At 39.2% G+C, this 121,221-nt stretch overlaps 1 protein-coding gene and 1 long non-coding RNA gene across 2 annotated transcripts; one reads left to right on the top strand and one right to left on the bottom strand.

Annotated features, from left to right (window-relative positions):
• The first annotated feature begins 66,977 nt into the window (after positions 1-66,977).
• On the top strand, positions 66,978-72,292 carry TMEM200C (transmembrane protein 200C). Its single transcript, XM_021525194.2, has 2 exons — positions 66,978-67,106; positions 69,146-72,292. The coding sequence occupies exon 2, from the start codon at positions 69,188-69,190 to the stop codon at positions 70,817-70,819; it is 1,632 nt and encodes a 543-aa protein (XP_021380869.2). The 5' UTR covers positions 66,978-67,106; positions 69,146-69,187; the 3' UTR covers positions 70,820-72,292.
• A 731-nt stretch (positions 72,293-73,023) lies between these two features.
• On the bottom strand, positions 73,024-99,749 carry LOC110467847 (uncharacterized). Its single transcript, XR_002464928.2, has 4 exons — positions 99,719-99,749; positions 96,568-96,725; positions 92,186-92,298; positions 73,024-73,066 (listed from the first exon to the last, which is right to left on the bottom strand). It is a non-coding gene; the product is annotated as an uncharacterized LOC110467847 (long non-coding RNA).
• Between the last annotated feature and the right edge of the window lie 21,472 nt (positions 99,750-121,221).

Raw genomic sequence — 121,221 nt, 5'->3', positions numbered from 1 at the left:
ATGGAGGGAGCAATGGCAGAGAGTTGCATTAGAGTCTGTAATTCAGTCTTAGCTGTAAAAGCTCAGAGCCAGAGATTTTCCACAGCCATGGCCTTAATTTTCTTAATATTAATGTATTTCATTTAATTTTCTTAAGCACATACTGAACATTGATCTTTCATGTACTGAGTCTACTTTACCATATCCCTTCTTCCTGGACGTAACTTCACTCACAAATACCCTAACTCCCCACCTCCATCCCAGCAGTCTGGGATGGGGATTAGGGGCTGTGCGCAGTTCATCCCATGTTTTCTCTGCCACTCCTTCCTCCTCAAGGAAGAGGATTCCTCACCCTCTTCCCTTGCTCAGCATGGGGTCCCTCCTGCAAGGAACAGTCCTCCATTAGTTTCTCTGAGTCCTTCCCATGGGCTACAGCTCTTCATGAACTGCTCCAGCCTGCATTGTTCTCAAAGGGCACAGTCCTTCAGGAACAGACTGCTCCACCATGGATCCTCAATGGAGTCACAAGACCTGTCAGTAAATCTGCTCCTATGTGGGTTTCTTGCTCCACAGGGACACAGGTCCTGCCAGGACCTTGCTCCACAACCTGCTTACTCTAGCATCACAGACTTCTTTTGGGCATCCAAATATGGCAGCATGGGGTCCTCCACAGGCTATGGGCAGATTTATGCTCCTCTCTGGATGTCCATGGGCTGTGGGGATGCAGCAGCAACACCATGGTTTGCATCACAAGCTGCCAGGGAATCTCCGCTCCAGCTCCTGAACCTCCACCTCCTTCTTCACTGTCCCTGCAGAGCTGTTTCTTTGGCATATTTCCACTCTTCTCTCTGTCACACAGTTTTTTCCCCTCCTAACAGAGCAACCTGTTGTCTTAGAGGTGCTGCCACCATCACTAATGGGTTTGGCCAGTGGCAGGTCTGTCCCAGCTCTGTCAGACACAGGGAAAGCTTCCACAACCTCTTATGGAAACCACCTCTGTAGCTGCCCCTGAACTAAAACCTTGCCACGCAAGCGCAATGCACAGGTACAATAAGAAATGTCAGGGGCACAAACTAAAAAGCAAAAGTTGCCAACCACATTGGGTTGATTCCAAGGTCTGCAACCAGAAAGAGGACTTAAGTATTTAGATTTCAGCTACATTAGGAAATGTAGCACTGTGCACATGTCTGATCCAAACTAGAATTTGGGTCAACATAACACAGCAGGTCATTTTTCTTCTTTGCTGCACAAGGGTAGAGATTACTCTATATTCCTGTCACATTTGCTTAAAATGAATTTGGTCTTTAGCTTTGCATTATTGAAATTATATAAAAACTTAAAAGAAATTTATTTTGTCTGATGAAAATGACTTAATGACTGATTTATTGTTTGTCCTTTTTCCTTTATCTTCAAGAATTTCTGTCTGGGTTTGGTGGTTTTCTTTTTTATTTTTTTCTAAAATTACCATTTATTGAAGACATAACAACTAGCAGAAGGGCAGAATGCAGTATCAGGTACTCAATATAGTCTGGATTCACCAGCTAGCATTTTGCAGAAGTTCTTAGCCACATGAATGAGAACATATTCTGGGACAGGTGGCCAACAGGGAGATTTTCATGGTGTGGCAGATGCTGTGCAACTTCATCTTGTGATTGTCACTCCACCTCTGGTGCCAAACGAAAACAGAAAAGCAAGAAGGAATATAGAAGAATAAAGAGAGTGGATATGAGGTACAGCATTCTGGATTGAACCCACTTGGGCATGATTTTTGGTTTCCAAATAGCAGGATGTTGAGTTACACCAGAACTTCACTTGCTCAATAAGTCTAGCTGGGTTGCATTACACATGCCTGTCTGACATACCCTGGCTGTCCAACAATGAAATGAAAAGTCCAGCACTACAAAGTCTCAAGAAAAATATCCTGAAAAATTATATATTTATACTCATTAAAATTATAAATTACACTCACAAAATGCTGTTGTCTTTACTCTTGACCAGAAAACCTTGCTTACATACTGAGAAATTATATCAAACATTTACAGAAAATTATTTTCACTTTAAATAAATCCCCTTACTAAAACTCCTGATTTTGTTCTTTCAGTTCACTTTTTGTCTCCAGAAAACACTGAATAGATATCTAAACTTCTGCCTTTTCAGCAGGAGTAAAGTATGGCTATAAATAACAGAATTGACTTGGGGAATTATAATCATGAGAGTGACAGTCTCAAAAAAAGAAGCAGAATAATTTTGCATAAGAAAATTATTTTTCAACAGATTAAAATAATGGGAGACTTTCCCTTGGCAGTATTTGATTGCTTCTAAACTTATTGTGTATTTCTCAAAAGGAATCAGAGTTAATGAGTCCTTTTTAGTCTCAGCCTCCTGACAGAGTTTCTCTTTTAAAGACTTCTTCCATTTGTAGTGAATCCACAGGTTAGACAATCTGGTATATAATGTAAAATTCTATTTTACTTTTCTGATACACCAGATAACAATCAACAAGGAAAATACTTTATTTTAAAACAATGTTGGAAGACAAGGGATGTGGAAGAACAGGAAGAGGCAAGAAGGGGAGAAATCACTAAGTGTATAATTTAGCCCTGACCTTTATATCCCAAATATGTAGTTAGGAAGGAGGCAAGGGGAGAAATCAGGTTAAAGATCTATGGAACTATGGATACACCATGCTGGGAAGAATGCTTTTCTTCCCATCTTCTCTGTGGATGTGTTTTGTTCAGGAGACTGAGAAGGAGGAAATGGAGATTCCAGGGCAACTGAATTGAATGAACAGAGTACAGTTGGAAACTAGTAAAACTGTGTATGTCATTTGATGGATGGGCCTGTTTACAGAGAGAAATCACTTTAAACATTTTCATGTTAAATGTCTAGGATGAATAGGTATCTAAACAGTCTCAATGCTTTATGTCAGGGGAAAATTAAAAAAAAAAAAAAATCAGATTCCTTGTTAGATGTTTCCAATAATTACTACATCACATTATGGGCCAGATTTTCAAAGCTGTGCTCAGAAATGTAGCCATTGTAGCCATTGTAGACACCACCATGTAGTGATGTCGCTTTAAAGCCAGCAAGAATTGCTCAGTTATCTCAGTGCACTGTTTGAAAATACACCTCCCTCTCTCTGGGAGGTGGAAAGTGATTTCATATCCCTGCTTTGGAAAGTTTTTAGTTCTTTAGAAGACTTTTCCCTGTCTTTGTATTCCACCATTTATTCCCTAAACACTGTACTTGTTAGGTAACTTTTTATATCTTAAACTGTGTTTGCAGTATCCTTTCAGAGGGCTATTACTGAGATTACAGGATTTTTGTTCTGTCCAGTCATAGTCAAAATTATTTTTACCTCTATATTTTTCCACTGCTAGATTACAGGTATTAGTCATGCTTTACTCCAAGGCAAATGCCTAAACTTATTCCTGAAATTACTATCAATATTGTTAGAATACTATTACTCATACATTTGACTTTATTAATCTTGAATTGTTGAAGCTGTGTCAGCAGTTTCTTTGCAAACCACACAATAATTGAGCAGCTACCAAAGAAATAAGCAAGAAACCAATGAATAATAAAGTGTACAATGACATAGAAATGGTATGAAATTAAAACAATCTGTACCAACACAGGATTAATGAAACTGTATTGTCTGCTCTACTTTCCTTCAAAGTCTTCTTGCAGCAAATAAGATGATGCCTTTCTCCCAGATTTTCAAAGCTACCATATAAATAAGCCTTATAGTGCTTTTTTTGTGCGTGGTTTTTTTTCCCATGTACATTCTAAATGCACAACAATCATTTGGCTGGTTCTAAAGAAAATAATAAAAAATCATAATACCCCAATTATTTTATTCAGAATACTATTAATGAGGATATTTCCATAATATAAGATGCTGCAGACAAATAGCAAGAAGTAAGTTGGTTGGGTAATATATAAATAAAGTGGAAAAAAATCAAACATTTTCCTGATTTTTTTAGAGGCTTCATTTTAGATTTAACATAATGATATTTCATCTTGCCATTTTAAGCCTCTAATTACAGTTACCATCCTTTGGCTTGGCATCTAAATCACAGTTTGATGAGACTTATTTTTATACAAGGAGACATCATACAAGGAAAGGTCATGCTCTACGTAATTCTGGCTTTGTTTTGCTGCTTCAGCCTATCATAATATGAAATTTTATCAAACTCTAAATAAATTCTTTTTTAACATATTTAAGAGAATAATTAAGGCCAAATATCATGTTGCTTAAATTAAAGGGAGAGAACATGAATCATTCCTTTCACTTCTATAACAGAAAACTAGGGCAACCACGATAAAAGTCACCAAGGCAAAACACATTGCTCTTTATATGAAGGAAGAGAAACACCACATTTTTCAATACAAGTTACTTTAAATATTACAAAACATTTGAAAATAATTCCTCAGCTGCTTGCAATGATACAGATAAACGAGCATAAACCAAGAATCTCTCTCTCCTCTGCACATTGACGAAAAAATATTCTTTCCAGTCACAATTTCTAAAGTAACTGAGGCCCTTACTGGAACAGCTTCAATTGAGATGTAGAAAAAAGTAAGAATTTTGAAAGTCTATTTTGAAAATGTTTTTCCTGTTCTCTATTTCCTAGAAAGCCTTACTTTCACAACACCTTGCAAGAGAAGGACTCTCCTCCAACCAGTAATCTGTGTCAAAACCATGTACCCACTGCATTGTGAGGCACTCTGGGGACATACCAGTGCCCACCAGTCTAAGCTGGTGTTCAAGACCACCTTGCAGGGATAGTAGCCTGAGTCCATGCTTCTGCCCCTGCTTCCTTGCATCTCATAAATACCTACACGTAGAACAAGTTCCATTTTTAAAGGGATACTTGGTATTTAGGGTGTCCAAAGATGTATTTAATATTCTTCAAGCATTTATTAGAAGTACTATGGAGTCAGATAGCTTTTGGTTTTTGCAAGTCCACTGAACAATGACCTCCCTGTATGGCTTCTAATTGTTGCTCAAGTCTAAAAGAGAGATCTGGATGTCTCATGCATGTATGTAGCAACACTACTATGTCCAAAACAAGTCCTCTAGGGAGCCAATGATGACACAGAAACCACAGGAAACCTGTGCTCCTCTGCATCAACAGCTGGAGGCCAGGCAGAATTAGCAGCAGATGACTGCTTTTAGCTGTCTGAATCTCTGCTCCAAAGCCCATGGCAGGAAAAGTGATAGACCACATCTCCTCACTACCAAATTCATTCTCAGTCATTGAGGCATCTTTCTTCATCATAGCTTTCAATCTTCAGGATTAGCAAAGTATAGTGGTAAAAATACAAATATGTTTTAAAAAAAGAGTATATCACCAAGGGCCCTAGGTCTGTTTCAAGTCCCATATTAACGTCATTAGCCACTTAAACTCACAGGACCTGGTTTGTCAATTCCTGTCTAGGAAAAAATATTCATAAATTTGAAAAGGATAAAATAACATATTCCCTAATAAGAAAGAAGACTTGCCAGGATAGCTAAATGATACTTTCATGCTTCATTATTTCCACCAAAAAGGAAGACAGTATTTCTTTGCAGAAATCTTATCAAGTCCCTCAACTTCTGCCAAAGTTCAGGAATTCCAAGTACTCTATTGTGCAGAGAATTCTAAACTTTTTCTGAACTCTCATCTTGTATTAAAATCAATAAAATGTGTTAACATTTCTAGCTAAATTATGCATGAAAATGAAAGTGGAAATAACATTTAATAATAAAACAGCAGTGGGAAGTGTAGATTAGGTTATAGACTGAGTCTGCATCATTGTGCTTGGTTCTAAACTGAATCCTTACCTTGGTGTATCAATGATTAGGATGAGCAGCACAACAGCAGAGGAGAAAGAAAGGGAAAAAAAGGAGAATATATATATATATATATAAATGGTTAGTATTTTAGTATTCAGCTCTTCATTATTTTTTTTTTTTCTGGCAATCAAAAAGCTGTCACAAGTGGTGTGACAATACATATCCAAAGCAGGAATTTCAGACCTAGACAATGTAATGTTTTATAAAGAATTCAGTAAGTGTATATTAATAATAAATACAATTATATAAATCCAAACCTGGCTTTATGTGATTTCTGAACAAAGGAAAGCTAGATTTATTATATTACTTGACAAACTATGTGGTAAGGATAAGGTTTCTGATTTAGTGAGGTACTTAAACATGTATATAAACTCTGCCACATTCTCAGGTCTGATTAATTTCTAAGTTAAGCATATGCTTAAATGATTGCACTATCAAAAGCAGCACTACAGTTCCCTTCAAGTTCAAATTAAATGTGTCAGCTTTCATGGGGTTTTAGTTACACTTTCTCATTTATCTTTATTATTCTGGCTGAAGTAAAACCTGTCCTCTTCACTTCCTATGGAAATAATTTAAAAAAGTTATAGTCCCTCACTGGTAACCTTGAGATAAACTAGCAAGCTTCTGCACAGAAATTCAGCAAAGGTTTCAGCATGGCTCTACAGCTCTGTAGAACAGACATGGGAGAAAAATTTGTCTAATACTTCAGCTCCTAAAAAAAGGCAAGAAATCAATAAAGCCACTGTGATTTGTACCAGCTAAGGATCTTCCCAGTATTCTCTACTGTACATCTTGACTCAAATTACAAAATTGAATGCAAAATAATATTTTACATGAGCAAAATTATCAGAGAAACTGCTAATTGCACAAGGGGTATTAAAATTGTTTAACTGCATTGGATTTCTAGCCATAAGACAAAATGTACATATAAACCTCTGTTTGGATGAATAATTATCAATATATACAAATAATTAGTCCTGTATCCATTGCAAATTTATGTAATAGATTTAATAATTGCATTAACTGCACATGCAAATGCAGACAATCAGACTCTTGAGCATTTCTATACAAAGACTGTTGTCTGTACTTAAGTAAAAGAATTTGGAAAACATTCCTAGAACATATATTCTAAGCTATCAATAGAGCAGTGCTAAATTTAAAATGGTAATTTTTTTCACTTCCTAGCTGAGTACCAGGTAACTAATTAATTTTTTTAAAGCCTGAAATTTTCACTTATATGAATTTCAGATCTGCAGATGACAGACATTTCATTTTTCTTTTTCTTGCTTGGAATTCCTCTATAAACCTTTGGAAACATCACATGGCTGTCCTATTGCTCTTGGACACATTTGCATAACTGTTACACATAGCAGCTACTTACAGTGCATAATAATAAGTAATTTCTATGTGAGAGATTTCAGGGAGTTCTTCACACTTTTACCAATGGTGAGTTTTATCCAGTAGCTACAAAACATATCCCTTTCCCTTCATGGGAGTTTTCAAGAACCTCTTAATGGCTGAGTGAAAACTTACTTCCAGTTTCTTCCATGACCATTCCCTGGATGAGGCCCCATCACAGTGCATGTTTTTTTCAAAGTCTGTTCTCTAGGAACAGACAAAGTGTAGGGTTCACTCAGAGCTGCATCTGCTCTGCAGTTTTTGTAGCAGGACTTCACTGAGCAACTGAGGCAGTGAAGCCTTCTGAAACTATTAGAAGTTATTTAGATAAGAGCATCCACTATCTTCTTACTTGTTAAACAAGGGCAACACCCATGACTTGAACACAAAAACAGTGAAAGGCAGGTCCTGTCTTACACAGGCAAACTGCTAAAGATTCAAACAAACAATTCCATAGATCATAATTACTAGAGGTGCTGATATAATATTACAACTCCTAATCTGTACGAATGCATGCTCTTAATATACTGGTGCACCCAAAGATCTACAAATAGCAATTTACAGCAGATGGAGAGGTGCCATTTGATTTCCATAATCCGAGGGCAGAGCAAGTGACAATTTAGCAAAACAGAGCTGTGCATACATAAAGATACAGCAAGTGGTCATCTCAAGAAGCATAAAAACCTGTCAATGAAAATAGTTTTAAATGTTGTAACCTCAAAAACAATTGTCTTGCAAATAGCTTTTTTTTTTTTTTTGGCTTCTTGCTGACATCTGATCAATTTAATAGTTTAGAGAGCCCTGCAAAAATGAGATTTTATGGGCTAAAAATTATTTATCAAAAAATCATCTATCATATTTGATTTACAAGATTAAACATAACAATATCTTTGACACATTGCTCATGACAGTCATCCCTAGGAATGGGATGTGTGCTTTAGGCATCATGTAATTTTAAGCAAGATCTCAGATTTCTTTTTCTGTAACCAGGCTGAACTTCCTGAAATTATTATTTTCCTCCTGCTGATGTCTTCCTGAGGAACTTTTCACCTCTGCTGAGAGCCAGAACTCCCAGGGAGTCAGAAGTTCTTTTGTTAATTTATGGCTTTTCCAGTAAGAAATCATCAGATTCATGGCATACTAACATAAAATGAATTTGGGCAAGATTTTAGAGAAGAACTGCAAAAGTCTCAGAAACTTATAAATACTTAAGCAGTATTATGAAACCAGCAATTTACTCATCACTGCCTTGAAACCATTAATTTAATCACTGTGATATTTTATCTGTCTATAAATAACAATAAAAACAGTTTTTAAAGTAGATACTTACTTTTCATGTTGTGAATTTCATTTTCTGAAAAATGAACAAACATCAGTTCCCTTTTCATCTAATCTAAATGAGATAAATATGATTTAATCTGAAATTATTCAATCAGCATGTGCTCAGTGTTATTTTATAACTGTCAGTGAGGTGATGCTACAGACACTTAATAATTTCCATGGAAAATCAATATATTATCATATCTTGATAATAAAAATTGCTTTATTGTGTGATTATTAACCTACTTGCTGAAAAGGAAGTGTCAGACTTTTTAAAAAATAAGCCAAGAGACTTAAATTTAGTCTTGGAAAATGAAGTAAATGTACTGTGTCTTATGCAAGCATTCATCATGTCATAATTGAGGGTTATAGAAGAAAAAAACCAGGGAAGAATTATGGTGATATACCAAGTAGTTTTACCTGTCAGGTTCTTATCTCAAAGGATATTGTCTCATGAGAAAAATACATTGTGATGAAAACAACATCTCGATTCTGCTTGGTTGGTATCCCTGATGTGACACAACTAAAACAGCAACAGAACAGTTATGCTATACTCCAGATGACTCTATTTTTTGCTGCTAAAAGGGTCTTTCTGGCTGACTCTTTTTTTGCTGCTAAATGGGTCTTCACAACTTATTAAAACTGAAGGACTGTCTGATTTTGGGGGATGGAAAGTAAAGGATGGAGGTTGCTGTAATTTATATAAATGAAGGGTATATAACATAAAAACACTACCTATAATTCAAGATGATAATGAGTGTTTATGATATTGCATCCTATATGGGCTTGGGGGAAATGTCAGCATGTTCTCACTTGAAATGCTCATACCCTTTACTTGGTTCTTATCTTATTCCTTTTCTAATTCTCTGAAGGCCAAGGGCATCCAAGATGAGTCTGAAAGTATGCAGAATTTTGCCCAAATTTTCTTGTCCAACAAACCTGTATGTGACATAATTAGGAAGCTTTCCTCCTCTGTAAGCCAAATACCCAGGAGAGTGGGGCTTTGCTTAGACCTGAAGTACTAGATGTTGCATTTTAATTTCCCTTTAAGTATTTCCTTAGGGTTCAGATGGTCTCAGCTATGTCACAAGGATCTTTGATTTCTGGCTCTTCATGAGATTAAAATCACTGTCATTTACCAAAGGGTGCAATTCCTCTCTTTTTAAAGCCATTCAGAATTCTGGCACATCATCTGTCTATTTCATTCTAGTATCATTTTAATTGCTGGGATCAGAGCCAGAAAAAGATCTGGAATGCTATTTAATGACAGTGGCATGCTGATGTATTGTGGCATTAACCTCAAACTATAACTATAGAAATGTTCATTTTTCTTCACATTTTCTCTTACATATTTCTTTTCTACTCAAATTCCATTTTAAAAAATCTTCCTTTAAATGTGCTTCAGAAAAACAGAGGTCTCATTGCCTAAAGAGCACTAATTTGCCCTTAAATTATTGTTCTTTCTTTCTCTATCTGGACAATTTATTTGTATTTGACAGTTGTTTGTCTTTCTAGAACTTTTGGGGCATTTTTTTTTTCTGAGATTATCTGATGGTAGTAAAATAAACAAAAAAGTGATCTTTCTAGACAGACTATTGCTCTACTGGTTTATTTATGTAAAAAAGCAGTTTGACAAGCTCATACATGGCCAAACCACCTTCCAGATGGCCTAGCAAGTTATTATGAATCTATTGTTTAGAATATTTATTGTTCTTGAGAGAAAAGGAATAAAAAATGTGGGGCTGTAAATCAATCATTTGAAAAAAACAGACCTCAATGCTTTAGATTACCATGAATCTGATTTTGCCTTTTCCTTGTAAAAGTGTGTACTTTGTATCTTTCACCATCTTCCTTTATTTGTAGATTTGCAATTCTCAGCAGATTCCAATTCTCTATTGGAATTTATTAAATAAGCTTTCCTAAATATATAAAACTTTGAAATAATCTAATTATATTACTAACTATCATCAGGGCTTTTGAAATGTGATAATGAACTTCATGACCCAAAAGTCACCTCCATCCTTCTGTTCAAAATGTGAAATAAACATAACAATATCTGGTTAAAAAGTCTGCCTCGAAAAGTTTCCAGGCTCACAGTACAGACAAGAAATGAGGATGATGGATGGCCCTGCATTGGGTTGGCTCCTTCTCCATTCACCTCCAACACGTAAGCAAGACATGGGAATAAGACAGGTTGGAAAGCAGAGAGGTGGTGACTCTGCTCTACAGAGGCACAGAAAAACATTGTGAGATTATGACGAGCAGAGGAGTCTGCAGGAAGATGAAAGAGGAGTAAGAAAAGGCTTAATTTCCATTCCCAACGTGATGTCAGAAGATGGAAAGGGCAAGGTTAGAAAGAGAGCTACACAGAGGAGATGATATAATATGCTGAGTCCTATCTCAAGAATATGGAAGGAAGAGTGTGAGGCCCTGTGACACTGCTCCGTAAAAGAAAAAAAAATGAAAATACTCTCTTAAAAGCTCTGAATGTGATACCAAGTCTGAGAGCTGATCAGGGAATATTTTCATACTCTTTCCTGGCCATACTCTTTAAGAAATCACACTGGGCTTCTATTTCCAGGGACAGCTTGAAACAGTGATATCCAAGTACAAAGATCAGGATCTCTGTATTCAAACTAAAATGACCATATCTACTGGTTCCCTAATCCCTAATCCTATGCATTAAAATACCTGCAGGTTTATGTAAAATAATGATTCAGAGCTATAAAGGATATTTGTTTTGGTGCAGTCTTCTAGAGTGGCCAATATTTGTAAGCAGCTTATTTGTTAGGGACTTATCTTGAGACTCCTTTCCAAAGAAAATGTGCTACTCCTTTAAGGATTGTTGGTTTGGTTTGGTTTGGTTTTCTTTTCAGTTTTCTAAGGCACAAATCTTTCTTTAAAATCTTCTGTGGAACTTGCTAAAGATTGTGTTGCATTCCTTGTTATAAAGATGTTAAGAGTCTTTACTCAGGGTTTTATAACTTCATGTTTGTCTTCAAGAACTTTAAATCACAGCAGTCAAAAACTGCAATCATGTTTAAAGTTTGGAAAAGGACCAATACTGCAAAGTTCACCTCAAGTACAAATGGCCTTGGAGAACAGAAAAGTAATAGTAAAGTAATGCAGTGAGCCTTTGAGATAGAAAAAGAAGCCAGTTGAGTAGCAACTTACCTTCCAGTTGTCCCATTGAAATAGTAATACAGAAAACAAACTGCTGTCTGAAACAAGTAAAAAGCTTTCATTCCCAAAATAGTTGTGGTGAAGAAAAAGTGCACTGCAATGTGCCAATGTGAACAGTGTTATGAGTCCCTCTTTAAGATTACTCATAAAATTTGTATTCTTAGTATTTTCTTTTATTTCATTTGTATAAATGTTTGTGTTTGGGAAAAATTTGGTATCTGCATCACTGAAGTTCAGTGGAATTCTTAAAAAAGATTGTTGTCTTCCATTGGCCCTGATTGTACACCTAGGTTGATCTTTGTTGTAGGAAAGACAAACAGGTTTTATTTTCTATCTAACCCGAGGCAAGGGGGAGACAAAAGGCTGGATGATGCTGAGGGGCAGAGGCAAGGACTGTATGAAATTCCTCCCTTCCCTTTAAGGACTGCAAGGATGCCACAACTGGACATAAACATTTACTGCTCTGATGAGATGTGACATCAAAATGAAGGAAAAGAGGTTTATCAGTTGGTTGCAGAGCTGTCATAGCCCAAGATCACTAATGTCCAATGCAAAAACATCAAGGTGTGCAACCTTGATGCAGAGAGTGCAGAGGGCTGTAAGCAGAAGGCTGTCAGACTGCATTTTACAGGTTGTCCAGCACTTCACAGCTCAGGGAACACACAATAGCCTGTGGAATTACACTGGACTCCACTTGAACCTCCACACAGCATGTTTGAAACTTTAAATAACAGTTGAAAATTAACTTTGAAATCCAGACTCTTTATGAAAGCTAAAATAATATCTGATTTTACCTAACCCCCTAAAACCCCCATCTGGTAGCATTAAAAAAATTAAATCTCGAATTATTTCACATTAAATCCAAATATTCTCTAAAACCTCTCAGTGTTTTCATAGGAACTTAATTTGTTAACTGATATCCTAGAATGTAACAGAGCAGAAATGTGTTTAATAAAATTGAAAGTTATGGAAAAGGTAAATCTGAAATTTTCCCACTCTATCTTTCTATCTGCTTCATTATCCAAGAACAATGAGTCACTGAACAAAATTGAAGGTGAATTATTGCAGTATGTCTCCATCAGGAGAGTTTCACATTTTCAGTAACTGTAGAGAAAACCTAAAGATAACTGATAAAGATAGAATTTTAGAGTTTTTAAAATGAAATTTAAAACACAAAGAAGATAATAATTTTTTCCTTTGAAGAAAGAACATTCAGAGATGAACTCTGTTTTCTGCATGGAGGGGTTTTAACACTCCCTTTCAATCACTGGACTTTGAGTATTTCAGTACTCCTACCCCCAGCAGTCTTCTAGTTCTGAACAGAGCATTTGCAGCACAGCTAGATGCATTTGGAATGTTTTGTACTGCCTTGCCAATGTGCCTTGTGGTCTGCCTCAGTGAAGGAAGCTTTATGAGTCTGAATTGGTATTTATTTGAGTTCAGATCTACTGCCAGGTGAGCTCCTCTTTCTGCTACACAGACTGAAAGATGAGCTGTCTCCAGCAGTCATGTTCAAGTGTCAGCTGAATTTGGCTTTGTCCAGTCTTTCATCTTTACTCCTGATATGCTCAGCAAGTGTCATCTGTTCTGTGACATTCAGTGTGCATTAGGACTTTCATGTAGACTACCAAAGCAATTTCAAAAAGCAAAAGATCCCTGTCAAGATCAAGCTACATCTGACTCAGGCCATCATAAAAGTGAAATTCCCTGAAGCAAAGATCCTGAATGACCCAGATTGCATGTTTAAGCCCTCTATTCAGCTACATGTATCCAATATTTGGTGGGATTTTTTTCTCTCAGAAAACTTTTATGTTGGTCCTGAATTTATTTTCAGTCTGCATCACTATTTGCATGGCAGTACTTGCACCAGGGCACCGTGCACAGAAGAATGTCTTTAGAGGGCTTGTTATCAAGACCAGGGACAACAACAGAATACAGGCAGGTAATCTGGAAGGAGAATTTAGGACAATGTTGTAAGATTTTTCATATAAAATAATATTTCACAATACTTAATTCCAGTGTCAGTTTTCTGAGAAATTGCACTCTAAGAGTATGCTTCTTTTACTCTGTACTGCTGCTGCTAATGAAAACTGCATAATGATGAGATCAGTAACCAGTACATATTTCTGTGGTTTAGACTATGTTCTCACCATCAGCACCAGTGCAAAACTGCATCCAGAATATGTCCGTGATGGTCATCTAGCAGGTTTCTTAAAAGTCATGCTGCATTGCACAAATGTAAGAGGCAAAGATTAGTAAGAATGTTGTACAGCTCAAGGAACTTGTCAGGAGGCATACTCATTATGTAGAAAAAAAGAATAATAAAAAAAGGCATATCACTAGATTTTAACAAAAGAGAAATTTTTTTAGGGGAGTTGTTTCTTTTTTTGTTTTTTTTGCTTGGTTGCTGAGATTCTCCAATACCTAATAAAAATATCTGCAGTACCCAAAGTTCTTACAAAATGTCAGGATTGAATTTGCAGTATAACCTTCCCATATTTCCCTGGACAACCTTTTACTTCAAATATGCAATATATGTAGATAATACTACTGATACTTCAAGAAAAATGATTCTCTGCACAGCATTAGAACAATATGGAGTTTTATTATTGCTTTATAAAATATATCAAAGGTAATTTGATTTCTAAAGCAGATTTTTATTAAGAAAATACAATTGGATTTTTTCTCTTTTTCTCAGAAATTGAATTTTTTTTTTTTTAGCTAAGGGGGTAGCCGAATCCAATTGCTGTTGTACAGTATATCACATACTTAAAATACCTGAATCATAGAGCAAAATATACACTTTTTTAAAAAATACTTAATTTACTCAAAGAGAAATCCTTAAAATCAGTTCAGTTCTGCAGAAAGTTTCACTGAAAGACAAATCTAAGTTACAAAAATATCTTCCCTCTCAAAAAAAAATCCCTTATTTTTGCTTTAATCTTCATCCAAAATACTTTGTGTTCCCATGTGCTTGTATCAAGGTAGCAGGACTTTGCTGTACTTCAAGTTAAGGTTCAAGACTAGAGAAATGTAGAATTACCTTACCATTCATACATCCATCTTCTTGGAACACCTCCAGCTATCCTTTTGATTGGAGGAAAGGTAAAATAAAAAAATCTTGTAAGCATTAAGTCATGATTATGGAGCACTTTCCATCCAGCCACCTCCACGTTTTGTTCCCACCTTTATGTTGACGTGGTCTGACTGTGTTTGAGCAGACACAGATTATTCACTCAGAGTAGACTCTGCTTTTTGTTGCAAGGATGAGTAAGATTTGTAGCCAGTTCACTTTGTGAAGGAGCTCAATATGACACAGAGATCGTTGTCAATACTAATTCACAAGACAGTCCTTGTGCATTCCCAAAACTCACATACCTATAGAGTGCATGCAGCCACTGACACCAAACAGCTTGTGCACAGGAAAGCTACCTGCAAATATTCCCAGGAATGTAAGACTCCCTAGTTTTGTCCAGTTGCTCCTACTCTTAAGCTTAAGATGATGCATATTCGCACTAACTTACAACTTTGCAAATTTAGTAGTAAAAGAGGTTAGGAAAAAATGAGGAGAAAAAGCAAAAAGATGTTGCATTAATGGAAAGCCTGTACATAGATAAGCTGTCATGGAGGAGACAATATCTAGTGTAAGAAGAAATACTGAAGAGAGTTGACAAGGCAGGGAATGTCTCTAGCTAGGACAGTATTCTTTTACTTGGTCATCACTGCTGCAGGCATTTCAGAGGGACATATGAGTAGAAGAGAAAAATCTTGCAATGGAGACAGCTGCTCAAAGATTGCAACATCCAGCAGTTTTGATAGCCTAAAACAACAAGTTCCAGAAAAGACCATATTTGAAATATTTCCCTTTAACTCACAATTCCTTGCACAGTGCCTTCTGATTCAGACACACAGAATATATAAGCCCCACTGATCTGAAAGACATACTTTGTCTTCCAGCTGCATTAAACACATGAGGATCATTTTGGAAGGAAACAAGCACATGGACTTCATTCAAACCATCACACCAAGCAGTGTATGATGATGCCAGGTGGTTTGTAAACATTAAATTAAAAGGCATCAATAGCAATCCAGAGATTTTTAAATCATACACATTGTGCCCAATCTCAGAGAGCAAAACCATTATGGATACAAAAAAGGATGATGATTGTAAAGTCAGTATCAAGGAGAAAAATCATACTGTTCAAAATGTTGACTACTACTTCCATGTTACTGGATTCTGTTGGGTGTTTCTTTTTTGTAAGGTCTGTGTAATAACAATACACAAGTTGACACCTCTCCTCTTTTTACAGCCTAATAACAAGAGTAGTTAGAAGGGAATGCTGTGATGCATCTGCAGATGTGCACAGATACAGTTGAAAATGTTACAGGCAGTGCTGTGACAGAGCTAACAAGACCCTCAAGCCACAGACATTTCCTATGGGCCTCCTGAGGAATCCATACTAGTTGTTCATTTTATGTCCCTTTTGACACCAGTAGCCTGCCAATAAAAACTGGCAACATAACAGTACAAACCTTTCTTCCAGGGAATGGAGCAATTTTTGTATCAGAGAGCAGGGCTGTAATACACACTGCTCTCAGCAGCAGAGCTGTGAGACCAGAAACAAGACAGATGCCAATATTGGCACTGCTACCTTTATGGATTACAGATGCCTTTACTTACTGACAAGCTGAATGCCAATTTTGTTTCTGTCAGAGCTTTAGTTCCTATAGAGAAAAAAGAAGTTTTAAATGAGAAAATGAAGCAATCAGCTTAATTTTAAGCAATTTAACCTACCAACAGTCTGTGGTAAATGCAGAAAGATTCCATAGGAAGCATTGACAATGATCCAAAACTTGCGTATCAGATAACTCTATAAAATGCACTCTCAATATCTCTTCCAAAAGTTATTTCTGCTTCCTTGGTGCTTCTTCTTTTGGGAACAAGATCTCTCCATCTAAACTGCATCTTGCCTTGCCATATAATCTCCTCAGAGTTCATTTCTTCAGGGAAACCACAATATTGTTCTGACCACATTTGGAAATGTATCCCCTGATGAAATGAGGTCAAGCCATCTACCCCTCAGCTTGTATCCAGAGGCATATTCATTTGCTTCTGCAAAAAATAAAAAAGGGTATTTGATTCTCATTTGAAATATGTCTGCCAGATTATTCTACCAATTTCTTTACAATATTTGTGAGGTTTTATCTTCTTAAGCATGGGCCAGGCATATTATAGATTTTGTTTTTCACAAATCACAGAAAATAGAGGTCTCTGTCTTCAAATGAACAGAACAGGGTTGTTTTGTTAGGTTTTTTTGTTTGTTTTGTTTTGTTTTTATTTCAAAGCTAAGCCTTTTTTAGTGCATTTTTATTGGAAGGGAAGGAATGTACTTGAAATACCTTTATTATTACTTAGTGTTTATAAAATAACATTAAAAAATATACAAATCTTGTCTCCTTTTATTTGTGCCTTCTAGATCTGGCATGACAAGCAAATCAGGATTACAAATCCTGTTTAGTAAACTGAGGTATGGAGTAAGAATATATAAGAAAAATTATAGTCAAAGCAGTGAAAAAGTCAAAACACCATCCAGTTCTTCAACATCTTAACCTGATACCACACCTCTAACTACCCTTTCTCATAACACTTAACAATACCCAGCACAAATATTAAGGTTTAAAAATTCATCAACACAATGAAGTTTGTTTCAAGACCAGTTTTTCTCTTCCTATTGGCCACCAGCTACAGCAAGGTCCTCCACAGTCAAATTTTCATTTTTCAGATACAAATGAACTTGTCTGCCCCAGTGCAATTGAGAGTACCTAAGAGACATGTCTGGCACGTTGACTTGTCTGACATTTACTTAAAGAGAAACTCTGAGCAAATACTTCCCTTTTTTTTATTTTTTTTTTCCCCAGATGAAACCATTTGGGCTGCAAGTCTTTATTTGTAGGTGTTGACAGGATCAAACAGCAGAAATAAAGACTTGGTATAGACTTCTAGTGACTGGCTTCAACAGAATGCCACAGCTGTGTGTGAAGAGTTGTGTGTGGCATCCACCATCTGTCGATGCTCCCACCTCTCCCTTCCCTTTTACAGGAAGCCAGCAGTGGATGTTGGAGAGCTTTTACTTGCTGCTCTAATGACACAGCACCGCATCACACTGCGAAACCACTGACTTCAAACCAAAGCACACAGAAAAAGTGATTTACCCAGGAGAATCTCAAAGATGCAGAATAAGACATAATGAAATCCAAAGCTCTTGACTTCCAGGCAAGACCACTAGTCTTCAGGCCTACTCGTTGTGGGAATATGAGTTTGCTGACTACAGGGTGTTAACACAAATATAGCTATTTTTCTTAATGCTTTGAAGCTTTGAGACACAGTAGCGCCATCGATTTTGCTAGCTTCTCTGGTGATGGAATTTTCAAATCATGTTGCTTCATTCTGCTGAACAGAAAACTAGCAATTTTATGGGTTTTCTTATATTAGCCTGTACGTCAACACAACAACTCAATATAGATATCAGCAGTTACAGCAAAGTTGGAAATGGGATATAAGTTTCCCCTAAGTTCTCTGTTTACAAAGCGGTGGAAAAAAACCATGTTTTGGAAATAAAGACTCTTTTTGCACTGAAAGGAAAATTTACAAAAGCTGTGTCAACTGACTTCAGAAACCCAGAACATTGTTTTGACTTACAGCACATAAACAGAGCAACACATGGCAAGGCTCAAGGTGATATGAAGACATGGATCAAGCATACTAAAGTCCAAAGAAAAAAAAAAAGTCAAAAGAGAACACAGCTTCCAAGGAAATACTTAAATTGGTGTTAAACAACTTGTCTTGGAGTGTTTATGACACAGTTTAAAATCATGCATGCAAAATGGTTTTTTAGCTCCAAATTTCAGTGCACACCATTTCTGACTCATTCACAGATGTCATATAACACGTGACATATGTTGCAATACTGTCCTAATACTGTGCATTTAATCACATTTTCAAGAATCATAAAAATTACTATCTCAAATTTGCTCCATAAAGGGATTACTTCTTTCTATGCATGCCTGCTTTCTCCTCTCAGTACTGCTCATATCCATGGAAATTCTGGTTCCACCAAAACATGTGAATTATACTAAAAAAAAAATAGATTTTTTTAAAATCATACAGGTATGAACAGACCTTTAAGGCCAAAACCAGGAGGGTTAGAAGGGGGATTATGGCCAGCCAGCCAGAGGCTAGTCACCTCTAGAAGCAAGGAATTAGATCAACATATGTTGTGATCTGGCGTGGTGATTCATATGGCCCCCAGTTAAAAAGATAATTGCAGTGCCGACAGACATACCTGAATACAGCAATTTTGATACCTTTTAATTTGTGCTGTGCTATTAGACAGAGTGCACATGTGAGCATCTGAGTCTGTCCAATACTTCATTTAGACCTCCCACTTACTGTTACAGATTAATGGGTGGGTTTTTTTTCCAGATCCTGGGACTGTTCTTTTATCTTTGAACTCTGTCTATTCATATGCTTTCTCAAAAGCTATTAACAGTCTTCTGCTTCTTAGTGCTATTCAATAGGGAACATTAACATTTGAATCGACTGCTCTTGCTGTGGGCAACGTTCTGTGTATTCAAGGGTCAGAAGATATCTGGATGAAAATTACAATAATTTTCATGTTGTATCTTATTTATATGGAGGTAACCACACAGAGAGGTCACGTACAGTTTTTGCTCTTTGCTTGCAAAATCTGGGAAAAGTTTGCAGTCATTTAAAAAAAAAACTATTTCAGTAGAGATATTTATTTCTTCCTAGTTTTTAATTCTAAAAGGTGTGAAAATTTAAGGGTTGGTTATAGTGAAAAATAGCATAAGTGAACATGGTTAGTATCTCTCATTCATGCCAGTGTAATAAGACAAAATAAATGTTGTCCAGTGAGTATGAGACAATGGGATGAAGATCATATTGCTGCCAGCCTAGCAGTGTGGCAGTAGGAAGGTTAAATAAGAGCAAAACTTATTGTGACTTGCTCCAAGAAAAATGATTCTCTCAATGACATTGGACAGCTGTAGGACATTCAATGTATGTCTGAGGAATCCCTCTCCTCCTTCCCCTTCCCCTTCCCCTTCCCCTTCCCCTTTCCCTTCCCCTTCCCCTTTCCCTTCTCCTTCTCCTTCTCCTTCTCCTTCTCCTTCTCCTTCTCCTTCTCCTTCTCCTTCTCCTTCTCCTTCTCCTTCTCCTTCTCCTTCTCCTTCTCCTTCTCCTTCTCCTTCTCCTTCTCCTTCTCCTTCTCCTTCTCCTTCTCCTTCTCCTTCTCCTTCTCCTTCTCCTTCTCCTTCTCCTTCTCCTTCTCCTTCTCCTTCTCCTTCTCCTTCTCCTTCTCCTTCTCCTTCTCCTTCTCCTTCTCCTTCTCCTTCTCCTTCTCCTTCTCCTTCTCCTTCTCCTTCTCCTTCTCCTTCTCCTTCTTCTCCTTCTTCTCTTAAAACAGATTACTCTGCCATACTGCTTATTTTCTTTCTTGAATTTCTGAAATTACATTTAAGTCCATAAAACTAACAAGGTAACATAAAATTGCTTAGATGTACAATATATCCCAGTCCTAGCTTCTTAAAAACATTGTTTCTCAAGGGTAAAGGAAGGAAATATTCTGTTTAATGATTCACCAAGTATTTTTCCAAAACAGGAGGAAGAAGGGCTACACGCTGTTTTCAGTTTTCATTTCAGTGCCCAGATTCTAACAATGAGAAAAAGCAGTGAAGTGAAATTTTTCAGAGAAGACTGATAACGAGAGCATCAACCTGGCTCATTCACTGTCCTAAGTTGGATTACTGCTGCCCTTCAACTCTCTTATGATTAGTAAGCATAACACATTCTTCTAGGTAATACCTCAGTGCAATGTCAATTTTTTCTTCATTAGAAAAGCTTTCTGATTCTGAGTAAATAATTTGAAATAGAGTTCCCAGTAAAAGAAACACTGGTTTAGTCTAGATTTAGATTTGCTTGGAGTTACTTGAAGTGACAGCATTACCTGTGTGCAATGATAAACACCTTCTCTGCTGCTCAACTGAGGCATTTCCAGCTTACCCAGTTCTTGGGGGACACATACTTGAAGCAGACTACATACTTTCAATGTAAGAATAATACAGCAAATGCACAAAGTTCCTGCAAACATCCCCCCTTGGACCTGCTTGTGTGTTCTGCCAAACTAGTTATACATGGGGGGTAGAGGGAACTACACTGAAGTTAGGAAGCAACACTGGCATCAAGTCAGCATAACAGAGAGAGAATTAGGGTGCTTATCTCTGGCAAAGACTGCAGCATTATGCTATTTCTTTCCCAGCTATTTTGCTGCTTCTGTGTAAATGAGATTAGACATGGGATTAACTGAGTTTCTGAAAAAATTACAGGAACACATCTGCAGGTCTCAGGGAGCACAGTAATGCTAGAAAATGCTGAAAACAAGCACTTTATATTAGTTATATTGCCAAGATTAGCATTGTCAGCACCACGTCCCCAAGCTAAGCAGTCCTTTGTGACTACAAAAGTTGCCAAGGTCTGTCCTTAGATGTGCACACTCTTTTGATATTGAAGAGCAGGACTGGTCCCTTCAGGCAAATGATTCTTTATTCTGTTAGAAGCATTCTGCCATAGGAGATAATACTTACCATTAAGGATTCATCTAGTTTAATGCATTTCAACACAGTCCTCTAATGTAGAGGACTATAATTTAATAACCTGTATTATCTTGCAATTCTATACTTTTTAGGAGTACAAAATACATGTGGGATGATTTCTCTCTGACTTTGCCATGAATCTTGCTATAGTAAGAAGGATTTGTCTCACATACCATACAGTGTTTTTTTCCTATATATTTTTGGTTTTGCTGTTTTCAGTTTAGTACAGTATTCTTTTGTAAACCATACAAAATACACAGGCAAAGTCACTACAGGTACTCATTGTCCTATATAAGCACAGAGATTTTACAGCCCATTTGCCAATGCTTAAAAAAAAACCCCAAACAACAACAAACAAAAGCCATTATTTTCTTTTGGTTTTCGTTCAAATCCTTTTTATGCCTTTGTGTTTTTTCAGTATTTTGAGGGACTAAAACATCTACTAACTGCTACAAGAAAAAATAGAGGTTGGAAAATATGGAGAGCCATCCTGACACAGACATCCACAGGAGTGAAAAGTCTATATTTATATGCCCACACACTGTCATTCCCAGGCTGTTCTGAGAGCTGCTTAGCGATAGCTGAGATTCTGGGCCAGCCACTTTTGTAATAATTTTTTTCACTCTTTCTATTGTTGTAAGTGAAAAAAATGGCAGTTCTCCAGTGACCAAATTAAGAACAACTCAACTGTATTTTGTCCAAATCTATTCAGTCATACAAGCAGTATTATAAAATGTTCTAATTAAATGCAAGGCACCATATTATATATCGTCTTTCTAATTTCAGAGAAGGGCTCACCAGACAATTATTAACAAACTAAAATAAAATATTTTAAAAGCTTTAGCAGTCAAATCCATTTGTGGCTGCACTTTTATGAACAGTTCTTTGTTTCCTTAGGTTCTGTGTGATGAAATTCAACCTTGCCATTTTTATTCCTGACAAGACAAGAGGCATAAGGTGTTAGCAGCGAAAGATGATAAGCCATGTTACCTTCAGTGCATCACTGCTGCCAGAAATGCAAGGCCTTTCTTGTGCAAGGTCAGAGATTGACACCGTGATGTCTCAGCAGACAGGGAATTTAGTGTCACAGGGATTTTCCTTCACCTTACCAGGAAGAATGAATACAATTATTTTATCTTGACTGTCTAGCAACTACTGCACTTTGCCAGCACAGAGGACTGACCTTTGTGTCACCTTCAGGTGATGTTTCTGATAGAAACCTGGGCTCCAACAAGAGAGAGCTGATTGACAACAGCAGCATTAGCAGCTGCCATCTGGAGCAGCTACTGATGAGGTTTGGAATGCTAGTGATTGAAAAACAGGACCTCCTCTTGATATGCAATGGTTTTGTTCTTTTCAGGGCTGATATTTGTGACTGGCAAATATCAGGAACTTGGATGTTTCTGTTACTGCTTCTCCTTATTCCCCTAAAATGCATTCAAGATCTGTTCTCAGCACACAGTATTATCCTCATAAATATGTTCTCCAGCAGTAGAACTCACTGACCGCAGATGTTCTCAAAATTATAAGAGGAAAGAATTCATAGGGGAAAGAAAATTTGGACCCTGAAAAAAACTTAAGTGATGTTTTTCTGTCCTACCCCACAATAATAGACCAACTGAAGTTGAATCTGCCTCCTTGGTGTGCAAACTACATTTATAAAATTCTCAGCCTGTCTTCTGTAGAAGAAATAAAGGCTTCAGAACTGCAGAAATGCAGGGGTCTACATGGTAGAAGACATTTTTTTTGCACTAAATTATGACAAAGAATTCCTATGTTTATGTTATTTCTGTCCTTCAGCATGAAAGTATCTGGTTTCTGAAAGGATCATACCTCAGCAGTTATGACACAGTCCATAAATCTCTAAAAAATAGAGGTATTTATTTATCATCTAGTTTTGACTGTTAGTCATCTGCTTTTCTTTTCAAAAAAGAAATGCTCTAACAACTACAGAAACAGTGAATTACCATTTGGCTATAGACATGATGGGTAGGCAGAGACTAGAGCACTGCAACTACATGCTTCTTGAGCACATCTTACACATTAGATTGGACCATGCTATATCTGCAAACTTTTTCATAAAAGCATTTACTTGAAGTTTTCAAGTGAATTTCTCCTGAATCAATCACCCTCTATCCTGTTGATTGTGCTGTGCAGGAAGATGATTTATTTACATGCTGAAAAGGTCAATGTTGAAAAAAATCTGTATTAACAGTGCATAATCATTGCATTCAAGTGAAACATAAAAATGCATGAACCCAGGAATTCATTTTGCCTTTTTACCTCTATGTACACAGGCTTGAAACATCTTTATGGGGCATAATGCAGTATGTTAGGGTAAGTCAAGCAATTGGCAAGCATGTTCATAATATAAACCTTTCTGATTACTAATAGGAACAAAAAAGAGTGGAGCAACAAAAAAAAATATGGGTTAGATTAATCATCTAAAATACATAATTAATTCAAGGGTGTGTTACATTTGCATAATAGCTGCCTTTTATTTTCAGACCCAGTTAACAGGAGAGAAGCCCTTATAATAGGTTTTGAATTACATTACTTGTTTATTTAATTTACTGTATGCAATAATGCAACTAGAATACAGACTGCTAAAAATATTTATAAATTTTAATTCAAGTGTGATTATCCAAAATATCAAGGACTAATTCTTCTTCTAGTGTAAATTGGCATAGCTTCCTGTACTTGATGTGATTTTTCCCCTGCTAATTAAAGTATAAATGCATCCATGTTGCTTCTGTCAGCTGAAGTTATAAACTCTGCTAGGCTGATGTACCTCTAGCATAGTTTTCTGCTATATTGTGGTCTAATTGATCAGATGTGGTAAAAGACACAAAGACTGTGATTCAACAGGAAATCTATACTACTGCAACTTCCATGAAAATCATCGTCCTTTTTTCTTAGCCTCTCTCCTGCAGCTTCTGTATACACCACATCCCATAAAACATATGGAATTAACTTAAAATTGTTTAAGAGATAATTGCTGTGTTTTTCCTATTTCCTGTCTGGTTTTCTTCTGTGATTCTCACATTGTCTCTCTCCTGTCTAATAATTCTTTCTACTCTCATGAATCCCAATGTAATTACTTCTTATGACATCAAGTGTTTTCTTCGTTCTGTGATAATAATTTCCTTTATTTAATAATTCGGTTTCTACAGGGATTAGAGTATTCATCAATTAATTTCAAACAGAGTCCTATATGGCACACTACAACTGATATTTAAAAAAAGAAAATCTTCCATAATCTTGGAGAAAATACCAAATAGCTAGCAATCTTTTGCTGGGACAGGCCACATGGCAGGTCTTCAAAAGGATTGAAAATTTCCAGGAAGAGGAATTTTCTGTGGAAGTGAAATACCCTCTCCAGCCCTGTTTTCTTTTCCAGAATTTCCTTTCTGAGGGAACACAGCCATCTGCCTCCCTGACAGCCCTGACAGAGCCCCACTCTTCCTCAGACTTTTCCATTCATCCTTAAACAGTGTAGCAAACCACTCCTGTGTTTGCCTAGGACTCAGACAAGCAAAGTATATGCATTATTGTTTACCTCCAGTAGTAGTGGGGGGAGAACCACATGAATACAAAAATAAACCTTAAAAACCCAACAAAATTTAGCTGGACAATTTAGCATTTCCTGAGGCTATACAAACTATATCATAAAAACCCCTCTTTGCTATAATGTTTTTAATTAAGGTTTTCTTTCATGGATAGGATTTTTAGTTTGCTGTAAACTCCTCCTCCCCCCCCCCCCCCCCGCCACTTCTCAGTGGGATGTTTATCAAATATGTCAATTATTATAGCAGAGGCATCAGTTCTTCCAGCCATTAGGTAATGACAATAACTTTAGGACTCATTCTGAAGGAAAAGGGCAGGAACATTTCAAATGGGCCAGGGAAGGCTGCCACTAGGTAATTTACTGATATATTTTCCCTTCTTACCATTTCCAAGTTCCTGTCACTTTTGCAGCATCCAATCAGATCTGCTTGCAGAATCATGCGAATTCAAGGACAGGCTAAAGACCTCAACACGTTGTTTCACCAAGTGAAGTGATTAAATAACCCTGTTAAATATTCCAACAATCACAGCTGATGCTTTATTAAAGCACAAACCTACCATCATCAAAGGCCTGACCCTCGATTGTGCCTCCTCCGCTCACACCAATGGACTCACCTTATTCTCTTAGCTCCTCAAGTATGAGAAGTAAAGCCCATAATTTTTAATGTTATCTTTGGTCCTTTTAATTCTGTCCAGTGAATCCCTTACCTCCCTTTTCCAGGAATGACATCTATATGCAACAGTTCACACTGAGATAATGGTCCTGGGGAGAGTTGTTTGAACAATGTGTATTTTTTCAGTTCTATATTATTTTATAGTCTTTTTTAAAAATAGGAGGACCTGAGGACCTATAATACTTTTTTTCTTGGTGGAAATCAATTATATGTTACCAGGAGGAATTTTAATTGAAATTGTGGTTTTGCTGAAATTTTAAGTAATGTATGCTGTACAATGAAAGACCAAAGACCAAAACTTGATATTTTTTCCCACTAACCCTGATTTTCACCACTTTGCATAGGCAATCCTCTGAATCTTACCCACCCATAGAATGATGCAGGTTCCAATGGTCCTCTGGGTATCAACTGATCCCACACAGTGCTCAAAACTGGACCAACTTAGAGGAATCAGGGAATTTTTCAGTACAGTCAAGAAAATCCCCAACTAGAGATGTATTAGAATTCTATGGAAAATCTGGTACAATATCTGAAAAATGTCACAGTCAAAAATCTTACCTTAATATTTCATCATAATTTCCCCTCTTGTGTCTTTTGTCCCTTAACCTTTTACTACCCACCTCTAAAGAAGTCACATGAGACATGTATATAAATAAGCATTTTACTCACACATGCTTTTCATTTTCACATGCAATCAAAATGGTTTAAATTAAATTAATTAAGTGGTCAGCCATTTGAAGTCCTCCTTTACATTCAAAATACAGGTGCAGAGTGGACTTATTTAAAAGTTTCAGTGTTTTGAGATCCTCTATAATTTTCAATGCTGGGGTTGTTCTAAACTCACCAGAGTTATTAATCCTATATTTCCTTCACAAATCCTCTAGAACTAGCAAGTAGGGGAGTTTTTATGTTATTACTGGCTCATATACTTCTCTATAAGGAAATTTTGAACAATGACTTTGAAAAAGGTCTTTAATTTAAATCAGCTTCCTTTATCATATTGAAGAGATATTGATTGTCAATGTTACCCATGGTTTTAATACACTGACATTCACTTTAAAGCAGATATTTAAAGAGATGCAAACAAAAGTTCAATAAAATGGAAATTTTCACATAGAATTTATTCTAAAGTAGTGAGATATAATAGTGTAAATTTCACATTTTCCATGAAAGAACAGAAATGCATGCACACACAGTAACTGGTGCTGAAATTATAGTGGGCTAGTGGCAGAGATCCGGACTGACAAGAAAACCTCTCAGGCTCAATGTTAGGCTGGGCTCCACAAGCCTGATTTGGACAGAGTGGTCCCCGTGCAAAGAGCTCACCACCTTTGACTGGGTTTTGCATCATGGAGGATAAAAAGTGTGGAAATGTTGAAACACATGGCCTCCCTTGTGTTATAAGGGAGGGATGAATGGAAACCCCTCTGGGTGGGAAGGGTTTGGGACCATACCTTCTCCTTCAGGGAATGTTCTCAGTGCCCGGCACCACACAAAAGGTGGGTGCAAAATATCACACCCCCATGGCCCTGACACACCATCAGCCCTGCCTGTCCCTGCTCCCCATCTCTGGGTTATCCCCAGCCCACCACAGGCAAGGACCACATTTCAGCCCCCCCAGGGTTGTCAGCCCCTGCCTCTGCAACACCACAGCAGGGTCAGCCTCCATGCCTGGCCATGGGATGCTCCAGACTGAGTCCACCTGTTTCCAGGGAGGTGACTGAGGCCAGGGATTGGGGCTGCCCCCAGGTCTCACAGTTGCCCTGCTCCTGGCCTTGCTGGTGGGACAGGCAGGCACTGGCTGCCCTCCATGGGGACTGGACCCATGCATTTCAAAGGAAAGCTGTTGCCCCTAACCAGCTAATCCTGAAGCAGAGGGCAAATATCTTAATCAAAGTATCTCAAAGGTGCCCAAACCATGAGGATAGAGCCTCTCACAGCCATTTCCTAGCCACCAGGTCTCTTGGCTTGGTTCAGTGCCTGTTGTAGATCCCAGTTTTGGTACGGGAGTGGACAGGGAGTGACGCTGAGAATTCTTCTCCTGGAGCTGGGCACCTGCCTTTAGGCTTTATAACACCAGCAGTCTTAGTCTTGAGACCTTTTATTTTTTTCTAGTCTGCACTTCAGTGCCAAAGTTGTCTTTTGATCTATCTCTTACTGAGAAGTTACTTTGCAAGGGAAATTTTAGAAGTCCAGAGGGGTCTACTTTATTCTTTCTATTCATTGCAATAAAGACCAAAATTGAATGAGTGGGAGGCAATACCAAATGAGGGGAATGGATTTCATCACCCTTAGGCTATTTCAGCTATCACTCTTCTTTACACTGGGATCCTCTGGGCATTGCAGGAAGCCAATAGTTTTTAAATGCAAAGTTTTAAAATCATTAGCAAGAAACATAAGAATCTCTTTCCAGCTGGGAGAGAAACTGATGGTGAAGCAGTTGAACAGAATGCTGCTACTTACACAAAAGCAAATATCACACAGTACAAGAGCCATTCAGTGAGACCTGCCAGAAGGAAAGAATTTATAGGGCATAAAGTAGAAGAATATTCACAGATCCTTATGTGCCTCTGTCTGTGATATAAACTCCACAGTAGGATTTCAGGTTGATGTTTTTATTCAGATATAAACTAAAAACATTAAAATCTTATTTTATACTATTTCAATGCCAGTATAGGTCTACCCACTGTAATTGTATCATAATATGGCAAGTAGTATGTTCCAATGTGGCTTTAGCCAAGAGAACTGGCATATCTGAAAATATATCTACACTTCAGATACTTTAAATTGTGCAGACATAACCAAGTTGCTTTTAAACTAACTTGTTTGGGTAGGCAGCACACCTTAAAATTTCTTAAAAGCATTACCAGCATTGATTCTGTTATCCCATGAATCTTCAGACATAAAGAGAGAAGAGTAAAGGGGAAGTGTTCTGCACTCAGCAGTAAAATTGCCTCTCCTGCTGCCAACAAGAGGGTGAAAAATTGTGTACAAGGGCCTATATTTCTGCTGTAATGCCAAAACCCTGAGTAACAGCCACATCAGGGGCTGCCTGACCTGACAGACACTCCCACATTTAGTTTTGTCATGGATCATGGGGATTTCAATTTATTTACCTTTGCTGCTATGAAGTGTTTTGGTGCCTGAATGCTATTAGGTCAGTGCCCTGTACCCCAGTGTTATCAGCTCACAGAAGAGTCTGTACCTGCATTAACACTTGACTAAAAATCTCACACAGACTTTTAGACCGGGAAAATCATCACACTCGGAGAACTGGAAAAAAGTAGACTGAACTTTTCCTGCTTTCTCTTGAATGTTTCTTGACCCATCCTTCACAGTGCTACATTTTTGCTCATTACAATTTGGACAAAGCAACGTAAACTGTAAAATCTAACCTTGGTGAGTTATTTTTTAATTCTTCATCCGTTCTGTGAAGGATCAATTAAGTCACCTGCCGAGATCTTGTCCTTGATGGCAAATACATGTTGTGAAGCCCTCCCTTTGCCATGCAATATGCAACATGTTGCAAATTTTAAGCTTATATTCTGCAAATCCATATACAGAAGTGTAGAGAAGATACACCTGAAATGGTGCAAATACCACTGCTGTTCCAAATGTAACTCATGCACATGCACACACCTTGTGAAGATATCCTATAATGCACATTAGGCTTAAACATTTGGGATAAACCTGACTGAAGTGTGGCGATCTACAAAAGTAAACTGAGAGGAGGAATAAAAAACACATAGAACTATGTCAGTGAGGGAAGCAAGTGCCAATTTTGGCCTGAGCATGTAATATAGTTAGTACTTACATCTGTAAAAAGGCATGTAGCAAAACCTTTTGCAAGCAACTCATCAGGGAAGCATATGCTGATAATTAAAATCTGTGGCTGATCCAAATCAGAGATTTGCAATTACACTGGAACAAAGTTATTTAGTACAAATTGTGGTCACCTGAGGAAGCCCATTGTGAATCACTGCCCTCTTTAGAAGATACGCTCTTGACAAATACAGCAGGGTTTCTCTTTGATGTATATAGACCTTTACAATACCAAGTATTTGAATAATCTCAGTTATAACCTGAACATAGTGGTGGTTTGTCAAGGCCTAGGCCAAGGCTGGGATGCTATGCAGGACATCAAACTCTACTCTCTGCCTCTAGCAAGTGAGATTGTCACCACTTTGTCTTGCAATGAGCCTTCAGTGCACTTACACTGGCATTTGTTCAGACTGTCTACACCTACCACAGGCCTGCTGATACTGCCAGGGGCACCACAGGACATGGCACACATTTGATAGATGAAGGACTGGCACGCCAACTGTTTCTCATTAGCACCTTCTCCTCCAGACCTCACTCCTGCAAAGGCACCAGGAACAACATTGCACACTGCTCCTGCTCCTGTCCCCAGGATCTTTCCATGCTGGTTGCTTTTCGAAGTTTAATTCTGCTCCCATGTATCAGTGGCTCATCCTCTATCTGCTAAAATGCTTTATCAACTCTATCAGGAACTAGCCACTTCTAAATCCTAGACATTAAGTCAGAATATTGCCCTAAACAAATTAACTTAAAATGTTTAAATTCAAAACAACTTAGAGTACCAATGACTGACTCTCTCTCAAACTTCAGTTCCATAACAATTATCTTGAGGTAATACATTTACTCAAACTAGACCTTCCCTCTCCTACTTAAGTTTTCTGTAGGCACCAGGGTAGGTCATCCAGGTATGACAAATGTAAAAGCTTAGAAGAGGCTGAAGGTCCACTGTTGGCTGACAATAACTGGAATGGAATTTAGGAATACAATCCTGAATTGTTTTTCTATTCATGAACAAACTACACTCACATCCCTATAACAATCTGGTCAGGCTGCCCTTTTAGTGCCCTTAATTTTCCCTGGGAAAGGTTTAGATCCAGTGACTGTCATAGCCAAGACAAAATGCAGTTGTTTTTAATGACAAATCACTTGACCAAGCCTCTGCTTTAGCCATCTGTGCATATTTCACTTAATCCCACTTCCTGAATTAAACTATTTAGAGACACTAGAAACCATAGGAGAGTGCATCAAAAAGCAATAGAACTCAAAACACATAGAAGGAGAGAGAAGGGGCATCTTAAGCTCTTTGGCAAGTGTTTAGAGTTTGAAAAATACTAATGCTGAAGCTTATAGCAGAGAAAAATTCTTCATTCTTCTTGGGCTCCAGGCCAAAATAATCACGTGCATTTAGTGTGAAAGTACTACATTTACCATTTTAAGTTCTCTTTTCACCTTAGTTCAAAACCACTAATGAAAAAATAAATTTTATCAATGAAGATATAAAAACCATAATAGCCCACTTAGAAAATATAATAGTTGTAAGAAGAAACATTCACTCTGTACTTTGATGGATTAACCCCATTGGTTCCCTTCAGCCTTTCCAATTATAAAGATGTTAACACGAAATTTACTCTTGAAGGCTCTTGATGACCTACACAAGAGAGTTGTATGAGTTGAAATGGGACAATGCTAATTTACAGCAAACACCAGCATACACTAGTTCATTCAGTGGTGAAGTGAGGCAAATTGAAGTGAATGGTTTGGAAAGTCATATTAGTTATACAACTACACCAACAAACAGCTAATATCATAATTTTTGAGAAATTGAAGAATTTCTTTAAAGATCAGTTCTACTAGCCAAGTCTGTAGAGTTTTTTTTTTTAACTTCCAGCTTTCACCAGAACATACCTATATGTCTGAAGGTATATAGCCCACTTGTCTATAAGCTTGACTATCTTTCCCAGCTGTAACAAGTGATGTTTTTTCTCTCTCTCCCCCCAGAAGTCAATGTGGAACAGTATAGTCAGATCATTACAGCTGCAGTGCTTCTCATCTTAAACCAACTAAAGTGTTTAAGTATTGCAGTTCAGTGGGAATGCCCACTGATCTAGGGTATGTTTCATCTGTAAAGAGTGGAGAGATCCCTGAAGATTTCTGCCTGCACTCACACTTGCTCTGGGAGGTCCCAGGAGCTCTGTGCAGAAACCTCTGCTTCCCCTGGGTCTCGACAGCATTGAGCTAGGACTCTATGGCAGCACACACAAGCCACTACACCCCGCACAACCACAACTCATTCAGCGTTCGCAGCCCCTTGGGAAACACAGACTCATGTGTTAGCATGCACTGACTGCTGTGGCACCTCAGCAGGACTCCAGAGCAGGGTTACCACTACCCTCAGTGAGGCCATGTGTTGTCTAGACATGCATTCCACTGTCATGGTTTGACACTGGCCCAACACCAGTCACACACAAGAGTCGCTTGATCACACACCCCACCCCTCCCCCTGGACCTGCTACAGCTGGGCAAAGCGGGGAGAAAAAGGAACAAAAAATAACGAAGGCTTCATGTGTGAGATAAGGACTGGGAGGAATATTTCAAGGCAAAGCAGGCTCAGCTTAAGGTTCAAAAATGAAATTTATTGCTAACAGAATTGGAAGAGGATAATGGGAAGTAAAATAAGTCCTTAAAACATCTTTCCCCCTCCAGCCCCTCCCTCCTTCCCACCAACAGAGCAGCGAGACAGGGCGTGGGAGTTTGGTCAGTTCAATACAGAGATTTTCTTCCACTGCTCTGGGAGAGGAGTCCTTCCCCTGTGAGGCCATGGGGTCCCTCTCTAGGCAGACAGTACTCCATGAAGTTCTCCATTAACTTCTCCGGCGTGGGTCCACTCTCACAAGCATCAGTTGTACTGCACCTGCTGCAACGTGAATCCCCCCACAGGCAGACAGTCCTCCCAAAACTGCTGTGGCACGGCTCTCTTCCCACGGAGTCCAGTCCTCCAAGAACAGGGTGCTCCCGCCTGGAAGCAGGGGCCTTCTCTCTCCACCAGGTCTTCCATGGATCCCAGCCTCCTCCAGGCATCTACCCACGCCAACTTGGGCACCTGCCCCATGAGCTGCAGGTGGATCTCTCCATCCCCCATGGATCCCCATGGGCTGTGGGTGGATCTCTGCATCCCCCTGTGGATCCCTGGGGGTTGTGGGTGGATCTCTGCATCCCCTGTGGATCCCTGGGGGTTGTGGGTGGATCTCTGCATCCTCTGTGGATCCCCACAGGCTGAGGGTGGATCTCTGCATCCCCCATGGATCCCCACAGGCTGTGGGTGGATCTCTGCATCCCCCGTGGATCCCTGGGGACTGTGGGTAGATCTCTGCATCCTCTGTGGATCCCCACAGGCTGAGGGTGGATCTCTGCATCCCCCATGGATCCCCACGGGTCGCAGGGGCACAGCTGCCTCACCATGGTCATGGCCTGCAGAGGAATCTCAGCTGCAGTGTCTGGAGCACCTCCTCCCCTTCTTCTCCACTGACCTTGGTGTGTCCATGTTGTTTCCCTCACACGTTCTCACCTCCTCCTCTTCTCTGACTAGAAGGAAAACCCCATGACTTTGTTTTTATTTTCTTCTTAAATATGTCATCACAGAGGCACCACCAACCTCTCTCATTGGCCCAGTGTTGGCCAGCAGCATGTCCATTTTCAGAGCTGTTAAGGATTGGGTCTGCTGAACATGGTGGGAAGCTTCCAGCAGCTTCCCACAGGAACCATCTTGTAGCCCTCCTCCTGCCAAAAACCAGGCCATGCCAAACCAATATGTCCATTTGTAGCTGTATGCTAAAACATGATACCATTCTACTACAGGTCAGAGTAGGTATTCATGAAAGGGTAAGAATAGACATCCTTGTAAGTGAATTTTTGCCTTGATCTTCTATAATTTGTTCCTCAGGCCTCCAATCTATACTTGTTTAGTAGCTCTCCTCACAATTCAGTACACTGTATTTTTGTGGTGATTTTCCTTTGCACAAATAAAAAAAAAAAAACCCTCACAGACCATTTTCTGTGTGTGAAAAGGGCATAGGCACAATTTTTCCACTCTTGATATAAACACTACCCTTTTGTAAATTCAGCCTTAGAGTATTTTGATAGGCAGATAAATAAGGACTTTTACTACAGTCTCTGATTCCCAGGTGGGTGGTATTTTCTGTAGTGTTATTACCACCTGTATAAATAGCAGCACTACTGCTGGTGTAATTTGTACTGCTGTGGATGTATACACTCAAAGCACAATTAGATAGTTCTAGTTGTTCTCCTATAAAATGATAACTGCAGTTACCTGGCATTTGGTAAATACATTCGGCAACCTCAGTGCTCCAGAACATCTCCCTAATTTACCACAAATAAAGAACACTGCGTAATGCCTGGCATCTCTTGTGAAGCATCCTGTAATTGCTAGCAGAAGGGGGAATACAGTACATCCAGACACAAAGGTAATTCAGCTGCAAATATCCACTGACAAATTTTATTACGTAAGTTTTTAGGCTTGAACAAGAGCACTTCTACACCACTGTGATTCTTTGATGCAATTAGGGAAGAATGTACCCTAGCAAATATGCTGATCCAGAATGAAAATGTATTTGCAGTGCTGTAGCACTCTTTAGTCTGACTATCGCTAGGAAATGTAAAATTACATTTGGCTTGGTTTGGTTGGTGTCCATTGTTACATAATTAAAGGTCTGTGCCCTTTTGTCAATTATTTGTAAAGAAATGCATTCAACAATAACTAATGTTGTAGTCCATAAACATGAGCACTGAAAACTATAAAGGGAAACATGTATTCTTTCCCAGAGGTATATTATTATAAGACCTGTGTGATGTTCCACAAAGGTCCAGAAAAACAATGAGGTATGTCCTTAGACCTCTGAAGAAGTAACACTGCATCACTAATAAATTGTGATGCATCATCACAGTAGTCTTTAGATAGTTCATGTCATTAAGGAAGGAAATTCTTGATTTTCTATTTTTTTCCTTGCATCCCTTAAAGGGTAGCAAAACCTTTCCACCATAAAAGCTTTAGGAGCAGCTAAAGCATTAAAAGCAGCTAAGTTTCAGTCCTTCATTTAGTGTGTTCAATCCAGTAATGTTATGGGATGTATTTACATTATTTGTCAACTCTCAACATCTATTTCTCCCTCCTCTTTCAAGTTTATTGATTTATCACTGCAGAATATGATAATTTCATCTGAGGCTTTGCTTTCCCTGATGGCTCTTTTCTTAACCAACTAAACCAACCAACTAAAGTGGAATATGTGGGATGCAATTCCAGTGTGCTGTTGAAAAGAGTAATTTGGTTCTGAGATTCAAATAATATTGCCTCCTTTGATTGAGCAAAATACGTTAATTTTTCAGAGTTATATCCAGTTAAAAAATTCCCCCAAAAGCAACGTTTTAACTGACTACAATCCTATAGCCTTGATGCCACACAGTGGATATGAATACTTAAAATTAACAACCTTGATTGCTATCTCTTCATCATACTTACAAGTTTACTGAACTAATTAAAAATATATTAAAATTAATGAATCTTTGAAAGTGATTAAAGTGACTTCTCACCAGGAGAAAGACACTTTTGAAACATGAATTCTGCCTGTGTGTTTACATCTACCATGATTGAAAGTGTTTATAATTCAGCATTTTCATTAAGGAGCAACAATTCATTTTCTCCTTTTTAGAAATGCAACTCTTAAATTTACAGTATTTTCTTTTCTGTACTAATTGCAAATATAAATTTGGTTTAGATTAAAAAAATACTATTTATCAAAGGACAAATCCAAACAGGAGCTCTTCCACTACTTTTAGAGGATTGAATTGCACCATAAGACACTAGCAGGTAGAAGTAAAGAAATAAAAGGCAAAACGGTATTTTTCTCCTCTTAGCTAGCCCTAGGAAAGTGACATAAAAATAGTATTACAATATTCTAAGTACCTACTGTGATTCCTACTTTTTCATTGTTTACAAATGTTATAGTTGCCATAGAAATTATTCCATGCATGTAACAAATTTAGTTTGATTGCCTCCTCAAGCAACCTGAAAATAGAATCTATTAAAAAGATAATTTAAGTGAGGGAATTCCTTTTATTACCCCCACTGTCTAGTTACACTTGTCTTTATCTCACATCGTTACTTTCCAATGGAACTGATTTCTAAAGTAGTTAGAGAAATATTTGCAATATTATCAGGGAAAGAAGTTTCCATGAGTAACATGTTTTACCTGACTTGCTCTAATCTAAATATTGGTTCTTTTTCATAGGTAGCAAATCCTCTTTTTTCATAAGAAATAAAACATTTCTGTATCAATACCAAAATTCTTCAAATGGAATTCTAAACTCATTATTGTACTGCCTGCATTTTTATGTATAAATATTTTAAAAGTTTAATTTCTAGGAATTTTCCTCTTCCGTATCTAAATGAGTGCTGTCGTCACGCTGTATAGAATCACAGAATCATAGAATGATTTGGGTTAGAAGAGTCCTTAAAGATCATCTGGTTCCAAGCCCATGCCATGGGCAGAGACAGCTTTCACTACGCCAGGTTGCTCAGACCTCCAGCCAATCATCCATGTAACAAGGGGAAAGTTGGTAATAGAATATTATAGGAAAATAAAATTCAGACCAAAAGACAAAACCCCCTTTTTACAAAGGCAGAATCACTTTCTTTAAATTCAAAGCAAGAATCAAACTCATAGATGCAGTAATCCCTGAGTGTATTTGGAGAATCCTTGCTTAATTCAGTGTCAGTATCAGGCAAGACTTTCAGAAGCAAAGAGGCAATTAGAGAGGAAGAAATGAGACACAGGACATGAGAGATTGGCATGAAGTAAAGAGCATGGGTTTGCTTCAGTGTGATGCCTGAAAAAAACATTTGTTACATTTGTTGAAATTTCATTTTCACTGGCTTTTATTTATATTCCACTTTGTAAAAGTAAATATCCTTGAAATGCCTAAATTCTAAATATAGAACTGCCAACAATTATTTATGTGAACACAGGCAGGGATTGGGACTTTGTAGAAGAGAATTGCAAAGCTATTTATTAGTCATGATCTCCTATAGGAAGACCTAGCTTAACTAAAATATATATAATTCAAGAAACCCAAGGTAATGAAGGTTTTGGTTTATAGTCTAGTCCATTTTAATAATTCAGTATGAACTAGTCCAACATTATGTAAAATTTAATTTTAAACTCTTTTAGCCACGAAAGCCAGCTCTTGCTGCATTGAATTACCTGACTGGTATTTAAAAGTGTCTTATGCATGTCTATTAATTATAATATAGTTTTTGCAGCATACTGTATCTGCTAAAGCATTCTTTACTCTTTTTCTGCCAAGTGTATTGCTACCTGTATACCTTTACACAGAAATTAATGAAAAATTGTCCTTCATTGTAAATCATTAAGATCATTTTATTATAATATAACTTATTAGTAGGTTAATGGGAAAATATCCCACCTGTTGATTTAAGCATATCGTAAAGATAATAGTTACTAGTATTCATTAAATCTATTTAGTTCATGACAGAGACAATACACCAGGATAAAGAACAAAAATGCACAAAGCAGAAGGGAAATCTCTCCGGGATGTATATTACTAATACTAGCATATATTAAAAACTGAGAATGTTGTGTTGACAAATATTCAAGCTGACTCAAGAATCACAGCAGGAGAAAGAGTGCCTTCTTTCACCTTGCAGTTTTTGAATTGGCACAGGCTGGGCAACGAAAAGGATGGCTGAGGGGCGTATCAAAAATTGCTTCACAGTCTGCTTGGATAGAAAGCCTCACTATTAGAACCTGATAATATACTGTGATAATGGAGTCAAGCAAGTATTTACTAAATCACCTTATCTAGGCATTTCGCCACCATCAGTAAATAGATATGAAGAACAGCATTGGATGCTCAATTGGCATATGAAGAACCCTATTGGATAATGAAGAAAACAAGATCTTGAAAAGGAGAAAGAAGAGCAGATCATGCTTTAAAATAGTATAATAAAACTGATAAAAATTTAAGTAAGTGTAAAATAAGTATACGTGGATTTGATTTCTAGACTACTACAGGAAGGGTGTTTGAAATTTCCCAGCATTACATTCAGAAAAATTAAACCTAAAGAAGACTTGGCATCAAATTTGAAAATCAAGTGAAAAAAGGTAATAAAAAGGGTCTGAGTTGACAATCAGATGTGGAAGATAAAATATCAGAAAATATTAGGAGGAGCATTTAGCTGGAGTCTCTAGTCATCTAAAAATAGGTGCTAGCTAAGTTAAATTAGGTGTCCAAGGTCCCATATTCAGTGAAATATATTCAGCTGCTGAAAAGTCTCTGAACTAAGATTGTGTATATTACTAGGTGTGTATTTGAAGAACTCTGAAATTAGATTGTCTATGTTAAAAGATTCTAAGTGGAAATACATAGGTGTATTTGTTGCTGAAATCACTCATATTAATCTTTCTGATATCTTTTGGAAAAAGTCTTGTATACATTATAAGGTAGATATGGACTGGGAATAATCATGGTTTGGCACATGGGTCCAATGGAATGGTGAAACAAGACATGCTCAATCTGATCCAGCACTGAAAAAAACCCCTAACATAGGTTTTATACACAAGAGTATCAGGCTTACGAATATCTGCATGTGTTCATGTATACATTTTGGCAATCCTCTGAACTGGAGGAATATGTCAAATTTTATCCTTCAGGTTGGGTCATGTATATCAACTAAGCAAAAAAATTTGTACTGTTAAGGGATTCTGTTGAACATGAGCTAAAAGAGTATAGGCCCACAAATGTAAATGCTCGTGTCCTTTCATGAAAACTTTTAAGTTTTGAAGCATTGTTGTGAAAGCAGTGTTGTAACAGAAAACTATTTCAAATGTTTGTGAAAAAAATCCTCAGCTTGATAGTAAAAGTAGTATTCATAAATATGTTTAAGTTTTTATCAGCAAAACAGAGCAATACTCAGATGTTTTTTCCATCTGGACTGTGAGGAGTTTTCACTTATATCTGTAAAAGACAGGATAACCCGGCACTTTAAAAATAATCAAAGTGAGAATTGTGTATGCTTTAAAAAGTGTGAAATTTTTAATTTTATTTCATATGTAATAAATAAAGCACATCTCCTCACAGTTTCATAATCCCCCTTTTCCTTTACACTTGTCACCATTTTTGCTACACATGAACTGCCCAACCTGGAAGTTAGATGGAAACTCTGACACCTTCAAACATGTAACCGTGTAGATATTTTTCACTCAAGACTGAGACTCAGACAGGAGCATTTGCACAAAGCAGGTGTATTCGGATTACACTGAACCAACTGTTGGCATGTAGAAGCATATGTTCTCTGAATTTTTTATTATTTTAGTGTAGAATTTTGGAGATACGAGATAGCTCCCCAAGAACATTAAATGCTTGTGATTACAAGCACAAACATAATTTTAAATTACCTCCTTCTCTCTCATTATGACTTAAAAAACCCTCCTTATCCAAGAGTACCCTGTACAACACAGACCCAAAGACTGTCTTTTAGGTCTTTTTGTTTACAACTATCTTTGTTAGGTTCCTCACATTCCACCACTATTTCCCTCCACACAGTTTACTCCTTCAAACTACTCCTGAGATGTCCTGAGAGCAATCCAACAGAAACAGCTACAAGCAAGAAGTCCATGTGCAACAACACAATGGAGATCACTATCTACATCCACACCTAGTCCAAATTATTCTTGCCTAAGAGATGCCCTTTGTAAGGAGTTTTATATCACATCCCTACATCCCCCTGTCCAGAAACACATACCTCATGCAGGTCTCAAGAGCTCAAGCATCCTCTCTGCCCCTCTTAATAACAGAACAAAGGAAAAGGCTGCCCCAAAGGAAGCCTCCCATGTTCAGCTTATTTAGGTTTAGCAGAAGTGTTTGAACACCAGCAACTGTGTACATTTTGTTTGTCTGCTTGTTTGTTTTTTGGGTTTTTTTTTTTGACTCAGAGTCCTGCTTGTTCTTCTCACGCTTTTTTGAAACGACCCATCTGTTTTATCATGCAGAGGGATAGCTATAAGGAGGGGCCACACCAACACAAGCTTCCATGGCAAAGAACAGTAGCCAATCACAATGATCTAGCCAGGACTTCCTTTCATTTTAGTTAAGTTATGGAAAAAACAGTGCTTGCTACTATCCACAGTCATAGCAGCAACTCTGAGAAGCAGTAAGCAGTCATTTGGAAGAATTCCATCAGCATTTCAAAGGAAGCTAAGGATTGGGATTTGTCAAGAGGCAGTGTCCAGCAGCTGGACTCTTCCCCACAAGGTCTTATGTAACCATCCCCAAGGTTACCAGCAGCTAGGGCTTTATCCTTCTTAAGCAATTCTACCACCCACTTTTGATCCACACTCCTCCATGCATCCATTGGTTCTCAGTGAGCACCCTTTGTTTACAGGTGTTTGAATTTTACCCGTACACCTTCTTTCCCTAAGGGCATGCCCAGCCTGCAGCACAGAGAGAAATCTCAGTTGGTACCATCCAGAAAGATTTAGAGAAAGTCTAAGTGGTCCCTCTCAGGAAGAGGCAGCCTGTGTGTGAGCTCTCTGGAGTAGGCCTATGCCTGTGTCCTTGCACTGATGCATGCACATGAAAATATTTGGAGTCTGATTAATACTCAACATCCACAATAAGGAAGCTTATTTTACATGCAAATATTTATTCTTGGTTTTCAGTCTTCTAATTATGAAAAAAATACTCTGAGATTAAATCTAGTAGGTATTTGGAAGGTGTGAGAGAGTCTATACCCCTTGAGGCAGATAGAGGCACAGCTCATTTGTGCCTTAATCTCCAGATACTACACCAGTGTACCTTCAAATAGTAATTGGTCTTTCCTGTTTAATGACAGAGGCCAAACCTAGAAATGTCATAGAGCTGCTTGCTTGTTAGTGGAGTTAGAACAGTTTCCTGCAGGACCTGAGGTGTGGTAACTTTATAATGTTTTCTGTGACAGTATGAAAACAATCTCACCAGCAGCCCCAATGGTTTGCCCTGAAAGGACATTCAGTGGTTACTAAAGAAATTGAGAGCTGGCAGAAGAGGTCTCCATCAGTATGAGGTACTGAGGCACCATTCTAGTAGTTAATTATTTGCTGAGATGCAGGCAGGTGGGTGCCTTGACAGTGTGGAAGCTGATATTCTGTGGGGCAATCAGGCTGTTGCAACAGGGTGCACGCGCATACACAGACAGAGCACTATGGACATTGTGGATGCTCATCAGAGTAAATCAGCTGGACAGCACCTCACAGACCTTCACAAGAAATGTATTGGTAGATTCGACATGATATCTCCCCATGAGATTGCTGCAGCCAGTTTCCAAGAGCTGATGCATGCTCATTCTTGAGCTATTATTGAGAACAGGAAATGGGAGTCTAGCTAAAATAACTGCCTGTCAAAAGTCACTTAGAGAAGCACAGCATCAGCCATGTAAGGGGGGAAAAAGATTCATCAGAGACGTGTTATCCACTTATGGTGCCTCATTTGAAGTAGTCAGCATGGCTTCAAGGTGCAAGAAGAGGGTTAAATGGGTAGCTGAAAATTATCTACTTGATGCAACTGGATTTCCAAGAGTCTTCTTAAAACTCTGTTATCAAAGAGAAAGAAAATAATTATGTACAGAAAAAAAAACTGCATATAAAGATCAAAAGAAAAAATAGGATTAATGGTCATTTCTTAGTGCAATCTCTAGTCAAATTTCCTATGGAATGGTGCTGAAACTTTTACTGTTTAAGAGACTTGAGAAGAGGATAATTGAGAAGATAAAAAAATTTGCAGATAATATACAAAAATCCAAGGCACTAAGAACAAGAACAACCATGATGGTTTTTTCTAACTTTAAGGGGCCAAATAACTGGACAATAAATTGATAGATGAAATTCAGTGTAAATAAATGTAAAGTGATGCACATGAGGAAAACCAATCTTTGCTTCACACAAAAATTATGAGCTCTACACTGACTATTACCACTTGGGAACAAGACCGTCATTTTGTGGTACATAGGGCCACAAAAAGCATCATTCTACTGTTCTATAGCTGTTGAAAGAGCAAAACAACAAATGTTTGGAATTATCAAAAAGAGAATAGAGAAGAAATTAAAAGTCATCATACTGTAATATAAATCCATGTTTTGTCCATGCCCATATTGTGTTCAGTTCTGCTCTTCTCATCTGCAAAAGGACATATATGGTTCATAGAAGACCCACAGGGATAAATAAAAGCAGGAAAAGCTTGAGGAAGAGTCTGTAACTGTTTATTATGGAAAAAAGGCATCTTAGGTATTTAGTGTAAAGGTGCAAGAAATTCTTAGCAACATAAAGAAGGTGAGCAGAGACCAGTCACTTACTGTCACTTCCAACACCAGAATTAAGGACAAAAAAGCAAGATCTGGGTTCAAAATCAGAAAAAGGAGCAAGTTATTCATGCAAGTGGATAGTACATGTGAAATTCCTTCCTACTGTGACTATGAAAAAAACATATATGGGTGTAAAAAGAAGCCAGACAAGTAATACATAAAGAGGCAAATGCCAGACATGCTCTACACAACACCACAAGAAACTAGAAAACCTCAGAAAATAACTTATAGTGAACTGAGCAGTTGCAGGTATAAGAGGAAGTATCCTGTTCGCGGTCTGAACAATATAACATTTCATTTGTTCTTATGTTCTGCCCTTAGCTCTCACAGACAGCCACCTACAGCCACCTTTCTAGCTTGAAATAAATGGTCTGTTGTTGATTATTCTGTGCTCTGGGGGAGAAGAAAGTGGTAATCGTGATGCCCACATGCCAGAGACTGCATCCAACTCCATCCAGGGCACTGTGATTCTTGAGCTTGATCAGATGCTTAGCACCTCAGCATGAGCAGTTGCATCTCTATTTTTTGGCCTTCTCTGAAAACAGTTTAATTTTACAGTCCATATTTTCTGCACATACAAGTGTATGTTTGTATATTGGTTCATTAGTAAGTTAAATAAAGCACTATAAAAAGCCAGCCACTGCTCATACCAGTTCTGTGAGAGAAGGTCATTGTTGCCTACTCTAAGCAATAGGGGTGGCTGAAGTGCTTCAGGAATACCAACACAGTAGCATTTCTTTTGCCATGCAGTCACTGTATTTTTTTTCTAGTCTCCTGCTTCTGCTCTTTCTTTTAAGCCCTTTGCTAGTGGATAGATCCATACTGGTGTATGAATGAGGCATCAACTTCCCTCTGTGATCTTCATGTTCTCTTGATTGTTTTGGACTCCTTACCTCTGCTTTCTGTATGCTAGATTTAATTGGCATTGGATCAGAATGAGAAAGACATAGGCTCAGTGTAGCAGATGGCAGCCCTGGATATGTCTCTGCTAGAATTGGACATGTTGCATCCCCAAAAAGGCTTTTCTAAGTATAGATAAGAGCTATATCTTCTCATTTTTAAGGCATTAAATATTGGCACTAAACCCAAAGAAATTTTGGTGGTTTGGGGTATCATCTATATCTACTATCACTCAAGGAGAATGATAAAAGAATGTCTGGGGAGCAGCACAGCAAGTGATTCATTTTTAGATCTATCTAATGCATCAAGTGGTATTAGTCCAGAAAGTGTGCCATGCAAGTTCTAGTCTCTGATTATTCACAGGCTAGGTAGTAGAAAAAAAACCCAGTGAGCAAGCATGTCATATGCAATACACAGTACTGCCCATCTTGTATGCAATAATCATTCTCTCCACACCAAAGAGTGGAGCAGACCCAGACCCACTTCTCAGCCACAAAATCCCAGTGTCCTGTATAGAGGGCTTTGCATAAGGGGCTGGCATAATTCTGTGCAGTATATGAGCAGTAGCTCATGTATCAGCCTCCAGATGACATACGTTTAGTAGGAGCCTTTAGACTTGGCAAGCTTTGCCTGGAGATTTTGGAGCTTTTAGCTTCAGATTTAGCCCAGCAGATTTACCACCAGGAATAAGAAACTGTTTTTACCTCCCAAATTCCAGTACAGCAGAGACCAGTATCTAAAGGAGTAGTTATTGCTATCAAAGCTTAGTTGTTTGCATCAGAAATACCATTTTATTCTCACCCCATTTCAACTGCTCTTTGGATATAGCTAATGCCTTTAAAAAGGAGCCAAAAGAGAGTTCTTTCTCTGCTTGAACAAAAATCACTGCTTTTAGCCTGTGTTTTATTTCTGTTTTGTCTGCATTTCAGAAGTCCAACACTTTAAATAGCAATTTGGAATCAGTGTTTCCTGCTGTATTTCTCTTTCAGACAGGGCTGATGTATGTACATTTTGAAAGGACAATCCTTTTTTTTGTTTCCAGCTGAACATTAAACACTGACAGAGCAGCAGAGCAGAGGGCCACTGGGAGGTGAGCAGAGACTGCCAGCTAGGAAATCTGGAGAAAGTGTGATGCAATCCTCTTCTCAGCTACACTGCCTGTTCATTGACAACTAGAAAAAAAATTGTTTGTGGCATTCAGCCATATATCATGTATGCCCTTCTGGAAAGTAATGGACAAATAACACAGTATAAAGATCCTTTTAAAATTATAAAAGTCCATCTCAGTCACTAAAAAAATATTGCCCTTTTCTATTCTGAATCTCTCCACTATTCAGAACAAATGCTTGATCACAGACCTATATTTTACCCATATGTCAAGTATTTCTTCTTTCCCCCATCTACATATACTCATACAACATATAAATACAGGAAAACAGATACATATATACCTAAATCCACAAACATTTTTTAGAGAACATGTTGTGTTTTGTTATGTATGTTTTGGAAAGACATTCCCAAGTTCTATACTTACAAAAGCCAATGCCAACCAACAGTGTCCTTCCAGATATACACAGATATAAAACCAAAGTTTTAGCAACCCAATAATGGGATCCCAGCTCAGTCTTCCTGTTCTAGTACAGGTCCCTCTCCTCAGTGCAAGCCTGGGTCCCTCACCTCTTGAATGATGAGGTAGCAGGCCTTGATATTTTTAATATCCAATGTGTTATTACTGCGCTGTGCTTCAACCTCTCCCATTCTTGAAAGCAGCATTTCTCACTGCTTTCCTTCCCCCGCAAATGGTTCATGGACATCATTGACACTGAAAAGGCTCTGCTTCCTTCCCCATAGAGCTCTCACCTTAATCTTTGTTGGTTCCAGTGGGATAAAGACTTTTGCATACTTGTGGCCAGATGTTTTTCTGCTTAGAGGCTCCTCTACGGATGCACATGCCCTTCCTGCTGCACGTTGGATTGATTCAGGCAAGGCCTTTGAGTGGGAGCTGGTGAATCTGAGGATGCTGCAGCTGCTGTTTGAAGCATCAGCTGGTAAATGTTTTCACTCTGCAGGCACCATCCTCTGCTGCCAGCAGAGGTTGTTCCCCATCATGACTAAGTATTCAGTGCTGCACATACTTGGTATCAGGAGCTTTATGCACTTACTGTTCTGTGGAGATAGAAGGCATGGTGTTAGCAGTGTGGAGCATTTTCTTGGACATTTGAAGCCCAGACAGACTACACAAGAGTTTAATGCTCTCTATTATTGCCTTTCTTGCAACTGCAGTCTGGCCTTTGAGATTGGTATTAAATGAGAAAAGGTTTCACAGCAACTAATTTCAGGCATCTGATTCACTCTCTGGCCCTGCCTCCTCTCCCTTCTCTTTACTGAGCTCAGGAAAAGCAGAGAATATGAGGCAAGGAGACCACATCCCATGCAGCTGCACCCACAGCAACCCCAAGTGTCAACAGCTTCAGAATTGGTACTCCCAGACATTCATCCTCATCTGTCTCTGCCCAAACATGTCCTATGTTTGTTTAAATACAGGGAACCCAAACACTGTGGGGATGCCCTGCCTCTGTGTCCATGAAGGAATGGCAGCCTGTGAGTGCCACAGTACAGCCTGAGGACAGCTCCTGCCTGCACTGAGATGTCCCTTCACTCCTGCAATAGAAAGGACAGAGGACAGTGTCTCTGGAGTTAGACTTCCCTAGGGATATTTCTCCAGATTTCATCTATTGGAGTACTCTACTAAGACCTGCTATGCAACTGGCAAAGGCTCCTGTACCCTGGGCACCTCATTCCTCATCCTCCTGGTAGAGTGTGCAGGCTCCAGGACAGCCAGGATTAAAGGATTCTTAATTAAAGGATCCTTAGTAGTACCATAGAATTATATATTTGTTCTTAATATTTTTCAGGCTTATTTCTTTTATGTTAGTGTGTCATTGATATCGACAAATTATTATTCAGAGCTCATATTTTCTTCACACCAGGTTGGGCAAACAGTGGGCTGACTCAGTCATTCCTTCTGCATCCTCCATTTTTCTAGCTAAAATATAGATTCCTCTACACTTCAGTTGATTCTTAGCAGCAACATAAATTAAGTAAAAATATTCCTTTAATTCCCCTTCTCTAAAATCTGTTGAACCTCCACCTCTTCAAGATGGCCACATGCTGTTCAGAATTGATCCCTAAATCAGGAACATCCTTCTTTACCTCCCGCTCAAACACTTCTATGTTAATTTTTAACAGACTTTCTTCACACATTTTGGTCTTGAAGGAGCTGTATTTTCCACATTTCTGTTTTGTTTCCAAATTCTACCAAATTTATGCTATTATAAAAATTGTTGCTTTCTTATTTCATTTAGACTGACTATCAAATGTTAGAAAGTAAGGGTAAAACACAGGACATCCTTGGAGAAAACAAATGGTGGTAAAGGAGAGGAACTGGAAGAAAGAGCCATATAGAGACTCTTCCCAGGGCATGAGCCAGAGAGAACGACCTTTCTGTTTCTCTTTATTTGTGCAGTATTTTAGATTTCTCTGTGACACAGCCATCTAAAACCCTAAAATTGCAGTGTCTCAACTCCAGGCAGTGTTTAACTCATTAAAAATCTTTCTCCCAAGCAGCTTGTGACCTATAGAGGTATCAAAATATGTCTAACTCAGATTCTTTAAACTCAACAAAACTATAGACTGGCACAAAACCAGGGCAAGCTAACCTTACATATACTACACCTTTGGCTCCTCAGTTGCTTCTTGAAGAAATGTGTTACTTAATGTTTAATTATACACCCAGGAGTTCATTATCCTTCTAGGTCTCTTAAACAAAAAAAAGGATTGTTAAAGAAAGAAACACTCATATAGCTGGAACTTCATATTACCTTACTCTGCCACCCCAGCCAGACATTTACTTTCCTAAGACTTCCAAAAGTATTTTTCTCTCTGATATTACTGTATGCATGCCATTGTCCACAAGATGTCTTTAAATACCTAAATAGTACCGGTTTGTACTTCCCATGGAAAATGACTCTGGCTATAAGTTCTGCTTCTAAGTTCCTAACACACTGACATCATGCCTTAATTCTCTTCTAGATACTGTTCTTGATGGAACAGTGACCTGTCCAGTAAGGACCCAGCTATGGCAACCCTAGCCAGTGATCCACCTCTACTTAGTTGAAATGATTTGTTGGTCATGCTACATCCCATTCCACATGCTTCTTAAAAAAAAAAAAATCTAGCAAGAAATATTGCCTGTTGCCCAATGCACTGGCAGACAAGATTTAAAATTAGATCATTAGAGCTCTTCCTGTAGATAACTAAGGTGTATAAAATACTGGAAAAAAAGCCACATCTTTTTTTCAGAGGAATAAAGCTGGATGGATAACTAGATATGCATTGGATTTCAGTGTTTGCAGTAGAACAGTAATTTCTAATGAAGAGCTTGCATATGGCAGTTCCCAGGATCTGCTTTTCTCTACCCCATGCCCTGTTAAAGGGAGTCCTGTGACCCATGACAGAGAGATGTAACCACTAAAGTAGGGTTTCGACCACTGTGAAGTCTGTTGTACCCCAAAGCATAATATTCCTTGACTTTCTACCTACAAAAATACACAAATAAAGAATATTTGATATGAAAGCTCAGAGTTCACTGTGATAGAATCACTTTTTCATTGTTCCATATTTGTTGAAAAAGCAAGTAGCAAGGCCATGGTTAAACAACTCAGGAAATGAGTTTATTTCTTATTTTCTAGTCTGCTAGAAGAGTTGTCTCCTATGTTTACTTGCACATAACCTTAAGAAACATTCCCTGCTGCTGTAGACCTTTCCATCTCAGGAGCTCAGAGGAGCTTTTCAAACAAGAACATGCTACCTATCACAAAAGCTCTGTGGCTCTCAGCAGTCTAGGTATCCCTTGGAATGTAGGCATCAGGCAAACAATATGGCAACCTCAAGACTGCACAAGGAACTGAGGGCTTAGTCACAGTTACTTTTACTTCTGTTCTCAAGTATCTTAAGAATTTATCCTGACAAAACTGATTTTTTAATAAAGAAAGAATGGAAATTTTTCAAGGCACTAAAAACAAAATTACCACATTTTTGTATCCCTCTCCTGCCCTTTTCAGAGACAAAAGGGAAATATGAAAGAAAGTGACAGAAAAAGGAAAAAGGAGTTTGCAGCACACAATCATAAAAGAAAGCCAGAGGAATCATACATTTTTCACCCAATCTTTTAAGCATGTAATAAATGCTACACTGACATTTTTACTTATTTAGTAAGAACTTTTCGCTAGGGTTTGACCAATTCACTTGTTCAACTCAGAAGCATTATCAATAGTACATGAGTTTAATTCTGTTCCAGGTTTATGTGTTTTTGCAGAAGGAAGCTGGAAGATTCATGATTATTATGCTGATATTTAAAGTCTTTATTGCATGTTGTATTTTTACTGGAAAGTTTAAACTTTTCATACTTTCTGAACATTTCTTCAATTTTTCTTGTTTTGTTTTTTTTTTTTTTCAAAAAGCAAATACATGAGGTTAGTGAAAAACACAACAGCTTGGGAGTGGGGGAAGATAAAAATCAAAAGGTAAAATTCTTGTTGTGACACATTTTTAAGATGCCTTCTCATACTCATATGATGGGAAGAATATAGAATGTGCAGAAGCCAGAGGGAGAATTTCTTAGCAATTATTCTGAGGACAGCTTAGAAATATTGTCTGCACAACTCTGGTGAAACTCTGCATTCCAGATTCATGAAGAAAACTAATGAAAAAGGTGAGTAGTTTCTCAATTCTGCTTTTATCTACTCTCAAGAGAGAATGTCAATATGATGCTGATGTAGTTTCTTTTGATTCACATGGTGTCTATCACTGAGGTGGCTTGGTCCTGCGGAACAACAAAATGAAGAGTAAAGAAGTGCACTTGCTGAAGAGGTGGATGAGGAGACAAAAACTTGTCTGCCTCATTTATTTATTTAGAGCTATAAAAACATTCAGAAGCACCTCTCTGCTCTGAATTCCATCTCATGAATTAAAATACCCAGTAATATGCAATACAGAAAGGACAGCTCATCACAATTCAGCACATAAATATTTATCATGAGGAAAAAATAAGTTGAAGGCTGTTCGTCTCTCAACCCAGTCTTCCCTAAGAGCCTGAAGAAAAGACAAATTCTGAAGGTTAAAAAGGCAAAATAAAAATAAAAATTTCCTGAAAATGACGGCTACAGCATTGAAGTCAAGGATATCACATAGAGTGAAGCTTTCAGAGGACCTTGCTCAGCATGGCACTTGTGTACAGACTTAGCAGCGAATGTGAGAATGATCATAAGGAATATTTGGAACTATTCATCCAAGTGCCTAAAGAGTTGCTCCTCCATGCATGCTTGGTCACAGTAAGGAATTGAAGTTAAGGTATCTGCTTTCATCTTGGTCAGTGGAATGGAGAAAATAATTGCTAATGAGGATGAAACACAGATTTATATCCTGTGTGTTCTACAGTGTCTACAATGTCTTTGATAGAGCAGAAAGTGCCTAAAAATGCAATTGACAAGAATTTCCTACTCTGGAAACAATAGTTATCTTTTGATCCAACTCACCATTACTGAGAAAAAAAATATATAATTATATTGGTTCTTTCTGCAACCCACTGAAGTGGTAATTGTCACTAAAAAAGTGGAGTTATTCTAGTTTATCAACATAAATGTAACAGCTGCCAATTTTGGTTAAACCAGATGATGATTTTTGTCTAGAATTGCTTGCTTCTAGGGGCCAAACAGGAGCATTATGGATTGGAAGGCAGTGCTGGGTTAGTCAGATGACTTTTTGAGGAACCATCTCTGAGATCATCCAGTTTAGATGCTGGCACAGAGGTCATCAGCATGGCTGTTAATTTTTGGGTTTGCCCATGTAGTTCTCGGTTTGAGTGCTCACTTGGTTGGCTTCTCACTCAAATGAAGTCCAAGCAATTATTTCATATTGTCATTTTGCCAAATATCATGAAATGTCATAGGTCTCTTCTCCATAGCAGTCAATTCAAACAGACCAGGACAAGAGCATTAAGTTAATTTGCATCTGTTCTAAATAGACCTGTTACCTTCCACTGCCTTTTTTACAACTTTATCAAATGAGTGGAGAAGCATTTGTTTCAGAGCTAGCACAAGCTAGAGGAATACCATGCTCTATAGTATCCTGTCTGACAAAGCTGCAGGAAGAGGTGTTCTCTACTGGTGAATCTGAGCCATGTGAATGCTGTCCTCATGGAGGAAAGGCAGTGGTACAACATTCCTCCATGGTTTTTCCTTGAAGATAAGACAGCTTTCTATCAACACCAGAATTTACTGCATTCAGGGATTTAGGCAGAAGCTCCTGAAGGAGTGTAATAAAGCTTAGCTTACAGGGGTTGTGCCAGTACTAAGATGTCAACTTCTCAGACTCCATCTGATCCCTGCCCAAGCCTCAGTGTTTGAAAGGTGATAGCACCTCTTTACTAATACAAATTTACATCTTCAGTTTCTGCTATAAGAAAATTACAATAAATTCTATACTACCCCTAGATGGCATGATCCCAATGGTAAATTTGTCCCAGTCTCTTAAAGATTGTATTCCCTCCATTTAATTTCACTTTCACTCAGATATCTGTAGAAATTATTTCATCAATCCACTTTTATCTCTCATGATATTCAAGAAAATAAAGTAGGTCAGCGGTCAGATAAATTTCAGTGAAAAATGAGAAATATGATCTTTATCTCCCCTCCATTCCTTTTCAGTCTCATTTTGGAAATGAATGTTACCAGATTTTGGAAGGATGTCAAAATTCAATATTGTGCTGATGAGAACATGAATAATGTATAAAAAGACACTTCAAACAGTGTATAAAATCTGAGGCACAAAATGTCTAACAAGGCTAAACCAAAGGCTTTGTAAAAGTTACAGCAGAACCAATTGTTCAAGTAGTCTTAAGACTGTTGCATCCCATTCACCTAGAGATGCCAATAAATGACAGATTTCTTTGCAAGAAACTTACTATGACCTCAGTAAAGCAAAGTATGGTGTTTAACACTCTGAATTTAGACACCAAAAAAAAATTTGGCTTGGTTCCTGGTTTTGTTTGGTTGGGGTTCATTTTTATGGTGGCTGTTGCTCAAAAATAAATCCATGTTTTTTTGTGAGTCCCAAAACCAAGGGGACCTAAAAGGATAGGAAAAACTCCTAGGTGAAACTAGTTATTTTCTACAAAGATTTCTCCCTGCCCTTTTCATTTAATACATTGAGTACCAGATCTACACCCCACACTGTAGAAGAAGCAGAGACTCTTCCTTCTCTATAGCACCTTACTCCTACTGACAAACATGGCTAAATTATCTTACCCCAGAGTTAAGGATGAATAGGTGTATTTTTTATGTGAAGTCTTTCAAAATTACATGTTTGAATCTGTTCTGTTGTACATGTGAATAAGTAATGGATTATCTAGGTTTAGAGAAATAATAGGGGTATCCCCCAAAATGCTTCTTTCTGTTTTCTTTTTTCTGGGTTTTGCTGTTTAGTTGGTTGTTTTTTTTCAAGTAGAGGCTAAAACTGCTTCAAATACTAAAAATTATCTTGTTAGTGTTCTTAAAAAAAAAAATTACAGAGTATGTAATAAAATTAATAGACTATGTAATCCATGAAACACTTTGGTGACATTCACACTTTGCCCTTTGGACTAACATTCCAGGACTAGATCTTTTCATCAGAATTCCTGAGACAAAATTGTGCATTGTTCCCTGTAAATTAGAGCCAGGGTGGGTGTGAGATACTCAGAGGGGAGTGCAGTGACTGTGGGTGTGAACTTGAACCTGCCTCCCCCAGACCTCAGACTTACTTCCACAGGAGTGAGTGAGAATGTGTAGAGCAGGAAGGAGAGTAAGAAATTAAGAGGAAAAAAGAAAAATAAAGGAGTGAGGGGTGACACACACCTCCAGAATCCTAGTAATGAATCTATTGTAAAGCACTGGTGCTTTTCCCACTCACCCTCATTCTGCATATGCACACACATGCACTCAGCACAAGAAAAATCATTTAAGGACTGACCAAACTCATTGCTATATTAGCTAATTGCAACTTACTATCCAGATAAAGAGAAAAACAAGAAAAGCTGTGCTTTATTGGACTGTCTGGACATATGATTTCCTGGGGCTACCCTTGCTCTGGCACAACATGTTGTAGCATCTCTGTCTGAAGGCTATGCCCAAAGGGAGAGTGTAGCCATATGAAAATAAATGCAAGTGATATTATGAATATTGTGGCCCTTCACAAAATATCACTCAGAGGAAACAGACAGAAATAAAACTCAGCACTCTAAAAATGTGAGTTACAGAACATGTTCTGATGATGGAGGATAGCAACAAATTAAGAACCTGCGTAGCAATAGCTGTGAACAATCCTAGAATGATTGTCCCATCATATTCACAGAGCTGTCATTGAGGGTCAGGAGCTGTTTCCTTTATGAACAGTGCCACTCACTATTTCACTATCCAGCTGTTTTCAGTCATTGTAGGCTGAAACTTGGCATTCACATAATCAGCTCAAATGCAAATCTGTCTCTAAAAATGACTTAAATGGGTTAGGCCAAATTTAGTACTGGAGCAGTAAAAATAATAATTGAGGTATGGTTACATATTGTCTGAACAATAGAAATGTCATTTCTAACTAAATGAAAATTTAAAAGTTTTAAAATATATCTGCCAAAAAAGTGTAAAAAATGGATAAAACTGTCCGCATCTCAATTCATGTTAATAATAATCATTAAAAAAAAAAAAAAAAGAGGCAAGCACAAGCTTTTTCTTTACTCATGCAGCAAAAAAAAAAAAATCTACAAATTAAGTCAGAATTAACAACACACTCTGATATTTTTGTCCTGGAATAGAATGGCAAAAATTCACAGGATTATGGTATAACTGAAGCCATAAGAGGCCTCAGGGCAGCATATGGTCGTGCCTCACTTTCAGCAGGGTCTACATTAAATGCAGGCAAGGACCCCCTATCAGAGAATGCCTTACTTACAAATTCAGGTCTTATTCAGTGTGACAAAAGTGAACCTAGGGCAAGAGAACAAGTGAAGACCAGCCTTTGAGCATTCTTGCTTTGTGAGAAAGAGGTCATCTTAAAAAGAAAAGGCTCTAAGCTCCTAGTTTTAGTATGTGGTTTTTGTAGCAAATTAGTCTGCTGCTGGTTTCCAAAACATCCAAGTTTTGGGTCTAAGCCCTCTCTCATTTACAACAAGGTAAATTTATATTTGACACAGTGCAGTGGTGAGTGCAACTAAATTGTGAGAGATCTAAATCAAATACAGTTGTTTCCTCTTCCCTTCATCCAAATACCAGGTAAATCTTTATTCTCTACACAGCAGCTTTCACCAATGTGCTTTTGAAAAGCATTTGCACAGGATGGCAAAAGAAAGTTATTGTCAAGACTTCATGTAAGCTGCAGACCTCTTTTTCAGCCCTGTTTTCAATCCCTTTCTGGCTGAAAATAACAAGCTCCTGAAAATATTTACCAAATTGGGAATAGCATTTGACTGAGATCTTCCAAAAAAGCTAAATGCTGGAACAATTATTTATAGTAAATCAAACACTTCTTTTAACTGCAAGTGCCCACTTCCATGGCTCTTTCTCACCACATTTTCAAACACTTTATAACACCAGAGAGAAAAAAAAGAGTTAAGTTTGAGATTTTTTTTTCATTATTACAGTACATTCTGAAAGCACAGAGTTCATGACCTGCCTCACCTCATAGCCATTGGATTCCCGCTGCGCTTTACTACTTAAAAAAAAGAAAAAGAGAAAGGTCAGCTGCATTGTCAAAAAATGTAAGTGGAAACAGCTAACATATATGAGCAAATTCTAGGCATCTCTGAATATGAAGATTTGTTTCTCCAGAGTTTAAGAGCCTGTGACAAATGACCACCATGATTAATTACTCATTTTCAGCCAAGCACAAAATTTGAGTTATAAATTGTTAGAAAGGAATAGTCCCATGGAATACTTATTCAGCTGTGAAAAGGCTCAGTTTGTCATCACTTGAAGCAGCCAAACAGAATAAAACAAATGGATTGAAAGGCAAATAGATTTTCAGACTGGCATATTGTCCTTTTACCAGTGTCCTCCACATACATCAGTAGGTGTCATATCTGATATAGTGATGGCAGGGTCATTGTTGTCATATGTTTATTAGTTTCCACAGGTAAGGTTCCATCTTATTAAAATGCCAGTGTCAGTAAAAGTTGTTCAGATTCAAAAAGCCTTTCCTTGAGACATAACCTTTTATTCAAGGTCAGAACTTGAGTGTTCATGTCATGCATTATTTTTTCAAAAATTAAATTATATTTACAACAGCTCCAGGGTTCTTAATTTTGTCTCACCCATACTTTTAAAAAATGGGTCCCACAATCATTTTCAGTAATATATTAATTACTCTGTTGTGTTTAGAGCAAATAACCACAGCAAGGCACAAGCTGGAAGGATAATTTCAGAGATGGGGCAATAATTACCTTTCCATCACCTTCTGAAGATGAATGAGTTTTGCCAGTTCTGTTGAAAGAACCACAGAAAGACAGAATTTATATAAGGTAAATATCAAGTTCCTAATTCTGAATGGTCCAAATTCAGTAATAAAATATCACATTGTTACAGCATCTTCAGTAGACTGCCATTTAGCCTAAAGGCTCTATGTTACCTCTTGAGTTTTTCTTTCCTCAAAATAAAAATCCTCTCTTTTAATAAGAAAACAGACTCTTCTTTGACCCCCTAGTTATATTGGAAAGCATGAAACAGGTATTTGAAAGAAGGAAACTAGCACTTTTGCTTTCTTTCTGGACCATTTTCCAGCTGACATTAATCCTAAGGCTATATTGTATAGGCTTTCATTCATTTCAGGATCACAGTCTCAATATTTATTCAGCCTGTGTCCCTTGGCTTTGGTTGTTCATTTTGTGCTTCTTTGAGGCACATTCTATTTCTTCTGCTTGTCCCAGAGAAACAAATATGAACAACACTCATATAAGTCCCCTTGACTTAAGTGGTTATGGATGCTTATGTTTAAGTTTGAGGCTGCAAATAAATGGTTTAGTTCATGGATTCATAAGAAGCTTGACTCATGTTTATCAGGAATGGAAAGGGCAGTCATATTTTCTTCAGAAAAGACCAGCCTAGAAGAGATGGCATGTCTTGGAGATACAAATTATATTTTTAATATATGTAATCATTTGCTCAGTATAAGCTTTAGCTGCTTTCCAAACTGATCACTTTAATCCATTTTTAAATCTCAGATTTAAAGAAGAAAAGTATTAGAAAACAATGGCCACGCTCTCTATTTTTTGAGACAGTGTTTTAAGTATTTTGACGTTTCTTATGAAAGGTTAAACATATTTTCCCCTTACATCTGGTTTATCCTAGTTTACTAGAACAAATCCCAGCTATTGTTTACTAGACAAATCCTAGAACATCTACACAACAGCTTTCTATTGTCATTATATCTCTGTTTATCAGTATCTTTTGTAGTTTGTCTTGTTGATAAAGTACTGAAAATTAGGTTGCAATCCAAGCTTCTGCTTCATGTCTGTAGCTCTTTTCATGTGAAATACATATGAAGTGTTGGATATTTTTCTATGAGTGGGAGATAACAACAACACCTCTAGACAAGTGTGCGAGTGGGATTGGAAGTTGCCAGTTCTGTGATATCCTCATTATATCTATATATGAAATTCTTCATGCTGATGTACTGAAATGATTTGGTCGTCTGTGAAGGAACAAACTCGACACTCATCACTTTCCATGTCACAAACTGTCTGCAACTTCACTGACAGCACTTCAACAGAGCAGCACAGCCCATGATAAAATAAACTTTACCTTCACACTACAGTGGCAGAAGATTTAGGATGACTGTAGTGTACCAGGACCATGCAACACTGTGGGTCTCATCATAGCAACGATCCCCCTAGACTTTCTGCAGGTGGATGTGTCCTGCCAGTGTCAAGGGGTGGAAAGGCTTTATGCAGGAATGGCTAAATGAGAGATACAAATTCCACCTTCTAATTTATTCTAGAAATTCTGCTTCAAAGTTTCCACACATTTGGATAGTTATAGCCCACACAGAGGTTAATTTTGTCTGTTATTCATTAATATGTCAACAGTCCACTTAGAATAATCTCAGTTCAGTTTGGTTCATGTTTATAGTTCATCCCAGGCAGGAGTTTAGTGTAGTTAGAGCCACATGCAACATTTTAAGCTGTTCTAAAATAAATTACAAAAGCAGATGCTATAATAAGTAAACTAAGAACATACAGGTTTTAAGTTTCACTTGTCTGAAATAAAAAAGTCACTTTCTGTTACATCAATTTCATCACTCATTGAAGTACTTTTGAAGATTGACACATATATGACTAAGAAGAAAATCTATTCTCTAATTTTTCACATCAATTAGTGAAAAGTTGATAAAATAAATACTTTATCTATTCCAATGGTTCCCCAGATTACCTTTCCATAAATGCTAAGCATCCCATTTATTTTATCACTAACTATAAAATATATGCACAAGGCTCTGCGGGATAGAAATTCCTCACAGTAAGTTGTCTCCACAGACATAATGCTCTCTTCTGTGTTTTCCTTGCTCAGATAATATGTTTGCATCCCTTTCATCTCAAACAACACACAGGAAAGACATCTTTCTTTAATTCCACTGATAAAGAACCCAAATCCACTTAATTTTCTTGCAACATAGCTATGTTTAATGAACTAGTACATCCCCATTTCCAGAATCCATCAGAAAGTGTACACAAATTGGCCTTGCTCCATTACTCTGTATTTCAATTAAATTAATTGAAAAACTAGCTGTTTATGAGCTGTTAGGTATGACTTCACCTAGACTTCACAGGAGAGCATTGATCCCTTTCATGACCCTTCAGTTTCCTCAGACAATTCCTCTGCATCTTTGCTCACTCACAGGTCAATGTCTGAGACACGATAAATATGGGGCCTCATCAGCTGCATGAGCATTTTGAGGATGGGGGATAGTTATTCAGTTAATGCAACAAGCTATCAAAACCCCCCAAACTTTAAAACTTTGTTTTAAAATAAATATTGTTATTGAACAGGTTTAGACAAGCATATCTCTTTGACAATTTCAAAGTGATATTTTACTGAAAAGTTAAAGTTAATATAAATTAATATCACAAAAAAGAAATTCATCTTATTTAAGATATTTTTTAGTTCACTTGTTTAATTATTATGATTTTTTACCTTTTTAGTAGTTGAAGAGGTAGGGGAAACACACAGCTGAATAGTTTTACTCTTCTGGCTTTTATGAGAAAGACAACACTGAACTCAGAGGATCAGGTTTCTACTCAATCCCATTTGACATATCTCATATTCTTAGTAAGACTTTTCTTATATTCTTACTAAAAATATGAGATATGTCAAATGGGATTGAGTAGTGAGGAACTTTTTAAAAGTGAAAGTAGTAGTGAGGAACTTTTTAAAAAGTGAAAATGGAATTAAAAAACCAAAAATACCCCAACCACAAACCAAACCCAAAAAGTAAGCCTCTCCGCTATGAGACATTTGAGACAGAGAGGCATAACCCAGAGAGGGAACAGAAAAGGAAGAAGGGTTTTATCTCCGTATTTGGAATGAGGAACAGCATGTTTTATTGACATACTGGGACCAAATAATTGTATTTGCTGCAAGCCAATATTGCCCTCTGTGCTATGGGATACCTCTAGGGAAGATGCAGTCATGGGAGCCTTGGGAACCAGCCTGTCTCTAGGAGAAAGGTGATGGTGCTCAGATGTAGATCCTGTCACAATGAAGTCCCAAGAGATGAGTTCTCCTTTGAACAAAATAATAGATTCTTTTTTTTCTAAGATGCATTTACCAAAGTCAATATCATCTACCTTCATGTTGAAAAAAGTCCGGTATAGAGTAATGTAAATACTAAAATTTAAAGATAAAACAGTTAAGATCTAAGCTCCCATTCACCAGTCTTTGGGTTTAGACCCATTACTTGAAATTTAATCACCCAGAGGTCCTGTTCACTGTGTTATGCTCCCTTTTAGATGAGGAGAATGTGACTTGTCTCATGCTTGATAAGTCCTAAAATAGTCTTCAGCTGGTCATGCCTGATTTTTTAGGATATTTTGTTTTCATTTTACTCCTCAGTTAGCCAGTATACTGTAAACATTTAATAATCTCTGCATGTACTTGGGTCCCCAATATGTTGCTTATACCAGTGAAGAAAGAGCAACATTGTCTGAACCTTTATTATTAAAACAAACCCTATGCACAGCATGTGGCTAATGGTGTAAGGAGGACAAGTGGATGAGTAACCAGGATAATGGGAGGAATGCCAGAACTAGAGTGAATGTCTGTAGGCCACACCTAACATTTGGTACTCCTTCTGACTCAATTCAGAATATAGTGCCCACTGAGCAATAGTAAATAAGAACAGCAGTTTCAAGGGCAGCCAAACCACTTTTACCTGTAAACAAAGCAACTCTCATTCTGATATCTGTGCTAAAAGACTCATAATAAAACTTCAAGGACATGAGTTTCCATTCCCAAATGTTCTGCAACTTTGTCTTGTTATTTAAGTCACCTCTTACAATGTGATCCATCAGGAGTTACTTGCTGTTCTCCAATTGTTACCCAGTGAAATGAAACCACCTGCCATTCTCCTGAAATGTTTATCTTATCCATTTTTCTCCCTCAAAAAAATTTGTCTACACTTCAGCACACCCATCACTCAGATTTCTAATCAGAACTAAATTAAATTTTTGAATAGAGAAAGAAAATATAGCCAAGCTGAAAGTCAAATGCAGAATTCCCTCAAGAATCCATAAGTAAAATAGAGATGCATGAAGTCACTGAGTGGTGTAAAGAATGAGATATTGGGACGTCAAAGGCATTATGAGATGCAGAATAGAAATCTGTTGAATATGACCTTGAGATCTTTGCTTTGCTCAACTCTTATGATGTTATGCAAAAAGGCTCCAGCAGAAGTAATGTAAACAGTACAGATAAGCAGAGGGAAAAGTCAGAAATGTGAAAATCTGCAAGATCAAAACCTAAACTTTAAGTAGTTCTATCACCACTAGAAAGAAAAAAGTATTTGCAGAAATCCACTCCCCTCAGACTGCCACTCCAAGAGAAGACCAGATCTGTCATTACTCTGGAAGTGATGTAGGCATGTCACAGCCTTTCAAAGTTAGGTGAGATAGATTTCACACACTTGAGATGGAATATGTTATATTTGAGACAGGAACTGACACAGTCTTTTGTGGTAAGGACACCTAGGAAAATCATAAGTAATGAAGAATGTAAGTGCTCTGACTGTGGTTGAGACATCATCAGAAGCTCTGATAGAGAGAGTTAATTGTTTTGCCATGTACTGATTTATACCTGCAGATGTTACTTGGAAGTACCTGTGCAAAATTTTCTTCCACGCTGATCGGTTAGTTAAAAGCTAAATGAACAGTTAATACATCTGTGATCCTCATTTCCTGGCTATGCATGAATAATAAGCATTCATCAAAAAAACCTTGCATAATAAATGAAGGTATTGAGGCTTTTTAACACACATGCATGACAAGCTTCATTTCACACACAAAATATTCAAACCAGCACAGAGAAAAAGAATGTGAAAAGGCCCTTCCCACCCTTCTGTTCAAAAGCCAGGTGTAATCACAAATAAATTTCAGGAAAACTAAACATTATTTCAGGTTCTGTCTTTTTGAGTGCTTTAGAGCAAAATTAATTACTCTACATTATTAATATAAATAAACAAAATTCAACCAAATAACTTGCTAAAAATAACTAGATATACAGAAAAGACTGAAAATCAGCTATGTTCTGCATCACAAGATAAGGCGTATGTTTTGCTTCTGCATGGAATGTCTGCGTTTTTCATGAACATTCAAGACTACAGAAGCTCTCTCAGGACTATAGAATGTTCCTCCTACCTTGCTACATGAACAACACAGTTAGTGCTTGACAGCTGGGGCCAAAGCCTTGTGTCTTTCATAATACATAATGCATAATTCTTCAGTAGTTACAGGCTAGATTGTCCTTTCAGTATCTCTGCTTAAATTTCATGACAAGCCAATTGTGTTTCCTTCAGATGTATAGATTAATTAGGTCATAACCTACCCCAGTGGGAGCATTGAAAAGACCAGCACCAGCAACATTATTTTAGCCTGCACAATTGAAAGGTATCCCTACTTTTTCCTTTTAAATTTAGGGAGAGTTGTTTCATAATGAAAGCAAAAGTAACAGCAAGCACACATGATATTTCTAGTTCTTTTTCATTTATTTTGTTTCACTCTTTCATGGTAATATTTCTTATATTACAAAAAAAAGAATATTTCTATAGGCTTTCTGCTATGAATATTCTCTTATTTGGGCAAAACCACAATGTTTCCTGTAGATCTGCATTTTGTAAATTCAGCTTGCTTGTATGAATACAGAAAAGTGTTACCAAGTTGTACTTTATTTGAATTATAAAATTTGAAACCTTTAAAGTTACAAATCTCTTTGAGAACAATTAGTGTCATGCTGTTCATTTGACTAACATAACTGAATGTTGCAAGATTAACATTCAAAATAAAAGCAGAGGTATGATCTGTGTCATGTATACCAAAAGAATAATAATCAAGTTCTCCATGTAAAATGCTATGAATTATATTTAATAAGCAATGGCTTACAATCTCATTCCCTAAGTGTTGTATAATTATAGAATTCAAGCTCTAGTTCTGAATAGGAGTTTTATTTCCTGTCTACTTTTAGGACTTAACACCTACTGATCACTGTTAAATCACCATTCTACCATTTTAGGGCAAAGTTCAGTGTTATTTATGAAAATAGTCTTTGCTACTTTTGACGATTATAAAAATTCAAAACACAAGTGTAACTGAAGATGTATCAGCATGCTGACCCAGGCCTTTGGGTCAAGAATAGAAGAGCTCAAAGAGCTCCACTTTTGTGGTATATAGATATATACATTAACTAGGTCATAACCTATACCAGTGGGAGCATTGAAAAGACCAGCACCAGCAACATTATTTTAGCCTGCACAATTGAAAGGTGCTGCTTTTAGCCTGGGAAGAGTTTAGCTCCTATCACACACAAAAAAACTCTCCCGGCTGTTCACACCTGTGCTGATTAGTAACAGTACCTTTTGCCTTTAAGAAGTGCTCTAAGAAATGCTATTGACTTTTACACTAAAGACCCTTTTCTATAGAGAAGCTGAAGAAGAGCTGGCAGAAACAAGGTGGCTCTTCTTCTTGCAACACAAGGATTCCTACAACAGAGTCCTAAATATTTTTTTTTGTGTTCCTTCATGTTCCCATGTGCCATTAAACCTTGAACTTGACCTTGAGTTTTGAGCAGATCTTGTATTACCCTGATACTGATAGCCATGAATCTTAAAGGACATTCACAATTCATCAGGGCAAACTGACCCTAAAAATAGACCCTAACAACTATTTCTATTGGATGAGTACTCCATGTTAACTTACTGTCTCTCCACATTGATGATGAGAAGTCTACTGCAGAGTAAAACATTGTTTGCAGGTCATGGAGGAAGGGAAACAACAAAACAAAAAAAAACAGGTCAAAAATTTGGGTTAATCTCTCTTGACAGCATACAAAAAAAAACCAAAACAATACTGTGATAGCTTCAATTTATTAAATGATAAGTTAATCCTTTAATAATATAGGGCAAAACACCTAACAAACTGCACAAGTATGTAAGTATGTGGGGAGCGCTGGTCTAAGAAAACTCTGTTTACAAAAGAAAGGATGCAATCAGTGTTTCATTTTCCTGACTGATAGACTGTGCTTTCATGCAGATTACTGCAAATCATTTTAATATTAATTCCAAATGTGGTTATGATTGCTTGCTTTGTTCCAGTGTCTCACCAGACCAGTCAGGAATTTCCCCAACTGACACTGGCATTGTGTATTCTGTATAATGAAAAGGCAGCCCTGCTTCCCAGCAGTCTGAGGAAATGCTGGGAAGCAGCAGGTGCATTCCTGAGAAACAGGGGAAAACACTGAGATAATTGAAATTGTTTAATACCCATAAAATAGTCGGCGTTGTGTGATAGTGGCTCCTTGTGATTGACTACCCAGCTCATGGACTGGATGGACTAACTCTACTTTATGGATGTCCTATCCCCATGTGGAGGAGGCAATCTGCTCATTTTTCCCCCTGATTACTTTGAGCTGTTTTCATATTGCCACGACTCTCTGATTTTGGGACTTGCAATGGGCAATGCAGATAACAGACAGAAGCATCTTTCTCCTTGCTGAAAAACCTTTGCACAGAGTTGCAAAAATGTTGGTATCAAGTTTGGTTTTGAACAGATACAATTTTAAAGTACCAAAGCTAAAAACCTCTCTAATACTTGTCATCCTAGCTGAAAAAAAGACAGGACGAGTCAGAGGTTATTGGTTCATTCTAATGTTCCCTTCCTACAAACAAGTGTTTTTGCATGCATACAGTATACTTTTAATGCAGTATATAACAAAATAAATTTTCAATCCCCTATCCAATATGCTTTGACATTATTTCTCATAGGCTAGTGCTCTCCCAGTGATTCCAAATACTGCTTTGAAGGGCAGAAGATAAGCTATTTTATGAATTTGCCTTACAAAATACACACATAATTTCCTGTGTATTTTCAATTAAACAACAAAAATGTTCAAAAAAGAAGATGATTCTAAGTATGAAACAACTGTACACACATATCTCATTGGAGCTAGGGTCAAGCAGCTTTGGGATTGTCTCCATCTGAAAGAGCTTACATCATACAGCACCAAGAGAAGCGGAAGGAGAACACCTTCAAAAAAATATGTTTAAAAAATAAGTAATTTCAGTTATTTGGGGGAAATACTGCACTGCTCTTCCCTTACAGGCAAATCCTGATTAGCTGCTATGTAGCTTTGTCTACAAATAACACACACAATTTTTTGCAGTTACTTGCAGTTGTCTTGTATCAGCAAATCAAAAGTGAAGGCAAATGACATGGCTGAATAGCTCCTGCTTGTTTTTAAACCATCTGAGAAGTCAAGCACAGAACATCTAAAAGAAAGTGAGTGACATCTGCCCCTGAGCACAGTTCAGAACCTCCGGGTATGACCATCACAGGCTTACTGCAATATGTCACAACTGACCCACGAGCAATTCACAGTCTGTCTCCTCTAGTTTCAAGTGTTTCACCATATGTCAGTTAAAAATACATATATTTATAAAGTGGTTAGTGTAATTAATGCCTCAAAAAAAAAAAAAAGTCTTTTAATCAGGAATGACAGTAAGAACTGGAGTAAGATAAACTAGTAGTTAATTTCATTTTTTTTTCTTTTTTTTTTTTTGTGAAAAAGCTTGTTCATCTGAAAACATTCATTCCCTTTACCTTTCAACCACCAGATTTCATGGCTTTGTATTATTTTATGCAGGCAAATGTTCCCAGCAATGTGTATGTCTGCTATAATTAATTTTGAAAGAAGAGCAGACATGCAAATTGTCATCCACTCTCAGTGGATTATCTAGACCTAGACTTGCTACACAATGAAAAGCAAAGTTGCCTCTGATTGTACCAAATGTCAAATAAGCTGGATGACTCTAATACACAATGCAGATTCACTGTGTTTGATGTAGGTTTGTAAGGAATTAAAATATATATTTCCTCAGTGAGGATATTTTCTCATGGTTGATTCTCAGTGCTGCTCTTTTCCTCTGCATTTGTTATAAAATCATCATTAACTATACTAGAGCCTCCACCATTAATCAAATCAGAATTTCTACAGCCATAAGAAACAAGCAAACAAAGTATAAGAGGCTAAGATTAGGAAAAATAAAACAAAAACCAACCACTCATCCCTCTGAGACCAGTGGCCAGACTTGGAGTGATGGTCTCACAACTTTCCCAGCTATTAAATAAGATGAAGCTATGAATTCCAATTTAAGCAATAAAGACTCAGAAAACCTTGGCATTTAGTATAATATACTGTGAAACATATGTAGAAAATGCATATCAGCTCTTGTTTTTATTAATGCAATAAATTAGCTAATTAAAAATAGTTAAATAAGCTGTTATTTGTAGCTTAAAAAAGGACTTTCAGGCTAGAGCTACTGTTTTGACTGGAACTTGTTCTGCTAGCAGGGTGTAAGTTAAGATAGCAATGACCATTGTGTTACTCTGTGCCTGAGAAATTGTAAAGGAAAGTCACTGGGGAAAACCTGAAACCTATGCAAAATGTCTCTTATATTTTTATACTATGTTCAAAATCCTTTCCATATTTATCCTTTGTATCTGCTGTTCAGATTGTGCTTATAAAAAACAAGGGCCTTCTCTCTGATTTAGTTTTGTTGGATCTCTACACTGGGAACTGCAGGTCTGTGTTTGGAACCTAAAGATGCTACAGTATTTCAGAGAAGTACACCAAGTACTTTAGGTTGTCTTTTGAATTGCTTTTGGATCTTGAGCCTGCTGAGGGCTGAGATATATTAACTTGGCCACACATCTCCTGGGTGCCCAGCCAGGCTGGGTTGGAACATATTCAAGCAGATATACTAAAACCGATGGCAGTACTGATGTACCAAAACATCCCCTGACAAGGATCAGAGAAAGGTTATCATCTTATGTACAAACACCTTACCAAACCAAAGGTATACTTTAAAATGAGGAGGAGGAGGAGGAGGAGAAGGAGGAGGAAGAAAAGGAAAAGGAAAAGGAAAAGGAAAAGGAAAAGGAAAAGGAAAAGGAAAAGGAAAAGGAAAAGGAAAAGGAAAAGGAAAAGGAAAAGGAAAAGGAAAAGGAAAAGGAAAAGGAAAAGGAAAAGGGAAAAGGAGATGGAAAAGAGAAAAGGAGATGGAAAAGGTAGAAGGAGAATGGAGGAAAGAAAAATGAGAAATGAGAAGGGAGAAGGAGGAAAGGATAAAAAAAACATAGCTCAAATACACTCTTTGTAATTCCTAGTAATTATTTACATTCCCCACAGTTTAATGATAAGTGCACAACATCATGTAGAAAGTTATACAAGTGAGGCAGGAGCAGAGCCTGCCAGCAGCGCTCAGTAGTCAATACAAACAAGGAGATACAAATTCACTTGGGCAGTCAGTAAACCAGACCATTAGGGAAGCTGCCTCTTGCAACCATTCCACTTCTGGGAACATAAAAATCCATATGACCTAAAAATAAAATAAATGCTTCATTAGAGCCCCAAAAGCTTTTTTTTTTTTTTTTCTTTCAACAAGAGGAATCTGTAGAATAGGTAGGGATACATAACTTGGCAAAGTAGTTTGCTGTGCGAGATTCAGCTTGCCATTGTACAACTGGTTTTTAACGCATAGAGCAAATTAAGATTACATTGATAGCTGCCATGGAACACCTCAGAAGCTTTTCATCCAAGAACATATTTCTTGTTTTCCAGGATTTGGCCTCACCTACAACACATTTTGCTAAGAGTTATTTGAAAACTGTGAATGTGATGATAGCCCAATCACTCAAAACTTTAGCAATGAAAATACAGCAAAAAAAAAGCTGTTGTATAAAGAAGATGGCTAAATAGAATGGTTTCGTTTGACAGAAATAGAAAATATGACTCAGATAGGGAAAATAGTTCTTTGCCCTTTAAAAAATCAGTCCTGTTCTTCCTCTGTCTCTTACACAGGAGTCTTTCAGGAAGAGTCTGGTGATGCTGCATTATTGATGTGATACAGGTCTCCAGTGGAAACAGATGTGATATGTTTGGTTTCCTCTGATAGCCTCGGCTGAACACAAAGCAAATTACTGAGTGTCAGAAGTCTAGGGTTCAAAGCACATATTTAAAAGAAGTTCTTAAATAATAAATCTTAAATTTCAAGCCTGTTGCATAACCAAAAGTTATATATGTACTAAAAAAAATGTGTCCCAAATGATTTTGCTGAGACAAACCGCAAATGACATTAAAATGCATATGTGCAGCATTAGAATTTGTTTGGTCTCAAACCAGGCACTGATGGTTGGAGTGAAAGATGCAAAATAGCATGGTCTGGGTGACCACAGAATTGCAGAACTGTTGAGGCTGGAATACATACAATTTCATTGAATATGCATAACCTCTCTAACAGTTTTCCCAGTCTGTGTTAGAACCCTTATTTTTAAAAACATCATTTGACAAATATTTTCATTATTGCCCTTTGCTTTCTGCCAGGCTGTTTTATCCACAGTCTTCCACACAAAAGGTCATGAAGAGGTAGAAGAAAGCTGGTTTGGCTCAAGCTAGGTAAAACTCCAGCCTCAAGAGAACTCTAAGGTTACTGTATAAGACCCCAGGTTTTCAGCCTATCCACCCCAGCAAACACTCCTATGTACATTCAGGAGCAAGCCCCAAGCCACAGGATGATTTTCTGTATTTATGGAAAAACCTGCCTGAGATTTGCTTTTCTAGGTCGTGGTGAATCTCTAATATTACTTGACTAAAGCAATCAGCAACAATCGCCTCCTAAGAGTAAATGCAGCAGTGTGACAGGACACGTTAGATTAGTCTCACTAAGGTGATAACTTCAATTTAATCACTTTTCAGAAAGTAGCTCAAAAGAGAATATTGTTTCCCATTCTCTGCTGAAACGGAGAGATTCAGGCTGACACCATTGATGGATCTCAGCTGCCACTTTCTTCTTCAAACTCTTGCTTCATCTTTTCACCTTCTTCTTGACTTTCTCCCTAAGCATTCTGGCAAACTTAGGGGAGAAAAAACCCCGAAGGCGAGGCGACTGAAGACGAGGCTCCAGGATGGGAGTGGTGGAAAGAAGCCCGGGGGGTGTCGCGGCGATCGGGGCGGAGCCTGAGCGGGCTGGGCCGCCGGGGTGCGGGGCGAGGCGGCGGCGGGCGGGCGCAGGTGCGCAGGTGGCGGGGGCGGCGGCCGCCCTGCCGCAATTTCCCTGTGTCACGGCTCCCGTCGCTTGGCAACGGCGCCGGGTCCGGCGGGCAGCCGCGGAGCCGCGCTCCGCCCGCAGCGGCGGCACCGGCACCGGCGGCGGCTCCGCCAGGGGGGCGGGCGCTGCCGCGGGGGGCGGCCCCGCGGCGGGGAGGATGCGGCGTGGCGAGAGGGCAGCGCTCCCGCGGAGCTGCCTGAGGAGGCGGCCGGCCGCGGCGGGGCCGAGGGGGCGCCCGGCGCTCGGCCCAGCCCCGCCGCCCGTCCGCCCGGGGCCGTGAGCGGCGGCGGGGCGGGGATGCTCGCTCGGGCTGGAAAGTTTCTTCCCTACGGCGGCTCGCCCGCTTCCCGCCCGGACTTCTCCCCGGCCCTCCTCGGTAAGTGACCGCGGCACCCCCGTCCTGAGCGGGGGCTCCGTCCGCCGGCGGTCCCCGGCCGGCGCGCCCGGGCGGCCCCGGCGGAGCTCGGCGCTGCGGCGGCGGGAGCGGCGCGGCCGGACCGCCGGAGCCAGAGGCGCCCCAGGGGCTGGTGCCGGGCGTCCCGCCGGCCGGAGCCCGGGCAAGGAGTTAAGCCGGTTCTGTTAGTAGTGTTAGAGCGCTCTTCGGGCTTTGCCGGGCAAGGTCGTGGTGCTGCGGGTCCGGCTGCCGGGGGTGGCTCGGGGGGTCTCAGTCCGTTCGTGCGGGACGTACTCCAGCTCCCGCGGCTCCCGTCCGGGTGGTTTCCTGGCACTGCGGCCGCTGGCGATGGCCGGCAGCCCGGCCGTGCCCTCCTTCGCCTGCCGAGCGCTGCTCTCGCCATCGCCGAAACTAAGTGCCAGGCGATGCCGGACTGGGAGCGTTCTTCGGAGCTGATGACCATCTGTTATCACCGTGGAGAGGAGACGGGCATCTGGCTAGTAGGGCAGGAGAGAATGAGATCAAAGAATCGGCAATTACAGCAAAGCATGCCCCGAAAATTACACTTTTGCATCAGCAAAATACGCTCTTTTTTTTTTTTTTGTCCCCTGTTTTTAATAAATACTTTAGCCATAAGAAAGAGAAATCTCTGCTCTTTGTTTTGACAGTGCAGTACCACGGAGAGTAATTTAACAACGTCCTTGCTGACAGCACCCATCTTTTTTTTTTTTTTTTTTTTTTTTCTGGAGAAAATACAAACAGAGTAAATGGGATACAATATTACTGCATATGTGGCAATTCTTGCATTAGAACAGAAAAGATACGAGATTTAAAGGCTGAACAGTCAAAGAGAAGCAGGAGGGATTTTATTTTAGGTGCTTACTTAATCGCCTTTCTGTGCAATTAATTGAACTTTGTGAGTCGTATTATATTCAGTGATGTCATCTTTTGCCCCGTCAAAGAAAAAATAATAGGATGCTCAGAAAGAGAAAAGGGGGAAGGGATGCTGCTTCTCGGTAGCTTGAAGAGATAGGTTGCAAAAAGAATTGCAGAGTGCAGAAATACTCCTACACACTGTGTTGTTTTAGCTCAGATCACAGGAACAGAGAGATGATTTCTGATGGTCCAGTAAAACAAAAGCCACAAATGATCAGAGTTTAGTCCTCTGCCAGTTTTCCTGCAAGCATTGGTTAGGGTTTCCCCAGGTGACCCATGGAGTTTCACTTCTCTAATAGGATTTGACCTTCCATCTCTTACCTGCCAGCCATCTCCCCTTTCTGCGGGCAGGGGGGAGGGGGTTGACTTTGTCAGTGTTACATAACAGTTACCTGGAACATCGCACATGTTCCCAAACTAGGGATGCCTCTGGACCGCAGGCAAGAGATGCATTTCTAATATTGCAGATCAAGTGCAAATGGCTAGGGAAAAACTTTCACAAGGCACCACTTTCCAGTGTTTAAATGTTTCCTTTGTGCATTTCACAGTAATTCCTTTCCCACTCATTTAAGAAAGACAAGTCATATGTTTGACCCTCCCTCAAGTAATGTATAAGTAATGAAACGAGTGGTATATATAGATCAAATATAGTGCCTTCCTGCTTTTATTTCTCCCATCTTCTCAAATCCTGCATGACATCACTAACCACAGAACATATTAGGGAGCGGGGCTTTGTGTCCTCTGAGCTCTGGTGCTTTGCATTTGTTCTGAAATGAATGAGATCTTTTTTTGTTCACTCTAGTGGATACTACTAGGTTTGTCATTTACCTGGGGTATAAAATAATTAATTAGCTGTTTGACAGGTGTATAGTGGGCTGCTTTGATGCTGTTGGTCTGCCTGTTTCTTTCTCACACACAGGAGCTGTGTGGGCAACGGAGGTCTGCCTGTTAGTGTCAGCCTCCATCCCACTGGTTCAGAGTTTTAATTACCAGGACTTTGAAGGAGGAAAAGCAAGCAGAGACATCTCTTGTGCTGCAGGTCTGTCCTTGGTTCTCATCCTCTTCTCTTCTCCCTTTCACTGCAGGAGCTGGAGTGGCCGTGGGGGGCAGTGCGCTGGTAGCCAGCCATGATTGCCACTGGAGGCCTCCTGAGGATCTCAGCCAGGAAACAGGACCCCCTGAAGCCCCAGAGCCAACTCCCCAAACGCAAACGCAAGGCCAAAAAGAAGCGCAAGAATGACGTGGTGGTGGTGAAAGGCAAGCTCAAGCTGTGCTCCTTCTCGGGGTTCGTTGCCCTCTGTGGCATCCTGGTACTGCTGGTGGGCATTGCCTTGGCTGTGGTGGGCTACTGGCCAAAGCCCAGCCAGGTGTACAGAGAAAGCAGCTTTGGCAAGGGCCGGCACCCGGCACCACAGAGTGGCACCCTCATGAACCGCTCCCAGAGCCAGGAAAGGGTGCAAGCAGAGATCCACCTGGAGTCACCCCCTGGAGCCAACACCTCCACTGCTGCTACCACCAGTGGGTCCACCCCTACTTCGTCATCCCCCCAGGCCTCAGTGGGTTTCCTTTTCCGTCTTTTCTCGAGCTACTTGCATTCGGACAAGCTGAAGGTGCTGGGCCCTCTGATCATGGGTATCGGCATCTTCCTCTTCATCTGCGCCAATGCGGTGTTGCACGAAAACCGTGACAAGAAGACCAAGATCATCAACCTGCGTGACCTCTACTCCACCGTCATTGATGCCCACAGCCTGCGGGCCAAGGATGGAGGCACCCCGGCCTCAGCCCCTCTCAATGGCTTTGTCAACTACATGCAGTCCCGGGGCCTGGAGCTAAAGGCTGGTGGGGAAGGCCTGGGTGCTGCTGCCATGCTGGCCAAGAGCTCCTGGCCACCAGGACTGGGTGTCTCCCTTTCCCCACCGGATCTGGTGTCCTCACCGCAGCGTTCCTCCTTCTGCGGCCCACCACAGCCACCCAGCGTGGCTGAGGCTGTGTACAGCATCTGCCAGGAGCGTGCTGCCCTTGCTGGCCACCCTGTCACCAGCCCGCCCTGCAGCCCACCCGGGAGCTGTGGGCGGTGCAGCACAGCCAGCTCCATCGTCGGCTCTTCACTGAGCACCTTCACCCTCCTGCCCTTGGGGCCAAGCAGTGGAGTGGGAGGCTGGCAGAGACCACCTGGTGAGCGGGGAGCCCAGGAGATCCCACGGGGGGAGTTTGAACTGAGCCTAGCCGACCTCAGCAGCAGCCACATCAAGGGAGGCTGTGGGACAAGGAGGCACAAGCTGGTTCTCAGGAGGCAGAGCACCAGCTGCTTGCCCGATGCCAGGCGTCCCCTTTCCCCTGAGCCACCTCGGTCACCAGCTGTCAGGAGGGTCCTGGAATCCAGCCTCTTGGTAAAGGCATCTCCTAGCTACTCCAGATCTGCAGACCTGGGGGAATCGCCGCCTTCAGCTCCTCCTGCCATCACCAGGACAGACTCCCAGAGCTCCCAGTCTGAGCCTTCCAGCAGCAATAAGGGCTACAGCCACTTGGAGGAGGCAGGCACCTCCTTGGAGTCAGTTGCCAACACCACAGCCAGTAAAATTCAGGACTGTGAGGAGGAACAGATAGACCCCCTCAAGGCTACCAGCAGAGAACAAACAGGGGAACAATCCCAGCAAACTCAAAAACAGTACACAAATAAAGAGAAACTCTTTATGATTTCTAAGTCACATGCTGCATTAGGGTTGGAGGATGGGGAACCGGAGAGTACGGGCACCTAAATAAAACAGATGGCAAGAGGACACCTTGCATCCCTCCACATCTTCCCCGCTTCTTCATCTCCTTGTGGACTAGGAAACCAATCAATATCCAAAGAGCTGCACTATGTTACCCTTGAAAATTGAATTCCATAGATCCTGTAGATGACTTCAGGAAGAAAAAAGAAAATCCTTTCTGTCTATTCGTGATTGTATGTTTCATGCAAGCCAAATTGTATTAAATATCCACAGTCCAGCAAGTTCTTTGGATCAGATTAATACAATTTTGGATGGTATAGCTGTGCACTTTACTGTTTTGATTTTTAAGTGCCCCTTCTTCTCCTCTGATTTCTTTCTTGCTGATTTGCCACTAACTGCTTGAAAGCTGCAGGCACCTTTGTAAGCTCGAAAGCAATGTGGTCTTCAGAAAGAAAGCTGAGCTCTCTCTTTGTTTTGGTTCAATTACTGAAATGTTTGCAAGGCCTTAAGGATGACGTACCTTGACAAAGAATGAGTTTATTTAAATTCTGGGAAAAAATAATGGTTTAGAAGAGACTGGAGCAGAACAGAGCTCTGACGATTTAGTTGAAACCATAACATTCCTGAATCCAAAATACATATTACTACATGATACTTTCTCGAAGTATTATTACACATGTATTGACTAATAGCATTAAAAGATGTTTTTTAATAAAATATTTACAAACAAAACCTACCAAAAATTTCTTTATTTTGGTAAGTAATTACAGATATCACAAACTATTTCATTTTATACTGTGAAAGATTATAGAAATGCTACGAAGCCAAAGGCTTGCTTTATACTTTTAAGGAGGTAATTGATAATTTATGTGTAATTTTCAAATAAATACTGTTTCAGTTATTGAGAAACCACACTGTAATTCAACCAGCCGATTCTGTCTCTATTTCTGACAGTACTCTGTGACAGACAGCCTAAGAAATGTGATATTTTGACATGCTAAGGAAAAAAAAAAATTTAAACATTTGATCTTCTATTCAGATTAGGGTTTTGTGTGATTAATCTTGAACTGCATCATCTTCTTTTTGGATTTTGCAGTTCCCTTATAACTGTTGCATTAAGCCTTTCTGCTGTTGAGGTTCCTATTCATGAATGCATGTGCATAAGCTTAATTTTAAAGCATAATGATAGCCCTATCAATCTCGTAGCTGTTGGCTGTGCTGAAGTCAGCAGCACTTTGTCACTGAGTTCAGCATGATGAGGATTTCTTCCTGCATGAGAAAAGCATCAGCTTTCCTGGAGCCTGGAGAATACCTTGTCTGTAGGCAGAGTTTTGGTAAATTGATGAGCTGTTTCATTTTTGTAGCTGCAGCATGGCAGCCACGAGTGTTTTGTCAAAACAGCTTTATGCACTCAGTAGATCTTGTCAATACTTCTGATTTTAAATATGGATGTGGCATTTCTCTACTATGGGAAGAAAAATCAACATTAAACAAACACAATGTGTAGGCAGACAGAAATCTTTGTTGCAATTAAAATTTTTCTTGTGGTTCCATGTTCTACAGTGCTTAGCTACATATTTACTTACATTACAGTACATTGCAACATGGACTATAGCTATCACTAAATGCAATTGCATTTAACAAGCCTGCAAAATTCTGTAATAAATAAGATTAATTTAGAAGAAAAGAAAGAATAATTTGCCATATAAGATTCTTGAAACTGGAGAAGCAGAAGGTGCTTGTGCTTGTTCTCTTGAGCAAGAGAGACATCCAGGTGTCAGTATCTTTCCTCCTGACAGTGGTAACCAGTGCACTGACAGTATGAATATCAGTGTGGTGTTTTTTGCTGTTGAACTGCTAACACACAGCTGGCAAAAGTCCATATTAAAACTGCCTGGATTGGCATGGGGTTGGATTAGGCACCACAGGAAGTGGTGAGCAGGTGGCTCAGCTGGTGTTGGCATATGCTGGATCTTTCCTTTCAGTTCTCCCTGGGCATGTGCTTCTGCTCCTTCTCCTGTGACTTCCAGCAAGATTTATGAGATACATGTGAGCAGAGTTACCTGGTACTGATGCAGATTCTAGTTATTGACAGAGATGAAGACATCCTGTTCGTTATTTTTCACACTAAAACCTTCCATGGAGGTGAAGGGAAAAGGCAAGTTGTGTACTACTTACTGAAGCATGGAATCCTCATGAAGATGTAACAGGAGTTTGTTTTATTACAAGAGGGGGAAACATGCTTTTTAAAATATTCTTAGTAACTATTTCTTCTGTCATCTGAGGTGTGCTCTGAAAAAAAAAAAAACACCAAAAAAACAACAAAACAAACCACAACAACAAAAAAATCAGCTTTAAAAAGCCTTTGGTTACTCCTTAGATTGATTTAAATCAAAGCAGGCCAGTAATTATTCTGATGATTAATTTACTGCAAAGTCTTTTGAATGACAAAATTATACCAGTTTGTGTTTAATAAGTAAAATTATAGCTTGTTCCTCTGTTGTCAAAAAAGATGTGAAACATGAACTTTCATCAGTTGAGCTGGATTTTTTAATAACAGCAGCAAGAAGTGATTTTCTAGCATATAAATTACTAAGCAGAAAAAGCTGCCTCTCTGTCTTTGCAACTCATTATTTTTGCAGATTTATTACTTAAAACTATTGAGCAATTTCTGCAGGGATGGAGTTGGAGTCAGAAAGCTTTGTTTAAAATTCAAGCTGGGCAAGTTAGTCCAATACCCCAGTGCTGGACAACGACTGAGAGATTCAACCCCGTGCATGTGACTGATGTTAGCACGAGCAGCTGGTAAAGGGCTGAGCCTTTCCTGGTGTGAGCCACAGGTGATGGGGATGATGGGGTTTGTGCTTTGAGTGGCTCTTGAGTACCTCTGAGCTGGCCCCGACTGCTTCTCAGGACTGCCAGCTGCCTCTTGGCCATCGTTTGCACATCCTGTCACAGGATGTTTGTGTATTTTCCTCCAATCCAGTCTCCTTCTAGCCTTCCTCTCTGGTGTCCTGCCACCTAGTGCTTCCTCCACAGTCCTTGACAAGCACCAGGAACTGCCTCTACTTGCCAATACACAGCTTCCTGCATGTTGCAGGAAGAGATAGTCTGTCTCACATGTTTATTAAGAAGTATTTAATTAATTAAAACTAACTAATTTGGAAAAATTGTTAATGTTTATTGAGAAAGCACGATTAGTCCCTGTATTTGAGAAGGGATATCCCTGAAGATATGTTCAGATGGCATACTTAGCCATACATTTTTGCTATGGAAAATTCAGATTTTGGTTTAGAAAGGTGTTCTTTGGTTTGATTTGGGTTTTTCAGAAGAGAAGTGCTATGATATTTATATAAAATTTCCAAAAGAAAGTTAATTTTTGCCTCAACCCTCAGAATACCCCCATACCTAGAAGGAAGGTTGTGTATGCTCATTAAAAGTGTAGATGCTGTTTGGACTAGTCTGAGGACAGAGAAATGCCCTAATTGTACTTCAGTCATGCTGCTGTTTGTTACAAAATCCTCAGGACTCTGGAGAAGCTGCAGACGTGATCATACTGTAACCCAGTTCAGGCTCAGTTTTCACTGGCTAACAAAGTATTTAGAATCCTTGCATTAACCTGGCTTGCTTGGCTGGGCTGATTTACTGAAGTCCCCAACTACTGACATATCAGCTGATCTGCAAAAAACTACATCCCAGATTTATTAACCTGTATTGTTTAGATACATTTTTAAGAACCTTTTCAAGGACTGATGCTGTCCAACAGTGAGCAATAGTGCACTTAGAAACATTGCATTAGGTAGCTGTTGACATAGTTTTGGGTCTGCAGTCTGAAATACACATCTTATGGATTGTTGCAATTTTCATAACAGCCAAAACAGTTTACACAGAAGTAGCAATATGACTTCAATTAAACAACAGGGTTTTTTACAAGTAAAGGAGATGACAGAATGATAAATCTTATTGGATTCAGTTGGAAGAACAACCTTTGGTAATGCTTAACAGATTTTCTTTGTATAAAAAAAACCTCCACAAAATACAATGCTTACTCCTAGCTGACTATTAAAATCTTAGTAGTGAATAAAAACATTGGTTTGGGGGGACACTTTTTAATTCTAGGGAACAAAATACTTCTTTATCACCACTCCAAGACTGCCAGTAGCAGCAATGTAATGCTTTAGCCAGGTCACTCACTTACTGCTCTTAAGTTTGGGTTTGCAAACAGCAAACAAGATGTACAGCATGAGCAGGCACAGTCTAAGAGGATAAACAGGTTATTACAGCAACAGGAAAAAAGTATTTCATGGAAGAATACACCATTCTTGTTTCATTTTAGAAGCCAGAATCTCTATTTAATATTTCCAGAAGCTCCAAAACAGAAAAGTCTAAGTGGGCACACTAGAAATTATTTTCTACCATGGAGATTTCACTCTAAACGTAGAGTTAGAGGGAAACCCTGGAGATCTGACAGAAGCACACACAATCAGGTAAAATGGCATTGAAGTTTGGAGGAGGAACTATACTGCTATAAAGGATCTGACTAGATTTCAGGATAATTCAGGAAATAGAGAAAACACATGGCATGTGATTTTCAACTAGTGAGTCTTTTATCTACATTTAGTTAGATAGAGGTAGTGAAGCCAAAATACTACTTTTAAAGGGGTTCTTATCCATTGTTATTCTTTTTAAATTACATTTCTATAAGATAGGAATCTTATTGGGGGAGAGTATGAAAAGAGATGCAAACTAAACAAATGTTAATAACTCAGTCAGTGAGGCTTCCTTTACCTTCCTCTGCACTAAGAAGTTTCAGTCTATGATTTCTGAGAATTATTTTTTTTTTTTTTTTCCTTTCTTGTCTCCCACCATTTCTCCAGACCGAGATTACAAAAAACACTTGTGTTCACTTTATTTATCAGTTTTGCTGAAACACAGTTCTATTATTTTTATGTATATGGAGTTACCTGAGTATATGACAAGTTTGGTTCTACTGAGGACACATAGCTGATACTCTCAGACTGGAAGGTAATAATGGGTAGAGATGGTTTGATTTTAAATAAGCAGCCTGTTCCATGCTAAACTTCCTAGCTGAAGTAAAGAATGGCAAGTAAAAAGGGAACATTCAGCAATCAAGTTTTACCATCACATCAGATGATTTAATACCATCATACTGCCTCAGACAGCATTTTGTTCATCCCTCATAAGATTTGGCATGATCCTGCCTGACCTGCTTGAGAGCAGGCTGAGATTATACCATGCAGCTCCCATTTTGTTGCCAACAGCTAAATCAGCCTCTAAAGGAGCAGGAATTCAGAACATGACTGTCAGTTCTGGCAAGACTTGGAGCTGCTAAAAATTTTGCAGGAAGGTGGTTTGGTATAGTGTACAGTGTAGCTCCCTTCACACCTTGGAGCAGCACAGAAACCTGTGGCAGCATTTCACACAAAACTGCCTGCAAAGGCATGTAAAAGTCATCAGAGTCAGCTCCACGAGGATAAACCCCTAATGGGATAATATGATACTTCTGCAACACCTTAGACTAGCCTTCCTCTCTCATTGCTGGAGTATACTTTAGGTCTCTCTGAAGAGTACAGCAGGTTTTTAATTCACTGACTTTACAGTCAAAATTCATTTTAAAGAAAAGAACTTTAGTCTCAGAGCCTAATAGAAACTACTATTTAAAATGCTTATAGAGTCCCCATTAAATTAGTATCAGATGACCTTTTCATGTACTTCTCTCTCTCATGTCTTGGGTACAGAGCACGACTATCTTCCTCTGCAAAAACAAGACAGTTACAGCCTCAGACAAAGTGTGCAAACACCAGGTTTTTATTTTATTTAAATGGAGAAGAATATAGTTACCAGTATGCAATGATGACAGCATGCAAGTGTCTTCCTCTGAGTGATGTTTCCAAACCATGCAAGTAGCCTGCTGTGGAACAGAGCCTTGAACACTTGTCCTCCAACCGGAGATCCATCTTTCAGCTTAACAGAGCCTCTTTCTTTATGTGAGGCATTGAGGTGCTAATTTAGTTCACTGTCTTTCAGACTCATCACACCCCATATTACACAAACTTAGCAAGACCTCCCTGCAGTATATTTAAGGACACAAGTGACACCAGACAGCCAATAACATTCTATTTCAAATGAGAAACTTAAAATGAGAACAGTAAGTCTGGCACTACTTATTACCTTATTGTGGTAACACAGCATAAGATGATGATAGTAGCAGCTCCTTGGGTTTTGGAAACTAAATTTTCTGCTGGCACTGCTAACATAATTCACACTACAGGCTACCTCAAGGCTTGAAAATGCAAGCAGAACAGTTCCTGTCCTTGTGTCTGTCTTTGCAATGTGTACAGCGTCTGGAGTAGCAGCACTGAAACAAGGATAGCACTGAGGCTGCATCTCTCATCATTTCTTACTACAAGCAAGCTTTGGAAGGAAGTTGTTTCTTTGAGACCATTAAGCCAGAGTTGGTGCAGTCACGTTAATGAAGCACTTGCACTCTTTAGAATGCTGCTTGGGTCCAATATACAAAGAAAGGTGAGGATGTCTTCCTAACAATGTTCTCTGCAGGGATATACTGTCTCCCCTCTGGCACAGGGAGAGGAAAGCCTGAACAGAAGCTGTAGCATGGTTCTGGGATCAGTGAGCTTCTAATGCTGCAGCAGTGTTGTGTCTCAGTAGCCATTTGGCTGGTACATGTGTGTCACTGACAATCTGGGAAGGGAGAAAAAGGCTACATGATGAGCTATGGAAGGTCAGCAGCTTTTAGCCATAGCCTGATTGTACATCTGCTGCCAGCACAGCGCCTAATGAGCCCCAGGAGTTTACTAAAGTGGAAAAGAAGCCAACAGAAGTGCAGGTTGCATCACCTCTGATGCCACCAAGAAGGCACCATTGAAGATGGCAAGCAAAGAAACAAGTGACTGAGTTTCTATTGTACTTGACCTTGCAGTTTTGGGTTGTCAAATGTGAGCAAAAAGAGCAACCACAAAATGTTGCCGTTCTACCAGGACCGGTGAGTAGTTCTTGGCTGCTTCCACCTATGGCTGCCTCTGTTTTTACTCATGACACCCTCCATAAGAGCTCACTGCATTTCACTGGCAAATTAAAATGCAGTCCTCTACTAAAACATTTTAGGTTGCCTAATGAGTCACCAAAAGGTTGAATTCTCATATAGGCAACAGATATCTCAACAGCAATGTTTTCTGGCAAAGAGATTATGTATATATCTGTCATAGTTCAACACCTGCCAGCAACTAAGTACCTCACAAAATGTTCTGCAGAATGTCTTGGCTCAGTTTAGACGTCTAGATAAATCTCACTTGTCATTTAGGCAGATATACTCAGGTAACTCTGCCACTATAAAAATAATAGACATATGTGTTTCAGTAAAATTGATAAAATGAACACAAGTGTTTTGTTTAATCCCAGCCTGAGGAAATGGTGGGAGACACGAATCAGGTTTGGATCGACAGCAGATCCTTTATTTAGAATTGCCATCCTAAAACTCAGTTTCTTGTTAGAAATGAAATTTTCACACCATAAGTTCATATATTCCAAGACATTTCTGTAAATTCAAGATGTCAAAACATTAGAAAATTAAAGCATAAGTTATTCAAATTATTTTAAAATGAGTTGTGGTTTCCTTCGAGCAGTTGGAATGCTTATAGAGTGCAGGGAAAATAAAGATTCTTCCCTAAATATCTTTAGATGTTCACAAGACACATCTATTTTTTTTTAACATAAAAACAGAATACATGCAGCGATGTGGGGGATGGAAGAAGTTTTTTGTTAGCAGGAGGTTCAAAGTGAGTAATATATTCATTTAAAACACATGCTGATAAACATTCCATACTATGATGCTGGATTGCTTGGTCTCTTTTGTTTTCCTTCCAACCACATGAGATGATACACTATTTGTATAACACATAGTAAATGAAAGCAATATCCAATATGCAGCCTTCTCTTGAAAAATCTGTGTTTTATCAGCCTAGGGAGTGTGTAATTTTCATGACTTTGAAATAGTAAGTAATGAACTGTTTTTATGGTCTTAAAATATAGAAGCATTAGCAAATCTCATTCTATGAAGAAGAGTCTTGAGAATTGTTCTGCTTCTCCTCTGTCAAGGGCTACAAGTTAATCAGTTTTTGTTTAATTGAATAATTCTGTTATGGTAGAAAGTGTAAGCAATTGTTACACATGCTTGAATCTGCATCAACTACAGCAACATGATATAAATAAATCAGCATGGTTATGCTCATTGAAAAGACATTACTTCTACATAGCCCAAAGAACAGCCAAATGCTAAAACCTGACGTTCTGGTTCAACACATGGAGTAACATATGCACTCAGAGTAAAACAGGTGTCATAGATGGGGACAGCAATGAGTAAATAGCTGATTTCAGTGCAGCAGGATTTACAATCATAGACCTGGTAATCAGAGCTGCTTGAAATGGGAGATTATATTGAACCTGCTACAAGTTGCCAAAAAAAATTTAAAAGGGAGAAAAAAGAAGAAGAAAACCCAAGTATAACTGAAGGCAATGCCAAGGAGCTCACCTGCAACCCATGTAAGCTGCTCAAAAGGAGAGAGGAACTCTTCCCATCAGTACCGCATCACAAGTCAAACACATGGGAAAGGGCCCAGCTTAAGGCAGGAGTTATTCCCAGGAAGGACATCCTTGGTGGCAACTTGTTGTTTCCAGGCCCCACACCACTGTGACTGGTGTGTCCCAAGTGGATGTTCTCCCTCCAGGGACTGGTGGAGCATTTCCTACAAGTGCAGGCTGCAGCACAGAGACGCTCCCTTAGTGAGTGAGGAGCAGGGACAGTGGTGACAGCAGCAGCCTTAGCATGACAGCTCACCATGCAAAGGTGCCCAGCACCCTCAGGAAGAGGAGCATGGAAGAACCATTTAATAAGAATAGAATAGTTTGAGTTAAAGGGTTAAATGATTTAAGGAAGGGACTTTCAAGAACATCCAGATTCAACCCTTTTGCCATGGGCAGGGACACCTTCCACTAGACCAGGTTGCTCAGGGCGCCACCCACCTTGGCATTGGACATGTCCAGGGATAGGGCACGGACAAGTGATGGCTGATACGCTTGCATGTCCAAGGCTGGAGCCAGCCTGACATAGGACAGTCCCTGACACTAAATCCTGCAATTTGCTGCTGCTTTTCTGAGTCATCTGAGTAAAGTGGAGACTACAGAGAGAACTTGTGCCCTTTCTGTCTGATCTTAAACAACCAGCATCTGCAAGAGAAAGTGTAAGTGCTGCTCCGTGAGACCCTGACATACACTTACTGCTACAATTACTGCAATCCCATTTTGTGCTGGCCCCACTTTCTATTTTTGGTAAGTCAGCAGTACAATTCTTCAGTTATTCCAAGTAGGATTGCAGCAGCTCAGAGACTTCAGGATAGCTCAGTGCCCCACTGCAACAGGGGCTCTTGCAAACCAGAACAAAAGGGGGCTAACAAGCAGCAGACTAACAGCTGCCAAAGCAAGCTAGCCCAGAGCCCTTACCAGCTCAAAAGGGTGACATTGGGCATCCTGCTCTGCACCAATAGGCTGAACAAAATGCTCCAGCTGGGAAGTGCAGTTCACTACAGAAGCATCATGGAAGACTTAGAAGTGTATGGCCCCATGCCTAACTGGATAAATTAATAGGAGGAAGATGAAACTGAGTAGGATAGAAAATAAACAGTAATGGAAAAAAACAGTGCTAAAAGGTGATGGGGCAGTGAATCAGTTTAGCAAATTCTACAAAACCACGCTCCCGACAATGGGAAAAGTAAGTGTACTTTAAGTTTTTGAGAGGCAGATTTAAATGTGTAAGTACTTCTCCTGGCTATAAAACAGTGAGGGAGACCTGATTTTATAGATCACTTTCACTTGCATTACTGCTTGCTTTCTAGGCACACAAATACTGACCAGTTAAGCATAGGTTCCGCTTTTCTGCTTTGAAAAACCAGAACAGTGTCACTGTAAATCCTGCAGCTGCTAAGATGGGTAACAGCACAGGAGTGGGGTGGTGCAGTCAAGAGATAAGATGTGCAGATATGCCAAGGAATAGACACCTGCTTCTTGCCCTCAGTGGATAGCAAGACATGCAGAAGGAAATAAAACAAATACTACCACAAGGGTGTCCATCTCTTTCCAGGTTAATAATTTTTTTCTCAAAGCTTAAGCTCCTGAAATGTTGTGTTTATATCACTTCTTACACATGTAAAGTTTTTCTTGTGCCAGCAACTTTAAGCAAAACTCAAGATTCATTTGGGTTTTGACTGATATTATATTAACATCATAATGTATGTATCATTCATTTTGTAAGGGGTTTCATAACAGCACCTAAATGATTTCAATTATCCAGGCTTGATACTGCTTCAATATAATTTTATTTCAATTATGTTTTATTTGTTTCAATATAATTTAATTATTTCTGGAAATAATTTCTGTGTGCTTTATGTGTGAAATTATTATAGAGAATAATTTAAGCATCAGCCTCAGAGGCTAGTTAGTGGGTTTAAGGAAAGTAAGCAAAGACAAAAAAGGTCTTTTTCACAAAGTTAAAGGTGAGAGATAAACTGTCAGCAGATCTGCCAAGTCTCCCATATCCCTCTCAGTCACCTTCTTGTCTGGCCAAGGTCTCTGTTCAGGCTGGATTTCCCACAGGTCACTAACACAAGGAGATAGCATCCCTCTGGGATAAGATTTTAAGAATCAGGTCCATAGATGTTACACAGATAAGAGAATTAATTATTCTTTGAAGCAGTGTGCTCATATCAGGATACTGCATTTGGAGGCAAAGCCTTAAAAAAGATCTGATCAGGCAGAATGAATTTAAGGGAGAAATGCAGAAATTATTTCAGCAAACAGAATTCCCAACAACTCTCAATAACAGCCTTTATCATGCAGAAATTTGGGGATTTGATTTGGCAGCATTAGATAATATCCCAGTGCCACTGATGGCTCTGCCTCCACTTCAGTCTGAGCAGGATTTAACCTCAAGTCAACTTAATTCTGAAAAACAACTATGAACCACAGAGCATCCTAAGCTTAGCCCTCTACCTGTAGGGAATTTATCAAAAGAAAAACCTTTAACAGATCTTTGACTCCAGTCCACTATTGACAAGCAGTTGAGCAGATTCTTTGTCTCAGAAAAAGACAAGTCTAACATTCCATAAACTTTACAAGTGTATTAGAAGCTCGGAGTGATCACCTCTCTCCAACATATTTGTCACTAATGCTTATTTGGTATTATTTTTCTTCTTACTCAACAGCACGAAAGCTGAACCAGGCACCCATCAACAGATAGTTTATATGCCTCTTTGCCAGAAATCTAACATTTATTATCTCATACAGGTGCTCATCTCTCTTTTTTACAATAAGAAACTGAAGTTTCAAAGGGCAGCAAGCAGCCAGACAGCAGCTTACCAGGTTTTTATTTTTCATTTCAAATACAGAATTATCTAGATGCTATGGCCAGTTTAAAAACAGGATCTGTTTTTCTACCTCTGATCTAAGCACTGACACCCCATATCTTGCAACTTGGATAAAAAATAGCTTTAAATAAAATTTTTGTTTTCAGCTGATCTTAAGCACCTTTCTTATTAGCAAATCAAAAGTCACAATGGAAAAAAAGCTCTGGGTGGGCATTCAATATTTTGAAAAATATTTTTTTCATATTTGGAAATTCATATTTGAAAAATATGGCTTTGAGAATAAAATTGTAGAATACAGGTACATTTAATTGCTTAGGATTTATGGAACCCCAGATATGTCCTTCTGGTTCTAGCTTTGAATAGCCACTTCCACAAAGAAAGTACTTACCAACATTTAAATATTCCCCAAGACATGGCTTCTTCAACAGGAATACTTATTAAACTTGCCTTTCATTCCAACAAACTACTTTTAGTTCCAAGACAATATGACAAGACAAGAAGGGAAGCTTTCCCAAGAGAGAAAAATCCATAGTTTTCTCTGATCTCCAAAGTGCCATAAGGAAGCTTCTCTCCTGGTTAAGCCTGCAGCTTTACAGCTAGGGGTCATGATGACATTGTAAGGAGTGTGGGCCTGTGCAAAAAACATCAAGTTTTTTGCCTTTTTGTTGTTGGTGTTTATTTTCTCCATAAGCATTTATGAGGAACAACAGCAAGTGCTGTTGGAAGTTTTAAATTGAGAGATTATTCCTTCTACCTGCATGCAAGGAAACAATGTAGGACTTCTGCCTTGGTAATACATTACACCATAGAAACTGTGGGTAACAACAGCAGAAAAAAACAAATCAAAATAAAATGCTTCAATAAGTTCAGTTTACTACTCACTCCCCTAAAACTTCCTACTCCTAGTTAAAGGATCAGGCAGGATGATTGTAGGGCTCCTGCCTTGTCCTGGGTTGTAAGATAAGCTTGTATTCTATTTGCCATCTGTCGAAGCTTGGGCAGGTTTGTTATCTCTCCCAAAGACAATGGTTTGCCCCGTAGAGGCAATGGTTTGTTTATACACTATTGACTGACTCACTGCAGGGCTGGTAAATGTAACACCATCCCATTGTGAGGGGTCCCACCCAGAGGGGGAAGCCAAGCACTCTATTATTGTTTAAAGGAGTAGCTTTTTGGGGAGAGAAGCAGCTCCCTCTCTCTCTTCGCGGGATCTCGCAGCGGAGCAGCCGGAGCACAGGGAGGCGGCAGCGGCAGAGCTCGGAGGCAACCCCGGCGCAGAGGAAGACCGGCCCCACTGCCACCAGATCTTCAGAGGAAAACTATACCCTTCAAAAGATCACCACTGCAGCTGCAGTTCATCAGCCACTGCAAGGGGAGCAATCGTCCCAGCAGGACTGCCACTGGCACCCCGAATCCTCAGGTTGTGGACTTTTTTCACTGGTTTTGTTTGTACCAATTGCATTTGCCTTTTTAAATTGTTGTCTAGTTTTTCTCCTAGTAAAGAATTGTTACTCCCATTCCCATATCTTTGACTGAGAGCCTTTTAATTTAAAACTCCTAGTAATTCAGAGGGAGGGGGTTTACCTTCTCCATTGCACAGGAGGCTTTAGCCCTCCTTCACAGACTCCTGTCTTGTCGAACTAAGACATGCCTGAAGCTATCACCTTTCTCTGCAGTGCCAGGGGAAGAGGCTGGCACCTTCCTGACATGAAATGTGGGTAAAGGAGGTGTCTCTGCTTTCTTCTGCATATGTACAAAGTACAAGACTATGGAAGGGGAAAGCCAGCTGAACTAACCACTATAATTCCCATTTGCTTTAATACAGAGACATACAGCTCTTGTTTAGTTGTGTCCAACCTGCAAAATAAGTAACATCCAGGTAAAATACTGGCCCATCTGATATTTAGTGCCTAACAGACACCATGGCATTCCTGATGAGGTATTTACAGAATACTATTTCCATTGGCTTTGGCACCCTATTTATTAGAATAACTAGTTTAAAAAACATCCAGTTAAAAGCAAATGAGACACAGGGACCCTCCTCCCAACTTGCTTGGAAAGTACTTCTCATTGCACTGCAATTCATAATTGAATACTTACACAAAAAGTCATGGTGGGTAATATTTATTGCAAGTTCTCTCCAACCCCAGTGTTGTACCATTATTTCAATACCTCAAGTTACATTCAACTATATTCAATTACAATATAGTAGTAGATTGCATTTCTACATTAAATACTAGTTCTTATAAAGAAAATTACTCAAAGAGAAAGAAACAGGCAAGTTAGAGACCATAAAGAGAAAAAAAAAATTGTAGGAAAAGAGCAGCAAATGCAGGGATCGTAAAGAGTGAATCTAACTGCCCTCTGGATCTGAATTTCACAGTGTAATTTCCATACAGTAGTCATAAAGATTAATCTTCTTCAGCAATATAAAGATTTTCTTTTCAGAAATTCTCTCCATCTTGTTTTACATCGTAAGTGTCTAATAATCAAATATATTTCAGTTAATTTGAATTAAAAAACAGGGAAGAAAAATTCTTGGCTAAAGCAGAACACCAACAAAATGGAAGACTTATCTATTACTGCTTTTATATTCTCTACCACAAAGCTGAAAAAACATTATTATTTGAACAGAATTACAGAAGCTTATTTTGGCTTGGTTGTCATTAGAGACTAAATAGATGAATTTGGTAGATATTTGGTTTCAAGCACTATTCTGAATTGTCAAGATTAATCACAATGATACAACATTTTTTTTTTTACTTAATGTCCCAAAACAAGTTATTCTACTCCCAAGATAAGTGAAATTAATTACCCTACTATAATTATAATAACCCTAAAACAGAATTAAACTCAATTGGAGCCTGCACACAGTAAACCCCCAAATGTTTACAAGTGCAGGTTCACCATGCATTTGCTACACTCCAGTGCCATCTGTCTATAAAAAGATAATTAACATTTTCAATAAGAAGAAATACAGCATGTTGTATAGTGTATTTGGTCCCAGGCCATTGAATCCACTTCAGTTTTTACAATGAATGATGCTGCTAATCGTTTTCTGAATTAGGAAAAAAAAAAAAAACAAACAAACCAAAACCTAAGAAACATTGTGCCCTCAGTGTATATTTGAAGCAAGATTTCCTGGAAAAAAAACAGAAATAAATCCAGAATGCCTTGATATAGAGATGCTCCCTGAGGCGTCACTCTTAAAGTACCCCAAAATAAACTTATAGGCTTCCTCTAACAATTGAGATGCCTTTTGAAGACCCCAGAGGAGCTGGGAATAGCTACTCTGCAATTTGCATTTAGAAGACCATTTGGGGACAGCCTTTTCAAAGTCCACAACCTTCAGTGGAGGGACACAAAAATAAACGCTCTGCCAAGCACTGCAACACAAGGGATCTGACAGACCCCAGCGAGTACAAAGCAGGTTCATTAAATGCAGAGCCTTTCCTTTCCTCCTGCACAGTGGCTGGCTGGGGAGGGTTGTTTTCCTTCACTCTCTGTGAAAGTTGTACAAATACAGCCTTTTCTTTTTTTTTTTTTTTTTTTTTTTCCAGAAGTTTGGTAACAAGTTTTAAACCAGTCTGATGTTAATTTAACAGAGTTCATCCTGGTCATTCTGCCTAAACGTGTATGCGCACACACCTCGTAAGGAAGCAAAAGGAAGCAAAAATACCGTATGCTTGATGCTACTACACTTTGTGTGTGTGTGAAGGAGAAGCTACTTCTTGATCACACACTTTTTGAACTGCACAATTTTCTCCCAACAGAAGGGAAAAAAAAAAATATATAAAAGGAGCTGTTGAAATGCAAAGTATCCCTTTTCAAAGGTTCAAAGGGCAATTAGAGCTGATAAGGGAAGAAGCACGTTTCCAGGCGCCCGACCAGCCGCGGCTGTGGCTGCGCGGGTCCGGAGGCGGCCGGGCCCTTCCCGGACCGCATCTGGCTCTGCAGCGGTGCCATCTGCTGGTGCCGCTGCTCCGCCGGGAACCATCCCCCGTGCCGGGCTCAGCTCTGCTCGGGCCTCGGCCAGCAAAGGGCAAAGCCAGGAAGCATCAGCCCCAGCCAAAGCTTCGCTTTAGAAAAGCACTCTTGTATCCCACTCAGGGCACTTTATAAAGACAATTCGTTAGACAAAGAAAAGGAGAGGAAGAGGAAAACAAAAAGTATTTAGTGCTATACCTCATTTTCTTCCAAAAACGCTATTTCCTTAAGTCAGGCAAAATAGTTTTCTCATTAAGTAGCTACTAGGTCAAAGGAAAGCATGTATTCGCAATAGTATGTTAACAACTAACACCATCTACCTGTTACAGACATGCAATGAATGACCGTGTTGCAATCATAGCTTGGAGTCACAAATGAGAGCAGGTGTAGGGATTAAGCAAGAAGAGGTGTCTTTAGGCAGGAATCAGAGGCGGGCAGGCAAAGGAGAAAAGCTGAGGGTGCAGGCCTAGGGCAGGGGGTGAAGCAGGGCAGAAGGAAGCTCAGCCAAGGTAGCAGCATGCATTTGGGCACCGAAGGTGTCTGGCAACAATGTTTGTGACTGCTGATTCTCTAAGCCACAGCTCACTCATCTTTGCAGTACACACACTGCGCTGTGTCATTGACACATTGACACACACTGATGGTATAGGTTTTGAGCTAGGCATTTCACCATCACAATATTCAGTGGTGTTCCCCTCAGATTTTGCTCTACTTTTTTTCATCAATCTTGGAATAAAACCATTTCCTGACAAAAATGAATTCATCATACCCATCCCTCTGACCTCAGCCCCACTGTACCTGTTTGCTTTCTCCACCCTCACCAAGTTCACCAAGGACTGCAACAACTTTATCCCAAACTTGTCTGACCAGGTTCAGCATATTCTGTTGCTTCAGTTTTTTGCAAACTACCATCTGTTATCTTTGCTTTTTCTTGTTCCATTTCCAAGCTTTTCAACACATCTAATCTTGCTGGCAGCAGATCAAGTACTGCGCAGATATCTCCAGCTGTAGAAGTCCCATCTGCAGCTTCAGGCTGTCCCTTTGCCTCATTCATTTCTTTTTCTTTAATTGCAATTGAGGCCTCCTCAGCAGCATTTTCAGATGGTTTATCATCAGCTACTGCTGTTGAGACAAGCTTACAGCTTGCAGTAGTTGCTCCTATTTCAGCCTTCACTACATTGTTTGGGAGGTCTTCACTGCTTATTTCTCCCACATCTTCTGTCTGCATTTCTTGCTCTTTACTCTCTTCCTTGCTACTGGAGCCCACATTGATTGAGCACTCACAATAATAGTAACCAGATTCCTGCTTCTTCTTATGCATGGCACAGAGATCAATTTGATGGAGGACCTCTGTGCCAAAGTGGCTGTCTTCATATTCCTTATACAGATCCGTACTAATTTTCCTGAAGCCCTATTTATTGAAAGAGCAATATGACATGATATGTATAATATATGTGCACAAATACAGAGGCACATTAGGAAGGTGTATCAAGAATTATTTTAACAAAACCCAGCAAAGAAAAAACTGCCCTCCCTCCACCCCTGATTTGGGCAACAGCATCAACTTCATGGTAGTGTTTAGGTTGAAACTGAGAAAAGCCAACCATTACAAATTAAAGTTATAGAAATCTTAGCTTTTGCCCAATCCTCCATCTACCCCACCCTCCTCAAGAATAAGAAACATGCCAAAGATACAAATTCAGATCAATTTAACCTACTGTTATATAAATGCATCCACCTAATTTTAGATACTTCAGGCAAGTTCACAGCCACCATATATATAATTATTCTGAATTGCCTCTAGAAGGAATTGCTTGATTTCACTTAGAGTTTACCTTACTCAGGTCCATCTTAAAGCTGTCTTAACAGACTGAAAAGTTAACCCTTCTCCTTGGTGCTCACTCTCCACAACAGTAATTAAATTGTGCGCAAAAGACAGGTTAGAAATAGAGCTCATGCACCTTCATTCCTGTAAGCAAAGTAATGCTCAAAAGAAATTTAACTCTGTGACTAACTGGGGAAACAAGCTTATTTCAGCAAGCCAGAAAAGAAAAATAAAACCTCAGCAGCTCTTAGATAGCTACCAAGCACTGTCAGTATCTCAATGGCTAAATGCTACAACAGTCACAGCACACAACTGAAAGGGTACATTCCTAGAGATGCATTTTTAAACACTGACACATTCTTTTCAGACTAAGAAAGGTTTCTTCTATTGCCATAACCAAAGCACATGCTTAGAAATCATTGCAATATGACTGTCAAGACCAAAAATCAGCAGCTCCTCAGATTTGTTTTCTCCCCCTCAATAAGTTTGGGCATAGCAGCACTAGCTGCCCTGTACATGTGTCACTGGGGATGAGTGACCAACCCAACAATTCCATTGTTCCCAGGCTTTTAATTCTGACAACAACAGGCTTCCAATTTAGCCAAGGAGCTCCCACAAAGCATTTAGCCTATAGCAAACCACATATGCTAGAGGCACATATGGAGATGTAATGAAGGACAGATGAACCATTAAGCAACAGAATAGTCTCCACCTTCTCCTAACTTAATGAGTATGTGAGCTAACAAGGCTCCAAGGAGCTCCTTGCAGCACATTGCCTCAAAGTATTCTCAATCAGTTTGTTCAGCCCTGCTCCCAAACACCAGGGGAAGAAAAAAAAAGAAAGCATTTTTACAAGATTTCTTCCTCATAATGACAGACTTATTAGCAGGTGGGTATGTACAGTTCACAGCATGGAGGTTGTGAGAGGACAGTCAGAGTCACCTGGATAGAAGTAGATATAAATAGCTTCACAACCGAATACATCAAACCATTAGGCACTGCTGCCCAAGGTGATTAAAACACTTGAACATTTAAATAAACCAACAGCATGCTTTCTGTGCCCCAGAAATACCTATGTGTCAGTCAGAGGGAGGCTGCTCAGGAGCCGGGAGCTACATGTCACCTAAATGCCATGAGGTTCAAGTTCTGCTGAAATGCAGAGACACACCACGCATGGGCTGTTTTCTGGGTAATTCAGGAGGATAATGGAAACTTGAGCAAGGTCACATCATTGAAGATAACTTACCAAGCAGCCAGAAGAGGGCAGGATTAGGACTGCCCTTCCATTAAAATGCACCAAATATTTTAACACAACTATGTGACTTGTTAATTCTTGTTAAATAACAAGTATGCTCTCTCACAACCCAGGGTAGCTATTTTCACACTTCTATTTTCACCAAGTGAATCTACTTAAAGCAGCATTAAAGGAAACAAACAAACATTTTCCACTTTAGCACAGAGGCACTTGATCCACCACTTTGGTCCAGCAGAGGTGAGATCAGGCAGTGCCAGCACTAAAGGCTAACAGCCCACACTGCAAAAATTCTTTGCCTGGAAAAGGCTCTTATTACAAAGTAATGAAGTAGATTCTCTTAAGAGGTGAACTGTTCCCTTTTGGCTTATTGGAAAGGTAGAGATCAAAATACCTGAAGAGCCCATGTTTATTTATGCCAGGGTCACACTTCCTATTTTGAACCTGATCTTCAAACAGCACATACTGCTCCTTTGGTAGCTATTCTGAATAAAAAGCACACAATCCAAGATCTCTCCAGCCTCTTGAGATATTTAGACACACAACCAAAGCCAAAGATGCACAACTTCACAAGGTGAAAGTTTACAATTGTATCAGTTTTAAAAAGAACCAGCTCTTTCCCCACAAATGAGAACCCACCAGTATCATCACATACCTCTCATTAACAAAGTATGCTTGAGATAGAAAATATAAACTGCCTTAGCAATTACCTCTTAAGCTTCATATAAGAACTTCAACTGTGTGAACAGCACCCTTTCTACAATGAAACAGTTATTTATGGTATAAAAAAAGTAATTACAGCCAGTAGATGGCATCATAATAACTTAAGTGATATTTGGTCTTATTCATACTTTGGCATCTTCTAGTGTTTAGGAAGGCTGATTTCTCTTCTGCACTATTTAGGAATTGGATACTATAAAAGTAAGCAGTTTCCTCCTTTTTTTTATACTATATTTTGAAAGAAATGCAGTAACTGGACAGTGAATGGTCTTTGAGGTTATGTCATATGTCTAGGGTTAAGCCTTACTAACCTCAGGGAGATTTGTACATGGACTTACAGAGCTCACATGCCCCTAATAATCAACTCAACATATGGCCCTACTCCAGTTTCACAGTCCTAATCTGCAAAATAATATTTTAGGGGCAATCGTTTTATTGTGAAAACAAATTTGCATAGAAACAAGTAATGCTTGGTAAACAAGGGAAGAGCAGAGAATATTGTCTAGCTGAATTCCAGGAAATTTTTTGACACTGTTTCCTGTGAGATCTCCATAGAGAAGGCTGATGAATTATTAGCTGGCTGAACAGTGAGGTGGATTGAAAATTGGCTGAACAGCCAGTTCCCTATGGCGGTGATTGGTGCCACAAAGTCTAGTTGGAGGCTGGTAACTAGAGATATACACAAGGGGCCAGTACTGGGTCCAGAACTGTTTAGTATCTTCATTAATGATCTAGATATTGGGGCAGAGTGTACCCTCAGCAACTTCAGTAATAACAAACTGGGAGAAATGCCTGATTCACTAGAGGGTACTGCCAACCAGAGGTATCTCAATAAGCTGGGGAAATGGACTGATGGGAACTTCATGAGGCTGAACAAGAAGCACAAAGGTCAGCCATAGGGGAGGAATGAACCCAGGCACGAGTACAGGCTGATAGCTGACTGGGAAGGAGTTTTGCAGGAAAAGGACCTAGAGGTCCTGGTGGACACCAGGCTGACCATGAGCCAGTCGTGTGACTTGCAACAAAGGCAGCCAGTGGTATCCTGGGCTGCATTAGGAGGAATGTTGCCAGCAGACTGACAGAGATAATTCCCCTTGGTTCAGCACTGGTGAGGCCACACCAGGAATACTGCATCCACTTCTGGGCATACCACTTGATATTCTAACATTCAAAGATGTATACACTTGCATATTTATATATATATATGTACGCAATGAGACAGCATACATAAATCATGTTATGCAAGATTAAGCTATATTTAGTGCTAGAGATCAAAAGAGGAGAGCATGCAGGAAATTACAATTCTATTTTTTAATTTTAAATTTCATAGTAAGAGGAAGTGTGAAAATACTCCAGCCAAGAGTCAACAGTAATTCCTACATACCTACTGTATGTTTCTTTTGCATTAGACATTGCAGATGCCTCTGCTCATGAAAATCCCTACAGGCCATATAAAAGAAAGAGCCTCCAGCACAGAACTATCAGTCCTAGCCAACTTTGATTTTATCATGTATACAAAAGGCTAATATCAAGTCAATACAAAGTACTTGAACAAGGTCATTTTCTTCAGCTATTATAGCTTTTTCTGTTTCCTTTCTGCATGCTCCTCTAGTGTTTCAGGTTTGCAATATATTGACCTCATAAATACAAGTATTATTCCTGGAAACAAGCTGGACAGTATTCCACTGGGAAATGAGCAATCTAATCAGAGTTGGTTTTTACTTTAATTGTTTGTGATAAATCCCATACAATGCTGCAGTAAAGGTTAGGAAAGCACATCACACATTTCTAATATAAATCAAAGCACCAGCCTGACTTCCAATATGACATTAATCTTGTTCTGAGGTAAATATTAGTCAGAAGACAAATATTGCTCAGAAGCCATCCTGCCCTATGGAAACAGCTTGACATTGTTTTTGTGCAGATTTGACCAGCCACAATGGAAGGGAAGCAGTCTGTACTCTACAAGGGAGCCCTACAGAGTGTTAACAACAGATCTCATTTCTTCCAGTCAGATATGAACAAACAACTGTGTTGCCCAGCTATATATAAGCTTTGTTAAATAAGAGAAGTTATGTTGTTCTCTGGTTGCAATCCCAAAGATTTCATTGAAGGAAAGTCAATCACTAGAACCAATTCCAGGAAAAATATTCTTTCACCCTGTTACTTACCCTTCTTCGCAACCTTGATGCTTTAGAGAGCTTCAGGAAAGTTAGATGTGGTTTGAAGTCCTTACTTCCTGAAATGTCTAGATTCATTTCAATAAAGCATTCTTCCACAGCTTCTGGAAAAAGATAATATAAGCAAGAAATAAGTAGTAGTTGGGAGGTAGGGAAAAATATTTACAGAGAGGTTAGACAAAAAGCCACTATCCCTGTCTTAAACAAGACAGTTAAAACATACCGCAGGTAACCAGTTGCTGCACTATCACAGGCAACAGAAAAATTTGAAAAAAGTACTCAAACCCAAAGTTCTGCATGACATAAAGACATCAGTTGTAAACCTGAGACTAGATCCAAACTTTTGTGTTTGTGTTCTGTGTTTGCAACACAATTCTTTCAGAATTCACAAATTCCCTATCAATGGTGAGCTTGAGAAAGCACCTGCCCATAGCAGCCCTGCCAGGAACAAGATCCAGCCACCACCAGTGGCTACAGCTAGGTTCTGTGGCAGAACAGATTCTCCCCAGTTACTACAAACAGCAATGCAAGAAGCAAAGTATATAGCAAGGTAAGGTTTGCATAAGGCAGATCCCTACAAGTCAGGTAAAAATAGGCGTGTTTTGTTCAACAGTTGTGCTTAAACAGTGAGAAACCTGAGACTGGTAATTCCAGTGAGAAGTAATTCCAAAATTACATTTAAAGCCTTGGCTAAGGCTGAAGTACCCCCCAGAATTTTTTCTTATTGACATAGATCTTTATACCTTGATTATATAAAGCAGATAAAATGAGGAGGAGGGGGGAGGGGGTGGGAAGAGAATTAAAAAAGAAAAAACAGCATTTTAAAATGGAAACCTGCAGATTTTGTAGCTCTTCTGGTCAGATCCCCCCATCTTGAGGCCTATTTTTGTTACTGTTCAATTGCTTAAGCACTGAAAGAAGGAGGATCAATTCTGAAACTGTGTAAAAAATAGCATATTACATACCAGATGAGTGCCTTTTTTGAAATTGAAATCCCTCTGCTTCCATTTTTTTTCCACCTATCAGGTAGTCTAACTACATGCGTGTTCACTAGTTTGTATATGCATTTGTATCAAGGCCAGGTCTCTGGCTTGGAGTTTAGCTAATTAATAGTTTAAAATGTTTCTTCTCAGAGTATTTATGAAGGAACAGCAGCTGGGGCTGTCTGATCACTTTGCCAAGGCAACAGCTTTTTATATTTTCCATCTGGAATACACAGAGAATAGGATCCAGTTGTCCAAACAAGCATCTAATGTCCTTTTAGGTGCCTTACTGGATGTCCACCTGGCCTCCAGCTGCTGCTGCAGAAGGTACAGTCCAACTGTAGGTCTGGTGTGAGTGCTCAAATGCTTTAGGACATCTGAAAATTGTCCTAGGTGATTATGGTTAGGTATCAAACCACCCCTAAAGTGCCCCTGGTACTTTGTCAAATAGAACATATTAACATGAAGAATTTCTGCATATTAAGTCTTTTTGTTCTCATGCCAGTTGGTCAAAGCACAGCAAGCCCCAGAGAAAAAACACAGCAGAAGAGTGTCTAAGTTTCTTCTAGAAAAAGTATCCCTTCCGCATGCATTATCCAGCATGCAACCTCCCCAAGCTGCATAAAAAGAAACCAGGTAGCTATTAACCTAAGAAAGGAAATCTGAAATCAGTATCTCCTCTTGGTTACCATCCAGCCTCCAGAACCAGCAGGAAGGGATCAGAACTTCATCAGAAAAGCAGATGATGGAAGAAAGATCAAGGCCAGCAATCATCTTCAAGAATCAATATAGGAACAAGGCTCCTGGATGGTGTGCCCTGTCCATGCCAGGTTGGCTCTCAATTTTCCAGCCACTGTCTTCTCTAGCTCATATGAAAAATATCCTACTCATGTTCCAAGACATCTTAAGCAGTATCTTTTCTCCAAAGTGGATGAGGTCACTAGCAGCAAGATAAACCAGGTAGCGCCCAGAAATTTCCAATTAATTGCAGTTAATTGATCTAGAGATAGGTTAACTCCACTTTGAAAGTGAAGTCCATGATGTAGCACCAAAAACAGATAGAGGACCAGTCACCTGGACAATATCAGGAATACTTCAGAGGCTAAAAGACTCAATTAGAGCAGGCAGAACTCTTAAACTTTCTGACAAACCATCAATAAGGGCATGATGAGGCAGAGACAGCTGACAGGAGTGTCTTGACCTTTGCCAGCCAAATAATTGGCCCATCATGCCGCTCAAAAAGACAACATTTAAACTTCTCACCTAGCTCATGACAACCAAAAAACATTGACCAAAAGGTAAAGAAAAAAAAAATCCCTATTTATTGTATAATAATTAATTCAATTGCTTTACTGAGAGAAGGGGAGACAAAACCAATCTCTTTGGAGATGTCATTGAAAGGATAGGCTTTGATACACATTTGCATAATTCCCAGACTCATTAAGTTATAGAAATGGTCAGAAGTTATGCAGAATAGAACAACACTGGAAGCTACAACTCTCTGAATAGCAAAATCATTGTTAACAGCATTAACAGCTTGAAAACTGGCAGCTTGTCTCCCAGTCAAGGAATTATTTCAGGCAATCAGTGAACAATCATATTGCATTAAAATCACAAGTACTGGCAGAATATTCCCAGGGCTTGCAATCAAAATTTTTCTCCTCTATCTAATTAGGGGGTTCAGATCAAAAGCTAGATATTAGGTTTCCTAAACCCTGAAGATGCATGTTACCCAGGCAGAGAACATGAAGGATCTGCCACCCACTATTGCAATGGCTTTTAAAGCTAATGCAGGTCCAAGATGCTATTTAAAGAGCATCATAGCATGCATTCTGCAGAACCAAAATTAAACACTTATGATGGTGATGAAACAGCATGATAAAGATCGACCTTGTATGGTATGACTCATTGGGAATAAAATTCTGAGTTAAGCAAGACAATGAGTCCAGGGAAACCAGTTCCTTCCAGATGAGGAGTGAGGTACCCATTTCTGTATCTTTCAGGAGAGAGGAAAGAGCCAAGGCAGTGCTGTCAAAACAGTCAAATCAGGCATCAAAAGAATCAAGCGGCCCCTTATTTCAATGGCACTGAATTGTATATATATTGTAGACCAGCATGTACCAAATATGATCTTACAGGAAATTGCATCATCTGGCTTCTACTTTGTTAACTTCCAGTTAAAGCCTTGAGAAGAAGCAGTTTGTGCATGAGCAGGTTTGTTGAGGTTGTAATCCTAATATCTAGGGACAACCTCAGAAAAGCACAGCTGTTTTGGGTCAAAATTAGCTTTGGGATGGATGGAACAAGAAGAGAAGTGAAGCTCAGAGTCAAGCAAGAGGTAATGGATAGTCAAGTGGCTAATTTTATATAGCTGAGGCAAAGAAGCGGTTCATAAAGGGCATCCCCTGTCTTATTATAACTCTACTTAAGAGATAAACAGGAGGATAAGAGAGCAGAATTATAATATCAAGCCTGAGAACTAGAGGAGGTTGGAAACAGTATCAACAAAAAAACCGACTGCTCTGAGAATCATAGTCTTTGAAGTGTACAGTGTCCTTGTATTGAATGACTCTTTGAGAAGCATTAGTTGAATTATGCTTCCTTTTTGCTTAGTATGAAAATAGCAAGGAAAAATAATGTATATTGATTATTTTTGTTCTGTTGGAACGGAAGCCCAGAACACAGATTAGGTTCTGCATTGCAGGCTAAAGCAGGTCCTAAAAGCAGAACTGGGTAGGGAGGAAGAAGAGAGTATCAATGCCTTCTGAAACTGTACTCAGATGCAGGTAAGCAGATCAAAAATCTGGAACATCTCATAAACCCTTCAGTGCCTTGGGAAATTAGAGCAGAGAACAAGCTATCCTTACACTTCTGTTTCATCTTCTATAGTGGAAGCAAAATATTGATTTGCTGGTGTTATACATGCATATGCAGAAAAATACTAATTTTTGTGACCTTCCACCCCAGAGGTACTTGCAATTTCATGTATATTCCAGTTTAAAGGAAGTTCTTTTATACTCAGAGGGGGCCAACACTTAATAGGCTTTCAGATTATTAGAATAAGCACAGCCTCAGCTAGAAGTGCCACTTTGAACACTGTACACACCTCAGGCCTGTGAGATTCCAGCTGCAGAGAAGGTTAAGTTAGCCTGTGTGATCTTCACATGAATGTCCGTGCATCTCACCTGTTCCATACTGCTACAGACAACCTATTTTAGGCCTACTGCTTTGCAGGAACTCAATTGATGGCTTCATATTTAACAATTAAGAAAGAGAGGAGATGAAAGGCAGTACATCACAGCTGTGCACAACAGCTTGGGCCAGTGCTTAGAGGAGCTGATGGACTCTACAAACTGGTTTATAAAATAGAGAATAAGGTATTGTACTTACCTGCAATTCTGTTAAGCATTTCCTGGTCTTCCTCCAACATTTTCACATATAGCACTTTGTTATTAAATTCTCCAATCCCATGGAATGTCAAATTAAGGTCTTTACCCTGCAAGATGTCTTCCACTTTAGTCTTGCTTTGCTTCAGTGCCAGAACAGCCCTTAAAAATAATCAATATATAAATGCTGAAAGTTATTATGTTTTTTACATGTGGAAATATTGTTTTATTTTAATACCTTAATCTGACCACTCTGCAACACTATGTAACATATCACAGGCACACTGTATTTCATTGTTAATTTTTTTTAACAGTTAGAAAACTGTAAATAAACTACATCTTTCACTTCAACCTTAGTTTATGTATTTAGATGTGAGTTTTGTTAGTGAACATTCAAAATATTAATCCATAAAAATTATGAATATATGCTACTGAAGAATCAAAAGTCATTTAACTGAACTTCCATTTGTGTCATATAGTTTAAAACTTTATCACTGTCATTTTCAACTGTCTAATTTTATTCTTAAACTAAAACAAATTCATTATCCCACATGAAGCTCAATTAGCATTTTTCTCCATTATATCCTCTTATTCCAGCCTAGGCAAAAAAATTTCGAATTGATGGTTATGTTCTTAGCTCTGTATCCCATGTTAATAAAGTTTAGTTAGGCACCTTGCTGCACACCAAAATCTCAAAAATTGAATTATCCAAAGACACTAATACTTCAAATTAAAACATTTTTCTTAAAGACATACAAAAAGTATAACAGTTAAATTTCTAATTGTAGACACCAGAATTCCAACTAAACACCTGCTGAAGTTTTACAAGTGCCCTTCTTTGCCCTGGTGTCTCAGGAAGGGGAATCCTGTCAGTCTTCAAAGTTTGACCAGAAGCCTTCTAACTAAGGCTTCATACTCCTAACAAACTGCAACATGACTAAGGACTGCAGGATGCCATCCCATAGGTTTCTGGGCCTCCTGTAGCTACATTTCCTTTATCATTACACCTAGAACAAGTTGTGACTGCATTCATTCCACTCTTTAAAAATATTGGACCTGTGTAACATACCAAAAGAGACCAGGCAGTAAAACCCACATAGCACAAACTAATGCCCTTTGGAAAACCTCTTTAATGCATACAGAGGTCACTTCAGCCAACATTATGAACAGTCCTCACTACTACATTGGAGTTACTTCAGCTATAATAGCATAAGAGCAGCTTCTTTCCAAAACTTATGGGAACTCAACGATAAAGATACAGCAAGGACAGGACTGAAGTTGGAAAGAGTGAATTCTTTGCAGAGGATTTTTATTTTTCTACCTTAACAAGTATGGCTAATCTAGCCCTTCACTTAAGTTCATAATGTTTAAGCAAAAATTAAATACTGCTAAGACAACTTCTCCCATAAAATGGTTTCTGTTGCAAGGGACCTTAAATATAATCTAGTTCCAACCTTCCTGCCATGCATAGGGACAACTTGGAGTAGACCAGGTGACTCAAAGCCACATCCAGACTGCTTGAATATGCCAGGGATAGGCCAATCCACAACTTCTCTCTGTTCAGGGCCTCACTCTAGTAAAGAATTTCCTATCAGTATCTAATCTAAACCTGCCTCTTCCCAGCTTGAAGCCATTCCCCCTTGTCCTATGTCAATGTAAAAAGTTCTGCTCCAGCTCCTGCCCTAAGATTTGAGGGGCTTCATTCCTACTGTGAGGGGCTGGGCCAGCTGTATAACAGTGCTGCTAGCTTGAGAAGTGAGAAACATTTAAGCTCAAGGAAGTCTTTCATATGACAGCACAGAGCAGTAGCCACTGAACTACAGCCTCATTTAGAGGAGCTATGGAGGTAGGTAAAAGATACAGGATGAAAAACATTTGGCAAGGCAGATCTGCTTTTCATTAGGTATGTGCATTATTTTTACATTACAGACACACATCCACTCTTAAGTTCATTAACACCACTTAGCTCCACTCACCTCCCTAACCAATTGATTCCCATTTTGATTGCTGCTCTCAACTAGCTTCCTATTCTCTTGGACATCAGCCTGCCCAGTCAGCAACACTGCTACAGGGTTTTATTACTGAATTACTGTACACTGTCTTCTGTATGTCTCCTTAGCCCATATAACACTCATTTTTTTTCCTCCCTTCAGAAACCCTAAAAAAATCTCTGGAATGAAAAAATAAAGCAGGTAATTTTAAAATAAGGCACATACAAGCCTGGCATATGCATCTTAATCATGCTTAACTACTGCTGCCTATATGGGCAGAAGAGGTTTTGTCTAGTCATATTGGGGTTTTTGACACCTTTCCAGCTAGGCATTCTACTTTACACCCAGCAGATCCTGTGTGACACTCATATAGTGTTGAGGCCTGTTTTTTGTTCCCGTGCTGATATGTGCCAGGATTTCTGGTGAAAGGGCTGTTCTCATCAAGTTCCCACCTATGCCACATGATGACTTCCCAGGCACATAAGGGCCTTTCCTTTCTGCCTCCCTGTGTCCAGGAGTTCCAGGTTTCCCAGTGTGGTACAGTAAGGTAAGGCTTAGAGAAAAAAAAAAAAAAAAAAAACATGCAGCAGACTGGCATTATTTTCTGGACCTTTCTATCAATTCTAGCCTTCCTGACCACAGGGCAGCTTTCCTTAGTCATCTGTCAATAGCTCCATCTTAATTCACGGGGCCCCAGTGACAGCCCACAGTTTCCATTCAACAGGAGAGCAGCTTGGGAAGCAACTAGGCAGATTTTTTTGTTGTTGTTGTTTTCTTCTTAATACAACAGCTAGCATTTTCCAGCTGACAAAAAAGCTGATCTGAAAAGCTGTGGTTTCTCAAAAGACAGCAGCTCAGGAAAGCTTATATCTGTTGAGCTAATTTGTGGTAGTAACACAGTAAGAAAGCAGTAATACTATTTACAACCACAGAGCTTTTTCTCTTCACCCCATGGCAGATAAGAAAATTTCAATCTCTGATGCACAGTGAGATTTTTGTAAAGATCTTTCCCCACAGGTACTGAAAGCAAGCCAGAAAATGATCAAAAAGTTTAAGAGAAATTGTGTGCTGGCCCTAATAAAACATAATGATTCACAATAGCAGCAGTAAGGCTACCACATTTACAGAAAAATTAGCTGCTCTTAAATTTGGCAGGATTCTTACTTTTTCACTTCTTCTGTTCCCAGAAGAGCTACTATTATAGTAAGGTGCATTGTTTGAACAGGAAGAAGAGCCCTTGACAGGTCAGGTTCTTTAGAGACTATGAGTTCTTGAACATCTTCAATTCTGTCCAAAATCTGCAGTGGAGTAAACAGGGGAAAAAAATAAATTTTCATTTTGAAATGCCTATACATTACTGGAAAAATTCAGAATACCAAAGCTTTATACAAACAAAAATGTGACTCTGTGTTTAAGCCAGGAACTCAAAGCCACCTTCCTCCCCCTCCCCACCCAAGATTTATCATGTAGCAACTTTCAGTTTCATACTTGATTTCTCAGGAATTGATTTATCTGTTTTCCTTTTTTAAAGCCTACAGGCTAAATTCATAGCTCTCCTGTGAACCAGAAGCCCCATATCTTAAAGTAGGTATTAATCTAACCCTAAGAATGTTATTAAAGCTCACAGCACTGTGTAAATATTAATGGGATCTTCATGCAGTTGTCAGTTGTTAATAGACTGTGGAAATTAAATGGCATTTCCATAATTAATCTTATGCCATTTTCTGATTACAAGTTTGATCACAGATTAAACTGATATCTCTTCCCAAAAGGATAATGTAGCAGCAAACAAAGTAGATTGACTGGGTAAATATGCCATTTTCTGAGCTGGTGTTTCTCAGAACTGAGTGGCCAGTTTCTCACTCTTGTGGATCTATCTGTGCCTTTAAACAATTGACTCCAAAGATTTTTCTTTTTTCAATATGTGCTGTAAAGGCTTATAAGCCAGTCATGGGAACAGGCAAGAGAGAGAAGAATTAATTTGCGCAGGTACTAAGTATCTGGTGTAATCTCAAATTACAAAGAAATCATTTATAGATTTTCAGATTATTTCAGTAAGAAAACTCTGCCTTACATGCCTAGGTGCTCACACATATTAGAGCACCCCTTTATTCTTAGATAGATCGAAACGGCTGGGTCAATATGCTTTTGTTCTGCAGTCTTTCTCCATAAAGCCTAGCAATCATTGTGCAGCCCAGTAAATAGTCCACAACGTGCACATTAGAAGAGATTAGCATAGCACATTCCCAATAAACATGAGGATAAAAGCCACACACAATTAAAATAACCATTTGAAGACACAAACTCCCTAAATTCACCAACCTTATGGTACATTTGTCACTGTGAAAAACACAGCACTGACTCTACATTAAGTTAATTCCTACTACAACTGAAGCACAATTTATTGCAGCCTTCTATTTAGAGCATATGCTTAGACTGTGAAAACATTGAGCAGGAATCAAGCCATCAGGCTGTCTGACCACACAAACTACAACTTTTGCTTCAACAGACTAAGCTAACTATTAACAGTAATTCTACAAAAGAGCCTCCTGTTGTTCTCCCTTACCCAATCTTTCCAAGAACATCCTTCAAATAAGAAAGAAGATGCTTTTTCCTTTCAGTTTGAGGTTTAGACATCTGGGAAGCTTAGTTTGAGTGGAATTCTTTCGTGTAGTTATTTAACTGTTACAGACCAGTGTTAATATCTTTTCTCACCTCTTCTTATCTTCACATATGATTCTTCACAACTTCCTGCTCCTACTCCCATGGGAACCATCTACCCTATCACTACATCTTTTTCTGGGGGGTTCATCAGTCTTTAGCATTTTTCTATAAATGCTGGGTGATTTATGGGATAGATGGTGGGTTTTGGGAAGTGAGGACCATGAAGGAAGCACTTAAAATGGAGTACTGAAAGCCTGAGACCATAACATTATTAGATTCAATCCAGTACAAGCCTGGTATCCAGTCTCTTGGAGCTCTGCTTAGACACCAAAGAAAAAAGGGCTGTGCACCCACCAGGACTGGAACAGAACTTTTCCTTTGTCCTTTTGAAAGGGAGAAAAATGTTGACAGCCCTAGGCCCTGCCACTTGGAGAGCTCTCTTAAATAATTAAGGCAAAATAATTATTCCTGAAACACTGACAGCATCTTTAAAACCCTTCTGTAATTGGCAAGGTCTATAGAGCAGCAGACAACCAAATTGTATGGTCAGTGAGGTCAGAAACCTCTGCTTTAAAGGTAAAAACATCTAAAGTTACTAAAACACTATTATATGCGCATGCCCATATGTGTATATACACATACATTTGGCCAGCAGGTCAAGGGAGGTGATTCCCCCCCTCAACTCCATTTGGTGAGATCCCACCTGCAGCGCTGCATCAAGCTCTGCATCTATCCTCCAGCATAGGAAAGGCATGGACTTGTTGGGATGAGTCCAGAGGAGACACACCAAGATTATTAGAGGGATGGAGCACCTCTCCTGTGAGGCAAGGCTGAGACAATTCTGTTTGTTCAGCTTAGAAAAGAAAGGGCTTTGGAGTAACCTAATTGCTGCCTTTCAGGTGCCGAAGTGAGACTACAAGAAAGATAGAGAAGGACTTCCTACAAGAGCATGGAGTGACACAAGGAAAAGTAAATTCAAACTGTAAGAGAATAGGTTTAGATGTGATATTAGGAAAGAATTATTGTGAGGGTGGTAACAGGTTGTCCAGAGGTTGTGGATGCCCCATTCCTGGAAGTATTCACAGCCAGGTTGAATGGACCTCTGAGTAACTTGGTCTAGTGAAAGGTGTCTTTGCCTTACAGTACTGCACTCTTCAGTGTTCCTTTCAAGGCCACTCACTGGACAGTCTCAGGTCACTGATACTCTTCAGGGTAACACTTAAGAGAATGACAAACTAGCAATATCTTGGGCAGAGCATCCAACCAGGATGCCAGAGCTGCCAAATTACCAGAGCTGGTGCAAATGCAGGGAAACCTGTAAAAGCAGAATTGAGAGAGAAAAGAAAAGGAAAAAGAGGTGAAAGACATTCTTTGGGCTGCATAGGATATGGTCCCAGGCCATATATTAAGACACTCAAATCTGATTAAAATAGCAGAATAAGTTAAGCATTCATGACCCTTCAAGCTGTTCCATGATCTCATTCTTCAGACAGTAGGAAACTTTCCAGTTTCTAGCTTAGATTTATTCTTTGCCCATTTCATACCCATTTGTTCATCTGCCAACATTGTCTTCAGCTTACACAGTTACTTTCCCTTCCTGGCACTTATCTTCCTGATGTGCTCTGCACTTTTGTTCACCTCTCAAAAGCCAGTCATATGTAGGAATCACAAAAGTTATAGGAGGCCATCCTCCAGATAACCTTCAAAGATCATTCTCTGCCCAAGACAAAGCCAGAGCAAATAACTGCCTACCAAGAGGAAGGCACCTTTGACATCTTCCTCTAACACATAAGTGCATAAGTGTTTTTGCACTTAACTTAGGTAAAAACAAAAACTCAGAAGCCTGCCAAAGCAGGCTACTGTACTGCAACTGCTTGTCACGTTGGAGAGAAAAAAAAAGAACAATTCTGTGCAACAGATACATCACTCTTACTTAATTACTGCCTTTCAGCAGCAAAAATAGTCATGCCAGATACCACATGAAAGCTCAAGCTGGGGAAGAAAAAGGAATCAAGTTATATATTGCAACAAACAAGATCTATTTGGTTCATTGGAAAATACACCATAAACTACTAGCAGAAGCTGATAGTAGAATGTTGTATTTTTCACTCTGTTCATACAAGTTTTTGTCTTTTACATTTTTAATAGGAAAAGATACCAAGATACATATATAATAAAAATATTAATAATTTACAGAATTTATAGGCCGTTTCTCCATTCTGCCCATGCTAGCTAGACACAGTAGTTTCTGATTCAAATTACGATTTTCCCCTGCTGGTCCCTGTCAGGTGGAATAGTCTGCTCATTTTCTTAGCATTTTCAAGGCTTTTCTTTCTCTTCATAATATATTTGAGTGCACAGTCATCTGCTGCCCTTACATAAAGGTCATAGGACATGTTCCACCTCACAATGCTGCTGTTCCACAAATGTTGGAACAGAATCCCGTCCAAGTTTCCTTGGAATAACAGCAGATACCAGGACAAAGTGAGAACTCTGTCTGCTTTTGCTTACCTTGAGCAGCTGCATAAAAACCCCATTGCCATCAGCAGGTAACAGTTGTCTGTGAAAGGTTAAAAAAAATCTGTCCACTGCAGTGCTGCTTTGGAAATGAGACAATTCATAGTCTTTTTTCAGAAAGCTTTGAATTACCTTCACAATTCATAGCAGCAGAATGGGAATAAGTAGCTCAAGGTGAGCCAGTATCTTCCCACTTTTTTTACAAGTACAGAGTTGTGCAGAAGTTGTGCAAGACTCATTTGAAGCCCCTAACTGCTAAATAAAGTATGAAATCTGTCTCTCCAGCTATTGTATAATTTTTGGAATTTCATTCCATGGATCATAAGACAGGGCCTGTAGCAGCCAAGCCCTGCAAGAATGCATGACATATTTCAGAAGAAACATTTATTATGGTGACTGGAATGCTTTAGGTCCCCCCACAAAGCCTCTAGAGGAGAATATGTCTATTTGTACTTCCACTGTTTGCTGTACTTTGTCTTAATTTATAACTCTACTTAGAGGTAAAATGATCTGTTGCTTTTTCCAATACTGCTTAAACATGGGAGTCACAGCACATCTTGAAGTATGAACATAGAGATTGCACACATGGATTCTTGAAATTAACTGTCTATATAGGATCTCAGGGCCAATTTATTGGCTAAAAGATGGAGAAGAAAAAACAGATCAATTCTCTATAATCTTCTGCAGAAGAGAAGGAAATTCTCTTTCTCCATTGTGAACTTCAGTGGACAAGGAGATGAACAAACAAATCCATACCCTTGCATTAAATACAGCCCTTAGAAAATGTAGGATGGGACAACACAAGATGATGAAAGCCAGGTCTTTTATTTTAAAAAAGATTACAGAATAGAAAATACTAATTATGAGAGACACCACCTCAGACCCTATAGAAAGGGCAGTGGCAATTGCAGAAGTGATTTTTTTTCCCTAGCAGTAGCAGAAACATGGATGTGTATAAACACACAAAAATAAAGCACAGCACCTAAGGGTTGCTATGAGGAAGTTAACTTCATCCCAGACCCAACAAACCACTTGGGGTAAGCAGGCAGAATTTGATCGCTCTTGGCTTTTTAACAACCCTTGCAATCAAGACAGGAAATTAAGCCTAAGTTAGGTTTTTTAATAAAACTACTTCAAAGTACCTGATCATCTGTTATTGGAATAGCAACAAAATAATTTGGAGGCTCTCTTCGACGTTTCTTAGAGAGTTCTTGTCTTAGGTCTTCCTTCTGGTCTTCTACAATCCCCCTGGGCCCTTCTTGGATATTACCTTGCTCCTGTATTATCTCTGTACTTTGGTCTTCCTTTTGCAGCAGCAGGTCTGCTTTTAGCTGTTCCTGCTCTTGGCTCTGGTCCTGCAGCTGTTCCTCTGTCACAGTCCCATTCAGGTTTGCTTTGTCTCCAGCCTGCATGCCATGCAGCTCCACCACTTCTGCTCTTTCCTCTTGGCTCTGATCCTGCTGGGCTTTTTCCACTTCTCCTCTTTGATCCTGTTTTTGGCTCAGAACCCCCTGTTGCTCCAGCTCCACCACAGCAAGCTCTCTCTCACTTTCAGATCTTGTCATCATCTCCCCCTGATTTTTTTGGGGGGTCCACTGTCCTCCATTAGCTAACACTCCTTCACCTTGGTTCTGGAGGCAGGTTACCTCTTCTGGGTCACGGCCCAGCTGCAGCTGCACAGTGACCTTGATGCCAGCAGTGCCTTGTCCCCACTGCTGGGGCTGTAGTTGCACAGTCACCTGTGGGAGAGATGGCCCTGGGCCCTGCTGCTGCAGCTGCACCTGCACCGCCACTGATGGGGCTTCCCATCCGGGGCTTGGCCTCTGAGGCTGCACCTGCACTGTCACCTCAGGGGAGCCCCACCCCTGGCTCATGTTCTGGGGCTGCACCCTGACAGTCACTTTTGGGAACTCCCACCCTGACTCTGTTGGTTGTGGTCCCACGTTTGGGGCCATGCCTCCCTGCACTGGCTGCCTCTGTGCGTGCACATGGATATCATTCCCTCCCTGCGGCCCTCGGGCAGAGGCCCGTTGCTGTGCTGCTGAGGGATGGTTTCCTTGGTCCAGCTGTACTGGTGAGCAGATTCGCTGAGCTCCTTCTGGGCTTTCATCTGCCTGAACATGCTCCTGGACCACCTCTTGAGGCTGAGCTCCCTCTGGACTTCCATCTACCTGAACCACCTCTTGACGCCGACTGCTGCACATCTCCCGTTTTATCACATTCATCCTGTAACAAAGCTTTCTTCTTCTAGGCTGGAGGTTCTCCAAGATCCTCCTCTTTCTCTGGGGCTTGAAGTACTTTTTTAAAGGAACTGGGGGAAAAGAAAAAAGCCCAGCAGTTATTTTTTAAAAAATATTTCAGTGTATTTTAAACTATCTTAAAGTTCACTCTGGGTTCAGTTCTGCAATTGGACTCACTCTGGGGCAGCTTCAACCCAGTCAAACAGCCAACTCTAAAAACCTCTGGAGAGCCTGACTGAAGATTGAACTACTGCTTCTAATCACTCTACCATGGTCCTGACTTCTGCTCTTGCCCTGATTAGGTCTCCCATGCTTTAAAGCATGAGTACACCATTTCACAGCATGCAGCACCACAGAGACAGAGGCCTTATCAAAGGACTGCAGGTGTGCTGCCTAGAGGTGGTACTCACAGAGATTAAGAATAGCCTGAGCCAGACTCAGAAGCTGAATACATACAGAAACAAGATTGCCCGTGAAGCTCTGGTCTCCTGTAACTGCAGCATGTTGCCATCCAATCAGACCTGCACACATGATTTTTTTCTTTCCTGTATATACCTTACAGGTTTTTTTATACAGAAAACTGCTGCCACATTCTCATTTGTCTTAATGCCTCCCATTCACCCTGTCTCATTCCCTTTTCCTCTTCTGTGAAGTTGCAGAGGGAGATGCTTTTCCCACCCATACTGTTTAGATACAAGTAGTGAAGGCACTGACAGAGCAAATGGATTTTTTTCCTCCTCAATGCAGAGGTTAATTCCACAGAAGCCCAAAAATACAAGAGTATTTCTTAATTAGTCAATGCAGCTCAATTGCACTCAACAGAAACAGCACTTTTTAAAGAAGATGTCTAAGCAAATAAATTCTACAGACCAACCTCTATGAGAAAAATATTTCACACCCCAGGTTATGACAGGCCTTGACTAAGTCCTTCCAAGTCATGGCAACACTGAGGGTTTTTTCCCCCTGAAACTATAAAAGGTAGGCAGATATTTTTATAAATCTACTCTCCAAGACAACCAAAATGTTTGTTCAAATTTTGCAGGAAAACTTGATCCCTTCGCACCCCCACAAAACCCACAACCATGAAAATAGTCAAAACTAAATAGAAAAAGTGTAAAAAAATTGACATACAACCTACATGTTTTAATGTTGGGTAATCCAAGAGAGAGGTAGTACAGTTATCTCTTTATTTAAAAAGATAAAAAACAACCCAAAAATTTATTTTTGTAGTGGGATAAAGATGACAAGTTTAAGAAACTCATATTGAATTCATATGAAGGCTATTATATGTCCTTTCCAGAATTCAGATGTTGGCACTTTATTCCATAGAATGGACTAGTTTTTAAAAGGATGTTTGAATGCTTGCATATACTTCACATGTAATTTCACTCATCAAAAAGCTACGTTACTTATACTTTATTATGCTTTAAGAATTTTGTTGACTGTATGTCAAAACTAAAGACTTAAAGAAACTACTAAAAATTTTTAAGATGCGAGAGGTCAAGTGCTTATGAAAGTAGACCAATCTTATCTCTCTGGAGAGAAAGAACTGTGGTCATAAACTAGCGATGAAATTGGCTGTTACCCATGATATTTGGGACTGGACTCCAAAAGAAGCTTTTGTCCTTTGGAAGAGTGTCTAATCAGGGATATGAAGAATCCCTGATCAGCTCAGTGATCCTTAATAAGGAAACAATCTAACAAAGTACTTCATCCTGAAGCAGCACAAAACTTACTTTCAAACATCTCACTGACCAGTTTTGACAAAAACAAGCTCTGCCTTTGTTTTCATGTCTTCAATGTCCAAATGAGGAACTAGAAGAAAAGAACAATATTGAAGTCTCCCAGAGAAGCCCTTTCAACCATGTAACTGCTGTAAAGCACTTGTTCATTTTTTAAGTACTTATAATGGCACAGCAGCTCCTGAGACACCATTACACTCCTCTGCCTTCTCTCACTGTCATGGATCTTGAGAAAGCAAGCCTTTTATTCCCTTTCAGAAGCCATTATGTAAATTAAGCCTCAAACCAGTGCAAGCTTTGGTAAGTACCTGTAACAATAGTTCAGTCAGCTTTAGATAATGAACATCTAAATTCTCTGTAAACAAGTATTTAGAAACATGTAGGTGAGTCAAAGTTTAATGCACCTACAGTGACAGGGTTCATGCCACTGAAACATCATAAACAACACTGAAAACTTTGTTTTACTACCAGTGTGCAGCTAAGGCATAACAGAAGTTTTAAAAGTACCCTTCTCTTGCACTCAGCCTAAGCTGCTCTGTGAAAAACCATTAAAACAGGTAACATCTTGTAACAAGCTGCTCTGGTGTTGGACATTTGTTGTTGGCTTTGTTAGGCTTCCTTTCCTTAAATAACACGTAAAACCATGTTTTACATGTTACTTAATGTCTCTTGCATTTGTGCCTGCACAGTAACCTTCAGTAGGGATTTCACAGACCGTCATCAACCTAGCAAAGACAATGCAACAGCTCAGGTTGAATATAGAAGAATCACACAGAAAGAAGCCTCAATGTCCTTTACAAGCTAATGGACTATTTTAATGGTTTTCCATACATAGCTTCAAGGTACTCTAATCAATATTGCACAGTTCTGTCCCTACACTACGGTTTTGCTCTTAAGCCTGTATTGCTTCATATGTGCACATCTCCCACAAAACTTTCATTAGATAACCCCACCAATCTAAAAAGAGCTAGAGATGCAACTATTACCCAGCCATCCCTACACTGCTGCAAGTCCTTACAGCCATTGTGTGACTGTCAACAAGCTGAGAATTATGGGCTCAGGTTTTTTATGCCTTGACTTAGTACAACCTAAACTCATCAGAGGCTAATGAAATGGCAGCACCTTGCTCCTTCAAATACTTCAGTACCTGTGTAAAACAAAACGTTGCTGGATATCCTGAGTGGTAGAAGCATCCCAGAGAGCCCCAGGCTTTCCCCAGGTCCCCCTTCTAGCTTTTATCCAGAGCCCTGCCAAGCCATTTAGGCCAGGTGACAATGCCAAATACTTGTCCACACACAGCAAGGTCCAGTGCAATTTGGGCAGCCAAGATCCGAAGACTGCAGTCTATACAAATAGGAAAGGTTCCTGCTCCTGTAGCACAGAAATATGCCCTTATGAGGTCCTGAAAAAGGCAGGAAGACCACCCACCTGCATCCAAAACATTTAAACCATGAAGAAAGCTATTTCTTCAAATAAATAGTTTGCTCCATTTTCAGCCTTTTGACAGACAGAGCTCATGCAGACCCTTGTATCCCAGCCAGCAGCTCTGAAACAACAAACACACAAGCTCCAAAGGCAAGCTTCCCCTACCCTCAATCCCATGCCAAAGGCTGGGGACAGATAACTGTGCCTAACCCTTGATCAAAAGGGTTCAGGAATATCCAGAAGGAAAGCTGACCTGTCCCATGAAGATGCAGGCAGCATTTGCCCAAAGATGTGTCTTTGCTGCTTCAGACCTCAGTCTGATACTTCCCACTTCCTCAATCTCAGAAGAATCAAATGCCCAGTGTGGATGACAATAGAAAATTAAACTCTGCTGCCCTAGATTTGAATTGCAGTGCAAAGCAATTCCCCTCTGCCCAGCTGACTGCATTGCCAGTATTAAGAGACACTCTGGAAGGCAGGCAATATTCACTTCTACTCAGAAATAGATTTTGTGCTCCATAGAAGTGCTGGAAAACTGCTGACTGGCTAACATTGCCTCGGTGTCTCTAAAGGATGATGTTGAAGTCTGCTTACAGCCACTCTGATGCATGCAAAACAGCTTCACTGCACAGAAAAGCCATGCAAAGAGCTTTTACACAGTTCTGCTTCATCAGATAGATCAGAAACTCCTCAGCTGTGACAGTGACACTGGTCTGGAAGCCCAAAACAGTCTGTTTATAGGCCTTTGTGTAAAAGTCTCTCCCTTGTTACTCAGTTGCAGGAGAGCAGGATGCAGATGCAGTTCAGTAGCTGAGGGGCAGATTTGAATCTCGGGTTCTGAGGGAAGCTTAAAATGCTGGAGATGAAGGGAAGATTTACCAGGCCCTGGACAAGCATAGAGACACACCTACTATAATAATTCACTTCCTGTGTTTTGGTCAAGATCTGAATGGCTTCCTGGGCTTTCAGTTCTCCCTCTGTTCCTCTTCTTGACAGAGCTAGCAGTTTACTGAAGTAATCTGATGCACATGAAGCAAAAGGCATTTGAAGTGAACAACCTTTCCTGCAGCACCCAGGTCTTTTTCTCTAAGCAATACTGCCCTCTGGCAAGCCATGCCTAAAACATCCACCTCATCCTGCCATGCCAGACGGCTGTAATTATATAAGTTGCTTTCCTCAGTCTTATGATATAGTTGTGTGGTACCAGGCCTTATTTCTTCCTCTCCCATCCCCCCCCCCCCCCCCCCAGAATAATTGCATGCTTTGCAGACTGGACATCTCAGATACCTGCTTTTTCTGTTAAGATGCCTTTTCAGCATTCAGCTATCACAATGTTAGAGGAGAAGAGGAAGAAACAAGTCAAGGAACCTGACACAAATACTCTTAGAACATTTCTATATGAATTTGCATCCTTTAAGTCATCACAGTATGCCACAATTTCTGTTCATTTTATTCCCTATCAATCAAAACTAAATTAAGTTAGATCAAGAGAAAGCACATAGACATTTTTTGGGCCTAAGATTCTCCTTCTTACCAGTTTATTGCACCTTCATAAGTCGAAATTTTGTTGCAGTTGATGAGAAATTATAGCAAGAAGAGAGAAACAAGTTTAAGTACAATTAGAGATCATCCATAAAATAATATTTCAGCTAGAGAATTGTTTTTCTGAAATGTATTTGGCCCTGTCTCATCATACCTTTTGCTAGAGGTTCACTACAGGGCTAGGAGGTAGTGTGAAGGTGGAGGGAACACAGAGCCACAGTTAATTAATCCATAATAGCAAATGAGTGGCAACAGTGTTCCATGGTCTGTACCTACATGTTTCTTCAGACTGGACCAAAACCCTTTAGACTGAAGTAAATCCTTCAGCTGCCTTACTTATTTGTATGTAACACTGCTGATCAAGAGGCACAGAAGTTCCAGAGTTTCTTGACATTCATTAGCTCCATTTTCTCAGTATAAAAGTGGTAAAATCTGGCAATTCACACCTCTCAAAACTGATACTGTATTTGGTGATGTCTATTTTTCTCTGATTAGTCACCAAAGTAGCCAATGAGCTTCCCAAAGGCAGAATTCCAAACTGCTGTTTAGCAGTAGGCCACTAAGTCCTTACCAAGGCTAAATTTAAAAGGTTTGTTCACCTACAGAGAGGAAGCCAACAAAACTGGGTGGAGGGTGAAAATAAGAGAAATGGGAGCTCTGAAATGAACAATATTTATGTTTGGTGGAAAGACATTAGAGACAGAAACAGCACCCTTCATAGGAGCAACACATACTTTACAAAGCTGCTTTTTCCTTAGTGGCTCATTAGGATTCCACACTTTGTCAGACCACACTGAATGAATTGTTCCCAGAGTAGAGATGAAAGATAAAAAAGGCTTGACTTATATTTAATGATTCAGCATTACCCTATCTGTATGTGGGTGGAGTTTCAGCATATAGGATGCAGTATGCATATAATAGTGACTAGGGTGTCTCAGAGACCACCACTAACTGGTGGAGAAGGAAAGCTGACACCACCATTCCCTTGAAGATGAATGAAGTTATTAGCTTTCCAATGAAAGTGTATAGCTTGCTTTATTAGCCATTGTTTAAAGCACCATAATTAGAAAAAGTGTTAGATATGCAAGATAAACCATCCTCCTTCAAATACTACATGCTCCCCTGCGAGTTATAATCATTATACATCGTGTTAAAGAGGTTTTGTAGAAGTTTCTTTACAGTGACTAGAACCATGCAATCATTGTGCCACTTTCACATTGCAGCAGAAAAACCAATACATCCATAAAATGTGTCCCAGTCATTGCTTTTCTTTATGAGGATCTCTGAGCAGCTATTAAACAGTAATTATCTTGGATGCTGTACTAATCTTTTAGGTGTAATAGAGGCAGATATTCTGCCCATTGTCAGCTGGTTCAGTTGTTATCCCTGCTGCCCCTCTTTCCCTTAGCCTCAAGTGAAGCAGAACTCAGTTAAGGTATAATTCATCTGGCCAAGTTAGTCTGCATTTCAAAGTGTATCTTCATACTTCCTAAAATGAAACAAGTGTGCTACCCAAGATAAACTTAAAATTATTTGCATAAGATAATCAGCACACACTTGAGATTACTTTGATTTTTGGTAGGCATATAATTTATGCAAGCAAACATTCTTTAAAAAGGTAAGATTCATCACTTCTGATACATGAGGAACTAAAATACTGAGACTGAAGTTATAATTAACAAGGATGATGTTACAAACAATTAGCTGCTCTCCAGCATACATGGCAGGGGTGTCCTGACTTCATTACTCCTTCACAAAGGCAGCACCAGAGCTCCCATTAAACTGACAGGTGGGAGGGCTAAACTCAAGACTGATTTGAAAAAAATCTTTTATGGTAACCCCTCACTTGGGCAGAACCTTCAGGTCAAGCTCTCCACATCTGGACACCCTGAGCCAGTTCAGCCAAACCTGGCACCCCCATCACCCTTTGGCACCAGCACTTCTGAGGCACCCATGGGCCAAGTGAACACCACACAGGAGGGACATCTCTTGCACAAGGGCTTGTGACTTTATTGGAAAGCAGGTTTTGTGTGCATAGGTGGGGTTTAACACTATCAGATTTACAAATTCTACAGCTGTGGCTTTGTGACAACATAGTCCAGGTATTGTCCCCTTTCTCCACCACAATTTCTCATTGCACTTACACAGATTCCATTATCTCAGCTATATTTCACAAGTCAGAATAGTTTAAGTGTCTACTTCCCAGCTATCAATTCAGGAGATAATCTTTAATCCGAAATACAGTGCATTACATCACCTCAGCTTCTGCTTATGATTGTCTCCTGCAGCATCCAGCCAGAGTGACTGTCTGCCGTCTAAAGGATTTACTCAGTAAATTAATGGCTCTTCTTAAGTATCTCATATCCACTTAGAAAAGCAAATATAGATTATTTGTTCCTTTAAAAAATTTATTCTACAAGCACACAAGAAGTCTCCATCTTAAGTGACTGAGTATCTAGCCTTGGAGAGAGAGAATGCTGTATTTGAACAGCTAAGCCCTCACAAGTTTTAATTTATAGCCATATTTCCCAACCCTGCCTCAGCATCCAAGCCACTCACTGTCAGATCCTTAGTTCACATCTCCCTGAAGCCTTGCTAATCAGACAATTACACAAACACTGCTCAGACAAAAAGAGTGAAAGGACTCAAAGACAGACATTCTTTAGGATCACAGGATACAGGCAGAAAACTGCAGCCTGGGTACCAGTCAGCTGTGCAGAAAGTGGTGCAAGACAATACCTGACCACCACAGAGCATCCAGTCCTCCTTCACCCACAGCAGCCTGGGCTGCAAGCAGGGCTAGAGGCAGGCAGAACTGCTAAAAGTCAGCATGTTCCTCTCCAGAGGAGTATACCTGAAGGACCAGAAAAAGTATCTCTCAAGACCATTAGAAAACAAAGCACCTCAACTTTTTTCTTTCTACTTGCTTGGAGACTGGAGGTCATTTTAGAGAAACAAAACTGCAAATATCCTTTAAAAAACATCTGCCCTTTAAACAAAGAATAAGGAATTATTTTAATCTTGAATTCTGTTACTAGATCTAAAACTGCCCAAAGGTACTAGTAAGTCACTGGCTTTGACACAATACCTAATGCATGCATTATACTATAAATATGTTGTACCTTTCGTATAACAGAAACATATCAGCTGGAAACTTATTTAGTTCAGCTAAGCATGTTTCATGTTATTGTGAAAATTACCTTTTTGGTATTTAAACAAGGGTTTTAAGTTGGTAGCTTATATAGTTAATTTGCAAAGAAATATCTTTCACTTCTTTATTAAGTGTTTCAAACTACATTTTCCACTCTTCTGTTCAAAGGAACATAATATGTACCTAACAGCAAAACTGAATATTTTTCTATAAGAACCTGCATTACACACACACTTCCTTAGAAATTTAAGCATGTTAAATAAAAATTATCTTTTTTATTGGTATATGTAAACAGAATGAACCATTGAGTCACAACTGGGACGATTTTTTCTGCCATGTAAACACACTTCTGCAGAGTCATACTCCTCTTGCAGTTCACCCTGCACTGAGGAACTGCAGATCTAGTCAGACATGAAAAGGTAATTTGTTTTGGGTTTTTCTTTTCCCAGCCTCCCTACCTGTACACTCAAAGGAAAACTCAGGAAAATCAGTATATATGCACAGTCCAATAAACTACTTCTATTTCAATAAGTAGCTCACATTATGCATGCCTTCTGTCAGATGAACACAGATCCCTTTTCCAAAAATTATATAAAAGCATCTGAGCAGGGGGATGGAAACTGTGACGTAAGAGGCAGCCAGTGGAAAGACATATGGAGGCAGAGAGATCAGAAAGATATCAGCAGTTGGCAAATCTCCTCTTACATTTCACATTCATATGCTCACCACATTTAGACACAAAAACAGTATCTAATACTCCAGCACCAGAAGAGAGGCTGTTTCCAGCATTCTCCAAAGAAGCACATTTTATTGTAGACATAGCCCTGTGCAGCACAATAATCATACATTGCTCATCTGAATTTTGTATTTAAGCCAGACATACTGACAACACACTGGACTGTAGTGAAATCATGCTACACATTACTATTACACCATAATGTAAGTATGAATTGTCAACTTGTATTTATACATTGCCTTTGTGTCCTGGGAAATGAACAGAGTGATACTTGACTGTCATCAAGAAACCTTCTCAAATTGAAAATTAATTGTTGAGTACAAAAAAAAGTAATCCCTGAAGCATCTTGCTGTATTCACTCTTGTCAGGTTATACTAATGAAGTTCTCAAAGTTTTTCCTGTTTTTTTAATTTCTTGGTTTAGGGTTTGTTGTAGGGGTTTTTGAGGGTTTTTTATTTTTTGGTTGTTTAGGTGTTTATTTCTCTGTTTTGTTTGGTTTTTTTAGAAGGATTAAGGATTTTCTATTTTTTGTTTGTTTAATGTTTTTTTGGTGGGGTGGGAAAGGTGTGTGCAGGGTAGTGTAACAGGACATTTTCACTTGCATTACTGCAATATGTCCAATGAAGAGAGTCAAGAACTACTGCTTCTATGCCACAAAATACATACTGTAACATGCTTCTACCAAACCCTCCTTGTGGTGCTTATGCCTTTTGCCCAGAGGACAAATAAAAGTAATTTCCTACAATGGCAACATACTCCCAGCTATCACTGTGGATGCTGTACTTGGACTGGTAAGCTTCAGAGAAAAAAAAAAATAGAAGCAAACCTATTTTGTCCTGGTTCTCTTTTAGCAGGATGGATTGAGCTGTATTGATCCCTCCTTGTATACCAGGAAGTGACTACCCCTAGAAAATGCTAGTTGCAACCAGTAGTCTTGGGATGGGTTAGAGAGCTTGCAGCAGGACAGGGTAGAATGTTACCTCTGACTGTCCCCCAACAAGCTGTCACAAGGAAATGAAAGTTTGCTGCACAAATTTAATCTGGTACTGCACAAAGTTTTATTAAACTGCACAATATGCCCAGACTTACAAGTTATAGGATCAAATATTAGTTTGGACAGAGCTCAAGTCTGTACTTAATTATCCAACTTAATATGATCTGCTGCTGCTGAAGGTCAGTAAATGCAGAGCTTTTCTCCTTTCCATCCCTCAAGATTTTTTTTTTTTTTTTTTGAAGCAACACATTGGGACATCCCAGGTAAGGAGCATTTGACAATGAGTTCCCAAATGTGACACCAAAAAGCCAAACTCTCATGCAGCCTATTAACCCTATTAAGTAAAGTCATGGTTAATTATCAGCCATAAAATGTTGAGATCTGTTTGTTGAATACAGACAGAATTTCTTAAGCATCCATTAAGAAGCTATTAAGACACATGCAGGCACTTGAGTACAGCAGGAACAAATTAACTGCTTTGATATATTTTGTGATTGTTGTTGAGTCCTCAAAGAAATGGCAATCCTGAAAGATAACTTTTCCATCTTAATTTGTTAGGATCCTCTTGGGGAGGAACAACAGCTCTAGGTATGTATTATTGTCTTGGTTTGACAATTATGCAAACATTACTTACATGCTGTGGCTTGTGCAGCACGTCAGAATTATTGTAAGTAATTGCTACCCTCATATTCAAACAAAATTAATGCGGCACAAACATCTTATAGCTATTGTCATTTTCCATGGCTGAAGTGCTCTTGTGCCATTTCAGGCAGGTCAGGGATGCTCAAAGAAGAGGTGATTTTTTGCAGGTCAGTTATCTGCACTTCAAATGTGATGCCAACACACAAGAGAATAGCAGGAGCAGGAAAGGAAATGCAGAGCACTTACTAGATGAGATACTCCAGGGAACAAATAAATGGGGATTTTTGAAATTTCAAGCTTGTTTCTGTAGAAGTTTTAACAAGGCTATAACTCAGAAGCATTCACAGGAAAAGAAAATATTACCAAATGGTAAAAAATAAGTAATTGCAATATATTTGTGGAATACACCTTCAACATATATATAGGCTCACACCCTCTTTAGAAACTGCTTTGAGTTTTGTTCAGTCTCTGAAAAGGGAAACCATGCTTTACTTAATTAACTGCTCAAACGATCTATAAAGAAGGTATTTGCAGGAGTTATTTTGTCTTTATTATGGATTTTTAGGAAGCAGTAATTCACCTTTCTATATCAAGAAGGAGGCAGAAGAGAGAGTACATAAAGCTATAAATACTATTAATTGCAGAGTAAGACACAATATCATTAAGAGTTATGGAAACTGTCCCATCTCCTTTATTCCTTTTGTATCCGACTACCAAGTTTAAGAGAAAGAGTAATTGAACCATTCCATCAAAACCCTGGTGTGGATTAAACCTTTGCCAAGAATAGCTAGCATTGATTACTTATAAGAGCTAGCAGTTTTAGAGCTGGTTTAGAGGCACAGAATAAGCCCAAAACCTCAGAAGTTTGGCCTTGAATGAGAAGACAGCTGTGCCACCAGCATGAAGGAGACAAAAGCATATGATCAGTAGCTTCAGAAGCAATTCAAATAGATCAAGAAGAGACATCAGCTGTAGTTGATCTATTTAAATTCATGAGATCATATTTGGAAACATGGAAGAGAGCTGCAGGAATAATACATCTCTTTGAATTAAGTCTTGCAGAAAATTTATCTTTTGATAGTCTGTCTTAACATCTCAAGGCAGACTGACACCATTAGATGCAACATCAATAAAAGGAATAAAGAACACAAAAACTAATGATTAATGAAAGAGCTCTAAAAAATGCTCTGGGTTGGAAGAGGGCTGTTTTTTTAGAATTAAATACTATGGCAACAAGAATCTTTAGTTACAGCTTGTATACATATATATACACACTTTGTATGTGCGTATATATACATATATTTTTGTAACCTAAACATGCATCTTAGACTGCTGATATGTGCCAACATAAGAGTATAAATCAGATCACTCTCTCCTTAAGTGTGAATACCCTTTACATTGCATACCCATAAGTTCCTTTCAGCACTAAAAGGATCCCAAAAGCAAGGACAGATTATCTAACAGAGAATAGCAAGGATTTATCCCTGTTAGCAGTCTGCAGAGGGCCCACAAATCCACTCTGCAGATCAGAGCAAGCAAGTTAAGGAAGCAATTTTCCCCTCACAATATCACCCAGAGTAAGTTATCTCCCAAGGCCATGCTCTTATTAAAGCAGTTAAAAAGCCTAAAGAAAGACACAGCAGACTTACTGCATAGCTAAGTGGAAGAGAAGCAAATTTGATTTAAGACAATTATTCCATAGGTGAAAAGGAACACCAGCCACAAACAGGCACTTCAGTCAGCAAAACAGGACAGGCAGCCAGTGGTCAGCAGGGGACAAGGGCAAAGTGATCACCCCTTTTCACTGCATCTTACCCAAGCAGAGCTCCCCAGACCCTCAGCAGTGTTGTGTAGAGCCAGAAGACATCAAGACATCCCTTCAGAGGTGATGGAATGCTCTCAGCTCAGGCTACCATCCTTCAGGCACCCAATTAAGTACTCCCAGGGCAAGGTAGACCTGCATTACCAGGGCTCATCTGCACTTCTTGGGCAAACACTTGGGTTTTACACTTCAAAGCTACTAACCTGGCATTGTTCCAATAAGCACCAAGTTCCTATCCAAGCTACTATCAAAATCACATGCCATACCCAAAGGACAAGCTTAAGTCTAAGAGAAACTTTACTGTCCTGTTTCTCTGAAGAGCATCATGACAGCAAACACTAAAACATAAGCAAAAATAATATACACAAGTTGTGAAGAAGTGGGACACTTCTGTCATTAACTATTCCCAATGGTGGCAGCTGATTAGGCCTATAGACACCTGGTAACTACCTTAGATGTAGGTTATTCAAGTTGCAGGTCTTTGAAGGCCTATTAAGGGCAATAACAGAATTGCTCAGAATTTGCTCTTCTTTAGTTTTTCGATCACATTAGCATCACAAGTTAACCCAGCCAAAAAAAATCTGAGAACAGAGATTTAAAACAGGATCTGTATAAACAATTCATAACTCAAATTCATAGCAGACTGCTACCTCCTGCTACACAAGCCAGCACTAATGGACAGCACTACAATAATCTTATACCTCAAGGAGCACATTTCAAAGGGAGATCCCCTTAGAAGTAAAAACAGGGTCATAAGGTACAGTATAGAACCATCATAAAAAGCCACAAAACAAAAATGCTGAGCAATTAAATTTTTCTGCCTATAATAGTTTCATTTTTACCTCCACTAATATCAACTTAGCTCAAACCACACTTTTTCCTCCCTCCCAACCCACAAAGTCCTGTTGCCCTCTAACTTTTCAAGCACATCAGCAGAAGCCATAATTTGCCATTTTTCTGCACACAGCACATTTGCTTAACCGAATATACCTCTTCAAATTGCAACACTATAACCATGAAAACAGTTATGAAGTAAAATGTAACCAGTGATTAATTTACCTACCTGCTCAAAACAATACCAACAGCTTACATGGAAGTCCTTTGAAATGCTTTGGTCAGCAACAACTATGACACTAGATATAAATCTTCTAACTAATGTTTTCACTACCTATAGACAGAAGGGAGACAGCACTGGGATGGGGTTTTATACCAAATCCAATTCACATGACTGAGGCTTTCTCATGAGTGTGACTCATCTGCACCTGTGATAAATAAAGTGGTTTAAGCTGAACTACTTGCTACAAGTTACTGCTTATGAGATAGAATTGGGAAAGCAGCAGAGCAAACATTGATACAGAAGAAATGCCTATTTCCTCAATAGATTTACTGTTTTGGCCTGTTTTCTTATACAAAACACCAGAGGATCTTGGACACTTTCAGGCAATTGTTAATGAATAGATGACTAGGATTGGTTGTGACCTAATTGTAAAAAGCTTCTCCTTTACTGTGGGTTCTTCCTTTTTTATTGTTGCTCTTCATGTGCTTTGAAATTGGCTGAGACTACACTCTTGGTGGCATTCAGAGCTGAAGTTAAGTTAAGGTGTGTGCAGTAAAGCTTTGTAGGCAATGTGGCTACTTTGGCATGTTGCTTTTAAAGGAAGGGATCCAACTTATTTGATATGAGGCATTTTCAGCATTTTTTAAATTAATAAATTGACTACTATTAAATATGTGCCCCTAAGCAAGCAATATAATTAGATGAGCAGTGAGTGTTTAAATAAAAAAAATTCTTAGAATAGTCTGACCTTTGAGGAAGCAAGAAAGCTAAAGCAGTTATTGCACAACTTGCTGGTACTACCAAATTCTCTCAAATCATGCTTCAAAGGGAGAATGCAGATTACGTTGCAGACACTACTGAGTCCTGTACTAACTCTCTCCCGAGTATGTTAGGGCCTCTGCATTTTTTTAGTCATAAAAAATTACATTGCATGTCATTGGATCACAATAACTGATGTCTTTACACAGTGCTGACAAGTATTTTATGGAAAACATTTCATTCAAGGTTAGCTATGGATCAACTAAAAGACGGATTCACCAGTTAAACAGGAAGATCCTGAAATCTTCTTACACAATATATCCAGAAAATAAGGCTATTTTCTTTACCTAAGGAAGTCCAGTTACTGACAGAATTTATCTGTATTTGTGGGCCCAGGTGATTTATGCAGGCCACAGCTAGGTTGTTTTCTTGTCATCCTGATCTTTCCCTTTGGTTGTGGAGGAGTCTGCACAGCCATCCCTCAGCACCCTACTCCTTGTTAGAAACAAGGCATAAAGACTGGATGACCCACTTAGTGTTCAGCACAGGGACTGGTGATAGAAACCCTACATGGTGAAGTAAATCTTGTGGGAGTAGTTCCTCTTGGAAGGGAACTGGACCCTCATTGCTGGACCTGAGTTGATGCTCCTGCTGTTTGGAGTGTGGCTGGAATGACCTTATCCCTACCACTGTCCTAAGCCAGAGCAACCTCTCCTCCTTCCCTTTTGGGGCAGAGTGGGGGACTTTCACCTCTCTGGGGCCATATATGAGCTGTAGCTGTAATGGCTTACTGCGCAAGTGAGAAGCATCACTTACTTCTTGTGAGTGCTATCAAGGGTTATTCAGGTAGGTGTTTTCTTAAGTATTATTGCTTTGTGAAGTTTGACTATTATTTTTTATTGACTTTGTAGGCAAATGAATATTTGAACCAAGCAAAGTTTGTATCTGCCCCTAGTTCAGTCACAGCCCCGCTAATTGGTCTACTGGAGCACACTAATAAAATTTGGTGCCTGCTGCACGGGCAGAAGGCACTCACTGTTTCAAGAGGCAAGAAGGGACAGCTTGGTGGGCAGTGAGAGGCAGTGATGTCCTGTGACAAATTTCTGTATCAGAAATAGCCAACAATTTTCAAATGTTCCCAAGAAAGAAAAAACACATTCCAAAGGCTTGTATTAATTGTTCTTTTTATTTTATTCTTCTTCTTTTGTCCTATGACAAACATATTCTTAATTTTGGACTAAATCTGCAATAAAATATTTTTATGGTTATCTAAATGGGTTGCTTCAGATTTTAATTACTCACTGAAGACACGTCCTTTCCCTGTTGTGAATGCTGCTACTTGAACAGCTGACTCAATTACATTTTCAGAGAGGTAG

The sequence above is a fragment of the Lonchura striata genome, chromosome 1 (assembly GCF_046129695.1).
Source record: "Lonchura striata isolate bLonStr1 chromosome 1, bLonStr1.mat, whole genome shotgun sequence".
In the NCBI taxonomy this organism is placed as follows: Eukaryota; Metazoa; Chordata; class Aves; order Passeriformes; family Estrildidae; genus Lonchura; species Lonchura striata.
This window is presented reverse-complemented; position numbering and strand designations above follow the sequence as displayed.

What these genes read in the sequence shown, in the direction of transcription:
- TMEM200C (XM_021525194.2), top strand. Translation starts at nt 69,188, where the DNA reads ATGATTGCCACTGGAGGCCTCCTGAGGATCTCAGCCAGGAAACAGGAC.